The 144,179-nt window shown below is 44.6% G+C and overlaps 1 protein-coding gene across 3 annotated transcripts; it reads left to right on the plus strand.

Annotated features, from left to right (window-relative positions):
• The first annotated feature begins 25,892 nt into the window (after positions 1-25,892).
• On the plus strand, positions 25,893-98,438 carry PRRX1 (paired related homeobox 1). Of its 3 annotated transcripts, none has more exons than XM_066371479.1 (5): positions 25,893-27,213; positions 80,833-81,008; positions 85,565-85,746; positions 89,575-89,646; positions 97,327-98,438. In XM_066371479.1, the coding sequence occupies exons 1-4, from the start codon at positions 26,973-26,975 to the stop codon at positions 89,627-89,629; spliced, it is 654 nt and encodes a 217-aa protein (XP_066227576.1). In that variant the 5' UTR covers positions 25,893-26,972; the 3' UTR covers positions 89,630-89,646; positions 97,327-98,438. The 3 variants fall into 3 exon arrangements, with proteins under 3 accessions (XP_066227576.1, XP_066227575.1, XP_066227574.1); XM_066371478.1 differs by lacking the exon at positions 97,327-98,438 and adding an exon at positions 95,067-95,227; XM_066371477.1 differs by lacking the exon at positions 89,575-89,646 and having other exon boundaries at positions 95,067-98,438.
• The last annotated feature ends 45,741 nt before the right edge of the window (positions 98,439-144,179 follow it).

Below are 144,179 nucleotides of genomic sequence, written 5' to 3' on the forward strand. Positions count from 1 at the left end.
TATTTAAGTCTGAACAATGTTTTATTTTTTAAAAATGACCAGATTCCCTCTGTTACATCCATCTAAGACTCACTCTTGACGCTTGTCTCAGTCACATGATACATTATCTGTCCCACCCTAAAGGCCGGTCTGTGAAAATATTTTCTGACATTAAACTGTTCTGTAGCCCAAAAAAGGTTGGGGACCACTGCTCTAACCAACTGAGCTATCCGGCCAGGGTTGTCATGCTTTCTCTTTAGACAAGCTCCCTGGAGGCAGAGCCATGTGCCCTACTTGGTTTTGTATTCCCCAAGTTTCCAACCGCAGCACAGGGTATACACAGGATGTTCAGTATATATTTACAGAACACAGGGAGGCAACCCTCGGTGCCACTGTCAGACTGAAGGAACACTGGTCTGGCTTTTGTGAATATAAACCTTAAATGCAGTAAAGGAAGCAGCTAATGTGGCGACTGAAATGTGAGAGGGAGGAGGCGTGATGTCTTAAAAACAAAACTCCCTGAAATTGCTTGCAATGGGGCTCAGTAGAATGCACCATTATGAGTTTTCTGCAAGAGCAGAATATTTTCAACATCTCCACTATCCAACTTTTCTGTGGCAAAGAGCTGAACAATGAAGACTGTTTAATGAGGAAGGCAGGAAGTTTTGTCCCAACCATGTGGATTTGCAGATTTCCTTGTCTAACAACCACCTAAATGCTAATAAGGTAGAGTCTGAGGATGAATGCGAAACAATGACTTTTCTTTTTTTTTCCCCGTATTTTCCATGTTTCTTTAAGAGACTTTTGTAAGGAAAGAAAGACAATGAAATCACTGTCCTATATTTGACAGGCAGGGAGTCTGAATATTACACTGCTGAAGAAATGATTGTCTGAGATGAGAACTTAAACATGGTTTCAAAATTTGAGGGAGAAAGGCCAAAAATCCAGGTTTTGAATTGCAAACCTACTTAATCCTTGATTGAGCTCTGATGGTCTGTTCACCGTAGTGCTGCCCGTATTAACCTGAGCCCCTTTCCTGATTACAGCCTGCTTGTGGTCTTCCAAGATGATATCAAGATGTGCAGGATTAACAGACAGTACCAGGCACCCTGCAGAACGATCGTGGCAAAGCACCATGCTCCCTCAGGGATATGGGGAGGACGACTTCCTGGGTCAAAACATTATATGTCTGGACTTTTAACACTGTTTTTATTATTCTGGGGGAAAGAAATGCATCGTTCTACTGAGTCAATCGACTATCCTGGACTTATTATTGAACCTGTCTCATTGTACTCTCAAATTTTAAATTTCTTTATTATTAAGTTTGAAACATGCGTTTCAAAACAGGCGATATTTAACCTCAAAAGAGATCCACTTCACCAGGATAGAAATACACAGTGGGTGATAACAGCATTTATTTATAATATGTCTCCTTTCGCAGAAGAGATTTGAGGTGCACTATTCCGAGGAAGTGGGAGAGACCCCGTCAGCCCTCTGCCGGGGAGTTTGAGAACCTGAGTGTGCCGACAGAAGGCCGAACGCCGCAGTTCTCTCCAAGACTGTCACACGGCCCTGCCTCCGAGGGGCATGACACCCAAAGAGTTCACAGCTGCGCTGTCATCACGAGTTTCAGTGTGACCGTGCACGATAATTGTTTAAACACATCACAGCTGAGTTTTTAGATTGCTTAAAATTGTCATGAAGGCGTGCGCTCCACGAAGTTTGATGGAAACGACAGACATTAAAGGACACACCACTCTTTATTACAGAATCGGCTGCGTCAAATACTAGGCAAGGCCTTTCACATCCATTATGTCACCTGTCATCTACATAATAACCCCATTACCTAAGTACCATGATCCTTACTCCACACACGGGCGGGCGACTGAAGCTTTGAAGAGGTTAAAAGACTGCCCCCCACCCCAGGATCACACAACTGGTAGGAGACGCACAGGACACTGGCCTTCGCTACCGGGGCCTGGAGCCTGCGCTTTCTCCATTATCACGGGAATGTCTGGAATTCAGATAAAATCCCCTTTGGCCTGGACTGAGGACCTGCTCCCGGGCATCTCTCAGGAGTCAAATAAAATAAAAGCTAATGAAAACAGCTGATTCGCCCCCTACCACAGCAGCACGCACCAAAGCAGTAACGGACAGGGATAAAAGTCCTGTCCGTTATTGGAATAAAAGTCAAGAGGGGGACTGGAAACTTCTTTCTCAGCCATTCCCTCTCATCGAGGCCATGATATCTGAAAGTCTACTTGGAGGGTACCTTCCTTATTCCCCTTTCTAAGAAAGAGATTTCTCTGGAAGACAGGGCAGGTTTATACATGAAATAAATTCACACTCAGGCATTTTGTGACTCTTCCAATATGCCTTCTCATAAAAAAGAGAAGAGACAGTCAACACATTTTTGTTGTACAGATGGCAGGGGGCTGAGAAGACCGGAGATCCAGAAATGAGAGGACCCTGTTTTAGCTCCTGCGTAGGTCAAACCTTAGACACAAGAGTTGGGGGGGAAAGGAGAAAATAAGACTCTGCTGTATTTGGGGAGGGGGGTAATGGAGACGCTTATAATGGGTCATAATTTGCAGTCATATTCTTGATTTGAAGGAAGTCAGCCTGAAGATAATCATAATTTTTTATTCTAGTCACTGATGATTTGTATCACTTTAAAGGTCATCAAGCTTATTTCTGAATCATCTTTTCTAACTTTCATACTCCTATGCATAAAAGGTACACTTGGAAAACCTAGGAGATTTCTTTCCCTCAGCCTAGTGAGTTTGACCTTTGAACTATCAAGTTTGAAGCCTAAATTATGGATATGCGCAAGACTGGCACTAGACAGCAAACTGCAAAACCATAAAGGAAAAACTAAAAACAAAACAAAACAAAAAAAACTTAGTTATTCTGTCTCATTAATTTTCCTGCTCCTCTAACTACTGGAAAACACAATGTAACTAAATATAGAACGTGCCACAGACCATAAGGGTTAAGAGGCAAGAGCCAAATTCCAAGCACTGCCCACTGTTGGCAAAACTTGAAGTTCCATTTTGAAACAACTTTTTCCAAGGCTTCTAAAAACTGGCTCTGCTTTTCAGGAAGCGTTGCCCATGCCCTGTCACGACCACCAGCCTACGGACTTGGCAGCCATGCTGTGTCTGGCCGGACGCCAACCAAAGTGATCAATATCAAATCCTGAAAGCCCACGTGGCCCTTTGTCCCAGCGCTGATGCTTCTGGGAGATGTGCCAGGAGATGCCTGTGTGCAGACATGTGCACGCACACACAGGCACGAGGATGGTCCAGGAAATCTAATCGCACGGGAAGATCAAAGGCACGGCAGGGTATTCCTGCGACGCCGGGCCCGGTCAGCAATACTTCAACGTCCACCTCCAAATAGGAAGGCAGTCTCGAGAGTCTACAGATGGAAGATAAACAGAAAGCTGAAAAAAATGTACCGAGGCAGCTGATTCGTCTCCTGCTGCCCTTTCGCCTACCACGAGCGGCCCTGGTGCGCTGTCCATCACCCCGTCCACCCCTTTGAAGTCTGACTCTGTCCCCGAATCCGGCAGAGTCATGCCAGCCTGCCCTGGTCTCACCTCTCCCGGCCTCCTGCCCTCCGGTGTGCTCACAGGGATTTGGAACGTAGTTTGGGGACAGAAGGGAATATGATCCCAGACCCAGGTCCAGACGGCTACTAGCATGTGTCATGTGTCTGGCACTGAATGCGATCGCACTGCCAATTTAAAATGAGTTAAATGACCACAGTTTTCTTGGGAAAGAAAAAAGAAAGACCGTGCGGCCGCTGAGAGAACAATGGAAAAATACCTTGGGCGTGCGCGCACACATGCACACACACGCACGCGTGCACACAGATCATTTGTCTGAAAACCAAGGCCATCTTCGGGGTTGAAAAATATATATTCAGTGGATGGCATTAACAGAAGGACCTAACGGGGCACTCTTGCTACTGTTGTCCTTACAAATAAATGTTAAGGACACCCTGAGCCAGGGAGGAAATGAATATTCAATTTAGAACTTTTTTCCTACATTTTATATCTGCCTCTCCCATCACGTTTGCGATCTTTACAGCCTTTGTTATAAATAGCTTCTCATCGCATTTCTATGAGGGAGATCATCGTAATTACAACCTTATGTTATGGGAGAGCAGAAAGAAGTGACTTGGCAAAGGTCATGTGGCAGTGCGATGTCCTAGACAGGAAGGGAGCGGATGGGTCTGGAAACCATTGTGCGCTGTGCATTCCAGTGAGCCTGGCAGAAAGCAAGGCTCAGGTGGCCCCAGCCAAGGCTTCGGGCTGAGTCAGAAACATGAGTGCTTGCTTGATGGGGATGTGATGTCACCAAGAGAAAAATTAAACTTTCAGCATCACTTGAGCAAAATCTTAGTGGAAGCAATTTCCAAAATTATTGTTACTATTGTGAGTGTGAGGAGTCAGACAGGGTGAGGATGAACTGACTCTAATACTGGGGCATTTGATTTGGCATTTAAATTGCTGCACACTGTACTCTTAGCTCACAACCTACCTCTCACAAAAGTGTTATATATTATTCAATATAAACTCATGCTAGGGCCGTGTCTCTTGGTGATCCTCTCCAGGGGGCTGCTTCCCTGGGTTCTTGTATATTCTTGCATAGTCCAGATGGCTATGGGATGAACCAACATTTCTATGCCAGGATGATGCTTAACTGTAGGAACTAGATGTTCAAATAATTTCAGAAATAAAATATCATGAAGTCCATGATTTCTAAACAATGAATGAGCCCTTTTTCAAATCTTACCAAAACTGATAGCTGTTGCTTTTCCACCAAAAAGTTAAAGAATGTTTTCAGCCAAACCTGTGGTGGCACAGTGGATAAAGCATCGACCAGGAATGCCAAGGTCACTGGTTCAAAACCCTGGGCTTGCCCGGTTGAGGCACACACAGGAAGAAACAACTATGAGTTGATGCTTCTAGCTACTCCCCCTTCCCTCTATCAGTAAATAAAATCTTTAAAAATTTTTAAATAATCCAAAGTTATAAAAAAAAAGTTTAAAAAAATCCATCTATCAGCACAGCATAGGAGAGAGTAAAACTGAAAACTCAAATGAGGGAAGCACTTATAGTCAGTGTTTTTCAAAAAATACCGGATGCCAGGTAAGTACATCATCTTATAGAGTTGGTTAAAAGAAAAAACATGCACTTCCTGTGTGAACTTTGAAATATTTAAAGAGCAGAAGCCAAGAATTTTCTGTGATTAATATTAAAATTCTGGTGCGTGGAACTACCTATTTATATCATAAGGTACAGGACAAAACCTTCATTGGATAAAGAAAAAACCTACTAAAGGAGACTATGACCCAAACAGGACATAGACAGACACATCTCCCTCAGCCAGATCTGCACAGGTGGCTTTCTCCAAATGTCCCCCAAAGAGGAACTAAATGTAATATTCCATTAAGTATGTGTTCCTAATATTTGAAAAAAAAAATAATTATTAAATATTTCAAGTAGTGTGTAGAAAATGGTATATTATCATCAGTTACATTTTATAAACCTTAGCTTTTTGTCATATTTGCTTTAGATCTAATTTTTCTGAGAAAGAAGACATGGATATATTTCAGAGTCTACAATGGAACACCACCTGCTACCCCAGAATTCAATTTCCTCTCCTCTCTCCTCAGCAGAACCTGAAATTGGGGTGTATCTTTTGTTGTTGCTTTCATACTTTGTTATTATATTTGAGTTTGTCAAAAATCATTATGTAGTATCATTTACACATTTTAAAACTTGGTATATGTTGTTCACATTCATTTCTACAGTGTGTCCGTAAAGTCATGGTGCACTTTTGACCGGTCACAGGAAAGCAACAAAAGACAATAGAAATGTGAAATCTGCACCAAATAAAAGGAGAACCCTCCCAGTTTCTGTAGGATGATGTGGCAGCATGTGCACATGTGCAAATGATGACATTTAACACCGTGTATACAGCGGAGCAGCCCACGGCCATGCCAGTTGAGATGTGGACGGTACAGAGGAAAGTTCAGTATGTTCTGTGGCTCGCTAAATTCGAATCTGTGACCAAAGTGCAACGTGAATATCGGCGCATTTATAACGAAGCACCACCACATAGGAATAACATTACTCGGTGGGATAAGCAGTTGAAGGAAACCAGCAGTTTGGTGGAGAAACCCCGTTCTGGTAGGCCATCAGTCAGTGAGGAGTCTGTAGAGGCTATACGGGATAGCTACCTAAGGAGCCCTAAAAAATCTGTGCGTGAGCCCACATTGAACTGCACTGAATAGGTATAAAACTTGTTTTTACTATTCCACATTTTTTGGCCTTTATCCAAATTGGTATATGTATCTAGTTTAGTCATTATAACCACTAACTTTGGTCTACTCATGTGTGAGTGTGGGGTGAGGGTTTTTAAATAATGGTTTATTATTTTTTATTTTTATTGAACATTTTGTTCTTCTGTTCCATTTTGCCTTTCCACAATTACAGTGAGATTAGTGGGGGGTTTTACTGTGATTTTCCTATTTATATCTTTTGCCCATATTTCCACTGGGTTGTTTGATTTTTGAAATTAATTTGTAGGAATTCTTAGTATATCCTAGATACTCATTCTTTGACAATTATATGCCCTGCAAGTAACCTCCCTCTACTATGCCTACTATTTTTATTTATTTATTTGTTTGTTTGTTTATATTTGCAAGAGAAAGAAAGAGAGAGACAGGAAGGGAAGAGATGAGAAGCATCAACTCATAGCTGCAGCACTTTAGTTAGCTGTTCATTGATTGCTTCTCATATGTTCTTTGACAGGGGTGGGGGTGCTCAAGCCAGCGACCTTGGACTCAAGCTAGCAACCTTGGGCTTTCAGCTAGTCACCTTTAGGCTCAAGCCAGTAGCCATAGGGTCATTTCTATGATTCCATGTTCAAGCCAGCAACCCCATGCTCAAGCCAGATGAGCCTGTGCTCAAGCCAGTGACCTTGGACTTTTGAACCTGAGACCTCAGCTGCCCAGGTTGATGCACTATACACTGCACCATCACCAGTCAAGTTGGTGTTTGGGGTTAGTGACACCCAAAAAAATTTACAGCAATTATATTTTGCTATCAACCCCATTCTTGTTCAAGTCCGGATACAACTTGCTTCTGACCCTTGGCTTCATTTCCTTTCTTTGGCCCCAGATCTGACCTCTCATATGACATTTGAATTGAGACATTTTGTTAGTCTGCGCTCCCTGAAAATGCTGTTTAGCACTCAACCTTTGTCATCTCCATTCTTTTCCTCCTCCTGTAGATTTTCTGGATCTTATATAACTCATGTAACATGTTCTTGTGATTGAGGTAAGCTAGATCCCTTTTTCTAGCACGGACTTCCCACCACGTGTTAAGTCATTATCAACCTGATTAATTTTCTCCAGACATATATCACTGTCCTGAATCATCTCATCCATGTAGTTTTTTGCTTCTTTATTATGTTTTCCTACTCTCTTTCCTACCACCCCATGTAAGCTTCATGAGGTCACAAATCTTGTCTTTTTATCAGTATTTTTGGAATGAATGAATGAATCTAGATATTCTTTGCACACCCCCTGAACAATGGAAAACTAATTCTAGCACAAGTCTAAGTTCATACCGCCATATAGATATGGCTTGTGAATCTTAGTTAATCATTTTGTTATCACTTCTTTCGCCCAACACATTTAATAAGTATGGCAGTTTTTACAAGATGGCAGCAAACTCTTTGGTACTGTTCCTATAAAGAGACTCACCTAAGCAGGGGGTGGGGGTTGGCTGAAATGCACTCATGAAAGTCACAGCCCAGGGCACAGGCTCATTAAAAGACTGAGGACTAATCACAGGACCATAGAACCCTTTCTGTGTCCCCACCTCACCGTCACATCACTAGGGTTCTGGTATCATAACTGAGGAACAGGAGTGAAAGAACTGCATGCCTCAGCCTTTACTTCGGAAGCAGTCTCTAGGGAAACCCAAAGACAACAGAGAAGGCAGACACAAGGACACCACAGGAAATTTTAGGCTCTGACACCTAAGCTACAGCCTAGTAAGATAAACATAAAACCTCACACAAAAGGCCTACTTTAACGCAGTACATCATGTCTAGCTTTCAATAAGGAAAATTATAAAGGTGTACTAAAAGACAAAAACAAACAAACACACAGTTTGGAGAGATAGAGCAATCAGTGTCAGATATGGCAAGGATGTTGAAATTATTAGACTCTAAATTCGGAACAACGATCATTTATGTGCTAAGAACTAAAGAAAAAAGGCAGGCAACACGCAAAGAGCAGGTGGATGATACTGGCAGGGAGCTGGGAATTCTATGAAAGAATCAAAAGGAAGTACTAGAAATCAGAAACACTGAGTGAGGAATGAGGAGAGCCTTTGACAGGCCCTGCAGCAGACTGGACACAACCAAGGAAACGAAACCGTCGATGAGCTTGAAGAAACACAGGACTTCTAAAGCGGAAATGCGACAAGAAAGAACAATGAAAAGGACAATAGAATGCCCAAGAACTCAAGAATCGTGGGACAACTATATAAGGAATACTACACAATAGTGGAAGATACTAGAAGGAAGGTAGAGAAGGGACAGAAGAAATAACTGAAGCAACAATGACTGAGACTCTTCTAAAGTTCATGATAGACATCAAACATCAATTCAGAAAGCTCAGAGAGCCCCAAGCAGGATAGCATCAAACTGTAGAAAACCAAACACAAGGAGAAAATCTCGAAGAAAACCACGGGGGGCGGGGGAACACACCTCACTTACCAAGGAGCAAGGAGAGGAATTACTAAGACTTTCAGAAGCCAGGAGACTAAGAAGAAAATGGATATATTTAATGTGTTGAAAGAAAAGCTCTACAATCTAGAAGTCTTCACTCAGTGAAATTACCCTTCAAAAGGTTTGCCCCTTTGGGCTCCTAAGAATCTAGAATGTTTAGAGGGAGGGCTTCTCAGGTGAACAAAGAATGCTACCATTCTAGGTAGCAGTGACTCTTCACGTCGTTGTTCCTCAAATATAAGTGGCAGGAGAATGATGCTGATATGAACCAGGAGGATGGGGCACAGAAACCCATCAGGTGTGTCTCCTAAAGCGGTCCTATGGCGGAGCTAAGACAGCACTCTACATATGACACTAATGATGGGCTGCTTATAAATTATTAATATGAAAGCCCCAAGTCCTTATTATCCACCCAGAAGAAACAAACACTCTGCACCTGCTTCTCCCTCCTTATGTAAGGGAGGGAAGAGCGGTGATTTAGTCTGTTTTGTGGTTTCTTTGGCCTCTATCTGCCCCAAAGAAAACAAATACACACACAGCTGTTATAGCACTTGCTCTCTGCTCCGGGAGAGGGTAAGTATGGAATAGAAATCTTGGGTGCCTGCAGACATTGCCTAATAACTAAAAAGTGACAAACGCAGCGGGTCTCTCCTGGTTCCCAGTAAGGAGGCAGTAATTCATCATAAAAGCATTTCTGCACCTGCGGCGATGGCTGTTTTATGCTCATCTGTGCACCAGAGGCTGTCTTTGCGTAACTGTGTGAGGACAAAGCTGAGGTGGTAACATCACGACTGTGGGCTGGAGGCAGACAGACAGCACAATGGTGATCCCAAAACCGAAAGTCCAGTCCCCCTGGGACTAAACCAGTCTTCTGCCACTTGGTCCCACAGGGGTGAAGAATGCCTCCAGTTCAGACGTGGTGGGCAGAGACTGTTGATGCAGTTGTTGTTGCTTTTTTTTCTTTTAATTAAATATAAACCAAAGATTTGGAAATTCCAGACAATGCCCAACTTAAATCCCTTCAAAGGACCACGCTGCTGCAATCTAGTATGTTGGCTGAGGCTGGTCAATGAATTTAACCTTCCCTTCCATTGCTATTTCTCGTTATAGTTATTTGTGGTATTAGTCAAGGACCACATGGTACATGGGTCTTATTTTAACAAATCCTATTGATTACAGAGATATGGGTTTTTCCTTCAAAGTTTCCTCTGGAAAGTGCTTGCCTTTTCTTCCTACTATAAATTAAATAATCCTGTGGTGATTTTTAATAAAAATCATTTGAAATAAAATGAAGTTATAAGTTATCAATGCCGTGAAGCATTTAAGAGAAACGCATTTATCCAATCAGCTCCAATTGATCGCTGAGGGCCAACTATGTGTTGTGTTAAACGCTTGGAGAACAGAGATGACCAAGGACCAGTCCCTGCCCAGGAGGAGCTGACATTGTAGTGAGAGGGAATGTTCGTGCGAAATAGTAACAGCAGCAGAATGTGACAGATCCTGTTATAAGCGGGTGAACCATGCTTTAGCAGGGCCCAAAGATAAGGTTGGTCCACTGTACCAACCTTCCTAGATGACATGGTGCCTGAACTGAGGCATGAAATATGACCAGATAGTCACCAGACTTTCCAGAGACTGCTCCAGACAGGAAATGGAACATATGAAGGCCCAGATGAAACTGGCCGGATAAATTCAGAGAACTGAAGCTATAGCTGAATTTGGAATAAGGGCATCTTTATTCATCCATTTGTTAAACAAATTCCTTAGAATAGTGAACAAAATGGGTTCAGTCCATGCTTACATGGAGACTACTTTATAGTGATGGAGGTGGATTTTGTAAATAAATGTATAAGGTGATTACAAATTATAAGTGCTTATGAAGAGAAGAAGTGAGGGTGGAGACATAAACTAGAGCAAGGGAGGGGAGGAGGGACAGAAATATTCTTTAAAGGCCCGCAATCGCTCTTGTGAGAGGGGACTTTGAAACTGACACACACAGAAGGAGCCCCTTAAGCAATGTAGGTGGGATGACCAGTATAGAGGTAGACGGCAGAGGTCCTGGTAAGTGAAGAGGAGGGTGGCAGGGAAGGTTAATCCAGTTCATGGAAGGCAGCGCCTGCCATTACTATCTGAAGGCGTTTATCCTCGCTCTCCTGGGCAATAAGGAACCACTGCATAACTTTTAAAGAGACAAATAAGGTCATGTTTGGTTCTTAGGAAATCCACTTTCTTGGCAGAGTAGAGCGGTATTATCCACAAAGTGAAAAATTGCTGGTCCAGTCAGTGGATAGAGGGTTGATGCAAGAGATAGCCAGGAGGGAAAATTGACAGGGCTTAAATGCTCATGGCTACAGAGTGGGTTTGTTTTGCTTTATTTGACCTTTATTTATTGTTTATAATACAAGAAACGCATGCACTCTTGGAAGACATGAACACCAAACAAAAAATAAGACAGTATCACTAAAAATTCCAACACTTAAAGATGCCTATTTAGTATTTGCATTCTTCTAGTCTAGGTTCTGTGTAAATGCATAGTTTATAAATATTTTTGCCTAATTTTTAAAAAGGATTATACTTATTAATTTTACAGAAAGAGGAGAGAGAGTGGGGAAGAATAAAGAATATCAACTCCTAGTTGCTTCACTTAGGTTGTTCATTGGTTGCCTGCTCTATGAGCCTTGACCAGATAAGCCCAGGGTTTCAAACCAGCAACCTCAGCATTCCAGGACGACACTCTATCCACTGCGCCACCACAGGCCAGGCTTTTTTGCCTAATTTTTTCATGAAGCACCTACATTATAACCATATTCCAAACTCATATATGTCAATGACTTCATTATTTTCATAGTTGCATTGTGCTTAATTATATTAATAATTTATTTAATCATTACCCTATATTTTACATTTTTGCATTATAAAATATGTTGTTATGAATATTCTGGTATACATAGATCATTGTGCTCCTATCTGAATTATGTCTTAGGGAGATATTCCTCAAAGCTGAATTATTATGTCAAAGCATATAATAATTTTTTAAATGTTTTCAATACAATGTTGAATTTAATTTGTATTTTGAGGCCCTGGCTGGTTGGCTCAGTGGTAGAGCGTCGGCCTGGCGTGCAGGAGTCCCAGGTTTGATTCTCGGCCAGGGCACACAGGAGAAGTGCCCATCTGCTTCTCCACCCCTCCCCCTCTCCTTCCTCTCTGTCTCTCTCTTCCCCTCCTGCAGCCAAGGCTCCATTGGAGCAAAGTTGGCCTGGGTGCTGAGGATGGCTCTGTGGCCTCTGCCTCAGGCACTAGAGTGGCTCTGGTTGCAACAGAGCAACGCCCCAGATGCGCACGCTGGTGGCATGCCAGGTGGATCCCGGTTGGGCGCATGCGGGAGTCTGTCTGACTGCCTCACCATTTCCAACTTCAGAAAAATACAAAAAGAAAAACAAAACAAACAAAAAAAATTGTATTTTGAAAAGTGAATTCTTATACCTTTGTTGTTTTAGCTGAACTCTGAAACAATTTTGGCAAATTGCAAAAAAAAAAAAGCAATTTTTGTTGGAACTACTGTACATTAAATTTATGGATTAATTTAGGGCTAATTGACATTGTTTAATATGTTGACTTTTTTTTAATCTGTAGACCTGCTACGTTCCTCCACATCAAAGCAAGACTCTGATTTCCTTTAACAGTGCTTTGTAGCTTGCCTTTTTGTAAGCCCAATACATTTATTTTGCATTTTATCTTTAGGTATTTGACATTTTATTACCATTATGATTGGAGTATATTATTCAACATTATATATTCCGACTATATTTGAAATACAGGAAAACTATAGAACTTTACATTATTGAGTTCATTACTTCTAAGGGCTTTTTTTCCTGTTGATTTTCTCAGGCTATTCAGGTGAAAAGTCATATCATTTTAGAACGTTTGATGCATTCACTTTCTCTTTTCCAATATTTCTAAGCCATTACATAGCTTTCTGATTTAATTGTGTTGCTGGCATTTCCTGAACAGTCTTACACAGTCTTTGCGATCACAGGCCCCTTTCACTGTTCCAGACTTTAACAGGAATATCTGGGGCATGATGTCGTTCAATTATTTCAAGCTATGCATCTTACACATTAAAAAAGATCATGCTCTAATCCCCTTTTTTAAAGTTTTATTGAAAATAGATCCTGAATTTTATTAAATGCCTCTTCCATATCTCTTCTGATGAACAACAGTGATACACATTCTAAAATCAAAGCACTCATTTCTTCCTAGAACACTTCCTATTGCATCGTTGTAGTGTAGTCTCTTAATAAATATTTTAGGTTATTGAGTCAGTTTTTTCTTTAGGAAATTGGCAAGCACTTTGGTTTTTGTGCTGTCCCTGTAACATTTTGGTATTGGGGTTGTTGTTGGCCGTACGATACATAAGGAAATTGGAAATGTTCCATCTTTATGTTCTGGAACAATTCAAATAGCCTAGAATTACATGTTCCCTAAATGTCTGAATAAATGCATCCATAAAATTACTTAGCTCCAGTGTCTTCTGAAGGGACAATTATTTAATAAATTTCTTTGGATTTTCTTCCATGAATTTTGACCTAATAAATATTTCTACCTCTTCTAGTAGCAATATATCTTATCTATATTTTCCTGAAATGTCTATTTATTTTTCTCATCATTAACATAGAATTGTTGGATATATTCTTTAATAATTCTTTTATATTCTTGTATCAATTATTATAACTCCATTGGATGGTTCCCTTTTTCCTTAAAATTTTACTGTTTTATTTTTATTTTTTTATTCTTCAAAAACATTAATTCCTGAATTTATTTATTAACTCTATGCTCTAAATTATTATTTTTTTATAGTTCTTTCCTTCCATATTCCTTAGCTGTGTTAAATTACATTTTTCTAGCTTCTTGTAGGCAATTGATGGTCATTCTTCCTGATTTAGTGACGAACATATTTAAAACTAGAGATCTGTTCTAATTATAGCTTTGGTTGCATCTCCAGGCTGAGGTCTATATAAAATATTGCATGTATTATATATCTATATATATCTGGCACATAGAATGTGTTTTGTAAGTGTACCTATTATTATTACTACTTTATTAAATAGTGTATCTATTATTATATTATATATATATTCTTTACTTTTTCTTCTTTTATGGCCAAAAATATCAAACATTATAAAGTTGAAGTTATCTTTGTTTCTTGTGACATGACAATGTCTTTCCTTCCTTCCATAAGGCAATCACTATTATGAATTTGATGTGAACTGGTCAAGTCTACACTTTTAAATATTACAACCTTACAGACTCACAAATAATATGCAGTATTGCTTTACGTTTTAAAGAAGATAAATATTATTATACAGATGTGTACTTCTGCATCTTTTATGTATATCCAGTGTATTTTCAAAATCTACGCCGATGGACTTATGGATCGATAGGTATATTTATACACATAGCTATGGACAGATCATCTGTCTTTAGCCCTGCATGGTGTTCCTTAAAGTGACTAAACCAGAGCTTACTTAATCCCTTTCTTCATTAATATGCCCCTTCTCTTCATTTTTTCAGCCTTTAGGTGTAATTTACTTTTTTATGTTGAAATATAATTGATATAAAGTATGTAAGTTTTAGGTGTACAATGTAATGATTTGATATAACCACAATAAATTTAATTGATATCCACCATCACACTTAGTTATAAATTTTTTTCTTGTGATAAAGAACTTTTAAGATCAACTCTCTTAGCAACTTTCAAATATAAAACACAGTGTTATCAACTAGAGTCACCAGGCCATATATTACACCCCCAGGATTCATTTATCTTATGGTATAATTTACTTTGTGGGTTTTTTGTTGGTATCGTATCACTGGGTTTTTCCTTTAAATACTGTGACCAATTCTGACTTTTAATGATGAGTTTAATCTGTAATATCGTGAGTACTGATATGCTTGGGTTTGTGCTTTTTATTTACCTCTATATTTTCTTGTATTTTGCTTTCTACTGACTTTATTGAATTTTCTTAATTCTTAAATTTTTTCTAGTGGTTTTTAAATTATACATTCTATTTATATTAATTTGTGGTTAACCTCAAATTTGTAACATATAAGCAATTTAGCAAAGTCTAAAATTAATCATTATCTATACACTCCCCTTGCCAGCTTGCATAAGCCTTACAACAACTTAACTCTACACTCTTATTTTCCATGTGATTGTGCTTTAGATTTTTGGTCAAGATTGATTTTTAATTACACCACTTTAGTGATTATTTTTATAGTTACTCATTTAAAAAAAATCACAAACACCAGTAATAAATAAAACAACTTGAGGGGAAGTCACTGGATTCAGAAATGGGGAAAGTTTTACCTTAAAAAAGATAATAAAGTGGGGCTCCAGGCAACATGGCAGCAGAGGTACAGGCAGCACACAAATCCTCCACAACCACATCAAAACTACAACTAAACTACAGAACAACCATCACTCAGGATTGCCTGGAATCTAGCGGAACAGAAGTCTTATAGCTAACAATATAAGGCAACCCATGTGGAAACTGGTAGGAGGGGCAGAGAGCAGAATGGCTGGTCCCACACCCAGGTATGGAGGATAAACATTGGGAGGGGTATCTCATCTGTGAAGCCCCCCCCCACCCCGAGGAGTGAGGGTCCCATCCCATACCAGACCCCTAGCCAAGGGTTCCAGGCCTGGGAAGAGAAGTTGCCATAATTTCTGGCTGTAAAAACCAGCAAGGATTGAGGATGAATGAGGTGAAGGCTGCTGGAACCCCAAGGATTCCTCCTAAAGTGACCACATGGACTCACTCAAACTCCATTGTAGCTAATGCCAGGTGGCCCCAGGCAGAACACAGTGGCAGCAGACCTTGACCTGCACTTCCCAGGATGCTGGGCACTAGCTCCACCCAGTGCACAGCTTAAGACCAGGTCAAAGCACCACCCACTCACCTCCATGAGCAAGACACTCAAGGGGTGGACTAAGCGGGAAGCAGAGCCCTGCTGAGGTAAGTCCTGCTCTGTCTGTGGGGTCGACCCCTGCACAGCTGACCCTCCACGGTGGTCAGTGGCCACAGCCAGTCTTCACAGCCAATGGGCCTGGGGTAAATCCCTCCCATTGTGGTGCCAACAGCTATCAAATTTCAACGGCAATAGGAAGGTATATACAACCCACATGGAGGTGCACCTAAAGTACCAGCTGGGGTGATGGAAGACGCTGTACCACCAGACCCTACAAGATGCCTACTACATCAGGCCACTCGACCAAGACCAGGATCAGCCTGAGGTATAAGTTCTTTTCATGTCTTTTCTGAGCCTGCGTCTTTCCCTGGGCATGCATAGTCACTTTCTAATTTTCCCCATATATGCAGTTGTTTTTTAATTATTCTAGTCTTTGTCAGTCTCCAAATGGAGGAAAAGATTAAAATGAAAGAGGAGGTAGGATGCTGGCCATTTAAATCCCACTTCAGCTTGAGGGGAGGGAGTCACAACCATAATTGTAACAATAACTGCCACCTTCCCATCGGTCTGCACCTCTGTGATCAGAAACAACAATCAGCAATGAGAGCACAGACCCCCGAAAGTCGAAGGTTAGGGTCCTTTTTTCCACCCTGGCTCCCACAGGCTGTGTGTAGCGGCTCTGGAGACATGTGCACAGCTGCCCGCCATAGGGCTGAGGGTGGAGGATGGGGAGTTGCTACTGTGTTAAGGGCTAAATTGACCAAAATTAACCTCAATTTACTGTCCAAGCATTTCCCGGGGAGTTGCAAGCCTTCAATAGACTCCAGAGTTTTAAATTAATTACATTAGACAGATTCTGCCAGTACAACTGTTGTCTATGTAAGGAGACAGCTTCCTGGTGCTTCCTACTCCTCCGTCTTCCCAGAATCCTCTCTACTTTCCATTGCTTTTTTCCCCTGTATGTTTCAGTCTGGGTGTTTTCTTCTGATCTATTTTCAAGCTCATTAATCCTCTCCTGAGCTGTGCCAAATATCCAGTTAAATCCATCGCCTGTGTTCTTAAGTTCAGTTGTCATATTTATCAGTTTTAGAAATTCCATGTGACTCTTAAAGTTGGTAACAGTCTCATATATATTACTTTGATTATATTAATTATTATTATTTTTAAGTCCATGTTTTCTACCTCCACTATCTGGACCGCCTATTTCTGTGTTGTGTTGCTTCTCTTGGTCTTGTTTCTTAATATGTATAGTTTCTAAGAAAACAAATGCTGGATATTTTGTATGAAAATTATAGGCCCTGGCTGGTTGGCTTAGTGGTAGAGCATCGGCCTGGCATGCGAGAGTCCCGGGTTCGATTCCTGGCCAGGGCACACAGGAGAAGTGTCCATCTGCTTCTCCACCCCTCCCTCTCTCCTTCCTCTGTGTCTCTCTCTTCCCCTCCCGCAGCCAAGGCTCCATTGGAGCAAAGTTTGCCCGGGCGCTGAGGATGGCTCTGTGGCCTCTGCCTCAGGCACTAGAATGGCTCTGGTTGCGGCAGAGCCACGCCCCAAGATGGGCAGAGCATCGCCCCCTGGTGGGCGTGCCAGGTGGATCTCAGTCGGGCGCATGCAGGAGTCTGTCTGACTGCCTCCCCGATTCCAACTTAAGAAAAAAAAAAAAAAGAAAGAGAATTATAGTGACCCTGAGTGTTATATTCCTCCAGAAAGGATTCAACCTATCATAGAAGGCAACAGAGAAGCAGATTAGTTTAATTCAATCTGGGACTGAACTCAGTCTTGGTAAGATTCAGTTTATGTGTAATCTGCTGGCATTATTAGGGGGAAGCCCCTTAGACTGCCTAACAGAGATCCTGATGTGTTTCTTGTGGGCTCTCCTCCTTGATATGCCATGAACTACACTTTGGGTCTTCCTGGCCCTGTCTGGATGCCAAAACCTCTGCTTTTTATTCTCGTTACGCTCTTCTTCTTATCCTCCTACCTTGTGTGGCTTAATTGGTAGATACCTTGAGGGGGGCACTGGTTTGAGGGTTGGTCTCACTTGTCTCCTCCCTTCTCCCTGACACCTCAGTAATCCCAAACTCAAACTTGTCCTCCTTCAAGGCCATACAGATGCAGAAAAGTAGGCCAGATTCTCTGCTTGTTAGTAGGTGTTTTCCTCCTTTTTCAGCCTCCTGCTCTGTGCTAAACTGTGACAGATAACCCAGAGAAAAGGGGGAATGGAGAAAGTATGGTTTGTATCAAAGGCTGTCCTTCTCTGGGACATGATTTTTCGAGTCCTGGCTGCCTGGGAAGCTCTCTGACATTGGGGCTGAGGAGCTATAATACTTCTATGTCCTAGTTCCTCTCGGAGGGAGCGTCCCTGGGCTGCTACAAACTACTGCAGCACAGTGAGCATGACAGCAAGTGGCAAGTCTGCACTAGCTTTGCTGGAGCGTTTTCTATTTGCCAGGCACCCTGTTCGATCCTTACCTGTGTGACCTTACATTCTTCAGCAGTATTTTGAGAGGCCGGGGCTCAGAGGGACTAAGTAACCTGTTTGAAGGTTTTAAAAGGCAGAACCAAAAACTTACTTCCAAGGCCTGGGAAGACTCTATTGTTTCCATCATGGTAGGCTCAACATGGGACATAAGAGCTATCTGATAATAGTTAAAGATAAATGGTGAACTCCCACTTGATGTCATTCGGTTCAAAATAACATAAAATTGGATATCTGAAATACTGTCTATAATTACTTTGACTAGAGAAAGTGAGACACCCAAGATAATGAAAATTAGAGGGCTAAATCTCATTCTTCAAAATTTTTTTATTATTATTAAGAGGCAGGGAGACAGAAAGACAAACTCCCACATGCACCTTGACTAGGATCCACCCAGCAAGCTCCTACAGGGTGATGCTCTGCTCATCTGGGGCTGCTGCTCTGTTGTTCAGCAGCCAAGCTATTTCAGCACCTGAGGCAAGGCCATGAAACCATCCTCAGTGCCCAGGGCCAACTTGCTCAAACCTTTCGAACCATGGATGCAGGAGGGGAAGAAAGAGAGATAGAGAAAGAGGAGAGGGGGAAGGGTGGAGAAACAGATGGTCACTCCTCCTGTGTGCCTTGACCAGGAATCAAACCCAGGACATTCACATGCCAGGCCAATGCTCTACCACTGAGTCAACTGGCCAGGGCCCACACTTCAAATTTTGAAGGAAGTGATTCAGACTTCTGGTTCAAAGGAGAAGATGCTAAAAATAATAATAATAATTCAGAAAGTGAAAGGCCAAAATAGTGAGTAGGACAAGAAGGTTATTTTTTTTAAAGCATGTGTGTTGGGGAGAGGTGGTTCTTGGCTTCACAGACAGAGCTGGACACCAGATCCACAACAAGCAAAGGTGTTTATTGTATATAAGAGGTGAACAGTGACTTAGGCAAGTGATGCAGTAACAGATGCATGATCTGCAACATGTTGAAATAAGGCATCATATCAGACCTTTTTATTTTTTAAATCATGTTTCTAAATTCCATTATGTAAATTAATCCTTCTTATCCGTAGTGGTAAAAGGCGAGAGAAGAATGGCAGGAAAGTGTGACAACTGGTGGTCGTGAGAGCTGCCGCCACGCTGACGTTCAGCCAGGCCCAGTGCTCAGGGCCTGCTGTGCATGCTCTCTCACAGCCTCCTTCGAAACAAGCAAGAAAAAATCATTGCTGAAATTTATTACTACTATTTACCAGGAAGCAAAACTTGAAATAAGACAGATCCAGGTGGGCTCGACACCATCTAAACGGGGAAAAAAGGGGTAAATTATACACCTCACCTAACTAACAAGTGCAGAACAGAAGATGCCACCAGCGTGGTTGTTGACCTATAAACTGGTATTCTAGAAAATGTCTAGAATAGAGAGAGGAGAAGAGAGACACCTGTTTAGAAAATAAGAGATTTGCACAAGGATTGGGGAGAGGAAGGCATGGAGAATGGGCTGTGATTGGCTCAGGCTTCATGCGAGCAGCAAGTCAGGGAGGGGTATCCAAAATGACCCACCCCCTGGGGTTGCTATAAAGGAGCATTGAAGTCAGCTGAAGCATATTCTGGGCTTCAGACTTGCCAACTTCCTTATACCCAAAGCATTTCTTACCCATACTTTTGGTTGGCCTGGAAACAGAGCTCCAGGGCCTAGTGGTGGGGAGCTTGCAGAGGCAGCAACCCACAACCGTAGGCTGGGTCTTCTGTAGGACCAGGACTCTGGTGAGCGCACAGGGTCTCATCCTCGGAGTGGGACACACAAGTCCACCAGGCCTGGGCTCCCCAGCACAGGACTGAGGTCAGCATGAACGCACAGGGTCTCATCCTGTGAGTGGGACACACACAAGTCCACCAGGTCTGAGCTCTTCAGCACAGGACTGAGGTCAGCAGTGGCTTCCCTGGCAGCCCTGGGTGCTGCTGTTTGCCTAGAACCATTCCCAGTTTTAAGCTTCTGAGTCGCATGCATATGTTCATCCCTAAAGGATCTCTCTGAAACAGGGAGATAGCAAGAATTTAGCCTCCCACTCTTCTGTGAAGCCCAGAGGCGCCTATAACCTGAGTGTCAGGGAAAGAGCAAAGGAAAGGAATTAACATTTGTGGAATACTGACTGTGGTTAGGAATTTTAGTCTTGTTTTCTTTCTTACCCTCCCAACAGCCGTGTGTGAGCCCTCTGAATCTGCCTGGTGAGTAAGGCTTGAGTCCCTCGGGACAGAGAAGGCATGGCCCCTGCACATACATGTGTCCTCTGAAGGCATCCTGACTACGAATTGTCCTTGTTGTTATATAGCACAAACACACACTCATACCACAGCAACACTCACGTGTAATGTGGCCTACTCATCTGCTCCAGTATCACCGAATCTTCAGTTCCAATTCAACAGCCACTTGTTAATTGCTTTATTACAGGATATGCTGACTAGATAAAGTAGGCAGAGCTTAGTGACTGCCCAGATGAGCGGGAGGTATGTCAGAGAGGGAGAAGTTAGGGTGATACCTAGCTTTCCTAGGGAAGACAGAGGGGCGTGGAGAGATAAGCCGAGTTCTGTCTTGGACACATTGAATTGAAAGTTCCTCACTGAATGTGTGTGTTCAGCAAAAAGACAGCTGTCTTTTTCCCCTGGGCCTTACTAAGTGCTAAACACTGTGCTAAATGACTTGCATGCATTCTCATTTAATTCTCAAATATGTGTGGTAGAGGACATGATTAGCCTTATTGGAAAGATGAGTAAACTGAGGCTTTGAGAAGCAAATAACTTGCCCCATTGGCCCAAGATGATTTAGATTCATTGACACACTGATGGTAGTTGAACCATGGAAATGGATATTGTCTAACAATCACCTGTTTATTGGAAAGGAGGGTGAAGAGGAAGGACAGAACTCTGGAGAATATCAATATTTAAGGAGTGAGCTGAGGGAAAGGAATAGTCTCTGAAAACCCAGAAGAAGTGATCAGAGAGAGAGGAAACCCAGAGTGATCAGAAGAAATTTCAGAAGAGGGTGTTCAGTGTTATCAATCACAACAGAGGCATTTAGCAAAATCAGGTCTGAAAGCAATCGTTGCATTTGTCAACGTGCAGGTGGCTGGTGCCTTCAGCTAAAGCTGGCTCATGGGTGGATGCAGAGTCTGTCCAGTGGTGGAGGAGCAGATAGCCCCGTGAACTTCAGTAGGTCCCAACTGAACAAGGCAGGCCTCCCATCCCGTCATAGCAAGGACCCATCACCTGCTCAGTACTTGGAAACGAGTTTTCAGTCCTATTACTTTGATCATTGAAAAATATCAAAATAATTCCATAGGGTTACTGGCTGGAGATGGGAGGGTGGGCAGCACTCACTTATGCACAGGAGGAACGTTCCTAAACTGCTACCTAGGATTACAAGAACCACAAGTGGAAGGGCAAAGGGCAGTTTCTTTACAGGTCTGACATAAAGTCTCCCCCAAAACATTAAAATATGAGAACCCTGCAGAATCCACCTTGCATGTCACTCTTTCCCCGTTTCATTGTTAATCAATATATACTAGATTGCCAACCATGCCAGAAAAGTGTTTCTATTTCCATAGTGCATTATGTGCATGAGGATGGTGGTGTCTTTGTTTGAGTGTCATAGAACCTATGACCTGTTACATGTGATAATCACGTCACCTTATTAACACATCAGAGTACAACTCCTGGCTTCCACCTCAGAGGGGAAACTGCTGAGGGTGGGGGCATTCTGCTAGCCAGATGGGGCAGAGTTCTGCCAGCTTCCAGTGCCAGGGAAATCCTGGACAGTAATCAATACCAAACCTGACTATAAATAGGACCACCCAAGGATATGTGGCTGGGAACCAAACCTCCTTCCCACCTTGGTCTGATCTCTTGGCAACTTTCCTCCTTAGTCCTAGCTTTGTTCCCACTTACTTGGGGAGGAATCCAAAAACAGGAGTTACTTTCAAGAGGGGTAGGCATAAAAAGTGTTGCAAAGCCACTAGCAGATGCAGGAAGGGTCATGAGGAAGAGGGTTCAGATTAGTGACATCACTCAGGGCTTTGAATTTTTAATAAATATTGATTGATGGGTGGAAGTCAAATGCCAAGGAAAGATCTACTCATGGACAGAGATTCTGAGTTAGAAATGCTCTTCTTCCAACCCTTCCCAAAAGAAAGTCACATGGAGAAGTCACAAAGTAGTGATTACGGAACTGAACAGGCCACCTTTCTCTGGGGACTTCTAAGTACCCAGGCCAGGCCTGCCCGGGACATCAGCGCATGACCCAGCCACAACTCCTCTCCTGACATCTTTCTGCCAGATGGTCCTTCTCAGATTCTAGAGGTGCCGAGCCCTCCTGGTCCCTGCAGCCTGAACCCGAGAGAACTTCAGTCCATCAATTTTCCTCTCCCTCCACTCCTACAGCAAGTAGGACTAGGGTCTGGGTCCTGAACCCAAGGAAAGAGCGGGCAGGTGACCCTTGGCGTGTGGAGAAGGAGTCCGGGCGCCTCTGAGTGCCAGAGGAGGAGCGCTGGCCCCAAGGCTGGAGAGAGCCTTCTTCCCCAGGTGGGCTGACTGCAGGGGCCTAGCCTTTCACCACTTACTGGGTGAACGCATCCTCCAACCGACCTCTTAAATCTCCCTGTTCATAGGGTTATCCTGATGGTTTTTAAAATTATAATCTAGAATATCAACAAATTAAAAATGTATGGAAACATAATCAGGCTGTGGAGCCAATCCACTAGTAATTGTTAGTTAAAAAAGAAAGTAAAGGGGAAAAACCACAACTGAATCCTGCAGGGTCTATGCTTGAGTTTCTGCTTTCTTGGGGACCCTCCCAACACCTCCCCCAACCCACCCTGCTTCACCAGTGCCCTGGGGGGATTTCAGGTAGGCGCTGCAGGACGCTGGGATTTGGTCCCTGCAGTGAGGCCTACAGGACACCCTGGGAAGGGTTGAGATCCCTGCAAGCCTTTGGTGCTCCCGTGGCCTCCGCAAGATTCCCTAAAAATAAGGGTGCAGGGAAGGCTGAAGAGGGCCTGCCGCCTACCTCAAGAGAGACCCTGTTCCAATACGGCATTTCCCTGTCCCTGGGCATCCTGGGAGTGCGGCCCCAGGTTCCAGTTCTGGGCTGGGAGAACACCCTGCCCTTCCTCCTCCACCCCCGAGGTCCTCAGAGGCCGCGGCCATTCCCGCAGCCGGGGCTCTGGGTCCCTGGGCCCCCGAGCCACAGCCGCGGTGCAGTGCTGCCGGGGCGGGACCAGCCTAACGCAGTCGCCAGTATTTGAGCTGAGAAATTTAGGGAAAATACCCTGCATTGAAATGTATATATCACGTCCAGACGTGTCCATATCTGGTCGACAATTATGAAGCAGCTGTGTCTGGTGTTTATGTTGAAAACGCTAGCATCCTAGGTTACACGAACGACAAGTGGATGGTGCCCAGGGAGCGCCTTGTCCCCGGAAGAACGCCAGCAAGCTAAGGGCTGTGTCCGCCTTGCTTCCAGCCGCGTGTCTCTGACCTGAACTCCCTGGCGCTACCTCTCGGGCACCAACCCGGCTGACCGCACACCCGGGACAGGGCCATTCCCCGCAATGGGAAGGTCGCTGGGTCTCCGGGGGAAGCAGCAGGCCCCAGGTATCAGAAGCCCCTGGCCTCTTCCCCAGACCTTTGTCGCAAAGGGCAGGGTGGTCGGTGTCAGGGACGAAAAGAAACGTTACAATACAACTGTAGAGATGAGGGTGGAGAAGGAGGAAGAGACTAGGGCCTGCTCCGTGCCGGGGACGGTACCAGCGGTGCCTCGAATGCTCGCTCGGGAGGGAAGGGAGGAGCGGGTGCTCGGTCTTCCACTCAGGCTCACTCCGCAGGACACCGCGCGAAACCCTCTCTGCGGGATGAAGTCGCGTCCCTTGGAGCCGGTGGCACTGACACGTGTGACGCTCGACTTAGGCTCGGTGGTGAAAATCCCTGGGAAGCGCCCCCCCCCCATCGCTCCCACTCAGCGTGGGCCCACCGGGTGCGTTTCCGCCCCCACCAGCATCCCGCTCGCCCGGGCCCGTGGCGGACAGATGTTTACTGCTCGGAGGCCTGGCCGCTGGGGAGACGCATCGACCGACGCGGCAGCACCGCGCGGCGCTGGCGGGGCTCTGGGCTCCCGGTCGGGGGTGCGAGTGGTCCGGGAGGAGGGCGAGGGGATGGAAAGAGGAGGGGGGAGTGGGTGGACTAATGATGAAAAAGTCTCCTCCATCCCGGCTCCTTAATTAAATGCATGGAAAGAACCGAGGCGAGCACATCTGGTTTCAATCTGCAGCCCTTTGATGGCATCAAATGTTCTTTTCCCAGATCAGGGCTGGAAGTTCTGGGCTAACTATGGCCGTTTGGAGCCCAAAAACCATTTACACACACTCGGACCCTTCTTTCTCTCCAGTCGAGGCTCTCGGCTATAGGAGAAAAAGAAAGTCCAGTAATCAAGGAAATGAGGGTGTGTGTGTGTGTGTGTGTGTGTGTGTGTGTGTGTGTGTGTGTGTGTACGTTTAAAGAACATAAAACGCAACAAATAAGCACTTAATATTTTACTTACTCGTCATATAGTAACTCATTTCTAATGAGACTATTAAAGCTGTTACCAAATTCCAACAGGTCATGAAAAAATCGCTCAGCACCTCCCTGTCCTCTGTCAAGTTAGGGCTCAGCAGACAGACGACAGAGTATTATCCATCGACTTAGGTGGGGGCCCCTCTCCCCTGCCGGGCCCTTTCCCCTCTCCTCCCCCATGCCTCGCGGCACCCGGCGGGACCCTGCCCCGCGCAGGAGCCTGTCTGGTGGAACGCCCTGCCTGCTCCGCGTACCGGCAGCGCGCGACCCTCCCGGCTTAGCGTCCCCGCCTGGGGAAGCGACCTTGGCCGCACCAAAAAGGTTACGAAATTGGCCAGAATGGGGGGGAGGGGGAAGGGAGCAATTATGATAGACCCCTTGAGCCCTTTCCTCCAGCTAAATAAATATGTAAATTTCCTACCGCCCCGGCGGGGGGATTCCTAGCCGCGCGGAGAGACTCGAGTCGATTCGCCGCCTTCTAGATCGCCCCCAACGCGCCCCAGTCCGCGGAAGACGCGTGGGAGAGTCCTCTTATGACCGCTCCTGTTATTTTATTACATTATTTAATAGGCTTTCTCTGCAGAGCCAAACGCAACCTCCCTATGTTTTGCTCTCTCCCGCGTTCTCTCTCAGCCGCTCCTCCACCCCACCCCAAAAACTGTTAGAAGAGCAGGAAACATTTAAAAAAAAAGTTTTAGAGTCAGAGGGAGAAGAAAATTAGATCGAGATAGTTGTGGGTTTTCTCGGACAAGTTCCCCCGCAGCTGTTATCAAAACATGCAAATGAGATTTTCCAACAGGATCTTAAACAAATCTGGAGGAGTTAACTCCGAAGCAAAATAATCAGCCCGTTTGAAGTGACTGTGGGTTTCAGTTTGTCTTTTCTCCCCGCGATACTGTTGCAAGGGAATGAAAATTAGACCTTTACTTAAAAAATCCAAAGGGGCTCTCTGCTTTCTCTTCCCTCCCTCTTTGCTTCCTCCTCCCTCTTTCCCTCTCTCGCTCCCTCCCTCTCTCTTCTCTCTTGCTCAGATGTTGGCAAAGGGGGTTTTCTTAATCAGACTGTTTTTCGGTCCGAGGGAAAGGAGGAAGAAGGAGATTGCGATGGAGAAAGGGGGTCTGTGAAACGTCAGGCACCGCACAAAGGCTTTGCCACGTAATTACAGGCTCCTATTAAGTCGAGATCTGCCCTCCCAGGGGTCTCCAATTTTCTTGTATTCCCTACAAAGCCTCCTCTGCATGCCAGTTTGTGCCTTTTGAAGTGCCAGAGAGCTTCTTGATCCAACCGAGAAGGAAAAGGAGCTCGCAAGAAGAGGGGGAGAAAGAGAAGGGAGAGGGGGAAACCCACCACCACCCTCCTTCGGACTCTTGAAGCTCTTTTTTTTTTTTCTTCCTCCTAACCAAAAGTAAAGTGAGAATCCTGCTCTCCAGTACATCTGCAAGACATCACCCTCTCCTCCTGAAACTTTAGTCACTCCTGAGAATCCACAGGAGTGCAGAGAGGGGGAACACGTTTTCTTGAAGATGTTTTAAAGCTGGAACAAGCCTTCTTCTGTTGGTGCTTGAACTCTTGCCTGGGAATAACTTTTTTAACCTTAAAAAAAAACCCACTTTGATTCTTCTCTCCCACCCCTTCTTTTCTCTCCTTGTGTTTGCCTAACTCCCCCGCCCCGCGGGCCTCCCCTCTGGAGACACTCCCCCCCTTACTATTATTTTTAGTGTGTGCGTGTGGACGCTTTTGGAGAGGTGGAAGGAATTTTTTTTCTCCTGACTTGAATGTAGGGTGACTTTTTGATTTTATTTTTTTATTTTTTTGGTGTGGATTATCTCTTTGGATCGCGCCGCACTTGGCCTCAGGAAAGCAGCCGAGGCTGTCAAAGCTGCCGGCGGAGAAGCTCTGCTCTGCACAAGGGGGTCCCCCGCCCTCTTTCCACTTTTTTTTTTGTCCTTCCCCTCCTTCCCTCTCTCTCTCTCTCTCTCTCTCTCTCTCTCTCTCTCTCTCTCTCTCTCCCTCTCTCTCTCTCTCTCCCTCTCTCCGCTCCCCCCTCTCTCTTCCCCACTCGGCTCCTCTCCCCCCTCGCGCCCACAGCGTTTGGTGTTGATTCGAGCGGGAAGAGGGGGGTGGGTGGGATCGGAGGGGAAGACCATGACCTCCAGCTACGGGCACGTTCTGGAGCGGCAGCCGGCGCTGGGCGGCCGCTTGGACAGCCCCGGCAACCTCGACACCCTGCAGGCGAAAAAGAACTTCTCCGTCAGTCACCTGCTAGACCTGGAGGAAGCCGGGGACATGGTGGCGGCGCAGGCGGACGAGAGCGTGGGCGAGGCGGGCCGGAGCCTGCTGGAGTCGCCGGGACTCACCAGCGGCAGCGACACCCCGCAGCAGGACAGTGAGTGCGGGGCGCGTGCCCGCGGGGCCGTGAGTCCCGGGCCGAGGGCGGGGGTCCTCCTGGGCCGGGGGGGGGGGGGGGGGGGAGACAGCGGGGACGCGGAGAGGCGGTGGCAGCGGCCGGAGGAGCGGCCGGTCCCAGGCTGGAAGGGGATGGAGAAGGGGGCTCCGCCGAGGGTGTCGCCGGGGTGGACGCTGGAGGGAGACGCCGAGGCTCCGCGGTCGGGGTCAGGGACGCTGCCCGCCGCGGACTCTCGCCGAGGCCGCCTGGGCTGTCCCCCGGGCCAGGGCGAGCCGGCGGCCGGATCCCCCCGCAGGCAGGCGGCAGCGCTGGAAGGGGCTTTAGAGGGGTGCAGCCCCGAGGGACCGGCCCTGGCTGGGAAGGCAGCGGGGGAAAGACGCTGCGTGGGGCCGGGAGGGCTTCTTTCGGGCGGCGTGTTCGGGTTCGGTGGCCGAAGGGCACCGCGCTCGGAGAGCGGGACCCGCACGGCTCAGGTGGCGCGGGGCGCGCGGCTCCCGAGGCCCGGCGAGCGGGATGTGCTGCGCTGGAGCGCCCGGCCAGCCTCCGGCGCTGCCCTCTGCCCTCTGCCGTTGCCTCCGTCTGCAAATGCGTGATTCCGGCATAGTCTAAGGCCCTAATGACGCCTATGGGGCGAAACCCAGCTCCTGACCCGCGCAGTCCCGCACAAGAGAGATGCGCAGGGGAAGCGTGGGCTCCAGTGTCGAGCCCAGTGTCACTTTGGAGGAGCTCTCCCTATTGGCACCAAAACGTCTAGAAAACCCCACGCACGGCCTCCCTTCCACAACTTCCCCGACTGGTAGCGCGCAGCCAGGGAACGTCGCCTAGCATTATGAACTGTGCCTTAAAACGTGGCTGCAAGTGAACGCAAACGTCCCGAGTCTGTCACAGACCTGTCACCTGTGACACGGGGCTGGATGTTCCTTACTTGACATTTAGGTCTACAAAAGCCTAAACGTGGCTGGAAGTTCTAAAATGAGGCTGATCTCTTTCTGTGTCACTATTTGCTGACTGCTACTTTATCTTCAAATTCGGAACTCATGTTTTTTTTAAAAAAAAAAAATTAAAAACATAGACAATGTCCGATTCTCAGAAAACAGACAAAGCAAGGGGACCCAGAAACAGCTGGAAGCAAGGCGCGGGCAGAGTGGCGAGAGCCCGGAGGCGGCGCTAAGGCAGGCCGCGGGAGAACGTCCCGCCTGTGGGTTGCCCTCCCACTTCCTTGGTCCGGCCCGGGCTCCCCTGCTTTTTAGCCAAAAAGAAACCGAGACCTAGTCACCCTGCATACCTGCAGAGGCAGAGCGTGAGGGGAGTCTGGCCTGGTCTGTCACTAGAAAAATATGGCCAACTCTGAAGAATGACGTTCCCCCCTGGGCCCCCCAAGGGTGGGTCAGGACCAGGCACAGAGGCAGGGGCTTCCCTGTGGGCGGTATTGGGGCTGGGGACTGCTTGTGCTCCTTTGCCAGCAGCATTGTTTTCATCAATACTTTTAGCTCCAAGAAAATGCACTGCGAAATAATATGATTCCTTTCAAAGGTGTTACGAGGAAAAGTTTAAGCATACAAAAGGTAGGGGGAATAGCATTCCGCATCTCCATGTGCCTGTCGATCTGCTTCACTAATTCTGCACATTCTGCCCTTGTTTCCCCGTGGCTAATGGTCAGTCCCAAGTTATCACTGTTTGAAGCCCTAGAGGCTGGACTCACAACAGAAAACAGAGCCGTGGAGAGAATGCTGCGCAGAAGAGCAGGATGGGGTTGGCGTGACCAGCCCGGAGAGCGAGCCAGCTGAGGGCTTGAAAAGCAGGCCCAAGGCCCTTGGCCTCAGCTAGCTCAGGGCCCCGGCTGGCCCGCCGCGGGGGGTGCAGGGTGCTACAGGGCTGAAGGATGCCGGCCATTGAACTGGTTTGGCTCCCAGTGGGTGCCATGAGGAGGGAACTCGGGTTAGTGGTGTTCTTCTAGTGGGTACGGAGCCAGGCTGGGCTGCGGACACCAGTGGAGGCGTTGCGCCGTGGCAAGAGGTGGCCTATGACACTCCTGAGACCCAGGCCTGAGGCAGCCCAGGCTTCGCTGGCCACGTGGCATCTGCAGGGTTGCGTGAAGACACGCAAAGGGGCAAAGGGTGCAGGCAGAGTTGCAGACCGTGTGCCCCGAGGGAAAGGGAGAACCTGCCGGCTCCTCCAGGAACCTGCCGGCTTGATAACTGAACGTATCTCAGAGACTCGGGGAGCAAGGAGGCCTAACGAGGCATGGATCCCTGAAAGGAAGTGAGGTTCGGAGGGAGAGGTCGCGTGAGGAATGATAGTGGTCCTCCAGACTGTTAAGGCAGATGATGGGGACAATGTGACGGTCACCTGGGGCTGGGAAAAAAGCCTAGAAAACACACACACACACACACACACACACACACGCACGCACGCACATACACCACTGACAGGCCTTGATTTCCAGAGATGGTCAGAGGCCTTTTGAATAAATAGTTAGTGCTTTTAGAAATACTGTTCCCTTGTCCTCTGTACCCATCTCTGGAATGGGGAAGAGGAGAATTTGGTGAGTTGGGTGACAGCAAGTGTCCTGGGGGACCCTTGTCCTCAGTTCTTGGGCCTCCACCTGGCACTGCCTAGGAAGCTGTGGTGGGCTACTGGGAAGCCAGGACCAGTGGAGCCTCCAGTCTGCTGGGGACAGTGAGTCGGGGAGAGAGGAGTCTCCAGGCAGAGGATGAGAGCTGGGCCCGTGCCGGCCAAGGGCAGAGGCCTCCCCGAGAGCCGGGTGCTCCTGCAGCTGCTGGGAGTCTACTCCAGGGTGGGAAACGAAGACGATCTCCTTTAGAGAGATGGGGAACTTTCCCAGAGGACTTTTACTCTTCCAGCTTTATGGAAACAGGACCTTCCTAAATTTTCTTTTGGGTTGAAATTAGTAAAACAAGACTCCAATTACACCGGCAATTTTAGATCATTAATATGCAAAATTTCTAATTACAACCGAGGCCAACCTTGGCAAAGAGGAGCTAAGCCTGTATCCAAAGTGAGGGCTTCCTGCTGATCTCCTGCACCCCCAACCCCTGAAATTCTGTTTCCCTTTGGTTGAGATTAACTCCATTTTCCTCTCTGTAGAACGACTTCTTTCCTCTATTACTGATTCTCCCAGCCCATAAATTCCTCAAACTTCTAGGTTCAAATACCTTAGGGTTTAAAGAAACGGTTCTTTAACACCGTTAGGAATCCAGTGGCTAGTGGGGGAGTGTGGCGTGTGAAGAGGGGGGCTGGTGTGAGATTGGGGCCATTCAGAGAGAGAAAGAGGAACAGGTCATAAAACAGGCAGACCTACTCCTAGGAGGACGGTACATCCCGCTGTCATTTCTTAATCTGAACTTCTGCAAACTCTTAAAAAAAAAAAAAAAAGCCTGCCTTTCACGTTCCCAGTCTTTAAATTAGTGAAACCAGATTGTCCTAATAAGACCTTTTGTTGGAAACACATGTAGTCATAAAAAGGTAGACGGAAAGTCAATTAGACACGCGCGCGCACACACTCACACACTCACAGACCAGCGCTAAGTGTGCATCGCGCGCAGCTGGGGCCCGGCCGGGGTGGGATGCAAACGCAGCACAGAGGTCCGGGAAATTGATTTGTCACAAAGGGAGAGGTGTAAACATGGCGCAGAGGAATCGCTAGCCCAATACCCCCGCCACACACCCGGGGGGCCCATCTCCACCAACTTCTGGAAGGGAAATAGACGCCCAGGGGAGCGGGAACATTCTCTAGGCTTTCTGAAGTTGGAATTTGCATTAGAATATCATTTTCCCTGGGGTCTCAGCGTTTGCAACACTTACAGCACCAGAAATTTTCTTATGGGACACCACTCAGGTACCCTGGAGCGGGTGCTGGCACTCTGAATTTGGGCCTCAATTATCACCACTCAAGGGGGAGTCAAGAAAATACATTATTTTAAGGATCGCCTAGAAGAAAAAGTCCAGGATCAAAGAGGGGATCACTAAATCCCCATAGTCCAAAGTCAAGTTCAGAGAAGAAATGGTGAATCCTGTTTATGTTACACGCAGGGGCAGGGGCTGAATGACCTCCGTCTCTTAATTAATTTTGGAGAAATTGACAGTGTAGTGGCTCCCACCGCTTTGGAGCCAAGGACCCCTTGGAGTTTGAAGTGTCGCAAAGGTGGACCTGCAAAGTCCGAGGCCCCAGGCCGCTAGTGCTCCCTGCTCCAGATCCCCCAACTCTAAAAGCCCCTGCCTCCACTCCATTTCTCCACTGAGGCCCTTTCCAAGACTCTGGAGCGCCTCGCCCACACTTTAGGCGACGCAAAGCCAGCACTGTGGCTCAGCGACCTCCGCTTTCCCCGGCACAAGCCACAGCGTAGTGGCGTCGGGAGGACAGCAGTGGGTCACACGGGTCCCTGCAGTTTATCTTCCCGGGGCCTTGTTTTACATTTTACAACCCGAGTGAATAAATCATCTCCAAACCAACAAGATGTCATCCACCCACTCCACCCTACCCCGTGCGAAAAACCACCCGCCACTTTAGGACCAACGATATCTTCTGACCCCACTGGCTCAGATCCGAGTTTGGAATATCGTTCCCGGCCAGCCACTACCTCCGGGAGGGAGCCTTTTTCACATTTAAATGGCATCAGTAGATGTTCCACCAGGAGGATTCCTAGACCAATTTGATTCTTACTTAAAAAGACGTGTTTCTTTTACAGTTCCTCCCCAACTTCAGCAGGGCACCCCACCAAAGCAGACGCCCAGCTTCCGGAGAACTTTCTCCAGCGCAGAGGCGCGCGGGCCACGAGTACGGGGATGCTGCAAGTCTGTGTGCGCGCGCGCAGGGGCGCGCGCTGCGACCCCCGCCGGCCTCCCTCTCTTGGCCGTACCGTTCGCAAAATGTGTATTTCCTTTTTACCCTTTCGGAGAGATGAAGTCAGCAGAAGGCTTAGGAGGTACAACTTTTAGAAATCAGGGACATCTGTAGAGAAAGAGATAAGGCTTGCGTTTTGCTTTTTTTTTTTTTTTTTTTTTGCAGGGGGTGGAAAAGTGTTTTGGGAAAGAATCGCCCCCGAAAGAAAAAGTGAATTGGGGGCTCAGCATCCTCCCATGAAAGCCATCGCTAAATTCAACTAACAGGATACTCAGAGTATTCTTCCCAGCTAGAGGTTAGGCATTTATAGAAACTGCTTGATAAGGGGACGGTCCTTGTTGCCGCTTGGTGTCCAAACATTGACCTGTGCACACGCACGCACGCACGCACGCCCTTGTAATTACTGGGCACTCTCCGGCTGGAGTTCCGCGTTTCAGTTCGATGCGGGGAGCAAATACCACTTCCACCGTGTTGGTGTCATTTACCTCCCTTTTCAACAGTACTAAGAGGATGCGTATGTCAACAGCATTATTCTTTGTCCTCAAGAATTTGGATTCTTGTAAACTCGAATAGCTCGGTGAGCAAGCTAACACAATGAAAAACAACAGTCTCAAACTGCAATAATAATGTCAACAAAGCGCCACGGCCTCCTTTCTCTCCATATGTTGTTTCTCATTAATTCAGTCAATACACTGAGACATCTAAGGAGGGACGGTTGTGGGTGTTCGGGTCAGCGGTTTGTCTTCCACGTGTAGAATGTTTTTAAGAAGTCTCCACAGTGGTCTGAATCTTAGTCGATACTTGGTGTCATTTGCGTAATTTAGTAAGGCAGCCACAAGGAAATAGTCATACAGAGAATTATGGGCTATCAATTTTAGGTTTAAGACTTAAAAAAAAAATCACTTGTCCTGGAACCACTTTTCTTGGTGAAAAAATAGCTGGGAAGCCGAAAACAGGGGCAAGAGCCACTCCAGGGAACAAGAGGGGAACAGCAGCACAAAGGGTGGTTGGCAAAGGAAATTTTATGAAAGAAAAAAAGAAAACATGTCAGGACAAATCAGTCGCACACATGTGACTTCTCAGAAGAGTCTGAGGACGATCAGACTCTTAAGGATTCTGTTGTCCCCGAAGTTCTCACATAGAGGCACTGAGGGTCTGAGCTATGCACACAGTGCAGCCCTGGGTGCCGGATGTCCCAGCCCCTTTTCAACAAGCAATGAGGGTGCTGTAAGTCCCAAGAATTTGGGGGCTTATTTTTACTATTAGTGATTTCCCCAGACTCAGCCCCAAATGAGAAATAAATTTGAAAAATGTGTATTCATTTGAATCCCTGAGATCCGAGTTCTGAGAAAGAACAAGGATGGGTCCTCTGGTTCCTATTTTGCCTGCTTTCCTGGAGTTATTTGCAAGCGACTGGAAATTTTCTTAATGAGCAGGCAGCGCAGGGTGACTACACAGAGGCTCCCAGGTGTGAACGGCAATCCCTTGGGCCTGAACAGCGGGAGCTCTCTGAATCTCACCCTTTGGGGTGCGGGGTGGAGGAAAGGGAGTAAAACGGGATGAGGAAAAAGGCATTCATTGAATCAATTTAGATTATTTAACTTTTAAAACAGAGCCCACTGTATCTTAGATTTTACTGACCTCCATGCCAGGCATGAAAGTATGCAGACACCCCCAGCCCACCTCTGCCCTTGGCCCTTGGACTCCTCGTTCATTCGAAGGGCACTGGAGCTCAGCTCTTGCCTGTGGGATATCTGGGAGCCTGGTCAGGCACGCCTCTCCGTGCCTTCTCCCACCTAAAGGTGGCGCATTCCTCCCAGCCCCGGCTGGGACCCACCCTGCCTTCAGAATCCCTTGGATTCCCTCAGGAAAGAGCAGCGTCCTGGAAGACCCCGCGACACAAGTAGCAAAAGATGAGAAACAGCAATATGGTGAGGACACTCCAGCATAAACAGACGCTGCAGAAACGTGGAGATAGCTGGTAGGCCTTCTGCCTTCCTCTTTGAAATAAGGGTGGTCAGGACTCCTGGGTGAGCTGGCAGGGACAGGAGGGGCTTGGCAATAGAGGACCCCAGGTCAGGGGCTGCTAGGGCTGGTGTCTGGGCTCCACGGAAAAGGACAGAGCTTGTCCCTAAGGAGGTGGGTGAGACATTTCTGCACAGAAACTCCCAGTGTTTAAAGACAGTGGGGCAGAGCTGAGGGGTGGGGAGCGGGCAGTTTAGAGAGGTGCTGCCAACCTTCCACAGAACCCCTCAGTCCCTGTAGTCTTGGAGGAGACAAAACACCAGCCCCCCCCATAAACCCTGGGGTTAGGATAACCCTCTTTCCCTCAAAGAAAGAACAATAGCTACACCACGTCTTCCATGTGCCTGCAACTGAGGTACCCAAAGACACCTGAAATCCCCAAATCTGACTCCCAGCCTCTTCTGATCCTCCTTTTTTTGGGGAAAAAAATTTAAAAGACCCAAAGGACGTATGATGGTAATTTCTTAACCATCCCTCTGCAAATCTTAGAATTTTCTACTTCTCTCCTTACCACTCCTTTATATTAGAGGTCAACAAGACACGGTGTCACTGGGAGTGGCAGAGTGACATAATGAAAGTGTCTTTTTAGTGGAGGTGGCGGTTAACACATACCTCTCAAGGCAGTCTGAGCTCTGGTGCTTGCTAGGACAGAAGCGTGGGGCCCGGACTGTAAAGGAAATTGCCTTCCCACAAACATTTGTCTGGGAGTAAAAACATTCACCCCATTCACTTAATTTCTCATCATTAGTCATGTCATTATATTTTAAAGGACCTCACAGTGCTGGAAGGTGGTGTAGTTATAAATAAGCATAAAAACAGACGGGCACTCTCCCAGTACTCTAAATATATATGTGGGGAGGCCAAATCTTTTCAAAGGGGATTCAGATATACAACTTCAAGGCTAAGGGGCCCAAGTCAATCAAAATTTGAGCCAGGATATGCTAAGTTTAATCAGCTTGACTCTGGGCAAAGTGAAAGGCCTAGCCAGCACGTTGGCTACATACAGAGAACCACATTTTCTTAAGTTTCCATTGTATTTACCCACACAAATTCATGCTAGTCTGCAAAGGGTTTGGTAGAATTGGCTTGGGCCTGGCAGGGGGTAAGGAGACTGTGTCCCAGCCTCCTGTCCTTGTCTACTGTCCTTTTCATCTTTGTGTTCCCTGTGTCCCACATGGCTGTCCAAGACCTCTGAGTGGCAGAGAAATTGGTGCGTGGAGGCCACAGGAGTCCCCTAGCACTGTTTTTTGCAGAGTCTTTAGAAAAGGAGAGGGCTGTTGAGTTCAATGACATGTAATGTAGCTAGTCTTTTCAGGTACTTTTCCTCTCTGATCATTCATTTTATAATAACCTGGTTAGTTTTCTTGGGGAATGAAGGTTTGGGGAACTGGTCACCATTCTATTGGTTTCCCAGATAACTCATAAATATATGACGTTGAAAGTTCCCAAGGAAATTAGGTGTTGAATCTAAACCTTTACACCTGGGCATTGACATACATGCTCATTAATCCAGACTGGGTGGGGACATTAAACATGTACATTGTGACTTTTGTCTCCATTTTTACCGGTGTTTATTTTTCCAAATCCTGGTCTGGATTACAGCAGTCATATACAATGGGGATACGGCTAACCTGTCGTCTGTGCTCAGTGCATGCTTACCTAGTGAGAGAATGAGCTCCTATCCTCAGTGGACCCCCTTGCCAACCTGGCCTAAATTCCGGGCCCTCTGCCCTCGCCTTCCCACTCATGCCCTTTGCCTTGGAGATCTCCTCTAGGCTACTCCTGTCAATAACCATCTCTACATGGCTGACTCCCAAATTATAGCTTCCGGGTCCCCTTAGAATTGCAGATGCATTCATGCAGCCACCTACCTGGACAGCATTTCAATTTGAACATAGTAAAAGTGCTTTGAGGTCAAAACAAGAAATCATGCCACTGGTGAGCTCCCTTTCCCCAATCTGATCCTCTCACAGTGTTCTCAGCTTTCCTGTGCCACCATGTGTGGGTGTACAGCTCAGAAATCTCATCCCTGGCTCTTTCCTTTATGCCTCTGCCCAATCTGTCCCCCAATCCCATGCTTACTTTATGAAATGACTGCACCCCATCTCCTTTTTAAACCTCCATGGTATCTCACCTGCACCAGGGTACCAGCCTCCTAACTATAACTATATAGTTGGGTCTCCTTGCATGCACGCTTGTCCTCCTCTGTGTGCAGGAGATGAACAGGAGGATGTAACAGGTCCTCAGAGAACATTTGCTGAATGAATGAATGAATGAAGGCCAGAGCACTCTTTTACAAACACACTTTTTAAACATTCATGGCTTTCCCCTTCTTTAGAACTCACAGTTGCTTTTTATTCTTTTTTTACATCAAGACCAAATTATTTGTCCTGTTCTTGATTTTTTTTATCACCCTTTATCATCTGTACTTCCATCTCTGCCCCTGTAACCCGCTCACTCCCATACAGTGCAGTTCTAACTGTCTCCCGACGTGGCCCTTGTATACTCAGGAAGCTCTTCTCTCCTGTCTGCTTCTCTGACTTCCAGTTTGAAAGGTCCTTGTTCCCTGCCCCCTTTTGCAAATTTATCCATGTGACCTGTCCCCCGCACACCCCTTTGTGACACTTTCCTTGACTGTTTCATCTCAGACCAAGCAAATCCTTTTTTCAGTACTTTCTGTAAAAACATTCAGTAGCTCAACAAGGATTGCTTAGTTATTTTCTAAATATTTACAATTATTAATTTACTTTGAGAATTTCCCAAGATTAGAGACTTGTATTAGGGGTGGGGGCATACTCCACAGTGTATGTAGCAAAGCTGCAGTAAGCACATACTTTTTTTGGTTTAGTCCGGGAGTACGGTTTTGCCATCTCTAACTGCAGGTAATTTTTTTGGATATAAGAGTAATAATATCAAAGTGCAATACCCCTCATTTTAGGAATTGTATTGTTTTACATCTGGAAGTTTAAATAGGAAAGTCAAGTCATCTATATTTCAATTGTGGGAGACACAGTTAATAGTTTGGTACTAAAGTATTTCCTTTTGATTTCTACCAATTTTTGTATTAACGTTCTTGATGGCTGATTTTACTTTAATCAGTGGGGGGAGTTTTTTAATCCCCCAAAGGATGTGTTTCCCCCAAATTAAGAGAATACTCAAACACTTAACGGCATGTTTTTCTCTGTTCCGGGTAAAATGATGATCGGGTAGGACAGTGACAGATTCCAGGACACAGAACTGTGCTTTTACAGAGAAAGGAGCACTTATAAAGATTAAAGACAATGGGTTTATCCAGATACAAAAGTCTCCTGTGCCCCGGCCCTTAGGTAACATAATAATTGCAGAAAAAATATAAATTGTTATTATGAAGTCTATTTAAAAATCGTTCTCAGGCAAGTTGAGGTTAAAACATTTGCCTGATAAATGCAAATATTTTCTTTAGGGAAAAGTATTAACAAGTGATATGAAATCATGCAGGAAAAAAAATCTTAAATGATGAATTAGATGTATTATAATAGTTCATCTTTCTTCTCATGGGCGGGGGGAACAGAGCGAGTAACCATCAGTCTCGAGGATTAAAAATCACACTTGGCCAATCAAAGTTCCTGCCGGTCCCCACACTGCCTGTTGCTAAGGGAAGGACGAACCACAACCCAGCCAGCTCTTTGTTAATTCCCAGATGTGCCCAGATGTGCCGTGCGGTGGCTCTCACCCACCAATTCCAGGGAAGACCACAGCATGAATCCTCAACACATTTTGGAAATAAAACGTAATTTAGTTCATTAGTCATGTAAACTGAAATCTGCAGTTTTGCTACACATATTTCAAAGGCTAACTCCCTTCTGACAAGAGAAGCAGGATCATCTCACTGCACGTTTGACTGCTATGGGCCTGTTCTCAAAGTCCCTCTGGGAAGATGTTTCTGGGTGTGGTCATTTCTGCTCAGAATATATGGAGCGCTATTTAAGTTTTATCTGTTATTTTTTCTTTATGCCAACATTCTTTTTCCCAGGGTGGTGAGAATATCTGTTTGTCTGCATTGTTTCGGTTTGGGATTTTTTGTTTTGTTTTGTTTTCGGAGAGGGGTGGAGGTTGGAAATTCAGGGCTACCTTGAACAGCCAGGAACTTTCAGCAGTGTTTGGGTGGGCCTTAAAGTACAATCATTTTAGCTGCATTAATATGTTCACTGTTGGTTTCTTTAATTCTCTTCCCTGATTTATTATTATTTGGAGGGGTATAAATCAATGCATTTGTCTTTAAGGGTTAATAATACATACATACAGATGACAAAGTGAGACTAAACATGAAATTGCTTCACAAACTCGAAGGACACCTACCAATGCTCTTATATTTTAAATAGCCAACTGGACGAAGTCGTTCGGGATTGCGTGGTTCATACGTGCAGCTTTGACGGATAGGAGAACTGTGGTCTGGACAGTTTCACGGAGCGACCGTTCAGTGACTTGAATCCTTCTCTCCTGATCCTGTTTTAACCTTGTTCACTGTGTCCCACTGTCTTTGAGGTCAGCCTGGTCCTTTTAGCTGCCTTGTTGTCCAGTGAAACCAGACTGAGTTAAGAAGAGGGAGGCCAGCCTGCCCCTTCACGACACGTGACCACTCCACACAATCTCTCCTAATCCCTCCGGCTCCTGGTTTTGCTGGGAAGTGGCAATGTCACTGCTCTGCCTAGCTCCCCTGTGGGAATGTAGCAGGCCAAAATCAGAGTGCATTTGTGAAAATATGTGGGAAACAAAGGGCTGAATTTGTATACGTTATTATACCATAAGGAACCAAATGGAGACTTTTCTAAATTAAGGTAAATAAAACCTAAGGATACATTTCAATAAATATATCCCCAACCATCCAAAAGCAAGAATCTTTAGACTTCAGGGCATTAGGAGTTTCAAAGCATTTCACTTTCTACTCAGAGAATTCTGTGTTAGGCTACAGTTACACGATATACAGTGGGTCTCCCACCCCTATCTGCAGTTTCCCTTTTCTTAGTTTCCGTCCACCGTGGCCCACTATGGTCTGAAAATGTTAAATGGAAAATCCAGGACATCAACAAGTCATGCACTTTAAATTGCATGCCATTCTGAGAGGCGGGATGAACTCCCACTGGTCCTGCTCTGTGCGCCAGGGACATGAAAAACCCTTTGTCCAGCATCAACACTGTGGATGTTACTGCCCGTTAGTCACCTCATAGATGTCCAGGTAATCAGACTGACTGCTTGGGGTCACAGTACTTGTTTTCAGGTCACCCCTACTTTACTTAATAATTTCCCCAAGCCCAAGAGTAACAATGGTGGCAATTCGGATATGCCAAAGAGAAGCCGGAAAGTGCTTCCTACAAGAGAAAAGGGGTGTATGTGTGGGAAAAACATAGTTTACACAGGGTTCAGTACTATCCATGGTTTCAAGCATCCACTGGGGGTCTTGGAACGTATCCCCCGTGGATAAGGGGGGACTACTGTACTTGCTGGTAGACTTTTTTTTTGAATAATGAGATGATGTAAACAAAGACCTCAGTGCCCTACATCCCTTGCATTGAAGGCACTCAGACGCCTGCCCTCCTCCTACCCACGCTGCCACAACGTCTTTGACAAGGGTCACTTATTCCAGGCTCAGAAACATACTCAGTGTGGTTTCCCAACCAATGTTCAATGCCATTTAGTGTCACTAAAATTGGGAATAGTCCCATACTCTCGAAGTCACACTCTTAGAGCATGTTACCCACTGAGTGACTGAATAGACATCCATTTTTGATCTACAGTAAGAAAATGATTTTTAGTGGCACTCAAAAGGCCACACACACAAGTGCCTGGCAGAGCCAGGAGTCTGGCCCAGAAGTTCCTGGCTGTGATCAGCTTTTCCAGGTCACCCCTCTCCTCTTTGGCATGAAAAGTGACTCAAATCTTTCTAAACCTTGAGATGACACCAACCTTTCCTATCTCCACTCGCTTCATCCGTCATTGGGGACTTTCCGCTGATGGAAGACAAATGCGCTCCCCCCAGTTAGCCACTGAATTTAGTGGAGAACACATGGCCTGTGCTTAGGACAGCAGGTGTCGAGACTTCTTCTCCCACACCTGACACAGCCAGTGAGTTTCCAGGAGACCGACCACGTTCAGCTTCCTCTGTAGTAGCATGTCTCCCACATAGCACCGTCTCACCACTCCTCTGAGAGTTCTGTGCGGCTTACCTAATTTTTTGTACATGAGTAATACTCCCCATGTTAACTGTGATTATACATAAAGTTGCCGTTGTTTTGCCAACTTAGATTTCCTAACCAGTTGAGTAAGGTAAACATTCTGTCCTCAGTGTGACATGTGACCTGCTTTCATATGTAGTGCTTTGAAATCTGATAAACCTGGGAGACATTCAGGCTGCATTTCTATATCATGAAGCATCCGGGACTCTTTATGTTTTTTTGCCAGGCAATTAACAATGAAATCTCCCTGGCATTCTTGGGTGACAGGTCACCGTGACTAACACTTGTGGTACACGGGAGGAAGTGGAGCACCGTGAGAGGGGCGCTTAGATACCAGTGTCTTGCCCGACTCATGTGCTCATGTCTAGAGAAGCAGTTTACCTTGTGTCGCATGTGCCTAATGCAAGAGAGGGTCAGGTCATCTCTTAAACGCCATCAGTGGGTATCAGTCAGAGACGAGGAGCACAGCACTGTTGAAAACATGTACGTTTGCTAAAGATGTGCTTTAGCATATGATGCCTCTGAACTGGGGGTGCAGATAATTCCAGGTTACCCTCCTTTAGAGAGCAGGGAGTCTCCTCATCTAGGGACACTCTCTCGGTCCTTACTGTCTTCATTTTTTTCTTCTGTTTCCCCCACGTATGGTTCATTTCTAATGCTTGAGCGAAAAAGGGATATCAAGAAAGGACAGGTAAGCCGACTCTTTCTCTAATGTGCTCACAAGCAAGCATGATGCCTGGTCCCCCTGCATCCGGATGCAGTGCCTTAAAATGCAGATTCCAGGGCCCCTCACGCATACCCGGTGAATTCAAATCCCCCAAACTATGTGCGTTTAAAATATCCCAGATGACTTACACACACTGAGGGGTCTACATTCACGTAGACCACGTTCTCGCATCGTCATTGGGAGTAAGGGACGCATTTCCTGTGCCCTCCACTCTGCCTCGTGTGGTCCACATTACCTCCCCCAAGCCTTGGTCTTTTCTACATGCCTCAAGTCTTGAAGACGAGGGTGGAGGGGCAGATATATGACACTTCAGGGCGCTTTTGCTGCTTTTTATACTGTGGACGGCTCGCTAGCATTTCAGTTATTAGATAAATGGATACGTGAACAAACACGTAGCGGAGAAAGCCAGAGCCCGCATGAAACACTTACAAGCTGCCAGGCCCCCCTTTTAAATTTTTTCACATAAAACAAAGGAAGGGAGGATTGTAGCAATTATTGGGGATTGTAAAAATCCTATGTCTAATTTTAGGTAATCATTATCTCAGCTCTAGAAGAGAAAGCTCACGTCAAAGGAGGAGCGATCTATCACGCAGGCACGAATATCTGCAATTTAACCTTAGTTCTATGTAAGTTTTCAGATGGAAATATGCCAGTCATAGTTCAGTATTTTGTATCATCTTTTCTTACAAAGCCCGTCCTTACTTTCTGATGATTGATAAAGCAGTGTTTTCTAACATTTCAGCCATTCTGGTGGTCTGAGAACGCCACATATTCATTTCCCCTTTTCAGACAGTGACTGGGGGAAGGTTGTGTTGGAAATCTCACCCTCGCTTTTCCAAGTTGGCCATGTCCAAAGACGCATTTATTCCGTGAGTGGGGTACTGGGCGTGGCACACGCTAAAGTTCCATTGCAAATATCTCCTTTTAAGGTATGCACCAGGCCTTTTGTCCTAAATGAATTTTCTATTAACCATCAGCCTTCTTTTTTTTTTCCTAATGAAGTGGATGCAATTCACAGATTGCTGTCCAAAAAGTGTGTGGGACTAGGGCTGGGGGTAGCCTCTTAAATGACAGACCATTTAACTAATTAGAAAGGAACTCCATTTAAGAAAGCAGGGTCAGTGTGACTTTGGAAAGCCCTGGGGGAGAGAATGAGAAAGGCGGGCCCTTGCAGAGAGGAGAGGGGCCAGCCCCAAAAGGATAGGCCTTCCCTCAGCCATGTCTGCAGCAGGGACCACTGCTGAGTTACGGCCCCCGGGGCCATCTGGGATCCTTTTGTGACATGATCTTTGCTCTAGTGGTTTATGACATCACTGGAACCCCCTTGGTGGAATTACAACTCCATAATTCACAGTTAGCTGTTGTTTATTTTGTATTTAATCATTTGCGGAGCACACTGGGAGTATACCCAGGGGAGCTATATGGTTATACTCCTGCAAATCTCGTTGTTGCAACATTGAGTACCTCAGAAGAAATTCACCAAGTGTCATAACACCCCAAGTTCAGGCCTTGCAGATGCTGGCCTTGGTTGTGATGGTCCTAAAGTTATCCCTGCCGACTCTCCTTCTCAATGAGTTTTGTTTTGGGGAACAGTTACCAGAGACAGCAGGGCTTCCTGGTTGAAATGTAGTTGTCTGAGTAGCAAGCATAGTGCTTCCATAGAAAGACCCTTCCCCAGCGGTACTGGCTGCTACAATGTAACTGTGAAGTGCAGTTCTATTCTTGCTCACCCAGAGAATGCCAAAAAATATATCAGTGAGATAACAAAGAAGGTTTCTGGTTTGCAAAGCGAACTGGAATTAGTCTTCATACTTTCTGTGTTCGTCCCTGAAGCTGAGAGACGACCCTATTTATCTAGTGCTTTGGGTCTTTCAATGGAGAAAGGAGCTAACGAAAGAAATTAAGATGTATTGAGCACCCATCATGACCAGGTAGTGTACTGGGTGATTTATATTACTTAGATTTAAATGTTCACAGTAACATGTAAATGTTCACAGTGGTGGGTATCACTCACCACACACACACACACACACACACACACACACACACACACACACACTTACAAACTGGGTCTGGAGAATCAGAGGAGGCTTAGCAACTTGCCTGAAGCCTCAGAGTTAGTCCTGACAAAACCAGAAGTCACCTCTCCGGTACCCCCATATTCTGTTATCCTCTGATTGACCCTCCAGTGGCTAGAGAATTGGAAGAAGATAACTGAGTTAAGTGGCTTTTCTGTGATGTTTATTCAATAGGACACAGAACTCCTGTATCTAGTATTGGGATTACAAATGAAAAACATGCAAATTATCCTTCAGAAAGTTACACCTTTGCCAAGACAGGCCCTGATGACACTGGATACTTCAATGACAACTAAGCAGCAAAATCGAGGTTAATTACGGGGCTCAGTGACCTTGAACGAGAGAGCGAGTTGGAAGACGGTATTAGAGAAGAGACGAGGTAAGCCAGAAGGCTTGCCTGAAGATGAGCAGTTGATTTTGATCGCGGCTCTGACCCTGAACCTGCCACCCAGCCCAGATGCAATAATCCTACGAGATTGAAAAGATAGCAATATACTATTTTTGGCAAGTCTATTGAAGATTAAATCAGGTAGTCTGATTTGTTTGTTTGGAACTGGAAATTCATTTTTCTAAAGGAAATGTTAGAGTGGTGATTAGGTTCCCAGGAAGCCACCAAAAGACCAGCAAATGTATAATACAGATGAACTCTAGTGACAATGAGAGCAGCCCGAGTAGAGTGCCCTGTAAGTGGCTTAGTGGCCCGGTGATGAGGAGGACAGGGATGTCTCTCCCTCTTTCATGGTCTAGGAGGACCATTGCGGGGAAAACCTGAGAACTAGACAAACTTAATCTCTGGCAACCTTCTTCAGTGCCCACCCCTCGCCACTGAGGTCTGAAGCTGGCACTCCCCCCCCCCCCCCCCGCCATGTGTCATGTTGCATGGTTTCTTAAAGAATGCCACCGAGGTTATGGTGCCTTGAGCATCCTCCTCGGCCCTCTTCCTAGGGGTCCCAGTGAGGAAGATAAACACTTAGAACAGCCAAAGGGAAAATAATGTACTGAATCCTCATCATCTGGGTGAAAACTCAACAAACCCTGGGCACCCGAGGCCCCAGCTTCTGGGGTTTTGCTGATAAAACACAGTTGGAGACTTACGGTTAAGTTGGTTAGGATCACAGGATGGACTCCCTTTTCCTTCCCTTCCTCTCACTCATTTTTCCATGTTTGACAAATAGGCACTGAGTACCTGCTGTGTGCCAGTCACTACCCTAGCTTCCATGAAAAACACAGATTGCTTCTTCTCATAAACCATACATTCTTCTGGGAAAGAAAGCCAATAAACCAAAAAGTATACAAATAATTAGATAGATAATTTAATTATAAATAATGACAAGTTCCATCAAATGAAACAGGCTTATTTGAGCAGGGATTGAACAAAAAGAAGTCTTGAACAAAAAGAAGATCATTGTAAAGAGCCTCTCACACAGCAAAGCTTGGACAGCAAGTGCAAAGGCCCTGGGGCATGAACCAACTGGAAAAGTCCAAGAAATTAGATCAATGTGACTGGAAGATAGCAAGTGATGGCAGTTTAGGAGATGAGGTTAGAGAGGTATGGAGGGGCCAGGTAATAGGGGTCTTGAAAGTCCCAGTGAGGAGTTTGGCTTATATTCTAAGTGTGATGGCAGTGGACAGAAGCCCACAGGATTAGTAGATGAACCTTGCCTGGGGGACTGACCCAGAACCCTTGTTTTTCTTAGCCTCTTCTTTTCTGTGTTTCTGTACCCAGGTTTTCACTCCAACTTGCAGCCTTTCCATGGTCAGGTCCCTGGAAACAGCTGCCAAAGGAGAGGGAGTTGGTTGGATGTAGCGAGGTGTGAAATGGGAGCCATTCTCTCTTGAGTTTGTTATTTAAAAAGATAGAGCCTGTAATTCAGGTGCTGCCTATAATTTTCCCAGGAAGGAAGGGTTCTGTTTTAAGTTCTACAATAACTACCTCTTTATACTTTAGCAAAATGTCGAAGGCAGCATTGCTAACGACTACAATTCAGTGCAGGGAAGACCTGGGTAACTGAAAGGGCTTCAGAAGTGATCTGTATATTTCCTGGGTCACAGTGCCCCACCACCACCATCCATGTATCTGCAGGACACAGCCAAAGGTCTTCTCCCCAAACAATGTAATGGTAATCATACCGCTAATGAGCTGAAATCAGAACATTTTACCTGCCATTGGTCATTCAGTTAACAAATAATTGTGATCAGTACTGGGCCACACAGTCTGGAGGATACTTAGGAAGTCTCTGCCAGGGACTCTTGCCAAAAGAGCCAATCATCAAACTGGTGCAATGAATCCAATACCAGACCTCACATAGCTCACCTTCAGATTAATTTCAACATGTCCAATCCTGAAGTTAGCGACCCCCCAGACCTCTCATCCAATGGTACCTCAAGCCACCAGATGGAACCAGCTCGAAATTGTAACAGCAACCCCAACCCCTCTTGTCTCTCATTCGGCGTGCCTGCTTCTAGGGACAGGCTGTCTCATGGCTTGGTCAGGCTCTTCCTTGTAGTTCCTTACAGATAGAACTTTCTATGACCTGAAGGTGAATCCAGACTGAGAAAGAATTTCTAACCTGTAAGAAACCACTGGTTGGAAAATGACCAGAAGAAATTTTGAGGAGATACCTCTTGCTTTTAAAGATTTCGAACTCCAAATTCCTGAAGCGTGTAGCACCGTGAGAGTTAAATTCCTCACTAGCTCATCTCTCTCAGCGTTCTAAATCTTCCAACATTTTTCTTGACAGTTCAAGTAATTTGGCAAATGATAAGTTAGAGTCAGCATAAATTATAATTATGCAATTGGGGAAGCAGATTGTGCAGAAAAACTTCAGTACAGTATTCAACAAGAAAAACTGGACTTAGTATAAACTGAACGTTGGAACAAGATGACAACCCCCTGACTTCCAGACTCCAAGGCAGGGAGAATCGGTTTATGACTTTCTTATCACAGGGAGTTTCAATAATTTTCCTGGGGCTGAAATATTGGCTTTGCCACAGCACTTACTTGGGGTTTCACTAGGCTCGTCTCTTCTGAGCTTCCACTAATGTCTGTGTGAAGAATCTGGAAAAAAGAGCAGAGGAAACCGGGTCAGGATAAACCAGATGACACCAACCGTGGCTGGATCCAGCAGCCCGGCACATGTCCTGATGAAGGGGACACAGAGGTGGGCCAGGCCAGTCACGGTTGGTTTAGGCTTGGGAAGTCCTGTCTAAGGGTGATTCACGCCTGGACCCGCAGTGGATGAGGGCACGGACCCGCAGTGGATGAGGGCACGGACCCGCAGTGGACGAGGGCACAGACCCGCAGTGGACGAGGGCACGGACCCGCAGTGGACGAGGGCATGCTCAGCGGCCCTCAGCAGGCTGGCTCCAGACCAGGGGAGCTGTGACAGTGACCGGCACGACGCCTATAGAGGGAAGATGTTCAGGGAATTACAGTGCTTTCACCTGGACCAGGAAGTTTAAAAATATTTGTTTTCATAGATGGAGAATAAGAGAATCTGGAATCAGAAAAATCACAGATTTCCATTTCGCCTCTATTTCTGCCTGGGTGTACCACTCAGGGGCCTCAGTTACCATCTGTAAAGTGGGATGGGACCACTTGCTTGATCTTTATTTTTATCACAGAGTCTGGAGGGGGTATGAGATGGAAAAAGAGTGTACATGGTTTGAGGGCTGATCAACACGACTGTAAAACTCTACGAGAGGGTAATAAAATAGAGGGGACTCCGAGGGTCGAGCTGTCACACTGAGGATTACACGAGGAAAGGCTTCGTGGAAGAGGCTGTCTTTGACCTGAGACTTGAATTTTCTTTTTTACAAGTCAGAATAGTGTGAGTTAATAACAACATAAACAGCAAGCAAGCAAATGTCGTGTGGACGTGTACCTGTCCAATCCCACACGAGCCCTCCCATGCGGGAGGGGGAGCCCTGTGAATTTCCTTGACCAAACTTGACTTTGCTTCGCTCTGTTGCAGTTAAAAACATGGGCCTCCGCCTCCAGGGGTCCATCTGGTGCCTTTCACCAGCATTACCCTCGCTTAAAAATGATTTGAAACAACATGACATAAAAAAAAAAGTCAACTTGGTAAATTTTTAGTCAAGAGTACAAAAAACAAGTTGCTGTTTGTGTCCCCCCCCCCCCCCATTTTTTTTAAAAATATGGTCTGGTGAGTGGAGAATGGCACCTTGGGAAAAATGCTGGCTTGGAGGACCAGAAATCCAAAAGGGATGAGAGCCCGGCTTTTCTTTAAAAGGGGCCAGGGTGACACAGTGGGGGTGGGGAGCGGAAGGGGAAGGACAAGAGGTGGGGAAGAGAATTTCCCATTCAAACAGCCCCATGGCCTTCAGCAAGGTCAAAAGTCTGAGAGTTCTTTGGTGCCCTGGGGAGGGGACTGAGGACAAGGTGACTTGCCAAGGTCAGCAATTTCTGACACTCATTCGAATTCTACCCTTAGGGGGGTAGCTGCTTGATGAGGACAGGGGAAGAGGGGGCATGCATAGATGACATTTAACATCAGTAGGAGACAGCGGCGGCGGCTTGTGCAGTCAATTTCATGAGAGACGTTTCCAGAACAAACAGTCACCTCTTAATTGTCTGCACATGGATTTCCCACGTGGTGGATTCTCTTTAAAATCTTCAGTTGACATCTTTAACTTGCACACTCCAGAGTTCCCTCATTCCATTATCAGAGGGATTGCCCTTTGAGAATCCGAAGTCATTTGAGAAGCAAGCCCAGGTAACACATGTTAGAAATGTCTATCTCCTGGGTTAATGAAAACAAAGACACTGGACAATCTTTTCCAAGCATACATACAGAAGGCTTTTTTACTACCCTGTGTTTTAGGGAACGGAACTACCGTTCCTTGAGTGCTTTGTAGACAGCTTGCTTCTCTCCATTAGTTAGAATAATCAAGAATTGGTTGGACCCTTCCCCATCCCCACGCCCAATGCAAGCCATTTAAGTTTTCTTATTAAATAGTAGCCTCTTCTCAGAGTAGCACACAGTTAAACAAAAAGCATGCTTTCTATGATATGAAGAGCATTGTTTAAAAAAAAAAAAAGTAGGTCACCTTGACCACTTAGAATATTGTGAGTAAAGAACTGCACAAACACTAAACAGGCAAATTTCAAACACAGTATGTGAAAGCTGGTTTTTAAGCAATGAGGAAATTTTGGCATTGGGCATTTCCAGTCTGTTGATGTCACGTTCAGTGAGCGAGTGCTTTGGAGGTACTGGGTGAGGCTACAAACTTCCTCTCTAGTCTCTTCAAGGAAACAACTTTGGTACGTTCCTTTCTTTCTTGACTATTCGAAGCCAACAGTAGAGGAGCTCTGCTCTGAGACACGGCAGGACCCAAGGAATAAGAATGTGCACTTGACCGCCCCTTCCCTCACCTGTGTGTCCTGTGAAGCCTCCCCTTCCTTTTCTCTAAAATGAGGGTCACAGTACCTCCATCTAGGGTTGTTGTGAGCATTCGATGAGATCATGTATCCAGCATACTTAGCACTGGGCCTGGCATGTAGCAAATACCAAATGGAAGCTGTTTTGTTGTTGTTTTTTTAATTCAGTGAGATAGAGGGAGGCAGAGAGACTCCCACATGCCTCCCAACCAGGATCCACCCCACAAGCCCATGAGGCAGCGATACTCTGTCCACCTTGGGCATTGCTCCGTTGCTCAGCAATGGAGCTTTTCTTAGCACCTGAGGCAGATGCCATGGAGCCATCCTTATTGCCTGGAGCCAACTTACCCCAATCGAGCCATGGCTGCAGGAGGGGAAGAGAGAGAGAGAGAGAGAGAGAGAGAGAGGAGCAAGAGGGGGAAGTGTGGAGAAGCAGATGGGCGCTTCTTCTGTGTGCTCTGACCAGGAATTGAACCCAGGACATCCACAGGCTGGGCCAATGCTCTACCACTGAACCAACCAGCCAGGGCCAAATAGAAGTTATTTTATAATAAGTACTTGATCCTTATTTTACAATTGACCAGACACTCTGGAGTCCTTTACCACTCAGCCATAAAAACTGTGTGGCTGTGTCCTTGAAATATTTGTAAACATCTGGAAACGATTTAGTCTGAGGACATTTTAGGTAACTAAAGGGACTCATTCTTAAAATGAATATATAGTCTCAGGAGACTCTGGGGTCAAAGAGTAAGTGACCAAATACTTCTGCTCAGTCCAGAAAGCTTTGTGGTGAGAGAAAGGGAAAAGAGAAGAGGCGGGAAAGAAACAGATTCTGCGTAAAGCTAAAGAATATTTTGTTTGAGAAGCACCATGGTGCTTACTTTATGGTTTAGAAGTCAAAGCATCTAGGCTCTACATTGATTTATTTGTGGAGTGATCTCTAGATCCACTATGATAGAAATTATTAATTAGAATAATAATTATTAAATTTATTAACTAGAAATCTCGGGAGATAAAACCTAGAACCCCTTACTGATTTTGGACCTAGAGAGCAGTGTAAATTAAGAATTAAAGGAAGCACTCAAAGTACAATGTGAGTCAGAAAAATGTAATGTTACCCAGTGTTGATAGATACCTCTAGCATTGGGCTATACTCGTGGCAAAGGTTAAGGTTTTTTTCTATTTCTTAAAATTGCTTTTATTTAACCAATTCATTTAAAAGAGCGATTGGACTTTTAAATTTGATCTTAAGAATAACAAAGTCAGGTATGTTTGAAGGGTTCCCAATTTAGCCCTTTGCAATTAACCTCAGAGTCATGCTCAGGGTTATCCAGACTTTAGAATTTTATTTGCTAGTAAAATTTTATTTTTAAAAATCTGGGTACCCTTATTTATGTAGCCCAGTAAGGACATTTAAAGAAACTTCCTACCATTTTCTGACTGTATCATTTCATAAAAGAAAGGACACTACCACACCAAAATAATAAAATGACTGTAATCTCAAATTAAACAGTGGGTGCATTTAACTTATGGAAACCTCACTGTGTTGTATGTACCCCCCCCCACACACACACACTTTATACTAGAACTTTGAATACTTTGTCTTTGAGGACACCGACTGAGGTGTTGTTTGCCCCTAAGGTCTTCATTGTAAAACTGCTGATTTTATTATTCAAAATATCCTGATGATTTTGTGGTGATGCAAGTTCAAGCAACATCCATATTATTCTTTAGCTTTGCACTCTTGATTCCTTGTCTGGTGACAGTATAATCATCCTCAGTATGCCTTCACAGCGAATCACATATTTAAAACCAGATGAACCATAATCTGAGTTAAATGTAGTCATTTGAGAGCTCCTCCACCCCAGGAATTATTGACTTGAAGTTGTTCTGAGTCCATCAGGAGACTTTTTTCCTAATACACTGGTCCCCAATGTCTTAGGGGCAGTAATAGGGAACCTTTACTAATTTCCCATTATTTCAAAAGCCTAGTGAAAATATACACTTATTGTCTGCAAAGAAACTTCAATGTAAGGTGACTCTGGAGCCCTTAGAACACAAGAGGAACTCAGTAAAGAGCAGGATGAAGGCATGAGTGGAAGACACCATTCTTGGCTAGCAGAGGCTAAAATGGTACTGTAGACGGACAATTTTGAGTTGACTTCATGTGAATGGCAAGACATAGTTTATTTGGTAGAGCAGGTTTTAAAAAGCAGAATCCTGGGGGAAGAAAAGGCCATCCATGAAGCTGCAATGACTGAGAATACTCGTATTTTTGTGTGTGGAGCTGTGAGTGGAAACAAGGCTGGACTGGGAGAAAGGTCGTACATTTTCATCTTGAAGTTTATGACCTGAAGTCTATGCGAAAATGCATGTGACCGGGGGAAATAACACAAAAAACCTTTCAGTATATGGTTCCAGTGTCCTGTTTTTATTAGTTTCAAAAGGTGACAGATTACAAAGTACACACTGGAGGTTCTGAAAGCAGTGACAGGGCCATCACCGGGCACAGGAAATGCCGTGGATAATACTGAAATGATCATGCAGGTGCCAGGTGGGGGCTGGACTTACTGGGGTGATCACTTCGTATGTGAGACAACCATGCTGTACACCTGAAACTAATATAATATTGGATGTCAACTGTAATTGAAAAATTCTAAAAAATGAAGAAAAAAAATCATTTTCATTTCTCAGGTACTTTTCTTGCTTTTGAACACCAGGTGGCGATATGGGGTGAAGTGTGGGGAGCTGGGTCGCTGAGGTTGGATCAGGTCCTAGTGAAAGGGGAAGCCTATGGAGAGCTGGAGAGCAGTGATCAGCTCTAATTGTGTGTGTGTGTGTGTGTGTGTGTGTGTGTGTGTGTGTGTGTGTGTGTGAGAGAGAGAGAGAGAGAGAGAGAGAGAGAGAGAGAGAGATCCAAAAGGGAAAGCCGTGGTTACATCTGGCTGAGAAAGACTAGGTAGGCAGTCATCGCCTGCATGAAACACTTTTCTCATCAGCTTCCAGACAATATTTCACTTGGAAAATGCAGGAGTTACCAGAAGGCTTCTAGCTCCTGCTAGCCATTCTTTGTTAGTATTTCATTACATATAAAATTCTCCCTCCTCTCCTCCCTTCCTTTCATTCAACATTTGCTGAAAACCTAGTGCACCATGCACTGTGGGGAGCACCAGAAATGCGATGCCATATAAGGTCCAGCCCCTCGGATCTCGGGGTTCACAAGAGGCAGACATGTGAACTCTAAACCAGCAACGTGGCATGGATGGAGTCAGGATGAGGGCAAGGTCATCAAGGGTCAACAGGATGGAGTTGTCACGCCAATGGAAGCCATGGATTTTGAGCTGAATGGTGAATGGAGAGTAACTGTTCATCACTTAGAATAGATTGGGGAAGGGAGATTATGATAACAGTCGCATTTTGCCACCAAGAACAGTTCATGTGTGTGTGGTGTAGATGGAGACGTTTACTTGGGTCTTCGCTTTTCTTTATAGTCACACATAGCCAGAAGCACTCTCGGGAGCTCCCACCAGCAGCCTACCGCGGGGTGTGAACATGCGAGAGGACATACATTTGGCAAAACTTGGCTTCCTCACCGCCCCTTGTACATAAGAATCTGTGTGACAAGTTACTACAATATAAGCCAGACTTGAAACATTCAAATGTTTTAACTGGGTCAAGATTAGATATGGGCGATCTGGCTTGTGTTCCCAAGAGGTCCTGGAAGTGTGATTCTGGGAGAAGGAGAAATAAAATAAAATTTAGAAACTATTCTGAGAGATGGAATTTCAGAAAACGGAAGAGCCTGGGGAGAGAACAGGAAGTTGGCTGGATGCAGGCACCGCCATCGGCAAGCAGGACAAGGGACTGTGTGAGCTGAAACCACCAGAAAAGGGTGCTTTCAGGGAGAAGGTACTGATGGTTCTGTTTAGGCCGAGTCTAGAGAGGATAATGGGATGAAGGGGCTTGCCTGACAAAACTGGGGCATGTGGAATGGCCCTAATCTGGTGTCCAGGAGGCAGTGGAGAGAGTGGGGTGAGCCCGTCATGTGAGAGGTGAGCTTTGTTGAGCACATTCTCTACTGCCAGTCACGGATCTGCAGAGTTGTTGCTCAAACAGCATTGGTTGAATGAATAAATGAAATAAAGCAGATGGGTTGGGTGCCAGCCAGCAAGCGAAGATTGGGTGAAAATGTTTATTAGCTAACCTAGGAGTGAAATGTAAAGTGATGTCTTTTAGAGGCTGCTGATTGATTCAACCAGGCCAAACTTACACAAGTCATTGGAAACAGCTAGTTTTTATAGAGCTTCCCCTCAAGTGGATTCTGACATCGCTAAGAAAAACTTTCTTTCCTTCCTTCTTTCCTCCCTTCTTTCCTCCTTCCCTCCCTCCTTCCCTCCCTCCCTCCCTTCTTTCCTTCCTTTGCATGTTTTGTGTATGTTTTTTTTTTTAATCTCAGAAACAATGGATTCACGGTATTTTTCTCTGGTCCCTTCTTTCCCTCTTTTTTTCTCCCTTTGCTCTTCCTTCCTTTTCTCATTCCTCTTCTCTTTTTCCTCCATCTCTCTTCCCCTGTTTTTCATCCCCTATTTTTTTAATGACAACCTGGCACCAAGGGGTTAATGTAAGGTAGGAAAACAAAAGCCCCTGTTCTCTGGGCGGCAGACAGAGTTCCAGCAGCAGGTGTAGGAGATGATGACACCTTCTGTTTGGGGGGCAGGGCCCTTAAGGCTGCTTTATGGCAACGTTCATTCAATGTGTGCATGGTGGTGGATTAAGTGCCCTGAGGGAGACAGGGTTCCTTGTCCTTCAAGGTCTATATAGACTCTAGATTAGATGTACACACAGGTAACTGTACTATCAAGTGGAGAGCGCTGAGGTGTTCGGGGAACAAAGGACATGACGCAGGAGTTCCTTTCATCTTGGCCGTCCGAAATCAGAGTAGGTTCTACTCAGGTTTCCTTTCCAGGAAAGACTGGGCATTCCTGTTCGCGATGGTCCAGGACCAGGAAGTCCTTCCTAATAACTGACACCCGTCCTTATGGAGTAAGAATCTATTCTTTCTTTTTCCCGTAGGTTCAACTTTGATAAAATTCTTAATTTGAAAGGTTTTGTTTAAGAGTCTTAAAAATTCCAATAAATGGCATTAGTGTAAGCCTGTTGGTAACCCTCCCTTGATTCACTATTGAATTATATATTATATATTAGAATGTAGCCACCTTCCTGGAATGCGGTTAAAGAATAACCTTACATTATTATTAAGTATACCCTTACATTTCCATAAATATTCTAACCTCACATTATTAAGTTGCTGTGCTATATATATTTGATGAAAAATTGGGCTGTTTTTATCAGCCACTAGTATTCTCTTATGAAATAGTCAGATTTGACTTAATTGGAGAATCTTTTTTACTTTCGAGATAAATTATAATCTACAATAAGTACTGAGAATTGAACTGGGTCTAACAGAGAACCTTCACAGAAGTATTTTCTCTCTCTCTCTCTCTCTCTCTCTCACACACACACACACACACACACACACACACACACACACACATACACACACACCTACCTATACTGCATTTTTCTGCATCTGGGACTATTGGAATTTTTATATCATCAAAAAAACTTACCTTCTGCAGAAAGCCCTTGACCCCGAGGCACCTTGGAAAATTTTAGAAGCTGGCCTAATCCCATATATATTCCAGGCAAATTTTGACAGCCTTATTGCTTTTCATCATTAAGCAATCCTGGAACTTTTCCTGAACAGCCAGGCATATTAACGCCGGCATCTTGATTCAGGTCCAACCCAACTTCAATTTACTCCACTTAGGCTAGTCATTGCATTCTTCCCCGCTCCCTCGGTGACCTCAGCCATGCCGGGGCACCGCTGTGTGCTGTTAATATGCGCAGCGTTCTCCGGAGACAGAAGCTACAGAAAAGCCAAATACCGTGGTGTTGTTATTACTAATCACAGGGCCCTACCTCCAAGGAATCAAGGTGAGAAGAGATGAATTAGCATTGATAAATGACTTGCAAAATAGAATGCTCTGTAGAAAGGCTCTAAATATTACTGAAAAAGAGTGGAGACAGCATGCAAATGTGATTAAGGAGGTGGGGTTAGAGGGCAAATGCTGGAATATGGGTGCACCTAGGGTCAGTGTGAACGAATTCTGCGGTGATGTAATTTCCTGAGCGCACGATCTCAGAGGCCGGCTCTCAGGAAACAGGATACTCAACAGGGCAGAACCGCCTTCACGACCGACCGAGGGGAACAGGAAAGAACAACAGCAGGCCTTCTTGCTGGGCCGCAATCCCCTCTTCTCCGACCCCGACCCCACGGACCTCCACAGGCACCAGCGTAAACAATTTGAAAACTCGTGTTGCTACATCAAACCTGCTCAGCCAGACTCTGAAAAGGAAAACTTTTAGGAATAAGCAGTTCGACACTATGCGTAGTGTGACAGAGGTTGGGCAATGGGCTTGTTGGGGCAATTTGTTATTTGCACTTTCTTGGAAGTTGAGTAAAACTAACTCAAGCCCGAATTGGACTCGATGTGGAGATGAGCGAGTGACAAGGAAAAGTGATTCTCTCAGGAATCTGGTCTTCCAGGAGAAAGGCAGGAAGCAGTAACTAGACGATGAGTCTAAACAGCATAAAACTCAGTGGGTCCTTGCCCACAAAGTCAAATGGTTGGGAGCAATAATTCCATCTTATTTACCAGTAGCTGACTGCTGATTTTTATATACTCTGCCTGTGAGAAGTGGGTATAGAAATGTTCACCACACCAAGAGTCCACAAGGCAGACTTTTCGTTTTCTAAAGCATTTGCAGTTTTCCAGCAGAATGGCCACAGCCACGAAGGACTTTATTACCAGAGACTTTGGTTTCCAGGTGCAGGCATGTCCAAAAGCCCAGGTGCACACATATCCAAATGTCAGTACCACAGACCTTCTGACGTGTCATTCAGTTTCTCCCTCGTGTTTGAAGAAGTATCTGTCAACACACGAAACACAGCAGAAACGTCCAGTCAATTTTTAAAATCAATTTAGGGGGAAAATAATATAGCAACTTACAGAATCATTGAATTCAGAGTTGAAAGAGCGCTAGTAAGTGATTGCATCAATCCTATTCTGGGATCTGGAATTCCTTCTCCCGTATTCCTGGCACACAGAATCCAAGCCTGCTTAAAGATTTTCACAGATGGGAGTGCACTGTCTCATAGAATACCTGTTTCTTTTGCAGGGTGGAAATCAGCTTTCCAAACTGTATATAAAAATTCCACGTATGTGTGTGCTTATGGGCACTTATAATACACATGCCTACTTAGGCATGCCTAATACACACTAGTCCCTGCGTAACTGCATTTTCTTATTCAAAAGCTGGTCACGTGGGCTAAGAAGCATGAGCATACTTGTGGGGAAAATAAAAATAGGAATAGTCCCTCAAATCTGGTATATGTGCCCCACCATATTTACCCTTGTATGAAGAAAGCATATTTATGCTTTTAGTACCAAGCACATCTTTTTATTGATTCAGGGACTTCTACTATTTCACAGTGAAAGCTGACTGTAAATAAAACTTTACTCATTTTTCCTGCTTTTACTGTAGCACTGGAGTCTAATGAATAACAGCTGTGCTTGAAGTGTTCCTATAGATACAAATTAAAGTATGATTAGCATCTAAGGAGTTTTTTTGCTGTTACAATAACAATGACGGTATGAACCAAGAGGCAGCTAAAGGCAATAGCTCTTATAATTTGTCATTCAGCGCCCTCCTGCAGTAATTTTGGAAAGTGGCGGAACCCAACAATCTTGTCATCGAGGGAGCTGCCCAGACACTCGAACCTCGCACATAGTTGTAAGAATGTGCAGTTGAAAGGTCCAGCTCACCCACTGGGCTGCCTTTGGAGGTCTTACCCCATATCTGATGTTAGAATCACTGAATGTGATAACTGCACCTGATGGACTATTAGAGCTGGCAGGGGCTAGAGAGGATGTCCTTTGGAATCTCTTATTTGCAAAACGAGGACACCGAGGTGTTTTGCACAGGATCAGCTAGCTACTTGCACAAGTGTGAGTGGAACGTGGGCTCCTGTGTCATGCCTGTGACCTTCCACCAATGGCTTTCCCATTCCTGCATTATGGTTGCCGCCACTCAAATTAAGATGCCCTGTAAATACTGCATACCTAAACACTCAATCAGTTGTTCTCCCCTGCTCTTTCTTTTTAGTAAAACCTTTATGGAATGCATATGATGCTCGTATCATCTGTCTGTTCACATGTCCATGAGTAGAGGGGTCATTCTTTTGTGCTGTGGCTATGCTCACGTGTGAGATTCTCAACTACGGTCAGACAGAGGTGAGTCTTGTCTTCTTCAGAGTCAGGACCAAACGCTTTATTCCGTCAGCTGTGCTTCCGTTCTTTTCACTTGGACAAAGCAATCCCCAGCCTCTTGTCTTTCCTGGTAGTTCAGATCACTTCTCCAGTCATCAAGAAATCTAGGAAGGGGATGAACAACATCTTTCTCCCAACTGTCCTGACCCCTCCTTCTCTTTTCACTCTTTTTTTCTGGGTACACTCTTTATTTTTTTATTTATTTTTGCTCTGTTCTCTGGGGCCTTTGCTGGAACCTCAGTTAAAGTAGTAGGATAGCTTAGAGGAAATTCGGGTGATTTTTGGGGGACCTCCTTGGCGTTCAGTGTGGGTAAATAAAATATAGGCATGCTTGCCTCTAGACCTGGGTGCCCGAGTCCCTGTCTCTGTACTAGTGTCCAAAACCCATTGTGAAAGTGTGCAGGCCTCCTACTGTCTACACTTTTACAGACTGTTGAGCCTGCACAATAACTTCCCCAAAATGGACAAAAATAGTAAAATGCTGAGGCTAAGGAGTCTTATTTCATTATATATTAGATGCAAAAGCCTGTCCTAGGTAGTAGCTTACAATGCAAAAGGGGTTACAAGTTAGGTCCCTTATAACAAAAGCGAGGCCCGAGGACCGCCACCTCACTCCTGCACTGGCTACTCACTCAAGGTGCGAGGTAGGCAGGAGCAAAGGAGAGAGTGACACCTGCCCCCAGGGTCTGGGGCAGTAGGACATGCTTGTCTATGGCTTTATGAAAACTCAGTGAGGGTTACTCCCACACTGCAGGTATGGTGGGCAATGTATCCTTAGCCATGAGCAGCGGTGACATTTTAGAGAAAAAGAGGCCACCCTGCATCTCAAATCCACGTTTTCTGTTTTCTGTTGCCTATTTCCTGGTGTGCAGCACCCAGAGAGGGATGCACCACAGTGTTGCAATAGTTAGGAAAAGAGTTAGGAAAAGACAACAGAAGGTGTATGTAGCTAGCGGTCCAGAAGGGGTGTGGTTAAGATTTGTCAGGCCATTAGAAGCCCTTTACAGGGAAAATTACCTCACTCAATGACTCCCATGAATTCACATTTTCCAGTGGAAAATAAAAGGGCAAAGAACACATTTTGCCATTTGCGCTAGAATTAATATCTCTTTACTTCAGTGAAAATTACCTTAAAAGCCAGGAAAAGCCATAAAAATTGTCAGCGTCCTACACTGGGGCTTACACTAAGAGTCTTTGTGAAATGAAACGAATTCTGGAAGATGTGGGCTGAGCGTCCCATTCGTGCCGAGGACATGAAACAGTCAAGTCTCACGGAGGGTGGGGACGCTTACCGCTCAGCACACGTCCCAGTGCTGGCCCTGGCGGCCGGGCGCCAGGACCCGGCTCGGCTAGCTCCTCCGGGCGGTCACTGGGAGCAGCCATAAAGGGAGATTCATTCTGCACTGAGAATCTGCCTGGCACAGGCTTTGAACCTCGTGGCGCTAAATAAAGCTTCTGTAGTTTCTGGAGGAGGTCACCCACAGGTGACAGACCTGTGGTCATTTTTTATTCATTTTAGAGAGGGGGAGAGAGAGAGAGAGAGAGAGAGAAGGGGGAGGAGCAGGAAGCATCAACTCCCATATGTGCCTTGACCAGGCAAGCCAGGGTTTTGAACCAGCAACCTCAGTGTTTCCAGGTTGACGCTTTATCCACTGCGCCACCACAGGTCAGGCCCCTGTGGTCGTTTCTACGAGCCTCGCAGACCCAATGTGAAGGAAGAGCCTCTGACATGGAGAGATGAGGAACTTCTCGTAGAAAGAGACCCACTTTTTTTTTTTTTTTTTTTTTTGGTATTTTTCTGAAGTGAGAAGCGGGGAGGCAGACAGACAGACTCCCACATGCACCCGACTGGGATCCACCTGGCATGCCCACCAGGGGGCGATGCTCTGCCCATCTGGGGTGTTGCTCTGTTGCAACCAGAGCCATTCTAGTGCCTGAGGCAGAGGCCACAGAGCCATCCTCAGCGCCCGGGCCAACTTTGCTCCAATGGAGCCTTGGCTGCGGGAGGGGAAGAGAGAGACAGAAAGAAAGAAAAGGGGGAGGGGTGGAGAAGCAGATGGGCACTTCTCCTGTGTGCCCTGGCCGGGAATCGAACCCGGGACTTCCACACACCGGGTGGATGCTTTACCGATGAGCCAACCAGCCAGGGCGAATAGACCCACTTCTTAAACACACCTTGACTGCGCACATGCACACAAACACACAAACACAGGCACATGCGCACTCCCCAGGCCAGGAAGCGGCGAGCAGGAAGGACAGCACAGAGGCCCAGGAGCAAGGGAGGCTGCGTCCTGGTTTGTGTGGCGGCGCTCAACCTGTGTTTCTTCCAACCACTTCCTCTCTCTGAACCTGTTACTTTACTGGAAAACGGGAATGACTCTCTGTCTCAATGGGTAAACACACTGGACGTGGGAAAGCTTATACATTCACAATCATCTTATAATACTGTACTTTTGATTTTTTACCCCTTGTTTATACCTTTTCTATATATAAGGTCTACCGGAAAGTTCTGTCTGTTTTTGGAATAAAACAAAATACAAATTTTTCTTACCATCAATAAACTTTATTAAATAATATAATTGCCATTATTATTAATGATTTCTTGCCAGCGTGAGGGCAATTTGTATATCCCATATTTGAAAGATGTTTTATCTTTTGATGCGAAAAATTGAACCAGTGCTTGTTTGATATCTTCTTCATTTTTGAATTTTTTGCCCTTCAAAAAATTTTGTGAGGACAAAAACAAGTGATAGTCGGAGGGTGCTAAGTCCAGGGAATATGGTGGATGCGACAGACATGCTTTTGTAGCATTTCTTCCTTGTTGAAATTTGTAAAAATTACAGTGGCGTAAATGAACTTTATCAGTAGCCATGGGTACACTATCGCTTCACACATAAGACTAACGTGAATCAACTTTGTTTTAGTTAATTTGCTACATCAGTATGTATACATTAAGTGATAAAAATAGAGAGGCACACATGCGCCAAATAAACATGTGCTTACATGTCGAAACTTGTGATAGAAATGGACAGAACTTTCCGGTAGACCTTATATTTTTTTTGCTCAGAATAATGTAAGACAAATTCACCATAGAAAATTAGAGAAGAGTCTAGAAAAACCCGTAAGGGGGAAATGAATCCATTATTGTGTCACTCAGAGGGGAACACTCTTTAATATTTTATTTCCTTCAGGTGTTTTTTGGCTCAATATTGTTTTATGTAGTTAAAAATACACCACAGTGGGCGTGCTGGGTGGATCCTGGTCGGGCGCATGCGGGAGTCTGTCTGACTGTCTCTCCCCGTTTGCAGCTTCAGAAAAATACAAAAAAAAAAAAAAATACAAAAAAAATAAAAATACACCACATATATAACTTGCATTCATATATATATGTATATTCACAAGTGTTCTTTCAAATCATTAAAAAGCCTTTATAAAATATAATTTTTAATAATGCATACCCCCATCATCTTTATCAGCACTATAACCAATGTTAGCATCATCATTTATTGAACACTAAGAATCATGTATAAGTGGTGTATATATATTTGTTATTTTACTTCATTCTCATGAAAGATGTTTGTACACTGAGATGAATACAACCAATAAAACTAAAATATTTGAAAAGACTAATAATATTAATTTGTAAGCCTATGAGAGAAACTCCAGGATCATTTAAAACTAACTGGCAACAAGGTAACTGTAACATGGATAATGAACTCATACTTATTTGAAAAGTTAAAGTTAAATAAGAAAAAAAAATACACACACACAGAGATGTCCTATCACTAACAGTATATAAGCACTTGAAAATCCTTTTTTAAATTTTATTTTAATGTCTGGAAAACAAAGCATCTCTTTGTTTTTCTGTTTCTGGGGAATGAAACCATTTAAGGATGGGTGAAGGCCTCAGTGAAATGTGAAAAGGCTTCTTCCAGAACACATAGGCACCATTCAGGGTTTGGGTGGGTGTTTTACAATCACAGTAGAGGCCTTTGGCTTATTAAAATCACTATTTTTCTGACCATTTAGCCTCTAAATGAAGCAGCTGAGAGAAATAACACCGTATTATTCCTGTAGCTTTCAGAAATCAATCCCGTAATTTCCATTTTTATCAACAGAACACATTCAGAGCAGAATTGGGGCCAAGTTACTGCTGACTGGGTCTGGCCAATGATTCTTAAGCAATGACTTTCACAACCATGACCTCTTGCTGCTGAAGGATTGTTGGTCTACCCGCCCCTGCTAGCCGAGGTGAACAGAGAGAGAGCCGTAGAGATGGAAGAGTCGGCCTGCCTGGAAAGGGGGAGAGGGTGGGTGAAGAAGAATGGAGGGGGTCTCTGCAGAAGGGGCTCCGGGCTGTTAACTTTCTAACCCACCCCTCAGAGAGGCCTGCTGGCCGCCAGGACTGTTGTTATGCTGTGTGCGGTGTTGATGGTCTGTAATCCTTTGTCAGGGTAATTGACGGTGAAGTCTGCACTTTTGCAGCTAATGATAAATAGGGCTTTTAAAGGTTGTAATTTCTTGTTTAACCGATGCCAGTTGCAAATACTTTGTGCTGAGGAATAATTCCTCTGTGCCAAATAAAATACAGTGGAAGTCTGTGGCGTGTTTTTCAGCTTATTGTTAGTCTCAGCTTGTCTGACAGAGCACTTTCTATGCAGGAGATAAACGCTCAGGCAGTCCTGCTGCCAAGTTTAGTACAGAGAGGACTTTTCTTGTGGAAAGAGCTTTCCTGTTTCTCCAGCAAACATTCATACCTTTTTTTTTATGTTGAACTTTTAATTTTTATTCTTTTACAGAACTCTTTCAGAGAGGTAAATGTGTGGTTTCTTGACATGCAAGGGGTCCTTTGAGTTTTCAACGGCTCACTTCTTACTCTGGTCCCTCCTGGGGCTCTGCTTTGCATGCAGTTCCTCCGGGTCAGCGGCAAGGCAGCGCCCCTCGTGGGTTCACGGAAGCTGGACTAGGAGCAGTGGGTTGGGGAAGAGGGTCAGGAGGGGTCTACCCACTTCAAGACCAAAGGCAAAGTGACAGTGAAAGGGACTGGAAGGGGGTGGACAGGAGAAAATAAGGGTTCCTGTGGGTTCCAGAGGAGGGTGGGTTGGCTTGGACTTGAATTAGGGTGACTGCCTTTAAAAATGAAACAAAGTGACACAGTAAAAATACTGCCTCAAAGTACAAATGGACATACTTCTGGGGGTTTTGTATATATGTAATTATGTGTTAAATGTACCAGCAGAGTTAGCAATTTAAAAATATCCTAAGGTCAGTTTTTGGTTGTTGTTTTTTTTCTGATCCTATCTGGTATTATGCTTTGGACATTTTCATTCTTTACAAATCAAGTTGCTTAACCTGAGGCTCCTCAGGAGTCTGGGAAGTTCAGCAGAGCCTTTGGTGGGTTAGTGACTGCACGTTCCTAACAGAGGGGTGCACGGACTTTTTGGAGGTATATCTGGCCCATTTGGAAAGTCCCGCAGAGCTCTCCCAAACATTATAGAACTTAGACTTCTTCGTGTTCCGAATTTGCGCTTTGTACCCTTAGTAACTTGGATGCACATGGACTTCACAGATTGAAAGAAAGATGCGCAGGAGAGTTCCAAACAGGCCCAGACGGGAAATAGTGGGAGATGTGGACAGAGCTATTCTGGGGGAGGTTTAAGAATCAGAGAAGCCCCAAGTGTCCTGGCCACGAAAAGCAGCAGCCAGGGACACATTCTTAGTCTAACCTTCTGCATCGATAAAACATTGTTTGTCTCATGCCCAGCCAAAACCAAGCTCCCTGCAACTATCAGGGTGCTCTCTGAAAGGCAGAGCTACTCTGAGCACCCACTGCCCTGCTGTGAACCATTCCTGACTCCCCTGCAATGAAAGGGGGAAGTCCCAGTGCATGCCGAGAGAGGCCCGGCCTTCCTTACGGCGGCGGCACAGGACAGTCAAGGTGTGTCGCTTACCAGCCCTGTGTTTCTGAGACGCTGCCTTTCCCAAACCTTTAAAATCAGAACGACATGCTCCTCACGGGGCTGTAGTGAGGAATAAACGAGGTGAAACCTTCTGTTAGCAACAACTAATTCTGCCTTCTACCACTTTCTTCCATCAACTACAGTCTTCTTCACCTGGTCAAAATGCGTATTTTTCCTCAAAATCCAGTGCGATTAGGTATTCTTTTTCTGTAACTTTCCTCACACGTTAAAATACAAGTTATCCCTCCTTTATGCCATGACTTCACGGTGTTTGCCCTCCTTTATTTCACTTAGCTCATTTTTTTTGAAGTTACTTGGTTATATACATGGTTTTCTTACTAAAATGGTGAGCTCCTTGGGAAAGTGGAGGCCACTGACCTTTCATATTCAGCAGCCAGTGGGTGTTCAATACACGTGTGTTATACGGATAGAAAAAAATGGATTCATCATCGTAACTTTAATTTGAATTCCATGCTTTTAAGGCTCATATAAGCCTTGTGCATGAACTCAGTTTAATTTGTGGGAATCTGTCTATTCCATCTCTACTTGGGCCAAATGCTTTGCTTGCTTTGTTCAAAGAATCACTCATGTGTCAGACTCCTCCCACCCCTGTGGAGCTGGGGTGCGTGCATGCACGTGTGTGTGTGTGTGTGTGTGTGTGTGTGTGTGTGTAAAGCAGACACATTACTGCTAACAAATGTAATTTCCATCACAAAAGTAACAAAAAGAGAACTATTCAATTTAATTTCTTAACTGGGTTAACCAGTTCCTTACAATTCAGGTTCCTGCCCTTGTTCATGTCAGAAGATACCAAATTTTTACTTGTTCTACATTGTTCTATCACATGAGCACCCTCTGAAGGGTAAACACTCAAGTTTAAATTTCATTCTGACAGCACTTAAGGCAAAGACAGTATAATGTGGCTCTTCCATAAATGGCAAGAGTAGAGCATTTTAAAGAACTTGGGGATTCCAGAAAGCTGAGGTTGTGGCAGTCCAATGATTGATCACGCAGAGTGTGTCAGATGGGTCTTAGATCTACACAGTTGTCTTGTTCCTGCTGGCCGCATGCGTGATCAGATTGATGCTCCTATCATTCATTCTGGGAGGGCTTTATAAATGGTTGATCGGGAGAAGAATAGATGTATCTTGCAGGCTGTAAGTTCAAGTCTCAATTTTTTTTTGCAAGATTGAATTCTCAGAAGTGTTTCTCTGAACTAAACACCTCTCATGAAAATCACGATTGCAACCCAGTCATATCAAGAAGTGGGTCTATTTATCTATCTCAATTTCTGAGTTAAAATTATACCCAACACACTCTCACTAACCAATATGCACTTCTTAAAAGTTTTTCCATTTTTAAATTGTTTTGGGAAGGCAATTTCATGACGTCTGCATTTTCTAAGGATCTCTGATTCTAAGAAAGGCAAGTCAAGTGTTTTAGAACTTGGTCTCCGTAGCCAAATGACCAGGAGTCATGCATCAGCAAAGTGCCCCTTGGTCAGGCTGCTCAACCTCTCTCAGCCTCAGTTTCTTCATCTGCACTATGGGGATGATGATAACATAACCTCTTAGGGTAGTGAAATATGAACACCTAACAGTGGTTCCTGGCAAATAGTAAGTACTCAAAAATTGTTTTATTAAGAAATACTTACTAAGTACTTTCTTGGGAAATAATATCTCACATTATATTAGATGAAAAGTATATAAGGAAGATACAAAATATTGTCTCTGCCTTCACAGTTATGATATTATATAATAATTATATAATCATATAATTAAAGTTATATAATAGAATTCTATAATAATCTAATAATGTCTTATTTATATGCATACTGTTTTTAGAAAATCATCTTATTTGTACCTGACAACAAACATATAAGACATTTAGAACTTGAAACCCCAAGGTCACCAGCTTAAGCATGAGCTCACCAGCTTAAGCGCAGGGTCGCCAGCTTGAGCATGGGATCATAGACATGACAGCGTGGTCACTGTCTTCAGCCCAAAGGTCACTGGCTTGAAACCCAAGGTCGCTGGCTTTAGCCCAAGTTTGCGTGGCTTGAGTAAGGGGTCACTGGCTCGGCTTGAGCCCCTGGTCAAGGCACAAATGAGAAGCAGTCTGAACAACTAAGGTGCCACAACTATGAGTTAATGTTTCTCATCTCTCTCCCTTCCTGTCTGTCTCTTTCTTTCTCTCTCTCTCTCTCTCTCTCTCATAAATAAATAAATAAATAAATAAATAAATAAATAAATGACATTTAGAAGTTTTTTCTCTTTCTTAGTAAAGAAACTGGAGCTTAGGAAGGATGCGTGAGTGTGCTGACAGGGAGTGACAGAGATGGGACTGTCTCGGGGCTCTGTCTCCTACATAGTGTCACTCACGACCTACACCTGCATCTCCCTGTAGCTACTGGGACTGAAATACACAGTGAACAAAGACGACAACGTGACCACGTATAACAATGTGCTACACTGTATGAATCCAGCACTCGGGGTAATCAGAGTTCAAAAAAAAGAGAATAATTAATGTGATATAGAGAAGTTCGGAAAAATAAAACACAATTTTAATTAAAAGTAAAATGTTGCTACACGTTGGTTTCCTATACATTAACTTAGATAAATGGCGCTATCCTTTGTTTGGCTAAACTGTTCTAAATTATTAATATTTTTTTCTGCTTAAAATTGTATTAAGTGTTCTTTTCTTCCAACAGAAAGACACTTGGAATATAAATGAAATAGCATATGTGAGGTGTTTTATGATCTTTGGAAGAAAGGCGCCATAGACATGCAGCCTCTCGACCCTCAGAAGTTATGAACTCAATCACATTGTCTCTGGCTAATGGAATTCAGGCCCCTCCAACTGCACAGAGAACAAAGTGGGGAACACAGGTTTCTAGTTCTTTCCCTGAGGTTCGAAAATCTCTCGGCTGTGGTTAACTTTTGGCTTGAAACCACAAAAAACACACTCTGAAGATTCATCATACCCAAAGGTTAAGCAGGGTACACAAGATGGAACTGATTTATTGGCCATTGGTCACTGCCGTCATTGTATAGGACTGGATGCGAACTTGCCTTCTCAGCTGTGCTCTATCCTTAAAGGAACCCCGGGAAGCAAGCGGGACTTTGGAGAACCGGTGGCATACATCTTCCTGTCTCCTGTCCCGGGCTCCCACAGGGATGCTATTGGAGAAACTCACCTTCGTGATGTCTTTGTTGAAACAAATGGGAGACAGATTTGCACCCACAGATCTGCAGCCTGTCTTTAATAAGAGTATCCACCAAACTTTTCTTAATCCCGAATCTTAGATTTATTCTCGGTCTGGGGAATAAATTGTTTTTCTGGATGCTCTCCTTTTGGAAGAGGCATCACCGTGGAATCTAACTAACAGGCCTAGATTCTGTTGTTATTGGATCCCTGGTAGCATTATTTTTCCAGCCTTGACAAGAAGCTACTTTTGTAGTGGGGCCCATAAAACTTACCTAGCGGCTTGGTCTGGAGTTTGAAACATATACTGCAATGGTTCCAAAGTTTCACATCTTACTTGGGTCCTAGTGAAACAGCGTCCGTGTATGAACACTCAGAGTTTAATGGAAGACCGTCCTTGGTCTTTCATCTTTAATGCCCTTGCTCCTATTTTTTTTGCCACTTTTCCTCCTCCATGTCTGCATTCTGCTGTAATTTAAGACCCCTCACTGATAGAGCACTTGGTTGTACCAGCCAGCACAACTTGCCAATTGACTTCACTTGGAACCTTACACTCTCTGCCTTGGTTTACTTAAAATTTAAACATCTGAAATATCTATTTAAAATGCTCTTTTTGTTGTTGTTTACAGCTGAGTCCAACTGGCACTGACATTACATGAGCCATTGTCTGGGAGCTGCTACATAGAAACTGATATGTCCAAGTGAGTTACCAGATGTAGCTGGCAGGAGACTAGGTACTGATATGTCTTAGCATTGTTAGTGGGCTCTACAGCAAGCCCAAACCAGGAAGAGGTTTCCCGATGCCACAGGCTGGTCTTTTCCACTCTGGGCACTGGATCTGCTTCTGGTTCTCATGGTCATGGCACTGCTGCAGGTCTACCCATGATGCTCTGCACTGAGTCTCATGTACACCCACAGAGATACCCCTCCCCTTCTCCCACCCCACACATGTATTCAGACATATCAGAAGAAATACATCCCCCATCTTTAAATGTCATATTATTTTGCCGAACCAGGTGGTGGCGCAGTGGATAGAGCATCGAACTGGGATGCGGAGGACCCAGGTTCGAGACCCCGAAGTTGCCAGCTTGAGCGTGGGCTCATCTGGTTTGAGCAAAGCTCACCAGCTTGGACCTAAGGTCGCTGGCTTGAGCAAGGGGTTACTCGGTCTGTTGAAGACCCACGGTCAAGGCACATATGAGAAAGCAATCAATGAACAACTAAGGTGTCGCAACGAAAAACTAATGATTGATGCTTCTCATCTCTCTCCGTTCCTGTCTGTCTGTCCGATCTATCCCTCTCTCTGACTCTGTCTCTGTCACTGTAAAAAAAAAAAAAGTCAGATTATTTTAAAATTCCAGAACTTTATAAAACAGTTTTTCATCTCTACTCTCTTCTACTAAATACCTGAAAGAACATTTTCTTTTAAAATCACCTAAAAGAAAATAAGAATCCATGCAAATGTTGAAATTACCTCGATAACCCTGATGTTATTTAAAACATCAAGAACAGGCCCTGGTCAGTTGGTTCAATGGTAGAGTGTTGGCCCAGAGTGTGCAAGTCCTGGGTTCGATTCCTGGCCAGAGCACACAGGAGAAGCACCCATATGCATCTCCATTCTTCTCCCTCTCCTTTCTCTCTATCTCTCTCTCCCTCTCCTGTAGCCAAGGCTACATTGGAGCAAAGTTGGCCAGGCCGTTGAGGACGGCTCCACGGCCTCCGCCTCAGGTGCTAGAATGGCTCCGGCCACAACAGAGTAACGCTCCAGATGAGCAGAGCATCGCCCCCTGGTGGGCATGCCAGGTGGATCCGGGAGTCTGTCTGCCTCCCCACTTCTAACTTCAGAAATATACAAAAAAATAATAAAATAAAAGAAAAATCATCAAGAGCACTGCAGATTTGACTACAGAAATGCATATCTATGGAATTATATACAATATAATATCTGGTTAATTCATTAACAAATTCATATATTCCAAAATTAGAGATCATTAGTAAATAAACATGTATATATAAATATATATATTATTATAATCTTCTTTGCACAAATTTATTTATTGGTTAAGAATTTGAAGAGGACTTTATAATTGAAAATCAAAAAGTTATGAAAAACAGTCTACTACCATGCCCCACTTGACAGTAACAGAACTGGAAAAGTTACATTCTTAAAATCACATTACTGAAAAAAAGATCACATGACTCTTTAGGGCCAGACAGAGTGAGGACCCAGGTTCTTTGACTTCTATCATTATATAAAGTTGTCTATGATAAAATTCTATAAAAGAAACTCTTATAAACATTGGATTATTAAAAACATAGGAAAGGGCATAAAATCACTATTATGTAAATCTGATCTGTGGCCTATGACAAATTATAAGATAATCTTTGATATAAAAAATGGGTTCTTCCAAGTGAAGACGTTACCATCCTGATGTTACTTGGTGACCGACCACCCAGGCTCAGTGCCTTGCTTTCTTTAAGATGAGCTGGAAATGGTGCTAAAGCTAGAAGTAGAAGTCTCCAGGAAAAAAATCATAATAATCTTCTAGCCAGGAGATTTACCCTTGACCTTGTAGTAAAGAAAGAAGTTTAATGATGCTCTCAAGGGAGGTTTTGACCGTACCCCTAGAAAACCAAATAAAGCAACAGAAAGGACCTGAGCAGGGGTCTTCAAGATACATCTGAATAGCTACAAGGGGCAGATTTACTTCTGGATAACTCCCTCTGTCCTGAGATAAAAGAAGTTGTTAATGTAGCTTATCGTGTCCCCACTTTTGCCCCAATCAGTTACCATACACACACTTTCTTGAACTGACTTATAGCAACATTGTGTTGATTTTCTCAATATCTTCTACCTACACACCTGATGCATACATATTTTTTCTGAGTCTCCTGAGTTTGTAAAATCTTCTAGTGCAGTAGTTGGCAAACTCATTAGTCAACAGAGCCAAATATCAACAGTACAACGACTGAAATTTCTTTTGAGAGCCAAATTTTTTAAACTTAAACTATATAGGTAGGTACATTCCTTATCGAGGTAGCGCCTGCACGTGGTATTTTGTGGAAGAGCCGCACTCAAGGGGCCAAAGAGCCGCATGTGGCTCGTGAGCCCCAGTTTGCCAACCAGGGTTCTAGTGTATTCCTAAAATACTTTGTTTTAAAGGTATTGACTTCCAGTAAATTAACCCTGTCGTCAAATCCTGTGCCATTTTAACTGGAGTTATAAATAAAGGAACCGAGAAGAAAGGAGAAGGCTGGCACGTGAAAGTCCTACTGGCAGTTGGGGAAGAGTCGGGGTTGGAAGTACACACTAGCTTGGTTTATTCTTCCTCCTGGTTCAACATATTGTCATCAAAGTCCTTTCTTGGAAAGTAATTTAAAAGTTGGAAAACATGTAAAAGAGTGGACATATGAGAAAAGATAAAGAATGTAGAAAGAAGTGTTGGCATTAAAGGCACATCAGGGGCCTTGGCTGGTTGGCTCAGTGGTAGAGCGTCAGCCCAGCATGTGGATGTCCCAGGTTCAATTCCCGGTCAGAGCACACAGGAGAAGCGACCATCTTCTCCACTCCTCCCTCTCTTCCTCCTTCTCTCTCTCTCTCTCTCTCTCTCTCTCTATCTCTCTTCCCCTCCTGCAGCCATGGCTCGATGAGCGAGTTGGCCTTGGGCACTGAGGATGGCTCCATGGCCTCCATCTCAGGCACTAAAAAATGGCTCGACTGCTGAGCAACTGAGCAAGGGTCCCAGATAAGCAGAGTATTGCCCCCTTGTGGGCTTGCTGGGTGGATCCCAGTCAGGGCACATTCAGGAATCTCTCTGCCTCCCTTCTTCTAAATAAATAAATAAATAAATAAATAAATAAATAAATAAATTTAAAGGCATATTGGAAACAGATGCCAAGGAAAAGAATGATTTAGGTGATGACTAAAAAGTCATTGTTCTTATCTTTAGTTAACTTTTCTAGTTAAATCTTCTTTTTAACCAATAAAACTTATTAGATCTTTCCTCCATTCTGGGTTCTTCCTGTTATGAGTTGAGCAGTATGATTCTTCTCGCCAACTTTCAGATGATGAGTTGGAGGAGGTGGCCATGACATGAGTCACAGTGACACACAGATTATTCATAGGTTTCCAGTCCAGGCAGACAGAATCACCTATTAATAAGGAGTTCTTTAGGGCTGTTCAGCAACAGGGGACATGATTCAGTGGAATACAACTATTCCACATGGACTTTTGGGTGTTTAATCCAAACACTTCTTTCCCCCTATGACTTTAATGCATCATCTTCCTTACAAGTTAAAATAGTCACAGATCCCTGGAGAGGAAATCACCATATAATTAAGGTTTAGGTGTGGCTGACAGGCAGTAATGTTCCTGTATGCTGGGGAACAAATTAGCCAGGCTTTTGCCCAAGCTCCTTTGCCAGGGACAGGGGATAGAAGACACAGTGACTAGAAATGACAAACTAGAATACAACCTAAAGCTAAGCATATATTTTTTGGAACAGAAATAACTGTACTAGGTCATGTCTAAATGGTCAGTAATTCCAGATGTGCTATCATTATCAAAGTCAAAGATGTTTTGGGTGCAACTAAGATGAATAGGGTTCTGTTCTGCACACTCTGTCCACCTGCCTCCAAGGCTTACCTTCTCACTGGAGAGATAACTACTGATGCAAAGTCATGCACAAGAAGTTCATGGAAGACCTGCATAACCCATGCTTCTGGAATGTACATGCCTTCAAGAGAACGCAGTAGGTCTTTATAATGGGAAGACCTGTGTGCCAAGACTTTACAGGAATGCATCCTGGAAAGGGGCACCAGGCTTGGTGGCCGTGTGTGACTTGACCAGAGTGTGGACAATAGGCGTTTTCGCCACATGCAGCTAACGTGTTCATTTCGCCATTCAAAGAAAGGTGCCTGAAGGAGGCCAGGCACTAGTGCTAGGTGCTGGATACCACTTTCCACAAGTCAGGAAAGGTTCCTGCCCTCATGAAGTGCACCCTGTAGTGTGAAACAATATCGGTAATTACAGATCCACGTGTGTTACACAGCAGATGGCTCAGCTGCTGGAAGGAGAATAATGAGGGGAAGGACACCTCTGGTTGGTGATCTGAAAAGGTCGCTATGAAGTGCTGACAGGTGTAAACTGAGACTTGGGGCAGGAGAAGGAGCCGTCAGGATATGGAATCAGTAGATAAGCTGAGGCCTAGGATGTGCTGTTTGACAAAAAAGAGACAAAGTCAAAGAATATAAATGAAAGACAAGGAAAATATGCTTTTGTCACCACTATCAGTAGCACAAAGGATGAATGGAGTGACAAGTCACAGTACAGCTGAGAAATGGATGCTGAGCTTCCAGTAAGACAGAGAGGCGCATGCAGACCATGTCTTCTGACCTACCACCCACTCTGGTCTCTCCGTCCTCCTCCCTTGCCCATTGCTGCTCTGATGGCCACCACATCTATTAGAAGATCCTTTCTCTGTTGTCACTTTGCTTTTCCAGTGCTGTGACTTCATTCCCCAGATCAGTTATAAAATGCCATGAAGGTAGACTACCTGTAATTTTTCTCTGTATTTCTCAGAGCACCTGCTTGCCTGGTGTGTAGTAGATGCTCAATAAATTCTTATTCAAATGAATGAATAAGGTGTTAGTGAGAGGGTGTCAAGGTCAAGACTGAGTGTGACCATTGTTAGTGGCACCAATTTGAGAATTAGCCTAAGGTGGTTGATCTAGACAGTGGTCTCAGCAAGCCTACTGCCACCCAAACCAGGGTTAAGAGGTCAAGGCTGGTAGAAGAAAGAAAAGAAAGAGTAGTCAGTCCCATTTCTGTTAGTAAATGGAAAGGTTAGAATAACTGTCTTTTGGAAACCTCTTTGGTTTCCTCCTTCTCTAGATTGTGCTTGTAGGTGAATTAATATAAATAAAGATTCATGTTCATTTTGATTTGGGGACTTATCTCTGCGGAGTGCTCTGGGCATGGAGGAATGCATCCAACACCTAAGCTTTCTCCAGGCACATGTAATTATAGTATAGTTCTCATCTGACATATTTTCTAGCCAAAGGTTTTCTAGGACAAAGACAAAAAAACAAGGCAAACCAAAAACACAGCAACAGAAGAATATGATTCAGTCATTTCGTTAAACAAACAATTCAAGTTTTCTACTGAAAACAAAATCAATCCTAAAAACTGATGATTCTACATTTGAGAGCAATCTTAGCCCCCTAGCCCAACCTATAATTTTTGCCAGTAGGCCACTATGGCCCGCATTGCCAATTTGTTCTGTAAACCTTCTGAGTCAGAACCTGGGCCTCCTGATTATCCGATCCAAAATTCTTTCCACAACTGTTCCACACGAGAGTTTAAAGGAAAACATAAGATGTGTTTACTGAGTCCGTTACTTTTAAAAGCATGTGTCGCTTCTATATCTTAAAGCAAACCGCTTTACAGACAAGAAAGTTGAACCCTCGAGAGATTAAGTTGCAGTGTGGTCCCTTCCTCAGAAAATGCCCAGCTTTCAACCACTGTTGACACTCCGGCTTTTCCTCTTCTTGAAAGAGAATTTTAATTTCCCTTCACTCAAACATTATTTTAAAATGCCACGTTTCTTACGGTGACCACGCTGGTGCATGTCTGTCTTCATGTCAGTCTGCTACGGAAGGTGGGAGCCCCTGAGAGGGGCTTCCCGCTCAGCCCTGCTAGGCTAGTCCACGGTGTCACCGCACGACCCCGGGCTCCTCCTCCTCCTCCTCCTGTGACGAAATGCTAATGTTCTTCTGTCCCTTCCGGCTTTCTCTGCTATTGGCATCTTGTCCTTTTAACTTGAGATGAAGAAGGATCGGGAAGCACAAGCCATGCTTCTGTTGTCAGATGGTCAAAGGCCGCACACTCGCCTACGTCATGCTCCAGTAAAGGAGTCCTGTCCTTTCGCCGCCGGCCTTCCGGAAGCTGGGCTCACTCAGCATCCTCTCCTCCACTGCTATCTGCTTTTGGTTTTGTTTCCTTTTAATCTGTTTTTTATCAGATTTTTTTCTTTAGAACATTGAAACTTATTACTTAAAAATGAATCATTAAAAAAAAAATTGACTTAGGGCGGCCGCCTCCGATGAGGAGACACCAGCTTCTACTGCTGATGTCAAGATGGACGTTAAGTCTTTTACAAAATGACAACAGCCTCACTACAAAGGGAGACCGCTGCCAGAAGAAGGCAGCACCGTAGGGCTCATCGGCAGCAGCTCTGTTTGTCATCTCGGCCGGATACCAGGCATCTGCACAGGGACCACACACCTGGAATACGGCGAGTTTAGGAAGCTTTTAAAATCTCGGTCGGAACGCACTCTTTTCCCAGAACTCAGCCTTCCTGGGTTTCTTTTTATCCCTTTGGAATTTACCAACGCATTCCAACATTTAGGGGGAAAAAAATCACTGAACAAATATTGAGTAATATGAGCCAACTTTTGTGTTTTTAGACATGTGGCAACCAAATTAGTCAACCCAAGGCGAACAGGCTGGGAAAGCGTTCAGTTTGCATGGCCTGGTTTGAGCCCTTGATCTTCTTTTTTGTTTCCTGGCTTTTTTTTTTTAATCTTATTTCTCACGAGATTACTTGTTAAAGGCACCAATTGCTTACCTGTTTTGAGTGCTAGAATCTGCCTGCTTTCTGAATGTTTCTTTTCAAAACCTAAATTGAGAAAGAAAAACTGGCTTGTCAGAAAGCCAGGAATTGACTAGCAGCAGAAAAGTGTCCCAAATGGGACTTTTTGGACAAACTTCTAGGCATAATTTCCATGTGCAATTTTCCATGTCTCGGTTCCTGATTTTTGAAGCCCCCCCCCCTCATTTTTCAAGCTCCCTAGATATCAATTATGTTCTCCATCAAAACTGTCATCTCAACATATTTGAATGGTTGTCTTACTTCCTCCTCAGTTACGCTGCAATAGGAACCTTACTGAATAGTCAAATCCCTGCAGAGTGAACAGAAAGAAAAGGAACAATGGGTTTTGACATGTCCGTGTCCAAGGGGAACTGTTACCCCTCTGACCAAATGCCTGTGATGTGTCAGACTATCAGCCTGCTGTGTGTTCGTCAGATTTTCAAATGACTCTAGGAAGTAGGTGGCCTTACTTCCATTATATTGTTTTGAAAATTGAGGCTCAAAGAGGTGAAGTGTCTCACCCCACGCCACACAGCCGAGGAAGTCACAGGATCTGCAGGGGAATGAAGATTGTTCTGATTTCCAAGCCGGTTAACTTTTCACACTGTTCTGCTGTGCCCCTCCCCCAGTTATATATATCGTTTAGTTGGGCCTAATTAAAACTTTCTTATTTTTCACTTTTTTTTGACACCCAGAAGTGAACTGAAATATGAGTCAATAAATGGTTCGTGCATAGAGAAACCGGGAGTAGGTTACACGTCCAAAGCCAGAATTTTTATCAAAAAGAGGGTATTCTATTCAGTAACTGAATTCCTGTAATCATAATCTCAATAGATGACTTATTTCGTGTCTGATTATTCATCTGTATTTGCCGAGCGTAAGAGCCTCGATCAAATACAAACATAACCTTTGTATTTTATAGTGACGGAGACTGAGTCCCGTGGAAAATGCCTGTGTGGGAGACACTGTGAACATGGCCCCGGTGGATAGGGCTCCAATGGAGGGCTGTGCGAAAGGCTTGCTTTACGCTGCCGGACATCCTGGGGGTTCTGATCAGGAATCCCTCAGAAGAATGTCTGATAAGCGAGAGCGGGTAAGACGAGATGGGCTGTATTAGCAGGTGGGCTCCGTGGAACCGGGCTGGTCCTGGAGAGGTGACGGCAGTGTGGGATGATGAACGCACGCGTGCAGCAGCAACTGCAGTGTGAGCCTCCCGCCCTGGGCAGGGCTTTCTGTTTCCGAGGAGGACCAGCTACCCCACGGAGCTCAGCTCTGAGCTGTGCCTACATGAGCTGCTCTAACTTTAACCAGAGCCATGACTCATCATTGTGCTCCAAACCATTCAAACTACTGTTACCGAAAACTTTCTGGAGCATTTTATTCTCCAGGGAAAATATGTCCCTAAAATCACATCTAAGGTGATTTAGTGCCTTTTTTTTTTTTTTTTTAAGGTTTAGGACCAACACTCGACTAAAAATAAACCTGTGTCTAGGCCAAGTCAACAGTAAAAAGAAAAAAAATATCTATGCACATCAAAGACCATCACAGAACATTCCAGGTCTGGCGGCGGTAATGTGATAATGTGCCCGTCTGTGCAGGCAGAGCCCGGGCCTCCTCTGACAGAGGCTGGGAGTCAGGGGTGGAGGATGCTAGGGGTGCCATTGAGAAGGTGTGGGTGTCCTGATAACGTCGGCTTTGGCCGTTGCGATGTGCTGAGCTCAGTCTACACTGCAGTGGTCGGCCCAGGGAGGTGACCCATGTGCCACTTAACAGGAGCCCATATTAAAAGGATGCTGTCCTAATTGCAAGTGGAACTCTGTGTAACCAGAGAAACGCAAATGGATGCCGCAGCTCTCTCTCGCTGCTTTTCATAGGCCTTGCAATAAAAGCTAAAACAGTTTTTAGTGGCTTTTGCAATTATACCTCCCTTCAATTTTCTTAAGGTTACAGGGCCTGAACCACACAAATCCCATTAAAGTAAGTAGTTGTTGTGCAATGGAGGTCCTTTGAAAACATTCTTCCATGCCCATAAAATGATCAGCGGCTGCTCTTTAGATCCGCCGGCCTGCCATGTTTTCAACCAAAAGTCAGAGGACGAGCTTTGATGTGGCCACTGGTTTCTGCTACTGAAGCTGGCGTTCTACCTTCTTGCATCAGAATTCTTCCCAAATTGATGTGACTCGGGCACCCAAAACACACTTCTGCAGATTTTATTCCTAAAATATGTTTCTGCCGTACCTTGAAATTACATTTGGCATCCCGGATTTGGACTCTCCAAGGCTCCCTCCCACACCATAGAGAGCAGAAGAGGGTCAGGGTCTTGGGGAAGCCGGCACGGCGAGAGCAAGGCCCCGGTGGGCAGGGACCCCAGCGTGCTGCCTGGTCGTGAGGACGGCGCTTCCCGCCGTCTCCTCCACCACCTTTGGCAGCCCTGTGTGGAGTCTGGAGTGAATTTCACGCTGGAGCCAAGGTCAGAGCTAGTGCTCTCTTTAGCCTGGAATTGAATGTGCCAGTGGCATCCTACCTAGGACTCAGGAGAACTGTTTCACATGTCTGCTAACACCCTGACCCACCGACAAGACCTCTTCGTCCTGTGTTTTCCCATTTGCTTCAGTCAGCCCACGACGGAGGACTGCTGTTCTAGAAAGGCGTAAAGATGGAGGACCCATCTCTAGATCTGATGCCTCACCTGTTTGAAAAAGAGGCCAAGTAAAAGGTCACCCCCCCCCCCCCGTAAAATTACCCACCGACGAAAGACAGTGTTGGCCTTATTCTTTGCTGTGCACTGCTAAATAGAATAAATGGACTTCAGATATGACTCAGATGAGTTGGCGAGGTTCTAATTTCCTGGGACTGCTTCTATACCACCATACAATCTTAATTCTCCACATCTTATTGCCATTTAACATTAGCTAGAGAGCCTCCCCCTCTTCCACAGGAATACCTGATGGCATCGAGGTGCCAAAACATTTTACACGGAAAGAACTGAACCATAATTTTAGCCCAAGTATTTGATTCTATACATATATGAATTTAGAGAATGGAGTTATCAGCAAAGCTGTATAGAGGAGGTAAGATTTGAGATGCGTCATGGGAGACAGATTTAGAACTGGGTCCTGAAATGAGAGGAAGCGCCATATGTATGGGTTTGGGGACAGGACGAGGGTGGACCAGCGTGCTGAAATGAGCCTGTGCATGTGCATGTTTAATTGATGAAGCAAGGGCTTGCAGAGGACAGTGACACGGAAAAGTCAAGAGCATCTGGGTCAAAGTAGCTCTTCTAGATGAGGATGGCTACATTTCTCTAATGGCTCCTCTGGTAGGAATAACAACATGTGACTCACGTGGACCCGCTTTCTTAGACCCCCTTTGTATAACTGGGCCAGACAGCCCTGCCGTTCCCACACAGTTCTCCCAAGGTAGCACTTTCTCGTTCCGCCTCCTGCTCCACTGGTCCTCTCGCACACGGCACGTACATCATCACCTGCTCTGCAGGCCGGCAGGGCATTTGGAGTCCCAGCTCTACCCGACCGATCCGGTATTGTCAATTGTCATTTGGGGCAAGTCACTTTATTCTTCTAGGTCTCCTTCACCTCGTCTGTCAAACAACAGGGTTTGAATTAGACAATTTTTCTGGTTTCATTTGGTGCCAATATTTTATGATTCGTGATTCCACCTGCTTAATAAAGATACTTTGCTTGTCTTTATTAGAAAGCTCATTGATAACTTTGTACTTGCAATTCACGACCATTGATAACATGCATCGTCATCCACAAATCCATAAAACACCTTGGATTTGAAACATTAGGATTTTGGTTTAAAAAAAATGCATCCATGTCCCATGTTGCTGTCCCGCAGCTCCATGGACCCTACCCACCTCAGAATTCCCAAGAAGGAGCTTGGTTACCACTGTCCCCTTGGACATCAGCATCCTCAAATAGCATGTTTCAAAGTCAACCTTCACTGTCGCTGTTGTCACCAGAAAGCTGGTCTTCTGGCAGTGATAACAATTCTCTGCTTCCTCTCCCTCATTGGTCTAGGGTCCAATGAGCTGAGCACTAACGCCCCATTCTTAAGCCTCTGCAGTGTCTGTGTCCCCTCTCGTACTGCGGCAGACACTGCGCGGGGCCCTGAGCTTGTGTGTTTGTGGGGAAACCGGGACTCCCACTTTGTGCCACATTGAGCAAAGACAAGCGAGCCCAGGGCGGCTGCTCCAGCTGTTGCTGTTGCCCCCTCACTGTCTCTTTCTATTAGACTCACACTTGGAAGGACATTTGCCAGACCCAGACTCCCTGGACCCCTGTCACTCGTGCGTCTTTTCTCGCCTTCTGTACGATCGGACTGGTGTTTTCATTTGTTAAAAACAACAAGAACCTTTGCTGGGAGAGTTTTGATGGAATGGTCTCAGGTCATCATAGCTATTTAGTCTCCGTCAGAAACTACAACCCCCATGTCAGGGGAGCTGATGGTTGATGGTGGACAGTCTGTGGGATCTGAGTGAACAGTGGGAAGATGTCAGAGTACCACTGAGGGATTCTGTGGCAGGTCGTAGAACTAAGGACAAAACACAGAGTGCGCTAGTTCGTGGTCACGGTGCGGCAGCCCATGAAGAAGCAGGTTTCCACAACAGCGCCTAGCACTGAGACTTTGCGGTTATTCCAGAGAAAGCAAACCAACCATGGCATTGGTTTAATAAGGGATTCCCTTTCTATGATTACAAACAATAGCCTACAGTCTGCCTAACTGGGGTAGGTATGGAAGCTAGGGATTTTTTGCAGACTTCATTTTAGCAGGAATATCCAATGCAGGTTGTGCTGGTGCTATAAAGGCCTGGACCACCTAGAGAGGCTGGAAGGACAAGACATATAGACCGGTAGGCAAAGAAATCTGGGAAGGAGAGTGGGAACACCAGGAATGAGTCCAACTATGCAAGTAGGAAGAATACAAAGACATGCAATGCACAGAGGTGTCTGATCCTCGGTGCTTGCGTGCTCATGTTCATAGTGTTGTACACAAATGTTGCTAGTAAATGGTGTACTCAAGTATGTGGGCTGGACTTCTCCAGCCTTGAGAGAGCCCAGAAATCATGATAATTAAATTAGCTCCATTCTCAAGATGCTGCCCATCTAACCCTGTTACTGAGTGTGTCATAGAAGGCCATTCAAAGCCAAGCCCCTGGTCGAGGGCCAACAAAGCCAGAGAGGTGGTGGGCCATGACCGACCACGAAGCCGAGGGAATGACTGTCAGGGGCTCCCGAGCTGGAGGAGTGTGGCTGAGATCACACAGGTGTTTTCCCCCCATAGAAAGAGCATTTAAAGACAAGAAAAGTTTCCCATTTTCCCTGGGAACAAACTCAACAAGCACTTACTATATCCAGATGCTTTAAGAAACAGGCTGCATCTGTCCTAAGCTCTGAAGGCAACCCTGGTGAGGCAGCCCCAGGGGGAAGAGGGCTCTGATCCACACGACTCAGGAGCCTCAGTTGTCGGGCACGGGACTCTTGAGCGGGAGCCCCCAGATGTAAGCTACACAGTGAATGACACGCAGGTCTAGGTTATCCCCTCAGTCTGGAAGACGGATAGCATTAGAGCCCAGGCAGGCGTCACTTTTACTGGGCCATCGGGAATGGTGCTGGCGGTTTCCCTGAGTGTGCTGCGTTGCCAGTCGGGGAGGATCAGGGCCTGACGTGTTGGGAAAACAGTGAGAGTCACTCCTGTGGAGTGTGGAGCAGGGAGCTGCGCTCGGCTTCCTCTCCGTGCTCCGGCCCCCGTGTTCTCTCTGGGAGAGGGAGCTGCTGGGAGTGTCTGTCCAGTCCACCAGGCGCACGTGACTGAGGCCTCAGCAGCTCGCCCTGGACGTCTCCGCTGCTCGGGCTTCGCGTGGCGTGGGCCTGGGGGTGACGGCTCGGCGGGGGGTTAGCACAGCCGGCGTTCCACCCGCTGCACACAGCCATCGCTCCTGGGCTGAGCGGGGCGGCAGGCCAGGAGCACAGGACTCTTGACCACCAGGGACTGCCCGGGGGCAGTGGTCGGCAAACTCATTAGTCAACAGAGCCAAATATCAACAGTACAACAATTGAAATTTCTTTTGAGAGTCAAAATTTTTAAACTTAAACTACTTAGGTAGGTACATTCCTTATCGAGGTAATGCCTGCATATGGCATTTTGTGGAAGAGCCACACTCAAGGGGCCAAAGAGCAGCGTGTGGCTCGCGAGCCACAGTTTGCCGATCAGGAGCCTGGGGGATCGGCTCGCCAGGGTACTTCCGGGGGAACACAGAGAAAACCAGCGAGGAACTGGACGGGCAAAAACGTGGGGTCACGATTCTCCTAAGGACAGTAAAGTGCTCAGGCCTTAGAACTCCACTTTGGAACGGAACTATGTCAGAGGCCTCTCAGTGCTGTCCCCCGTTTCTGAGTCCTCATGGGTGACAGGGTGAGTCCCAGGTCACTGTCAGCTTGGGTGGAGGGTGCTGCAAGCACCAGCCCTGGTCTAGGCTGAGGCCTCGGCAATGGCACGGAGCCCGGAGAACACGCAGTTAGGAACTGCTGACTTGTCCGGGAGGATGCATGGTCAAACAGAATGCCCTCCAATCAGTTTGAAGATGGCTTTTCCTCTAGGGCTCTGCGTTTGTGTTTAGGTGGGTAGTTGAGAAGATGGAACCAAGGACTGGTTGTTCTCCTTGGTTAGGAAACTGTACAAATGAACATATTATCTGAGACATGTAATGTCCAAAACAACCTACTCTTTATTCCCCGATTCTAGAGAAGTCCCAAGAACACGGGCAGCAGTAACATTTTCCTTTAGCCTCTTTGACAGCACGGGCTTCACAGAGCATGTGAGAAATGTCCCTTGGACAGCTCAGGTCTGGTCCCAAAACTGCTGGGGTCCCTGGCACAGGACCTTATGGGCACCTCCCCCCACGTTCACACACTGAAAGTGGCGTTTGGCTATAGCACACTTGCAAAGATGTGAGCCAAGGAAACACGACCACACTGTAGATAGATGCACAGCCAAGAAGGGGAAGTGGGGATGACCTCCTCAGCGTGGCTTTAGCTCCTTACTGCTGTCTTCTCTTCTAGACGACCAGCTGAACTCGGAGGAGAAAAAAAAGAGGAAGCAGCGGAGGAACCGGACCACCTTCAACAGCAGCCAGCTGCAGGCCCTGGAGCGCGTCTTCGAACGGACCCACTACCCCGACGCCTTCGTGCGAGAAGACCTCGCCCGCCGAGTGAACCTCACTGAGGCCCGAGTGCAGGTAAGCACAGCCTTCCACTCCCGGAGCGCGTCCCAGAAGACTGCTTAACAGCAGAGCTGGGGGGCCGGACCGCGGCTGGTGCGACAGGAGGGCAGGACCAGTCTCGGGTGTGTTCCTTTAGGCAGCATAGCATTCTTATTAGGAATCAAATCGGATGCCTTCCGGTGGGGTCGGGTCCCTCCTCCTCGTTTTGCACCCTTCCGGATTCATGATATAAATCCAGTCCAGCTCAGCGCTTGCCTCTGCATCCCCTAGATTTCAATTTGAGCTTTAAGGTGGACTGAGATTTGAACCCTCTTACCACCACCGCAGTTTTCCTGCCCAGATTGTGGGACTATACGAACCTTCAAGAAACGTGTTATGAATGCACACAATCACGGGCATGGGTGGGAGTGGGAAACGCACACTAAGACCTTGCTTTAGGAACCTGCGTGAAGAGCACATTTAAGTGCAGGATTCTGAGTTTCTGTGGACGAAAGCAGGGTAACGGCATACAGACTGACAGGCGAAGAGAGGACAATTCTAACTTTAGTGCCATGACACACCCACTACAAGGAGAACACAACCTATGATTAGTGTTAGGATGATCACATAACTCATACCACTTGAGTCCTTATTATCTGAGATTTTTTTACCTAAGCAAAGCTGCTTTGTCCTCACCCCAATTCAATGGCATGGTTAGTATTCTGCTTCATATAGGTGAGAAAACAGGCACAGAGTGGTGAAAGGGTTTTGCCCAATGTCACACAGCGAGGAAGTAGCTGAACCAAGATTTGAGCACCGTGCTTCTAAGCACTACAGTAGACTTTGGATAAATGAGTGTCTCCTAACTAAATGCTTTTCCAAGTAGCACTTTGCCATCTCTGCTGAAAGTCCCTGTCTTATTACCTTCCACGTGGCCCGGGGCGGGCTGCCATTCTGATCAGGGGACTGGCCAAATCTGTCTTGTCTTCCTGGAGAAATTACTGTTTGTACATCTGCGTTCAGTCAGGCCGGAAGGATTTCTTTCTGCAAATAATAACCCTCCAGCCCGCCGGGAACTCGAGTGACCCCAAGGCCCTTGAGGGGGTGCTCTGTTTGTGCCAGGAGCAGGGGGCATGGTGGGAAACATCTGCAGAGTTGAGGGAGAGGGTCCCGGAGGTCCCTCAGACTGAAGAGAAAACACGCAACTGTCCCTGTGGGAAACAGGGATGTCACCTAGAAGTGCTCTCCAAGAAAAAAAGAATGTCGATGATGAAAGGGGCAAGTTGGCTGGGCGCCGCGGTGGCCCCAGGGATAGGTTAGGAGGAGGTATGCACACGACTTCCCAGGGACCCCTGATCAGGTGAGCGTGGTCACGGGGACAAAGCTCCATGCGTGTCTCTCCACCCTCCCACCCAAAGCGGGACCCTGAGGCTGGCCTTCCCACATCCGGCTCCTCCACGACACTTACCACAGCTCTCCAAACACGCTGTTCCTGCGCTTAACTCCCTTCCCTCCTTCAGCCTCCTCCCCTTCCTTAGTATCTATGCCCCTGGCTTGGCCCACAGGGGTCTAACGAATAACTTTAGACTAATAACCCATAGTATCTGAAGGTACCACTTTTACTGGGGTGATCTGAATTCTAAATAAGAAAACCTGGCCAAGACAAGCTGGAAATGAAAAAAGAAAATCGATGTGAAAGGACAGTTTTGGGGTTGGGAGCTATCTCTGCACCCTCCTAACCACAGTTAAATGCCTTCTGTGTTGAAACCATTGTGCCCACCTCCTTTCTCACCCCGCTGTTCTGCGAAGGCTTCCTGAGCCATGAATGCTTCCCATGCGAGCACACCAGGGCTCTCTCACCACGATTCATTCTTCCCCCACAAAGCCTCACCCTTTCCCGTCTGAGTTGCGCCTTCCCAACTCTGGTCTTCTTTACATGTACAGCATTTATCACAACATGACAGGTACTATATTGAGTTGTATGTGGGCCAACGTCCCCAGCTAGACTGTGAAGTTCTCTTGGACGGAAGCCATATCTTATCAATTCATCTTCTTCCTCTACTTTCCCCTCTCATTTATCAAGCACCTATTATGTTCTTGGAACTGTTTTTGGATTTCCGGGATGGCTAAGACACTGTGATTCCCTTAGGGATGTCACAGACCGGCTGCAGACAAGACAAATGTGTTTATCATATTGTTATGATATAGTAAGATAATTCCCACACTAAAGAAATATTCAAGAATTAGTGATTTAAAAAAAATAATAAGTGACAGACCAGAGGAAGGATTGATTGAGAGAAAAAAAGATCAGAGAAATTAAATATATACTTCAAAGTCTTTTTTTTTTTTTTTTTTTTTTAGTGAGAGGAGAGGAGGCAGAGAGACATACCTGCAAGCCCACTAGGGGGCAATGCTCTGCCCATCTGGGGCTGCTGCTCTGTTGCAACCAGAGTCATTTTTTTTAGCTCTTGAGGTAAAGACTATGAAGCCATCCTCAGTGCACAGGGCCAACTTGCTCGTATCGGGCCATGGCTACAGGAGGGGAGGAGAAAAGAGAGTGAGAGACAGAGAGACACACAGAGAGAGTCAGAGAAGCGAGAGGCAGAGGAGTGGAGAAGCAGATGGGTGCTTCTCTTGTGTGTGCTGGCTGGGAATTGAACCCAGGACATTCACATGCTGGGCCAACGCTCTACCACTGAGCCAACCGGTCAGGACCTCTTTAAAGTCTTATAGCCAATATTTTTACCCAATTCTGTTAGACTTTAAAGTCATGTTTTTTCTATGACATTTCACAGAGGAGGAGATGTTGAAGTTGAATCTTGAAAGGCATGTCTTTTGACACCTGGATGAAGGGGAAGAATGGCACAGGCAGAGGAGCATTCGGTGTGAACAGGTGGAAGTGGGAACTAACCAAAGACGTCAATAGACTTGAGCCCGGGGTTGGAGTTGGAAAGACAGAGAGCCAGGTGCACGAGGTCCAATCATGCAGTCATGCCTGAACTGGTGGCCACAGAGCTCATTCCTGAACAGTCTCAGTTCTGTGATGTTTTGATTCGATTCTGTGAGGAACCAGTAGAGGATTCTTAGCAGGGCACTAGTACAATTACATTTGCATTTAAAATAACTCTGTTAGCAATGTGAAGGGCACATTCAAAAGCTGGGAGTCTGCGAAGCCAGGAAACGTGTCCAGAGTCTGCTTTCACTGACTCCCACCCAGGCCCTCCACGCGGCACCAGCCCCTGGGTTATTTTCTGTGAATGTCACTCGCTAGGGTTGTGCAAATGTCCCACTCCACACCATAGGATTTCTTTCTCCCACACTTGTCATGCATTTCTATAACTGCATCTGAAATCCTTCTTTCACAGTATTTCAAATTTACATGTCTGTCTTCTTCTAATAGACTCTGAGCTGCTTACAGGCAGAGCATTAAGTCTCATCTCTCTGTCCCCAGCATTAAGCACAGAGCCTGCAACACAGAAGGCACTCCATAATGATTTCTTGAATGAGTAAATGAATGAATAAAATTTCTTGACCATCTAGAGAGTTGTAGGATCATGAGCCAGATGTCCTTGAACTCAAAAACTCAGCCATTTGTTATCTGTGTGAATTTCAACAAACTGCTTAATCTCATTGAACCTGTTCCCTCATCTCTAAAATAGAGATAATAAAGCCAAATACATGGAATTGTCATGAGAACTAGAAATGAGGCATGCAATGTACTTATGTAAGTCCCCAGCCCCGGAGCACTTAGTAAACGATAGGTTGATTACGATGCTGCCAGCACCACCCATATCCCTCCAACCCTACAATTGAATGTACTCCATTCAACTTCCAACCTGCGGTATCTTCACGTCCGCCCCACAAGCTTCTCTCTGGAAGTCAGGGAGCTGCCCTGCCCGTGTTCAGCCTACGAGAAGGACCAGAACATTAATAACCAATGACGACAGGAGCCAGTGCGCCAACCTCAGCTCTCCTGCTCCTTGGTGGGAGTACGTGTCCCGTGTTGGTCACTACTGTCCCATGGCACTGAACACACTCTCCAGTGTCTGCTCTTCTCTGCTACGTCTTCCCTCGCCAGCCGCTGTGTCCTGCATTCCCCAAATAAACCGGTTCCTTCTTAAAGCTTTGTCGCGGGGTCCACTCTGGGAAATACGAAGGATTTTCTTTCAGTAGCCAATAAGTATTATGAACGCAAATAAGGAGTTTTCACATTAAGAAGGAACTTAAAAGAAAATGTCACTGTCTCTGTGGCAGCTGTCTAATGAGAATTTCCTTCTCTCTCTCTTGAGTGTAATTAAACCAGGGACTATACCACATGTTTTGCCATCTCATGGGTCAGTCATATAGAGCTTGATGCCTGAAGCACTTCACGTGCTGTTGTAAGATTTTCACCCTTACGAGTTCTCTGACGTGGCCCATCAGGGGAGGATGGCAGCATATTTCTGTTGTTCTCGGGAGGATTCCAGACCCACTCTGCACCATCCTTAGGAAGGCACTGTCCAGTAAAACCAACCACGGCGTCAGTGGTGTAACCGCTTCTTCTTCCCTCCCCCCCCACACCCTTCTCTCTTCTCCTCCCAACAACCTTCCAGGTGTGGTTTCAGAACCGAAGAGCCAAATTCCGCAGGAATGAGAGAGCCATGCTGGCCAATAAAAACGCTTCCCTCCTCAAATCCTACTCAGGAGACGTGACTGCCGTGGAGCAGCCCATCGTACCTCGTCCTGCTCCAAGGCCCACCGATTACTTCTCCTGGGGGACGGCCTCCCCGTACAGGTGAATGACCGGCCCACTCCCCTTGCTCCACTTCCACACGTTTCTCAGCGCTCGGTCACGTTCAAAGCTGCTTGTGCAGCTTGTCTGACATTTCTTACTGGGTTACCCTCTTCAGAGACATTCAACTTGCTGACTTCCCCAGATTTTCCCAGGAGATTGATAGTTGCCCCAGGACCAGGGTTTGGGGCAGAAGAGAGAGGGGCAGGCCATCAGCAATCTCCTCTTGGACTCAGGAACTCTTGCAAAGGTTTCAAAGATGGGGAAGCATTCAAAAGAAAAGATCACTAAGCTATGCTCAGAGTCCCTCTTGCAACCATTCTGGAACAAAACTTTACTCCATTTCCATATCTGAAATAGATTCATTTTACTCTGCTCAAGTGGGAATTGAATTTATAAGGCTCTAAGTGTAGTACCAAGGGCAAATTTCACAGTAAAATTGATCTTGAATTAAAGGAAGGAAGGAAGGAAGGAAGGAAGGAAGGAAGGAAGGAAGGAAGGAAGGAAGGAAGGAAGGAAGGAAGGAAGGAAGGAAGGAAGGAAGGCACAGACAGAGAAGGAAAGAAACAAAGATTATTTTGATCAATTTCATGGCCACAGTAGGTGGGGATGTCTTATGATCCAAAATGCCTTCCTTTTCTATTGCTAATTCTTATCTATACTTATCTGTAGTTCTTTGGGGGGTCAGTTTATTTGTGTGGGTTTTTTAAGTATAAAAACAATGTATAATTTACACTAAAATTTTATATTAAAAAGGTGAATATTTTTAAAGAAGCAAATAACAGAGTACTATTTCAATTATGCTCTCTAGGACTATAGGTTAATGCCAGAGGAAGATAAGACACAGGAGTCTAAGGCATTGCAATCAGCCTACGTGCTTTCCTTGACCCTAACCTGGGCATGCTTAGAAACCAAGGTTACCTCTGGCTGACTGCAGTGGAGAAAGGAGTGTTTACAAATTCATTCATTATGCTTTGGTTACCTTTTTATTGTTAAAGTTAAGTAATGGTTTAAGGAGATGTTTGAAATTAGTTATAGGAGATCATGCCCCAGTTAAAGCTGAACTCCTGATGCAAAATGCTATTATTTGTTAAATTCACAGATAGTTTTCAAAAGCTGATTGCTCTCATCAAAGCAAAGGGCCTCACCAAAATGTTCTTTCTGTTCCAAATCGGGTCCTTGAGAGAAACACCATAAATGCATTTGGAAATCTCTTTTAAAGCCCCCCACTATGAAATCAGCCTGAGTTAGTTTGGCCTTAGTACATAAAGACCCCCTGCATTGGAAACTGGAAATCCTTCTTGCTCTCAGAAAAGGTACACCTTGCTGATTTCAAAAGATCAGTCATATCTTTGTGTCCCGTTTAAAATTTAGACTCCTTTCCCACAGAATTGACTAAGGACACATTTTGGAGACCGTTGTGAAGTCACTTACTCTTTAATATTTTAAATACATAGAAGACTGCTTTGTTTCCCTGATAAATATTGATAACTCATAGACTCACTAAATGGTTTGGGAAATGGATGTGGTTCCAAACTTGATGTTTCAAGGTGTCTGGTTGGAATTTGGTCGCAACCAGGAAGTCTTGCTCCCTTTTCTGCCTGGGTCCCACGTAGGAACTTTTCATACCACCTCTCCACAATCTAGATGACTGTCAAGTGGTCTTCACCAGTGAGAGGCTGAGGGAAGTCCACTGCACGAGTGGGGATGAAATCCTTCCTGAATTTATATTGGGTTAAATTACCTGGACCTCAGCAGAACTTCAAGCCCTGGTGTCAGCATCATATAAATTATGTATATGGGCATTTAGCTGAAATTATTAACATGCAATTTATGTGTGCCTTTGGGGAAAATGTTCTATTTTAATTTGAAAGAGTATGTAGAAATATTAGATACATTTTTAAAAATATATACTCATAATTCCACCACTTTGACATAACTAGTTTGTTTACTTTTGCAATTAGAGTTCAATTTTTTATATAGTGTAGACTTAGTGTACATATTATTTTGTATTCAGCTATTTTCACTTAAACTTATATAACCTAGTACTTTTTACTCATTTCACGGTATACTCTTATATTATTTCTCTTAGATACAGAGTTTGTAAAAAAATAATTCGTTAAAAATTCATAGAATCTGTTCATATTCTGTATGAAGAATAAGTTAATCTTCAGATATAAGTAGAAAAATGATGGTTTAAAGCAGTAATTTAATCAATAATAATGTTTTTGACCCAATATTGACTGAAGTGTTTCTATTTTGATTAATTTCTAAAAGTGGCAAAAAAAAAAAAAAAAAAAAGCTATTCTGTTACTTGGAGACTCTTCTGCTATGTTTAGACCCAAAATACTTTATGATTTCACATTTGCAGTTTGGTAGGAAACATAAGTCTTGCTAAAAAACTATACAAGAGAAACAAGTGATGAAATCAAAGGCAACGCTAGGCCTTCCGTGTTACGGGAAATCAACTTGCTATTTCTGTTGGTACTACTATGTCAAGTTAGTTATCTCACATGTGATGTTCATTAAAAGGCATTTCTCTTGGTTAATCCTTGGAACACTCCTGTGTGGTAGCTCTCTGTCCTTGCTCTGGTTCCAAAGAAGAGACCAAACACTCGCCCAAGTTTAAGCCTTCAGCAAGCAGAATTAGACCCATTGCTCAAGATCCCTGTTTCTGTCTAATGTGTTAGGACACGTGGCCCTATTTTTGTTTAAATTAAACCTGACATTATATTGAAAATAGTAAAAAGGAGAAGAGTGGGAAACTATGTCAAACCACCCTTTTGATTCAGTGTCTGTCTCAGGTCAGTGATACATGCCCCCAGCTGAGGTCCACCTTCTGAGGTGTGTGGCCATCCCCTTGGGACGACTGATGTGGCTTGGTCATACAATCCAGGGCAGTGAGTGGACAGTTTTGTCAGACAGGACAGTCTGCTGACTTCCACCGCTCTCTCCTGGAGAAGAGAGGACAAAAGCAAGACTCATAGCAATTGTGTGCATATGGTTAGGATTATGGGATATGGGAAGTAGCCAACACAATTTTTTTTTCTGAGTGTCTTTTATATCTAATGTGGTGGCTGGATAATTTATTGTCCAAACTGGGACACTTTTGAGAGTGAAAGGGGGAGTGCTATTAATAATAACAGTAGAGCAACAGGCAGTAGACTGGGATTGTCCCTGGCAAACTGGGACATATGATTCACGCTATTTTTAGCATGCCATGACCTCGTTCATTCCCGTGAGCATGTCAGAGGTGATGATGTCAGGCAGGCAACTGAGTAACCAGAAGGAGCAGAGCATTCCCTAACACAGCGGGGACAGACCCTGCTGTCCTGGCAGGTCTCTTCTTTATCTACCCTCAGCCGGCTGAAGAGAGCTGGCTTTTGGCACATATGCCCACAGTTCAGCTCAGAACTGTTTTCCTTAGGTGCAAACGCACACCCGCACCAGAGTTATAAAGACTCACTCACTGTCTGGTGGTGCGCCTGGCCTTGTGGGCGGCCTAATTAACTAAGTCCTGGACTTTGCACTGTTATTTCAGATGAAGTTGGCTAGAAGCCTGTCCCCAGAGACACCCTTCCCTGCGACAGACAGAGAATGGCCCAGCTCTGCAGGACTGGTCTGGAGGACCATTTCCAGAGGGAGGGCTGGGCTTCCAAGGGAACTAAAGACAAGTCAAGGGACTGACTGTGGGAGGCCAGCTAGCCTTGTCCACAGTCCCTTCCTCTAACCTCCTCCTCCTCCACCCCTCCTCTGATCGTGGTCACGGTGCTGCCTGACATCTGCTGAACGCATTTGGCTCATTTCTCCCTTTCACACTTTCAAAAATAGATCCTCGTCCCTCCCAAGATGTTGTTTACACGAGGGACTTCATAACGGATTCTAACGGAAGACACTGAAAAGGTAACTTGTCCAAGGGGGAAGAGGGTGGATGCTGGGGGTAGGGTTTACGTGGGAAACAAGTGGTTAAGCAAGCAGGGACTGCAGTCCTAGAAGTGAACTCAGGGAAATCCTTCAGTGGGGAATACCACTGGAAACCAACCACCCCTGCAAGAAAAGGTGTCTGTAAAGTGCAGGGAAGTCAGACAGCCTAGAACAGGGCTCCTCAAAAGTCACTGTATTGGTGGATCGCCAGGGGCTGTGTTACAACGCAGACCTGGCTCCCGTGTCGTAACACAACTAAACCGAGAGCATCTAATGTGCGCTCATGTGATGCCATGCTGTTGACACCTGGGACAGACTTGGGAGAGTGAGGCATTAGGTGACTGTGAGTTGTGGGGCAGAGGTCAGAAGAACTAGGTTCCTGTCCTGGCACCTGTTGCTTCCCAGGCCAGCTGGACTGCCTATCTCTTGTGAAACCATGTATCTAAGACTGAGCTAGTTACAGTTTTCCTGTTACCTCTCTCCTTGGGGCATTTGGAACTGTTAGGTAAGCAATGTGTATTACGGAAAGGAAGTACAAAAGTCACTGAGACAATGGAAGGCTGCAAAGCTTCAGATATAACACATCTGTAAAAAACAAGTTAAAAATGGCGGAAGAATCCCTGAACACGTGGCGCAAACTAAAGGCTTACTGATGAAATAGGGTTCAAGTGTGTCCACTTTAAGAGCTGAATATACATTTGTAAAAAAATATCAACTTCTGAATTTTAAAAACAGAAGTTAGAAATGAGTATTTAAATCACAACAGATCACTTCCAAAAGGACTCATGGGGTCCCTCTCTAAGAGTAAGTTTCCCTAGAAAAACTCATACTGAATGTTTTTTTTACATGAAGTGTGCACCTCCCCATTGTTCTTGCACTGACAAATGAGCAAACCTAGGAGACAGGCTGTAACTTCCACATGTCACAGAGTCGTGCACAACTCCAACTCTATAACCCTTGGAACAATCCTGAGCTGGGAAACCCAAGGATCTCAGAAAGCACACAGATGTCTCGGGCTAACAGATCTGTCTTTGGGGTGGAATTCTCAACAGCTTGTCATCAGCTGACCAAAAGGGCCAAAGAGAAAAACAAAGCTCAAGTTGAAAACTGAGTCAGGTATTACTGTTCCCCCCACTGTCCTCGGCCGTTTTGTGACTCGTGGACTGACACTGTGGGTGCTCAGGAAGCAGAGGGCCAGGTGCCCACAAGTGTCCCAGCTTTAAAATCAGATCATGTATATATGTACTATCTTCCATACTTCCTCAGGATTTGACAGCCACTGCAACACGTTCTTCCTCATGACAACCTTTCAGGGAAGGTTGCAATCATCAAAAATGATTTGTCCCCAGTGAAAACAGAACTCTGCCCCTGCTGGCGCTTAGCAGGCTGCTGAGTATGGCTGAGCTCCATCTGTCGGGCATCTCCAAATAAGGAGATGGAAAATTTCAGGCTCCCTTCCATGTGTCTGCTCTGTGCCCGTCTCGGTGGAGATGTGCTGAGTAGACAGATGGGATATGAGCATTTCTGTTTCATCTTTAATTCTTCAGTGCACTTTATTCAGTGGCACAGTTCCTTGGTCGTTAGCACAAAGTACCTGACACTCTTCAAAATGAAATAGAAATGTTGCTTTAGTCAAACCCTATGAACCCAGTCCCGGGGTCATGTCGGCTTCCGTGTCCGAGGGTCACTTGCCTCTGACTCATACAGCAAGACCAAGGGCGGGACCTCTGGGTTCGGTTGGTAGGCTCTGGGCATGACCATGTGCTTAATCTATACAAATCACTTAGTTTCCATCTCATCTTTTTGTCCTTGAAAGCTGAATCCTTTATAGGAAGGCGTGGTCACTTTACATGTTTTGCATGGTTCTATAAATTTCGTTGACAACAGCTTGTTGGTTTCTGTCTTGTGAGAGAAAATTTCAGGGTTCTCTTTCTTTGCCTAACACAGAGTATTAGAAGTACTAATGACATGGAAAACAGGTGGTTGTGAACAGTTTGGCAGCCACTCAAGGCTCTCCAACACCTGTTGCATTTGCGCAGGAGGGTCCCCTCCGTCTCACTTGTAATGCCGTTTTTAAAGCATGACTAAGCTGCTCTTGGAGTACCCACTCAACTAATTGTCTTTTCTGACCTGTAACAAGTCTTGCTTGCCCCTGGCACCCACCTCAAAGGACTGCTCCCTGCTTGCCTACGTGGCACTGTTAGTTCAAGTTGAGAAACTAAACCCATATCCAAGTAATCGGGGAAAACAGACTCGTAATTCTTCAGCATGTGCACAAAATCCCCCTGTAGTTTCTACTTGTACAGTTAGATATTCTAAACGGTTGTTTAGAGGCTCTGAATTAAGACTGGCTCTCCTATTTTATTTCTTACGGCTATATGATACTGCAATAATTTAGACCAATTTTTGAAAGTGTCTAACCTTCCTGAACATTGACCAAATGAAAATGTTATCGCTTGCCAAGTTCCTAGAAAACTGCAAAACTCACTCATGAATATCAACTGCCTTTTTATCCACAGACCCCAATAGCTTGAGGCCGCACTAATAGAGGGGTGTCCTTACAACAGCCCACAGTACAATCAGACAGACGCTGTTCTCAACTCTGATAACAGGCTGCCATTTAATAAGGGAAAACATCTCAGTGCAAATCCACTCTCCTGTGCAAGCCAGAACCCTAATTTCTACTAGTTTGGTTCTGAGATGGAGGGTTGATCAACAGTCCTCTCGTCTGGGATATGCATATCTGGCCTGCATGAATGAGAGAGTCTCAGTACTGCCAAGACCTGTATTACTATATCCAGTCTTCAGGCTACTACAGTATCAGATGATGTTCGTAAACTATGCAGAAACTAAAGCAAAAGTGGTTCTATCGCAACTGTAGTTGCGATTTCAATTTTAGTGTGCTCTCTCAAGAAGTTTTAGTTTTCTGTTTCAGGAAGCTGCCCAGTTTCATTCTCGGTATTTGGCAAATAGTCCAGATAACCCATGATCCCAGCTTCTCTGCTCTGTGATTAAATGATACTATGTACCACCTTCAGAGTTCATTCTCTCACAGAGACCTGGCCGGGGGAGCCTGATGTGGTTGATTTTGTGATCTACAACTTAAGCACATTTCCCAAATCCAACTGTCTCTTTTCTCATCAACTTAGATCTTTGATTTCTTTGAGATCTTGGATTTCAGTGCATCCCAGAAACTCCTTGAGCAGAGGATCTATGGATTCATATCTATTTCTGGCAGGTTCTTGAATGGAAGCATGCAATTCATATAGGAATTAATGGTTATATGTATGTAGGTTTGGAAAATACATGAAATTTCTTGGTACATGGTAAAGATAAAGAGAAACTTGTTCCATTTTAATGGGTTGTTGTGATCCTTCATCTCGCTCCTAACTGAAAGCTACCCCACCTGGGGACTCTTTCCTAGCCTCTGTCTTTGGTAGACAGTGGTAGACGTGACGGCCTCATCTGCACAAATATTTGATCATTTTTTTTCTTTTACTGTTAAAAAGTATCTGTGATGGATTTGAGGAATGCGATCACCAACTCCCGCTTTTGTCATGTGCTTTCTGGTTTTGTACATTTCTATTAAGATTGCAAAGTTAACAGGAAGGACCAGTTCCTAAGAATACAAGCATAATAGTAAAATACTTTCAGAAATTATTATAGCAGGCTGACATTGAGCTGGAATCAGTTTAATCATCCTGTGTCTGGATACTTTTCAGTTATTTATCTATTCACTGAACATGTTCTTGAATGCCAACTACGCGGTAGATGAAATGTGAACTAACCTGGGGAGAAAGCAGTGGACAGGCAGCTGTGGGGTCTGGTCTGTGGGGTTCACAGTTCAGGAAGTAAAGTAAGTGCTAAAAGGAGAAGCACAGGGAGCCGCAGGAGAACCACTGTGTGGGGACGGACAAGACCATCACTCCCGAGACGAGGAGTGAAGTGGGCAAAAACGAAACATGAGACCACGAGGATCTCTTATAGCTCTCTGGATCTTCTTCCTCCTGCCGTCCATCTCACACACCCCCACACACACACACCCACACACACACACACAGGGGCGCACACACCAGTGCTATATGAATTTTAAATTAAGGATGTGTATTTCTGGAAAGACCTAATGATCTGGGACTAATTATATTTCTTTAACCTAATTTTCCTAGGTTAATTGCTAGCCATTGAGCTGAAATAATAGGCTATTGTGGGTCTTGACTGTGAGTCTTGATGATGCGGTGTCCCAAATAAGTATTAATGATACAGTCTCTCTATTTGTATAGTGGCTTTAGTTTTCTCTTTTTCTGGTCTGTCACTTGATCCCCAGAACCACAAACTCCTTCTGTGGCTGACAAAATTGCACTGGAATGCAGGCAGTGGAAGAGCACACGTCATTCCATTTATAAGTCTATCTCAGTTTAAAGGGATTTTGCTAATCTTAGAAACAACTAGAAACATTTTCATTTAATTAAAGTGAGTTCCCTTTTAACTGTTTACATAAAGTAATGGATAATTTGCATCCAAGTCTAAGAAACCATTGCTTTTTCTTTTAAAAGAAGCTCATGGATGCAAGTCACAGCAAACCACCAATTATAAATTTCCCCCCCAAAATGACAGATTTTCCTAGGTCTTAATTACAATCACTGACAAGGAAAAACAAAGCTTCAGGTTCTCCTCAGCACTAGGACAGTGAGAGACAGGTCAGGAGTCCTGAAACTGAATCCCTTACTTGTTTTCTAGGAGATTTAAACATTTCCAAAGTAACTGACCCAAAAGGCACTGCACAGAGCTACTCAAGTACTTTCGGGTGGAACCACTTGATTTGGCACCACTCAGTACCATCGGCTGGGGGATTAAGAATGGCAGACGTGTTTTCTTGGGCTGTTCCACTGATTCTCCAAGTACACGATTTAATATGGTATTCATCGATTATCTAGAATGTGCTGGAATGGAAGCCAGCTTCCGAGAGCGAGGAAGGCAAAACGCTCCTGTCTGTAGGCCTCCTCTTCCCCGTGGCTCCCACGGGCCAGTGAGGTAGAGGGATTAAACAGTTTTCACTGGTCAGCCGACCGCACACCTGCTATTCAACATAAGCAGCTTTCTTTTCTCTCCCCGGAAATAAATCCTGACTCGCTATATCCGACCCAGCGAATGCCCCCCCCCACAACCCTTGGTCCACTCTCCCCTGCTTTCCCCTGCCCTTCAGAACACGGCCACCCTGTTCCAAGTGCCTCAGACTACCGGAGACCTGGGGCTGCAAGGGACCTCGGAGCTCACCCCAGCCCACCCGCCTGCCCCTGCCAGTGCCCCGTCCTGAGAGTCACACCCGTGTGAGACACAGACTTGCAGCTTCCTGAAACTAACGCCTGTTGTTCTCCCCGCTCTCTCCTTTGTCCCTACAGTGCCATGGCTACTTACTCTGCCACATGTGCCAACAATAGCCCTGCACAGGGCATCAACATGGCCAACAGCATTGCCAACCTGAGACTGAAGGCCAAGGAATATAGTTTACAGAGGAACCAGGTGCCAACAGTCAACTGAGGAAAAAAAAAAAATAATTAAACAGGCCTAAGAAGAAATCAAAAAAATACCAAAACCAAACAAAACCATAAGACACCTATATCCTGTTCTGTCATTTCTTCATCTGCTGGAAAACAATAATAATAAAAACAGACAAACCAAAAACAAAACAAAAACAAAAAAAGCCAGAACTAAAATATTGGGACCATGGCAGAGAAAAGCAGGCAAGGAGCCGAATGCAAGTTAGTTACCAAATGCTCCTCCTCCCTCAGGGAGGCCAGCGGCACTGGTTTCTGGGTGTGTTCTTGTCGTTTTTTTCCTTCTGCCCACGCTTTGCTTCGTATACTCCGAGCTTCTCCAGCTGGGTTCCGCCCACCCACCCCCATGACTGGACGGGTTTTTAAAAAGTCGACAGCAGCCAGAGAAACCATTTTATATATCCAGACTAATCGCCTAGAATCTTCTCCCCTGGTGTGCTTAACCCTCCGTGCCTTACCCACTCCTTCCTCCCAGGTCTCTGTAGAGAAGCTCTAGGAAACCTGGAAAAGCCAAAGTCTTTCTAAAACGAGTCTGTTGCAGACTGATTTCTCTCTCCCTGTCTCCATCTCTGTCGTCATGGTAAGGTCTTTCCGTCAGCCCCTGGGGAGAAGGAAGCCATCGCGCACAACGTCCAGCCACGGGCCTGTTCGATCCAGTGGGACTGGCTGATTCTAAGCAATAAGCTCTAGGCCTAAGCTCTAGATTTCAGCTCTAAGCTCTCGATAATGTCACCACCACTCCTATGCTAACAATCAGCCACCTTAAGTTAAAGACATGTGTTGTTTTTGAAGGATTTGCTGTCATGGGCTATTTGATAGAAGAAATATTTTTCATTTGAACGAGGGAGAGCAATTTCTCTGTGAACATAAAGACAGAGTTGTGAAAGGCATGGCCTCCATCTCTTTGGTGCCTTAAGGGTCGTCAGATGCACACTTATATATATACTGTATATATTTATATATTATATATATATAAAATATCCTTGCAAGCTTGAGTTTGCATTTTCTCCAACACAACAAAAAGCAAACTTCACACCATCACCACTGCCCTTCGCTCTCCAGCGATGAGACTTTCTACTGGGGCTCTTGTCTCCTTTCTCGCTCTCCACAAAATTCTCATTAAGGCCGCAGAGCCACTGATAGGGCTGGGGAGCAGGTCTCACTTTCATGTTGGGGCTTTAAATAAATTAGGGACGGGGTGAGGCTGTAGGAATGTCCTTGAGTTTGGAGCCAGAGAGCCCGAGAGAGCTCGGGTGGAATGCTGATATGTTCGACCTCCCCTGGGAGTCACACTGAGCAAGGGGAGGAAAAGCCATTTGGCCATCTGCCCTTCTTCTACTTGACAGAAATCTGAAGGACACATGTTTAAGTGGAATACTTAAAGGTTTGTTTAAATTTCAAAGAAGGCAATTATGGGCTCTTTTTGTTTTCTGATTTGAAATAAAGTTTAGTGGCTAGGGCTGGGAGCCAGGATGGACTTTTCTTTGTTTCCCTTTGTTTCCAGCTGTGTTTTTTATAACTTGTCAGGTGGACTTGACCACACACCACATTACCAGGCGGTGCCTCAGTTTACCTTTTTTGTAAAATGGGTGTAACAATACTTACCTACCTCACAGGGGTGTTGTGAGGCCCTATCCACTGGCTCCTTCATCTGTCCTGTACTCCCTCTGTGCCCAGCGCTTTGTAGCCCCGGGGGGAAGGGGGGACTGGACACGATTCGAGGCTAAGGGAAGGAGATAGGACCTGGAAGCTTTGTTTTCTTGCAAGGAAATGCTGCCTTGCTGTAAACACATAACTTTGCATTTGGAAATGAGAAATAGGTTTATATTTACAAACTTCTCGGAAATCACATCATTTGAGCAAAGAATAAGTTAAGATACACAGAACAGACACATTTTCGACTTATATTTTCACCCTGATTAATTTGGTTCTAACCATTTTAGAGACCAGAGGTTAAAAAGCTTTAGATTGATTTTGGTCAAATCTGTCAACTTCCGAGTGACAGGCAAGGAATTTGGGATTTAAGATGCACTTTGAGCACATAGTTGTTATTTGCCCTGGCATACCAGCTTGAGTAATGGTGGTCTTTTTTCTTTCTTTTCAGCCAAATGGCCACCAATCTGAAAATGTATTTCAAATGTTGATTGTGTACCTTTTTTCTATAACAAGAAGGAAGCCCATCTGATGCATTTTGCTCTCAACAACTGATTCCCTGTTCTTTTCACCTACTTTCCAAACATTTCTTACTGAGTGGCTCACATAGGCTGGCTAAACCACACACATTCCTTGTTTTCCAAAGAGTCCCTGGACTAATTCTTTTGTCTCATAAACTGCTGTGGATTATTGAGGTTCACAGGAACAGTGAGTCCCAACAGATTAAAACAGTCTTTGTGAAATCAGTGCAACCCAAGGAATTGGTGAACTTGGAGTTTGGGGCTGGGGAGAACGGCTACAAGAGGACTGGGATTGTAGTGCAGGGAATGGAAACCACACGTGAAAACATCGTGCTGGCAGGAGGGGACCTTCGAAGAGGGAGTGAAGAGACAGAGGGTCATGAAAAACAAAGTCATTTAAGTTTCTACCTTGACCTCCGTTTTCAGTGGTGAATAGAAAAGCCTGATCCCATAACCCAAATGCTAGGTGAACGTGGGCATTTTTTTTTATCCAATGCCTGGGCAAGTGATATCTGGGAATACCAGGGGGGAACCAGTGCTGGTCAGCCATAGGAACTGGCATTGTTGAATATATACCACAAGCATCTATTATCTAAGCACTTGATCTAGAAGTATACCCGTGGTATAAGCACTCAGTGTTGTTCATTAATTATCGACTTGACATATGTATAAGTTTCACATGTGATTTGGAGGAGTAGCCTTCTGGCTCCTGAGCCAGCCATCAGTGAGGTCCTGGGGCCACAGAGTTCAAAGGTGTACCCCTGTTCCTCACTGTCATGCTATGCAGACACAGATGGATACGTGCAGACCGTCTGCGTGTGTGTCCCCAGTCCCTCCCAAGTAAGATGCTGATTTGTGGGGTACATGGCAGGTTAAATGGAACCAGAAGAGGTGACCGAATAAAAAAGGGAATGACATTAGGGTATAAAGATCTCATAAAAATGTAATATGTAAATTATATCTTGCTTTATGATGTAAAATATACATTGTTTGCGCTAGAATAGAAATGATTCCTTTTCAATAAAAAGAAAGAAGGATGCCACATGTCGTCTCTTGTTATACAAAGTTGAGTCTACAGATTCTTTTCTCTTTGAACTTCAAAACCAAAAACAAACAAAAAAACAGATATGCCAGAATCTAAAATTACATTCAGAGAAGAGTGAAGGTGAGAGAGATTTATAAACAAAAGAACTGGTGTTGGTTTTTTTTATCAGAATGTGATATTATTTGCCAAAAAAGGAAAATAATCTCTTGTTCCTCAAAAGCAAAGAAAATGGTGGGGGGGAGAGGGCATGTTTATTGGTGTAACAGGATGGACAAAAACTTACAAGTGTTCAGCTATGTTTCACCCATGTCTTTATCATCCACAGTACTGATATCACACAACAAAACAGACGTCAGGCAAGGCAAGAGCCTTTTATTTGAGAATACAGAAATAACAAAGTAAAATTTCTTAAGCACCTGTCATGCATAGCATTGTATATACGATCATGAGAAAATAGAAAACCCAAATTGGGAGACACAGGTTCTGTTTTCATACAAATAAAGTCTGTATAAAAGGCAACTTGGGCATGAACAAATGTATACCACAGTTCAACACAACAGATGTGTTAAACACATCACACCGACGGGGTGCAGGAGAGGAAGGGGAATGCGCAGCAGGCAGGAGTGGGTGGGGTCTCACGGGGGGGGGGGGCAAGGAGGCACAGGGACCTGGGTTTCATCAGCCAGGACTGGGCAGGAGAAGGGGGGTGACATATCAGGTGGGAAAGTGGAGACAGCGATGAAGGCAGAACCACAGGAATGGGGACTCTGTGTTTGGGGACCATGGTGAATGGGATGAAAGTAGAAGCAGAGTGGTAGAAAACACTAGAAACTGAGGTAGGGCCTTCATCTTGCAGGGTATTGTGTGTCAGACAAAGGGGTTGGGATTTTTCCTCAGGCCACAGAGATCCACTGAAAATTATTAAGCAGGAGGGAAAAGTCATGCAAAAAATAATTTTAGCAGAATTGTTGTGGTCAAAGAATGAAGATAATTAGACAGAACAGGATTTGGAAGCAGCAGAACATAGAAGGGGTACAAAAAAACAAAGAATAAATAGGAACATCTTACAAAGAAAGAATCCATAAGGCGTCATGGCAGGAAGGAAGAACAGAGTCCAAGGTAACACCGGTTTGAAACCTGGGGACTAGGAAAATGAATCACCCACAAAACTGACCAAGATCAACAGAAATGGGAGAGAGCCAGTTACAGGAGGGGATAAGTTTTCGATATACTACTGACTTTGAAAACCAAAATGTAAACATCCCGTAAGTGAAGATACAAGAGTAGGGTTTGGAACCAAGGTTAAGGATGGAGACAGAAGTCTGGGATTCATCTTTAATGAGGTGACACCAAGAGTGAAAGGGACACTCTCCCAGAAGAGAGAGTGTCACTGTGACTCAAATAAGTATTCTGACAAATGGCTTCTGGATGTGGTTTCGGCCCAGGCACAAAGACTGCACTTTGAAGGACGTTTACAGCGGGGAAGAGGGTTGCTGAGGGCCCCTGTTCGAGAATCTGGAGGAGGAGCCTCTGGCTTGTTACCCCAGAGTCAGGAAAAGAGATGTTTTCAAAAAGGAAGGAATGTTGAACACACTCCGAGGCTGTAGAGTAGACCAAAAACTGGGCAGGAGGAGAAAAGGCTGTTGGCTCCGTGATTTTCTACAGCACTGTCTGTCTGAGTGCTGGGAGTGGAGGGGCAATGTTAGCAAGTTTGGTGGAAAGAGTGCTTTAAAAAAATAAAAGCGGCCCTGGCCAGTTGGCTCAGTGGTAGAGCGTCGGCCTGGTGTGTAGAAGTCCCAGGTTCGATTCCCGGCCAGGGCACATAGGAGAAGCGCCCATTTGCTTCTCCACCCCTCCCCTTCTCCTTCCTCTCTGTCTCTCTCTTCCCCTCCCGCAGCCGAGGCTCCATTGGAGCAAAGATGGCCCGGGCGCTGGGGATGGCTCCTTGGCCTCTGCCCCAGGCACTAGAGTGGCTCTGGTCGCGACAGAGCGACGCCCCAGAGGGGCAGAGCATCGCCCCCTGGTGGGCAGAGCATCGCCCCCTGGTGGGCATGCTGGGTGGATCCCAGTCAGGCGCATGCAGGAGTCTGTCTGACTGTCTCTCCCGGTTTCTAGCTTCAGAAAAATACAAAAAAATAAAAGCACTGACCACAGACCACTTGCTTGAGACTTTTGGCATCATCGATAAGGATAACTAATAAACTTATTAATAAGGATTCTTTCAGTGCAGGGGGGCAGGGACTTATCAAACTAGTTTCAATCACAAGGGGCTTCAATTAAAGGATACTAGGGTTGCCCACTAAACCCAGAAAAGTGCTCCTGGAGCCAGAACAGCTCTGGGGAGCCCAGACCCCCAGGAATGAGGCCAACATCCTTAGACCAGACGAGGTTCACACCCCTGCCATGGGTCCCACCAGCACCACTCTGTGGCCCTCTCCTGGGCAGGGAGGCCTCAGGGCCAGTGGGACGAGCCCACCTGCAACCTGCACCCTCTTGTAGACCATCCTTCATGTACTTGGGATTTGGGCTTCCTTGTCCAAATAATTCAGAGCCCACTTTGGGCTCTGTTCTGAGGCCACTGTTTGTGGGGGCCAGAGGTGTAGCTGGCCCTTGAACACATGTGGTGCGGTTGCCACCTGTGTCTGTACTTGTGATGCAGGATGGGACTGGGCTGAGAATTGGCCAGGCCACCGCCTTGGGGTGGGGGCTAGGATGTGGGGCTAGGGTCTGACCCCCACACAGTAACGTTCTGGAGAGGAACTCCAAATACTGTGGGAATTCCCAGTGTCAACCTGACTTTTCAGATCCTTATGGAGGTATATTCATTAAGGTAGGGGCAGGATGCCAGTGTGCTGACTCTCGCCTGTAGTCTGCCTGCGCACATCCAGCCTCCGAGCAGACGGGCGGATACACCTCCTTTAAGACCTGGCTTGGCCGCCTTTTGTTTCGGTCTCTGGAGAGTCCATTCACCAGACTCCAATGCCAGAAATCTTGTTGAGTCATAATTCTTGGACCTGACTTCACCTGGGACCCACTTTCCTCTCTTAGAAACAGGACTTGGAGCTCTGCTCATCCCTTGGACCTCAGTGTGAAGGCTTCCTCTGGTCGGCTGCCTTGGGGTGTGGGGGGGTTTCGGGGGACAGGAGAGTTCTGGGCGGAGTTTCTCTGCCCCCGTCCCCAGGCAGCATCTCAGGACTTGTGGTTGACAGTAGAGGAGGCTTTAACACCTCGCATCAGTCCTGTGGGGAAAGGGGACAGCAGAGAGGTTGGAAGGGGCTAAGAAGGGAGGTTTTGTCACATCTCTGGCTACTCTGAAGCCCCGTTACATTCCACTGTGTTTCAAAGATCCTGACTTTGCCTGAAAAGGGGAAGTTCTTTTATGTCTCACAGAGTTTGCTGTTGTCTGCCGCTGGGGAGTCGCAGAGATCCAGCACTGATCCACTAAATACCCCAGGTCATCTGGTTCTAGATTTAATAAGTAATGCTCCACTTTCACCAATCAATTTCTATATTGCCAGGCACCGTTCAGCTGCAACTGGCAGAAACCCAAGTCAAATAAGGTTGAGATGAATTAATTAGGGGACTTATTTGCTGGATGAGGAGGTCACAGAATGAAAGGATGAGCTTTGGGAGTCAGGGTCGATCTGAAACCTCAGGTACGAGAGCTGAGCCATGGCATCAGCAGAACTCTCTGTCTGTCTCTTACGTCTGCGGGCAGGTTTTGTCCACACAGTAGGGAAACTAGAGACCGGCAGGTGCAGACTGACACCCATTCGGCTTTGGAAGAAGTGTCTGAGAAACGAGCTGCCGTTATAGAAATGCCAGGAGGGGACGCTAGTGGTCCTGGCTGCGCAGGGTTGGGGCGCACCCAGGCCTCGAGCACTGTGCCCTGAGGGTGGATGTGCACTGAGCACCCAGACCAGGGCTGCCCACCTGTGTCCGGCACCGCCTGGGCACCGACACAGGCCTGCTGTCCGTGCCCCGGGGCTCCTCACTGCTGCAGCACTCCGTCCCCAGCTAGCTCCACCGTCTCATACACAGACCCTCAACGGACCAACGGGGAAGCGATCCACTTCCACCTGCCGGCACACAGTGGCAGTCCCCACAGCAGCCACGTCCACCCTGCTAACACACCCTTGTGGTGGTTTCCCCTTTTCTTCTTGTTATCCCCCTGGCTCCTCATTCCTGGTCTGTGGGGTCATTATCCAAATAGACCACCAGCTGCGCTTTCTGGGGGCCCAGGCGAGGCGTAGCTCTATTGTCTTTTGTCAGGGCTGTTCTCACCAGAACCGTGCGCACTGAGTAGTGGGGGACCCTCCCTTCAGAAGAAGAGGGAGGAAACGAAATGCAGGCAGACAGAAACAGCACAGACACTACGAGCAAGGAGGAAGAGAGAAAGCATCTTCAACTGTCAATTGTTTTCCATTTCGATTGGTCTGTTTTTTTTCTTACAAATGTTGGCTGCCGGCCCTGGCCGGTTGGCTCAGCGGTAGAGCGTCGGCCTGGTGTGCGGGGGACCCGGGTTTGATTCCCGGCCAGGGCACATAGGAGAAGCGCCCATTTGCTTCTCCACCCCCACCCCTTCCTTCCTCTCTGTCTCTCTCTTCCCCTTCCGCAGCCAAGGCTCCATTGGAGCAAGGATGGCCCGGGCGCTGGGGATGGCTCCTTGGCCTCTGCCCCAGGCGCTAGAGTGGCTCTGGTCGGGGCAGAGCAACGCCCCGGAGGGGCAGAGCATCACCCCCTGGTGGGCAGAGCGTTGCCCCTGGTGGGCGTGCCAGGTGGATCCCGGTCGGGCGCATGCGGGAGTCTGTCTGACTGTCTCTCCCCGTTTCCAGCTTCAGAAAAATACAAAAAAAAAAAAATGTTGGCTGCCAATACTTCAATTAAAACTGCACTGACTCCCTTCCTCTTTCCTGTGGAAGAGAGAATGGGCATTTGGACAAGCGCGTTTACACTTCTTACTGGGCGGGCAGGTAGATTTCACTGCTCCGCACCCCGCACACTGAGGTAGGGTCCTGTGGCTCTCGCTGGCCAATGTGACACAAGCAGAGGTGGTGTCTGCAAATTCAATCCTGGCTCCTGGCTCCCATTTGAACTCTTCCTTGTTTCTTCCACCTGCCTGTCTAATCTGACAACCTCTGGTCAACTCTGGGAGCCACACTTTAAAGATGAAAAAGCAGCCCTGGCCGGTTTGCTCAGTGGTAGAGCGTTGGCCCAGCATGTGGAAGTCCTGGGTTTGATTCCTGGTCAGGGCACATAGGAAAAGTGCCCATCTGCTTCTCCACCCTTCTTCTTTCTCTCTCTCTCTCTTCCCCTCCCGCAGCCAAGGCTCCACTGGAGCAAAGTTGGCCCAGGCACTGAGGACGGCTCCATGGTGTCCACCTCAGGTGCTAGAATGACTCCCATGCCAGCAGAGCAAAGCCCCAGCTGGGCAGCGCATCGCCCCCTGGTGGACATGCCGGGTGGATCCCGGTCAGGCACATGCGGGAGTCTGTCTCTCTGCCTCCTCGCTCCTAACTTCGGAAAAATACAATCAATCAATATATATATATATAAAATAAATATATATATGAAAAAACAGGAGCCTGAAAAGTGACTACAGAAAGCAACACTGCAACCTTTGCTGACCGAGAACTGTCTTTGAGTGTTAATATGACAGAGAAATCAAGTTCTAGTCTGATGAACCATCACATGACAACATCCATTTGTTACTGCAACTCACCCCAACTTAACTAATATACCTCCTTTTCTTCTCTTTCTCTTCTTTGTTCCCTCCCTCCCTCCTTCCATCCCTTCCTTCCTTCTATACCACCTGCATTTAAAGGTCCTTGTTGTAACTCATGGACTTACAGCTCTCAATGACCACACATTCTTATGTTCCCACATTAAACATTTAAGTATTTTACTATACAGTTAGTTAATTGGCATATTCTGCCCTTTGGATGTTGTAATTGAATTTTATAGTAAATAAATACACTAAACAATGCTTTCAATAAATTAATGCCTGACACTCAAGAGTTCCTGCAAAATAGCTCAAAATGTTACTCTGATTATAAAGAGAGAGAGAATTCTTAAAACAAAGATATCCAGGTCATCTACAAATTGAAAGCATCTGAAAACTATTCCACAGATTCGCATATTTATCTGCTTAGCGTCACTCAGTTCAGCAGAGGTAAAATAAGGCTAGCAAAACCGGACGGCTGGAGAGACTCACACGTGCACAGGAAAACATAACGAGAAATGCTTACTGCAGGATGGTTTGCAATAACAAAATATTGGGAATAAAATGTCCATTAGCTGGAGAATAAACAAACTATAATATATGCCTACAATGGAATAGGATTCAGGAATTTTAAAAAACTGAATAAATGAACCACGGCTACCCACGTGCACATTGACACCTCTCAGAAACGTAACTCTGAAGGGAAAAAAGTAAACAAGTAGTAGAAAGATAAGTGAAACTATGTATATAAAATTTAAAAACCCATGCTGATCTCATACATTGTTTGTAAACATCTATATATGTAGTACAAACATAAAAAAAGATGTATAGGAATGAACACATAATAATTTCAGCAAAATTAATTTCTGAGAGAGGAGTAGGGGATAGAATTGGGAGGGGAACGGTGGGAGCTTCAAATACATCCAAATGTTTTATTTCTTTAAAAAATATGAGAAGCAAAGATGACAAACATTCAAGTTTGACAAAAACTGGGTGGTAAGTACAGCATGTTCCTGACAGTCATCTCTGTAATTTTCTGTGCTTATTATGTTACAAAATTTTTTAAATGAGAAAAAATAAAAGAGGAGGACAGGGATGTGCCTCTTACTGTGAGGCTGAGGTGGGTGTGTTTGTGTAAGCCTAGGCTCTGCTCTACCCAAGCAGGGAGGAAGCCTGTTAAGTACGTTTTTAAGAAAACTATAAAAATGAAAAGTTTGCATGTAACCTAACTCACTCAAACAAGCTTCTAGACATAGGAGAGGCAATATCTCTGAAAAAATGTCTACCACAAATAGTCCCGCGTTGAACTCCTGGACCTGAATTCCTGCCTTTACAGTACAGGGTCCAGGAGTCTCCCATTACCTGGGCTGCAGGAGGCCACCTAAAGTTTCACTGGCCATTCCCACATGGTCTCTAAGGAGTAGGACCTAGCCGTAGAGTATGGGCTGAGGTGCAGGGGTCTTGCTGCAGAGTAGCAAACATTGCGAACACTCGACGGGGTTTCTGCAGATAGTGTGACGTAACGTGAAGGTACAGACCCCGTTTCCAGTCCTGGCTTAGTTATTCGCTTGCAGGGTAATCCTGGGAAGTTGCTTATCCCTTGTGAGTCCTTTTCCTTTTTTTGTCAAATGATATCTACGTTACAGATGGGTGGGGTCAGTGGGACAGCACGAAACAACGGCCTCAATCACATCATGGACGTCCTTGTCCTTCCTACTCTCAAGGAACAGGAGGGGGGTCAAGAGGCCCAGGTGCTCCGTGAGGCACCAGGGAGGACGGAACTCAGACACAAGGGTAGTGTGGCCACGAGGCAAGGAAGACAGCAGAGAGGAAAACAAGGGGTGTGCAGCACGCGTGTGACAGCCTGCTTCCCAGAGGAGCACACGCAAGATGTTTCCCCTGTTGCCTAGCTACTCTTATACTGAAGTTATTTTGTTTTTGTGCTCTGCATGGATACAAAAATGGCACTGGTAAATTCAGAAGCCCCTTCTCCACCCCGATGGAAAGTCTCCAGAACAGTGACTGAAGACCCTTGTCCTTCGCCCACTGTCCTGCGCTTAGGGACCAACCTGGACCAAAGTCACATTGACCTGTGAAGGCTGAGGGACACGCCCGAGTGCACTGTACTGAACTGCACCCAATCACAATGCAGTGAATGGGATAACCAGAAGGTTGATGACCTCGGGCAATATGCAGACTAGTCGGTGCTCAGGCGTGCGCTGGTCTAGATAAGACGGCACCTCAGAGTGCAGAGCCGCTGGGCCCCTGAAGCTGCTGTCCTCATTCCCCAGGACACGACACCCCACGGCTCTGCAGAATCTCAGGGTATGGAAAGTTGTCCTTCCATCTGTCTTGGCAAATGCTTTGTGTATCCTGACAGCACGAACTTCCTTAAGTTAGAAAAGTGAAGCCAGCGTCACCGAAGCAACGTCTGTCGTCTTTCGGGCAGTCCAGGCCCCTAAGATTCAGTAAGTCCTGTATGACGCTGCTTCCCAGAAAATTAATGAATGGATGCTTTTCGGGGTAAAGAAAAAGGAGAGAGAGACAGAGAATATGGTCCTAAGAGGACCCCTGTAAATGGTCAGGATTGGCAAACTGGCAGATTAAAACATTCTAAAGTACTTATTTATCTTCATTTTTGGAAGCCTTTTAAAACTTAGGAGACTCGTTAAGGCAGGACTGCAGTACTCTACCCAATGGCTTTATCCTCAGATGGGCAGCTAGAAAATGTGACTGTCTGCTGCTGTCAGAGGGAAGGGGGATGATGGGATGGCATCAAAAAAGGGGAAGGAATTGGCCAAATTATATATACACGACACACAGCTACAGATAACAGGGTAGCAAGTCCCAGAGGGGAAGGGAGTGTAGGGGAGGTGGGCCAAGGGGGTGAAATGGGAATGGAAAGAGACTTTGATTGGACACGGGGTGGGGGGCACAATGCAGGGGGTTGAGGGTGCTGTGTTGGGTGGGACACTTGAAACCATGGCACACAATAAATTAAAATTTAAAAAAAGAGGAAAATTTAAAAGTCCAACACGATTTTTGACTAAGTTTTTCATTTCTCAACAGTAAAATAAAGAGGTATCTATGATAGATAATGCTACAGTATCATTGGATATAGTTTCTGACTGGCAGAACACCTTATCCAAAGATAGTTTTTCCTCATTAGCATCCTTCAGGACTTTGTTACAGGTCCACTTTGCTCAATATTTTAATCAATCACTTACTTGCACAAAGGTTATCAAACTGTCAAATGACCCAAGCCTTGAAAGAACGGCTAGTATCCTTGATAACATGCTTACATTTCACATGAAAGCAAATCGTTGCGTCAAGTAAGGTCTCACTTTATATCACAGAATGACAATTCTAAGGAAACCTAGCATCTTACTTAAAAAAAATTTTTTTATTGATTTTACAGAGAGAAAGAAAGAAAAACACTAATTAGTTATTCCATTTATTCATGCATTCACTGGCTGAGTCTTGTATATGCCCTGACTGGGGATCAAACCCATAACCTTGGTGTATCAGGATGACACTCTAACCAACTGAACTACCCAGCCAGTGCTCTAGGGTTTTTTAAAAAAAATCAAATTTAGCCTGACCTGTGGTGGCGCAGTGGATAAAGTGTCGACCTGGAATGCTGAGGTTGCTGGTTCAAAACCCTGCACTTGTCTGGTCAAGGCACATATGGGAGTTGATGCTTCCTGCTCCTCTGCCCTTCTCTCTCTCTCTCTCTCCTCTCTCTCTATCTCTTCTCTAAAATGAATAAATAAAAAAATCAAATTTAAAAAGATAGATATCATTCCATGGAATATGAAAGCTAGAAAATATGATAATATAGATAAAACTACAGACTAATGATTCTGCTAAACTATTCTCAGCTAAGAGACATAGTCTGGTCGTAGGGCCAACCCTAAAACAGGAAGACTTGCAAGTTGTACTCTGTCTACATGGAGGCTCACCAATTTGAGTGACAGGGAAGTGGCATCTACACTGCACTCTGAATTTGAATTAGCTATCAATATGAAGTTAACTTTTAAATAGACTATCCCCACTATCCTGATGTATTTTCAGTGCTTCAGCGGCATGGCACCAAGATGAGCAAGATGCCAGCTTCAGGTTAGAGAGCTGTCCCTTGGGTACACTGTGGAATATACTAGTTCTCAAGTTCCTTTGAGTTTTCAAACATTTTATGGAAAAATCAAACTGAAAAAAGAAAAGAAGAAAGAAAGAAAAACCTCCCAATATCATTTTCTTGCTGGGCATTCCTATCGCACAGATTTCAGAATAAAATCATTAGCGTTGGTGGATTTTCCTTATTGTGCTTCAGACCCTGACATGCTCATCTGAGAGTGGCTTCACGCCATGCTGACCAGCTTGAGCTCTAAAAATTGTCCAATTGCTAAACCAAACACACCCCAGGGTGCCAAGGAAAATAATCTATTTTCCCATTTCCTGTGCCCCATTAGGGTACAAAACATAAAATAAGCCAAAATTCCTCCACAGTGGGCTTGCAGTCTTAAGGAGACCGTTATTTTCTACACAGAAAGTCAAATATTTTTTCCAGAACCAATTTTCTTGCTGTGACCACATTGAGCATTGAGAAATCAGTGAGAGCCTTCTTGGGAAAAACTGAATTGAAGGAGGAATTTGGCTTTGGAAAACAGGAAGTGGGTTTCTACGCTGCGGATAGCCAAGAGAGAATGGCATTGTAGACCCCCTCGTCCAAGGTGTGTGAGTGATCTCTGGAGAGGTGACTACTCCTTCCGATGCTTATCTGAATCAAAGCAAGCTTTATCCATTACTCCTTGTTTAACGACCACACTAGGATCACACCGACAGACTTTTTCGCATTTGATGCCTTCTCAAGGAAGAGGAGATCAAGTTGGGAAAGACCCGTTCAACACTTTTAAGAAATCTTTAGCACAAACATATTTCATCCATTAGGGTAATGTTTTCCTCAGGCTTGTCCAGGAATAAATCCCAACCTTCTCCCCTTAAGATCCCAAAGACATAGCTGATTTGTTTTCAGTTGGGGCAATGAAATGTTTAAATGGGAAACACATGTCCATTTGGTCTGGGAGGACATGCTAGGAAGCTCCTTGTTTATGAGCGGGGACTCAGCAGTAATCTGACAGCCACTGAAAGACTAAACAAGCAACTAGCAATTAACTCCTAAATAACAGTTATTCCCGGGAAGACAGTGAATTTTAATTCCATGTAGAACACTCATTACCTAACATAAGGTTTAAAAGGCTCTTTATTTCAAAAAGGAAGACGTGCTGTTAAGAAACCTTACATAATTATTTCTCCTCTCTTTGTTGGAACACAGATAATTCAACCTCACTGCTCATGACCCCGGATCACTGCTTGTCCTAGGTAGTGTTTCCATGTGGAAATGCCTCCCTTGCATTTCTTGTACCTTTATAGTCTCTTCTGAATCCTGACTCCCAAGCAAAATAGGCTGAGAAGTCAGGAAAGTGGGGAGAAAAGTATTATGCCCTGAGATAATTAAAATTACTAAACAACATAGAGAAGTTGCTGAGTCAAAAGAACATGAGGGAATGGCAATATGTCGTGTGGGAGGTGACAGCGGGAATTTTTGGACCAGGACAGGAGTGCCTAGGAGAGACCACAGTCTCATCAGTCTCCTCTGTAGCTATTTTGATGCTGTGTGTGCTCGTAGACCTGTGTGCCACTAATAATGAGTCTGGTAAATGAGATAAATCGCATGGAATGATACAAACGCTGTCAGTAGGGTTTCTAAAAATAACAGATTTTGGAAGCAAAATAAGTCTTTAAAATTGATAATACAGACATGTGATTTTTGTATTCTGTTGTTAACCTTGTTAGGAGAGCTAAATGTTTCATTATTTAAATATTACCCAATTATGTTTTCTGGTATTTTCCAGTGTTTGAATATTTGCCATAGGCTATAATTATTTTTAGTACTACCAAACTTAGTATCTATTACTTTTAGTAGTAAATTCATAATTGATAATAAATATATGTATTAAACACTTTTGAAATGTCCACAATAATAAATAAAGAGCATAAAGAATGTTTGTTGGAAATGTTTTAAGAATAGCATGACTTTGGGAATTCCCAAGATTTCCTAGGAATTCTGATTTCTTGTTTCTAAATCTCTAAGATGGATACCTGTTGGGGATTTGGAGCATCAGTCCTAGGTGAACGAAGGAAGAAACACTGCTCTAGGATGGAATAAGGGGCCCTGGTGGTCAGTGTCCTAGCAAGGAATGGTGAAAATGTTTTGAACTTGGGGATTACAAGAGCAAGGTATAAAGCAGGGGTCCCCAAACTACGGCCCGTGGGCCGCATGCGGCCCTCTGAGGCCATTTATCCGGCCCCCACCGCACTTCCAGAAGGGGCACCTCTTTCATTGGTGGTCAGTGAGAGGAGCACATTGACCATCTCATTAGCCAAAGGCAGGCCCATAGTTCCCATTGAAATACTGGTCAGTTTGATTTAAATTTACTTGTTCTTTATTTTAAATATTGTACTTGTTCCCATTTTGTTTTTTTACTTTAAAATAAGATATGTGCAGTGTGCATAGGGATTTGTTCATAGTTTTTATTTTTATAGTCCGACCCTCCAATGGTCTGAGGGACAGTGAACTGGCCCCCTGTGTAAAAAGTTTGGGGACCCCTGGTATAAAGCCTTCCTTCAGAGACTTGCCCTCTAGGTGACCTTGGGCAAGCCACTTGGCAATATGAATATACTAGCACTTTCCTGGATTGTTGGTAAGATCAAGTACAATTAGGAGTTTCACTTTGTACACTTTAATGCACTTTAGATTTTAAAAGGAGGTATAAATACAGGCAATGATCTCAAATAATCTTTGCTAAATTTTGCTTGCACGTGTATAAAATTAGAACAAAAACTGGGGTGGAGGGCTTCCTGGGAAACTGGTAGGAAGAACGTCGTGGCCAGTTTCAAGTACAGCGCTCTGAGTCAAGAAGAGTTCTTTTCACGCTTCAAAAGGGACCATGGGTATAGGGAACAGCTGATGGCCTCTGAGGTTGAAGATTTCTATTGTAGTAATTGCCTTCCACTAGGCCCTAGACTCAGTGGCCTTTATATATATATAGATATATATAGATATCGATATCGATATAGATATATATATATAGAGAGAGAGAGAGAGAGAGATACACTAAAAACTCTTGCCTGACCTGTGGTGGTGCAGTGGATAAAGCATCGACCGACCTGGAACGCTGAAGTTACCAGTTCAAAACCCCAGGCTTGCCTGGTCAAGGCACATACAGGAGTTGATGCTTCCTGCTCCTCCCCTATTCTCTCTCTCCTCTATGTCTCTCTCTCTCTCTCCTCTGTAAAATAAATAAATAAAATCTTAAAAAAATAACAATAAAAAGTCTTACCAGCCTAACAGGCAAACAAAAAAAATGGATTAGCCAGAACAGAAAATCAAAGGTCAGATGTGGCCCGCCAACGCTACGCACAGACTTAAGGCCATCCCGATTTTCTACTGTTTCCAAACTTTAGTGATTCAAGCACCATATTACACTCCCTACCAACATCTGCATACCATTTGTATCCTTATTTACTTAATATTTTTCTTTAATTCAGTCCATTTTCTTAACTTAGCCTTGTCCCAAACAATAATAAATATGAAATTATTGATTGATGTGCAAATTATATTTCCCTAGGACACATTTGCATAACTATTACATATATCATAACACACTGGTACGTAATGGATGACACTAAACAAATGTCCATCTGTGTGCCATCATCTAGAATCGTCTCGCCACCGACTGGACCACCCTTTGGGAAAGACTTGCAAAGATCATTTCCACTGACTTTACCAACAAAGCCTAAAGGAAAGGCATCTTGCCTTAAATGCGTAAAGGGAAACAGACCTGGGCAGTCAGTCTTGGGGGACCCCACTCTCAGAAGCACCCCAGGCTTGGTTTTATGCTCTACTATTACCTAGATAATTCTTAATAATTTTTGGACAAGAAGCCCCTTCATTTTCAACTTGCACCAGGTGCTGCAAATTATTATATATAGCCAGTCCCGAAGGGATAAAGGACTAGAAAAGGCTGGCATTGGAACATGGCTCCATTTGGCACCATGAAATTTGTTTTCCATCAACAACATTTTACAATGAATTGTTAAGCAGCTGTTAGCAAAACCACCACCCTAAAACTATGCAAGACATTTGTGGAAGAAAAAAAGAGAGATGTACTGTGTCTTACATTAGAGCTCATAGTCAGGTTGGGGAGTTAAGATGACATTCATTAATCCATTAGGTATTTCATCATTAAGAACTAACTTGTACGTCATAGGTAATCATTGTAACAGTAGCTTAGAAAAGAATGACATCTCTGAGGGCAGGAGCAGCTGGAGAGAACATGAAAGGGGAAGATTTGAGCCACGTAACGCCCCAAGCATCTAGTTTTGGAAATGTCTATGCTAAGTTTGTCCCGTAAAACCGTTCAGAACCAGTCTCAGCTTCTCTCCCCAGACTCTTCACTAACCGGTTTTCTGAAATGTCAACCTATCCCTAAAATTAACAAAACCCAGGTCAAGATTATCAATGGGCTCATGTACCACATAACTAGATATCTAAAATTACGAAGCAAGATAATGAAGTGTTAAACGATGCATGTTTATCACTCCTATCTTGATTATCATACCTTTAAAACAATCTGCAAGGCTAGATTCTCACTTAGCTTTCCTGGACTCCTGGACAGTCTACTCTTGTTTCTGGTGGGGTGGGGATCACGGGCTCCCAGGCCAGGTCACAGCCTACTACCCCTCCCTCACTATATTCAGCTCCAGCCCCCACCTGACAGGCCTCACACATGCCATGTAGACCGCAGCTTACACATCCCAGCTCACTCACCACTCCAACTCTGCAGGTGAAGCTCATAGCAGTAACGTGATCTACCTTCAGAGGATGGATTTCAGGACAAGAACTGTGTAGGTCCTCAAGCATATTTGGGGGTCCATTTGGGCAAGGCATTCTGGACCCTGGGAAGCCAGACTGTGGACTGCAAAGGGAAGGCGTGGGGCTCGGGGGAGAGGAGCTCTGGGGAGCATGTCCTCTTGCGCCCGGACCTCCTGTGTCATGGAAGGTTTGTAGTCGTAAGAGGGCTGAGGCCTGGCCCTGTGATGCCCAGGACCTCAAGCAGATTACCCTACGTTCCACCCCTCAGAGTTTCTCCCTTTCTCTAGAGAGGGTTTTTAAGTATCTCTTCCTCTCTATGTACCTCACTCTCTCTGCCTTTCTTCTTCACCTGGAACACTCACACCTACTCCGTTTAGCATCATGTGACCTTGTTCAAATGCCACCCTATCTTTGAAGCTTTGCAAACTCTCTCAGGCATAGTTAGTTTCTGCTTTGCATTCCTCTGTCATTGTGTTTATGCCCCTATGACAGCCTTTAGTACCTTGTATTGGGATCACTATCTTCCTCCACCAGACCGTGAGTGCTCTGTGCATGTGTGGTCACTTGTACCAGCAGAGTGATTGGTAGCACGTGATGCTCCCGCCCACAAACATATTTACTGAGGGAATGAGAGATATTCATGTAGCCCCTCAATGTGCCATGCTATGTAAATGTTTATTTTTCTTGGAGCACTACTGGTCTCTGAGAGGGGACGTCAGCATTGACATGGCATCAACTCCGGAGAAACTGGAAACGCTGTCATCCAGATGTTCGGCACTGTGTGGGTGAAACCCCAGATGACTGACTGAAATTTTCATTTTTCATCGGAATGATTGGCATTGTGCATATACGGCCTTGTATTATTAGCCCCTGGACACTACCCCCCCATGGCGAGTTCAAAAAGGGGCTCTCGGAGACCCGGAGGCGCAGCAACTGTTAATGGGACGCAGTGTTCTTCAGTGTGGGAACACTGACAAGTTCGGTGCCAAAGGTGATTTCAGTTCATCAGTCTTCATTGTCATTAGCAACTAGCATTTATTAGGCACTCACATGTGCGAAGCACATTTTCAAATGAAAGACATCATGACAAACATTAGCGTATGAGAATTTTTGTTTTTGTTTTAAGCCGTGGAATCAACTTGCCTGACGCCTACCAAGCTATTTTCTCATAAGAATTCTGCCTAAAGGAAGTTCAACGCATGTACGACATTTCGATTATTAAAATCTCACTCATTTCATGGAAGTCTGTTTCCCTAATTTCTCACATCTTATTATGTCTTTGCCTTTGATCCCAAACTCTATTTACTGAATGTGTGTTTGTTTGTTCATTATTTGAAATGTTGGGAGTTTTGTTTGTCACAGTCTGCATCTTAGCTTGGGGTACTGAGGGACACTGACAGTTGGAAGCCCGAGTTCCACCTTCCCTTTGTCACTTGGAGATTTGAGAAAAATAATTCGACCTCTGAGAAGCTCGGTTTCCTGACTTGCAATCAGCAATACCTTCCGTACAGAGCTGCTGTGAGGATGCATGAGACATACTTGGGAAACTCCCACATGAAACTAAAGAACAAGGGGTCACTGTGACCAGCCTTAGTGCAGGCACATGTCAGCTCTCTTTACAAGCAGGCTGACACGGTGTCCGAGCAACTGTCCTCAGGGTGCCCAGCTGTAACAGCAAAATACTATGTCGATAAAAGCTTAATAAACAGTAATGACAGTGATTGCGGCGGGCAGGAAACATTCCGAGCACAGATAAGAAATTCGAGGCCTGAAATACTCCAGAGGTTTCCAAAGAGATATCAGGACTTTTCATGCACATTCCAAAACTCGGGGCGCACTTCTTGTACTGCCTGCCCCCAGTGCATACCTGCCTCACGGACTTACCGTGAGACCTCATTTTTCACATGCTGCCGCGGGGCTCTCAGAGGGGAGAGCTGGAGGCCTTGGCCGTATGTCCACTTGCTGCTACCTGAGCCGAGCCGGGGGCCAAGCACTGCTGTCCTTGGGGTGCTATGATGAAAGGTAGCCAGCCCCAAAATACAGAGCTGTTCCCCTTCCTTGAAGCAGTGACATGGGCGAATGTGCCCTGGTGGCTCTGTCTGAACACACACGTTGAGTCAGCCATTTCCCTCAGCTTTAGAGCAATTTGAGAACATGGAGATTTAGAAAGCCCCACTTCAGGGGGAGAATGTAGGCACCTGTACGGGACTGACAGATGCGACTGAGAAGAGATACTCCTTGGATTAGAGCCAGCCTGCAGAGAGCAGCAGATGGTTGAATTGAACAACACCACCACACGGTGGCTCTGGAGAGAACTGCAGGCAGAGGACAGAGCGGCCAAACCGCCTCCCCCCCACCCCCGAGGCAGCGCCTCTCCAAGGCAGAAGGTGAGAATCTCACAAAAACAGGTGCAGCTAAAAATGAAAATGTCAATAGCAGCAAAAGCTTCTTCTTCTTCTTCTTCTTTTTTTTTTACAGGGACAGAGAGAGAGAGTCAGAGAGAGGGATAGACAGGAACGGAGAGAGATGAAAAGCATCAATCATCAGTTTTTCGTTGCGACACCTTAGTTGTTCATTGATTGCTTTCTCATATGTGCCTTGACCGCGGGCCTTCAGCAGACCAAGTAACCCCTTGCTTGAGCCAGCGACCTTGGATCCAAGCTGGCGAGTTTTTTGCTCAAGCCAGATGAGCCTGCGCTCAAACTGGCGACCTCGGGGTCTCGAACCTGGCTCCGCATCCCAGTCCGGTGCTCTATCCACTGCGCCACTGTCTGGTCAGGCAAAAAAAAGCTTCTTAACTATTTCAAAGAAATATGTTAAACCAGTATATTGCACAGAGCCTTCTCTGATGGTCACCAGGTGCACAGAGGCCCGGGCACTGGGTGGATGGGTGGATGGGAACTGCCCACGGGTCTTTCTTGCCCAGTACGTGGTAAGTCCACAGAGGACAGGCCTGTGTCCATCTCTGAAAGGCAGGCTGGTGCAGGGCAATGAGTTCCTGGGAGACACCAGCCGGTTCCAGGGCTAACTGTGCGCCCTTAGGGGAACTATGTACAGTAGTCCCCCTTACTCATGGGGGACAGGTTCCAAGACCCTCCGTGGATGCCTGAAGCCACAGCCCCAAATCCTGTATATATTATATTTTTTCCTACACAAACACGTCTTCACATTTATATATTACATACAATAAGAGATTAAAAACAATGAGAATAATGAGAACAATATACTCTAATAAAAGTTATATGAATGTGGTCTTTCTCTCCCTGTCTCTCTCAAAACACCTGGTATTTTTCTTTTTAATTTTTTTGAACCACAGTTGGCCACGGGTAACTAAAACTTCAGAAAGCAAAATTACAGATAAAGGAAAACTTATCCCATATACACTGCTCTTATTAGACTCAGTTTCCTAATCAGAAAAGTGGGGATCAAAATAACTACTTCTGTGAGTCATTGCCAGGGAGGTAAGTCCATGGGCGAACAGTGCCTGCTATCTACATAGCAGATACCAAGAATTGGTTGAATGTTTGCATCTGCAAACATCTGCTTGCGTTTTTCATTTTGAAACCTATGACCACAGTATTCTTTTAATTTTAATTAAAAACGAGGTATTAAAGTAAAATTCTCCCTTTTCATAGCCTTTTGTCCTTTATTTTGATATCTTCTATCGCCCCTCCTGGAAGTCCTTGTATGTATTGTGTTTATGTCATTGTCCTAGCCTGTCTCTTCAATCTCTCATTATACTGCATATGTTAATATGCTCCTAGACTAGTGACTTAAAATTTTATTTCCTTAATCTGCTACTCCATCAACCTAATCTTTCATCTTTCTTCATTTTACTTTAAAAACTCTCAAGTTAATTTCTCCTTCCATTGCTTCACTATAAAGACATACTCTAAACTTTTAAAAACCAATTTATTATCCACTATTCTACAGAAACTAATCATACCCTTGAACATCTCCAATGACTTTGTAATCATGATATTTCCTGGACTTTTAACATCTTATTATCATTTTACTTTCTAACAAACTCTTTTTTTTTTTTTAAGAATAAAAGTTCTATGTTCTAGATCTAGAGCCAGACTGTATTAGTTCTATAATATCAATGGAGTTTCCCAAAGGTCTTTGTCCTGTAAGCAAGTAGGTGCAAAATACAGGAGTTACATCACTCTGCAACTATGACTCAGCTATGTCACTGTATCATTTCCCAGTGAGCCTGAGGAAAGTCGTGTCACACTAACAAATGGCTGGACACCCTGTGCCATGGAAACATATTCTAGTCGATTTGCTTTTGGGGTCAAGAAACATTCCTTATAGCTGCAGTGTAAGTGTGACCTTTTATGGTTCATTTGCATATTTAATTTGAGCCCGAGAAAGCACTTTTTCTGATTTATTTTATAGAAAATTGAGGAGAGACTACTATTTCTTAGTGAAGTATTATAGTTTCACCCAAGAGACTTGGCCCCTGGGGAAGGTCCTTGGGATAGAATTCCTCCCCTCTTGGATTTCTATTTTGTAGCGGGCATGGCTGTTTGTCACCCAGTGGAACCCCTAACACCAGACACCTGCCACAAAGTGGGGAGGGGAGGAGAGGGGAGGGGAGGAAGCCTGGTACTCAGACAAGTTGCTTCATGCCAGGGCTTCGAGGACCCACCCAGCCTTTCTGCAGCTCTCATGGCCACAAATACACATGGGTGGGCAGTGTTGGCATCTGGGAAGAGTTCACATTCCTGGCATGCTCAGCGACCAGGATAAACACATATGCTACACATATAATCCATGTACATGCACACGCTGATGCCTACCTGCTAGATTAGGAGGCGGATCAGAGCTCATGGAAATGGTTTGAAGTTTAAGAAAGAAAAAGAGTTTTTTTTATATTTATGTAATGTATGTATACATTAACACTAGTGTGTTAATTAAAATAGACCACTGAAGCATCAGTGTTTAACATCTTTTAAACTCAGTTTTTGTTACCACCTGAGTTTTAAAATCTGTTTAAAAACTAGCTTATTATACTGAGCCATCACATCCCTCCCTCCTGGATTGTAGCAAATTATTCAAGTTTTTCCTACATCTTCTTGCAGTAGCCAGCTTTCTTTTGAAAAGCGGCTCTGTTTTCCACAGAAAGATGAGGAAGACAGGCTAAGCGGGGCACTAGATTAGAACAGGATGTCCCGAGGTCTCTCGGACTACGCCACGTCACAGCTATCTCCGCCAGATGGAATGCCCCAGCTCACCCGCTGGGCAGCCTGTGCCCCTCCGAGACTCCCGAACATGGCGCAACCTCCACGCTCCCCTGCCTCTGGCCGTGGGCCCTCCTGTCCTCAGTGCTCTTCACATCTCACTCCATTGGAACATTACTTGACTCCATATGCCACGGACTCAATACAGCCTTTTGCCAAGTTTACCTTTCTTTCTGTGGTGTTTCTACTGCGTCTTTATCACTGCATGTATGTTTGTGTAATTATTACTATTTAAACCATGATTAATGGCTTATTATCTGTCCCACTGGAACAGAGAAGCTCCTTTGGGGAGCATGCCTTATTTATCTTCCTAGAAATGAACAATAAACTCCATCCTCATAAGCACCTGTTATGGTTTTTTATACTCAATAAATATCTGTTGACTCGATCCGTGAATAGAAGAACGATTGAGGACTCCCTCTGTACAAAGCACCATACCGAATGCTGTGTTAATATTTTTTAAAAAATAAGTATATGTGCAATTAAACTTGATTCATTTACGTGTTCTTATTTCAAAGGGTTTCCCTGCTAAACTGGAAATTGCTGGCAGAGTAAAAGCAAATGGAGTCTGACATCCCAACCAAGTAAAGGGGGCAACTGTGGGGTAATGGAAAGAGAGCGAGACTGGCATCAGAAGCTTTGACTCCAGGACCCGCTCAGAGGCCGGCTTTATGGCTTCAGCCACCTTGAAACATCACTGAACATCAATGTCTGCATGTGTAAAATGAGGTATGCAGATTATGTGATCGCCCAGGTCCTTTCCAACGTTAACACCTCATGATTCTAAAATGCTATGAAATCATCAGAGTTGCCGTCAGACTCACAATCGAGATTTGCCAGGCAGAGAGCCACTTGTGAATTTCTGGATGGCTTAACTGGACCATATAACTGTTTGTGAGAGAGAACAACAAATTACAATTCTCTTTTTCCATTGTCTAAGGCCAGATGATTGGTTCTGCACATTATGCACTGTTCTCAGCTCAGAGTCCCAACAAGTTGTATGCCCAGCTGTGGTTTCGAGGGCAGAAATAAACACACGCTTTCTTCTATTTAAATGGAAAACGTGTGCCCAGCTGTGCCTTCGGTGGCATACGTAAATGCACATCTTCTTCAATCTAGGTGAAAAACATGACATACTTCAGGGTAGGCTTCCACCAATGTGCAGAGAATCACTTCTGGAACCATGAGAAACAGAAGAAAAAAAATAATAGTCCTGCACAACTTCAAGCAAATTGGAATTGATATTTGTTGCAGAGCCTGGAGACTTGCCTCTTGGCAGAAGTAGATTTTTCCCAGTTGGTTTCAAAAGTCTAATGATATAACACAACAGCTGGCCTTGTAATTCCTAATAGTCTGCATTTGCTCTTGATATCTGAGAGTGACCGTGACAGCACTCCCAGTAGGGCTCTTGCCAAGCCTCAGAAGATAGCACTGCTTTTAAAAATAACTCACTGTAGTGTGCATAGGTGCCCACGATCGAAGAATCTGGGATCAACAGGGAAGATACACAGAGCAAACAAGCAGAAAGTTTTATTTGCTTAGGGCAAAAACTGATGCCTCAGAACCCAACTTCTCAGTCCATGAGGAAGTGTGCTTTTTTTCCACTGTCACCAAAGAAGTAGTTAGTATAATGGAAAAACCATGGGTTTTGAGGGCAGATGGCTCAGGGCTTCACTAATAGCTCCTCAAGTTTACTAACTAAGTGAACTTATATAGAAATCACTTAACCTGTCTGTTTATTCATCTGTAAATAAACAGGTTTCTATCACCCAGCACTGTGAAACAGGGGTTTTGATGGGTAAGATCCATAGATACTTTGTGTGCGCTGCATTTCCAGTGTGATTATCCACAGATAATGGTAGTAAGGGCTATTTCCAAAAACCCAAAGGTGTTGGTTTAAGGCAGAGGATAGAGTTTTTAGTAATACATACAGAAAAGCTGAGCAGCACTGTTGAGTGACTGTCACCTGTAGACAGGGGACGGTTGTCCACTGTTCTCAGGAAGGAGACTTGGCAGGGCTGACCTCATGGGTGTGCTTCCTGCGCAGTTGCAGGGAGGGGCCCCTGTGCGCAGAAGGGCCTCACACTTGGCTTAATGCTCTGCTGTCGACACCTTGAAATTCTTAATAAATTTTAAACAAGGGGCCCTACATTTTCATTTTGCACTGGTCCCCACAAATTATTTAGTCAGTCTTGAGACTTAGGAAGGAAATTTGGTGCTATGTGCATGCTTATTCAAATTTATGGAAAACAATATGGAGGCATTACTCTACCCTATAATAAGTATATATTAGCATTTGTGCTAATACTTCAAAGGATAAAGTTAATTCTGAGTTGGTTTTACAGAGGCTAAATGGAATAGGTTCCACATTTACATATGAAAATACATCAGAGATTGGTAGATAAATCAAAGGATGGCAAGAGCATTCACATATGAAAGCTCTCAAACCAAAAACATTTTTCAGCTAGACTGCCTGGGTTCTAATCCCAGCTCCCCTTACTAACTTGTAACATTGGGGAAGTCGCTAAATGTAACTATGCCTCAGATCATCATCTATTAAATGGTATAGTGGCAACTGCATTGGGTTGCTGCAAGGATTGAATAATGTATTACACGTAAAGTGCTAAGAATGGATTAAAACTGTACTCAATAATTAGTGCCTATTATCATCCACAAAGTAGAACTTTGCAAAGTCTCACTTTCATTTCAAAGTAAAATGTACCTGCAACTTCAAGAGAGTTGAAAAACTTCCAGTCCAAAATAATAGAAATAACTTGGAATTTTATGATTTTGAATATTACAAATCACCCCAACCTGAGAACGCTCACACTTTTTAATATGTGAAGGGAAGTACTAATAGATAGCTTAACGACTGGGAATAAACTTTTAAGAATAAGTCATTTATTTGCATATGATTGATTGCATGAATTTATTTAACAGTTATTCACTGAGTACTTGTCATATGTCAGGTTCTGTGTTAGGTGCTAGGAAATAAGTAAAGATGTCCCTCCTCTCCAATAACTTATCATCTAATAGAGAATGAAAAAAAATCTATGAGAGAGATAAGCACCAGGTATAATGGAATCAACAGAAAGTGCCCCTAATTCATTCTCAAGACTCTAAATCAGAAAAGATTTTAAAGACAAAGGAAGATCAAAGATGAGACCTAAAAGGTTATGGGGAGTTAACTATGTAAAAAAGGAAGAAAAACATGAACAAAGTCCTGGAAATATTCCTAAAAATTGCACAAGGTTCAGTATGACTAGAGTGTCAAGTGTGTGAAGTAGGAGAGTAATGAATTAGAGAGGGGCTAATCTGTTGACTTCGTAAATCATGTTAAGGAGGTTAGACCTTATCCTGAGGGCATGTTGAGTCATTAAAATTGTTAGCAGTTGAGGGACATGATTAAGTCATGGTTTAAAAAATTTACTCTGACCACAGTATGAGTAATAGATTGGAAAAGAGAAATTATTGAAGGCAGGAAGATAAAGGAATGTGATATAACCCAGGTAAGGGATGATGAAGACATGACCTCAGGTAATGGGAATAGGAATTTTAATGAGTGGACAAAGTCAAGAGATACCAAGGAGGAAGAATCATATGGCATTAAGGAAGGGAGAGAGGGAAGAGGCAGGAATGATCAACAGGTTTTGGGCTTGGATTATTGTATGGTTGTAGATAAACCATTGAGTACAGTGCTTCAGAGAATGAGTAGGACTGGGAAGGGTGAAGGCTTAGATAACAATGATTTTGGGATTTGATGAGTTTGAGGTGCTTTTGGAACATAAAATAGAAATGTTGAATAGACAGTTAGGTATATAATTTAAGATTTAGGTAAGAGATCTTGGTTTAGGAAACTATTTGGGAATCATTAGCACAGACATGAAAAGTGAAAGTATATAAGAAAGGAAACATGTTTAGAATAATAAGAGATTAAAACTCCCACAGGAAAATATAGGAAGTATTTTCTTTAACATGTGTCTTGACAATGATTTCTTGCATTTGACAAGAAAAGGAAAGGCAACAAAAGCAAAATAAACAAGTGGGACTACATCATACTTAAACAGTTTTGAACAGCAAAAGAAACTATCAACCAAATGAAAAAGCAACCTATGGAAGAAAATATTTGCAAACCATATATCCAGTAAGAGGCCAATATCCAAAATATACCTGGAACTCATACAACTCAATAGCAAAACCCCAAATAACCCAATTTAAAATTGGGAAAAGAACCTGAATAGATGTTTTTCTAAAGAAGACCTTCAAACAGCCAACAAGTATATGAGAATGAGCTTAACATCACTAATCTTTAGGAAAATGCATATCAAAACCACACCGAAATATCACCTCCCACCTTTTAGGATGACTATGAACAAAAGACAAGAGATAACAAATGCTGGAGAGAATGTGGAGAAAAGGAACCCCCCTGCACTGCTGGTGGGAATATAAATAGGTGCAGCCATTATAGAAAACAGTATGAAGGTTCCTCAAGAAACTGAAAACTAGAACTACCATATGATCCAGCAATCCCACTTCAGGGTATAAATCCAAAAGAAATACAATCACCACCTGGGAGCTAGCTGCACTCCCATGTTTCTTGCAGCATATTCGTAGGCACCGAAACGGCCTAAGTGTCCATCAACAGATGAATGAATAAAACAAAATGTGGAGTATAAATATACAATGGAATATTACTCAGCCTTAAAGATAAAGAAAGAAAACCTGCCATCTGTGACAGCATCGTTGAGACTGGAGGGTATTATGCTAAGTGAAGTAAGCCAGGCAGATAAAAACAAATACTGCATACTGCATGATATCACCATTTTTTTGTTTGTTTGTTTGTTTATGATATTCCTTTTGTGGAATCTAAAAACAAAAACAAAAAAAGGTCAAAACAGAAGAATGGTTATTGCTAAGGCTTGGTTGTGGGGGAAATAGGGAGAGGCCGATACAAAGGTAAAAACGTTCAGTTATAAAATGAACAAGGACTGAAAATTTAATGTATAACATGGTGACTATAGCTGATAATAGTTGTTTAAAATTTGCTGAGCAAAATGGTGGGATCTTGATAACATGATACGAAGCGAAATAAGTAAATCAGAAAAAACCAGGAACTGCATTATTCCATACGTAGGTGGGACATAAAAGTGAAACTAAGAGACATTGATAAGAGTGTGGTGGTTGGGGGGGGGAGGAAGAGGGAAAGGGGGAGAGGGAGGGGCACAAAGAAAACTAGATAGAAGGTGACAGAGGACAATCTGACTTTGGGTGATGGGTATGCAACATAATTGAACAACAAGATAACCTGGACTTGTTATCTTTGAATATATGTATCCTGATTTATTGATGTCACCCCATTAAAAAAATAAAATTATTTAAAGAAAAAATAAATAAAATAAAATAAAATTTGCTGAGAAAGTAGAACTTGTATATTCAAAAGAAAGAAAAAAAGTCTGTAAGGTGATGAATGTGCTAAGTGATTTGATGGTGGGAATCCTTTCACAAAATATAGTATGTATATAAAATCATCGTGTTGTACACTTTAAATATCTTACAATTTTGTCCATTTTAATTTGTCAATTTGTCAATTATCAATAGAGCTAAAATAGAAATGCTATATCTATATGGAGCCAAACTATCTCCCACACTTAACCTCCTATTCGTAATAATAAAAGAAAATAACTTCCCAATGGAAAGAGCTGACTCTTCCCATTTTAATCCAGGGTTCAGACTCGGCCTCCCCGAGAGGAAGGTGGTTTGTTTTTAGGTGCAGCCTGATGTCATGTGTCAAGCACAGCACTCCCTATGAAGTATTCTCAGTGAGCATGTTTAACCAGGAGCTAATTATTCCTTTAAACTCAACTTCCAATTTATAGGAATATAGGAGATAAAAGAAGCAAGATAATTATCACCCAGATGGAAGCAATCAGCTGAGCAAATTCAGGTGGGTGAGAGTTTTACAAGACAACTGGCCCAGTCTCTTCAAAATGCAATATTATTAAAAGAAAAACAGGTATTGGGACTGTTGTCAATTAATAGAAACTAAAAAAGATATACAAACAAATATGATGGGTAAACGTTAGCTAGATTTTTTTCATTAAAAAAACCCCAGCAGATTAAGGTATTTGTGGACAATATGAGAATATTTAAATATGTGCTTGTATTAAGTCATTAGAAATATATGGTTAATTTATTGAGGGTAATAATAGTATTGTGGTTATAAAGGCAAATTTCCTTCTTTTTAAGAAATATAGGGATATCTTAATTTTTAGAAGTGTCACGATGTCTACATCTTATTTTGAAATGGCAAAATGTCAACAGGTGTTCCATGTAGATCTTTGATGCATAAAATATATTATATTACTCTTTCAACCTGTTCTTCGCATTTAAAATTTTTGATAACACACTATGTGGTGTGGAAGAGAATGTGTTTTACTTAACAGTTTATTTCTTTTTTTATTTTAGTGAGAGGAGGGGAGGCATAGAAACAGACTCCTACAAGCGCCCCAACTGAGATCCACCCAGCAAACCCACTAGGGGGCAATGCTCTGCCCATCTGGGGTCATTGCTCCATTGCTCAGCAACCAAGTCATTTTTTAGCACCTGAGGCAGAAGCCATGGAGCCATCCTCAGTGCCCAAGGCCTATTCACTAGAACCAATCAAGCTATGGCTGCAAGATAGAGAGAAGGGGAAGGGGGAGGGGTGGAGAAACAGATGGTTGCTTCTCCTATGTGCCCTGACCAGGACTCAAACCCAGGACATCCACACATGGGGCCAACACTTTACCACTGAGCCAACCAGCCAAGTCCTACTTAACAGTTTATTGCCTAGGAAATTGTCATAGGAAATTAGTGATAAATAATAACAAAAATTTCATCAGTTTCCCTGATGAAATAACATAAGTACATAAAAATTATAAATATAAATAAATAAACTCAGTATTTTCAAATTTAAAAAATTAATCATAACAGGATTTTTGGCAGGTTGATTTTTAAATTTATGTAAAAAACAAAAGGCAAAGAATAGCCAATTTGTTTCTAAATTTTAAAAAAGGAAGGAAATGCTTGTAGTTCTAACCACAAAGATCGGATAGTTCTTTTAATTTTTTTTTTTTCTGTATTTTTCTGAAGCTGGAAACGGGGAGAGACAGTCAGACAGACTCCCGCATGCACCCGACCGGGATCCACCCGGCACGCCCACCAGGGGGCGATGCTCTGCCCACCAGGGGGCGATGCTCTGCCCCTCCAGGGAGTCGCTCTGTTGCGACCAGAGCCACTCTAGCGCCTGGGGCAGAGGCCAAGGAGCCATCCCCAGCGCCCGGGCCATCTTTGCTCCAGTGGAGCCTCGGCTGCGGGAGGGGAAGAGAGACAGAGAGGAAGGAGAGGGGGAGGGGTGGAGAAGCAGATGGGCGCTTCTCTTGTGTGCCCTGGCCGGGAATCGAACCTGGGACTTCTGCATGCCAGGCCGACGCTCTATCACTGAGCCAACCGGCCAGGGCCTCGGATAGTTCTTTTAAAGGTGAAAGGTCTGGTGTACAAATGGGCTGATTGCTAGAACAAATTAGGCAGCTCACAGAACAGGGCATGTAGAGATGGAATTTTGACACATGACAGAGGTGGTGTGAAAGATTACATAAGAAAGGAGGATCTATTTAATAAATGAAACAGGGACGGTTATAATTCATCTAAGAGAAAAGTCAGAGTAGAGCCCTACCTCAAACCATATACAACATCAATTCCAAATAGAGTTCAGAACCCAAATGTTGAAAATGTTATGAAGGGGAAGAAAGAGAAAGGTCCCTAGCTGGAGAACACTATTAGGTTGAGGGACTTATTTTTTGGTTTTCAAAGTAGGAGAAACTTGAACTTTAGAAAAGCATCCCATAGAGAGGGAGACACAGGAAAGAGAGGGAGTATTTCTAAGAAACGGCATGTGCGGTGAGCGCCCACAGGAGCAGGAGGCTAGTGCTAACATTACCCATGTGGGTTCATAGCCTGGTGCTACCGCAGACTAGCTGTGAAAACCTTGTGCATGTTACTTAGCTTTCACTTCCGTCAAGTAAAGATTCCATTACCATAGGTTCTCTGTTGCAAGCTATAGAAACTGACTCAGGCTAACTGAACTCACTGGGAGAATACAGCACCGTCCATGACCACGGGGAAAGCTGCAGAACCAGGCTTAGGAAGAGCACAAACCAGAGCAGCTACACACTTCCCTGTAGCAGGAAAGGATGGATAACTCTTCCAGCATCCTGACCCTTCCATGCAAAACATTCAGTTTTCAGCCTTTGCCAATGGGCTCAAGATTCAAATTCTAGAAAGTTACATCCAAATAACCTAATTTAGATTCTTTGATTATTATCCAGCCAGAGGCGAGAACAGAGCATCTTTATCCACGGTTCCATCAAACTGTGGAAGTGTTGTCAGGGAAGAATGGAGGATAGAAGCTACATGGATAAAACAAAACAATAAATTTACACATACTCCATGCCTTTGGCTATCCAAATATCCACATTTTAAATCCTATACCTAAACTTTCATCAATGCGTTGGTCTAACATTATGCAAATGTTCCACAATGAAAATACATTCATCTTGGCCCTGGCAGGTTGGCTCAGTGGTAGAGCGTCGGCCTGGTGTGCGAAGTCCCGGGTTTGATTCCCGGCCAGGGCACACAGGAGAGGCGCCCATCTGCTTCTCCACCCCTCCCCCTCTCCTTCCTCTCTTTCTCTCTCTTCCCCTCCCGCAGCCGAGGCTCCATTGGAGCAAAAGATGGCCCGGGCGCTGGGGATGGCTCCTTGGCCTCTGCCCCAGGCGCTAGAGTGGCTCTGGTCACGACAGAGTGATGCCCCAGATGGGCAGAGCATCGCCCCCTGGTGGGCATGCCGGGTGGATCCTGGTCGGGCGCATGCGGGAGTCTGTCTGACTGCCTCCCCGTTTCCAGCTTCAGAAAAAAACAAACAAACAAACAAAACAAAGAAAATACATTCATCTTCTCTCCAAAGATGAATGACCCCAAACCCTAAACCCCTAACTGCATCTACCTCCAACTCCAGGATCTCTGAGTAATGTGGGTTTATTCTCTAATCCTGTTGTCATCCTATCTCAGGATTCTGCAGCCTATGGATCAAGCAAAATCACACAACAAAAAATCGTGGCTTCTGAAAGGCAGAAACCATGGAATGAATCAAAAACATGAGGCTAGTGTGTTCCAAAAGGAATTTTTTTTTTTTTTTTTTTTTTTGTATTTTTCTGAAGCTGGAAATGGGAGAGACAGTCAGACTCCCGCATGCGCCCGACCGGGATCCACCCGGCACGCCCACCAGGGGCAACGCTCTGCCCACCAGGGGGCATCGCTCTGCCATGACCAGAGCCACTCTAGCGCCTGGGGCAGAGGCCAAGGAGCCATCCCCAGCGCCCGGGCCATCTTTGCTCCAATGGAGCCTTGGCTGCGGGAGAGGAAGAGAGAGACAGAGAGGAAGGAGGGGGGCAGGGTGAAGAAGCAAATGGGCGCTTCTCCTATGTGCCCTGGCCGGGAATCGAACCCGGGTCCCCCGCACGCCAGGCCGACGCTCTACCGCTGAGTCAACCGGCCAGGGCCAAAAGGAAAATTTATTTTAAAAGCACCTGAGTGCAGAAGGGCTGAGACCAACAAAGGGTGTCAGCCCCAAGCTGCAGGAGAGAGCAAGAGAGCATTAGATATAGGGGTTGCTGAAGGCATTTGCTGGCATGGGATCCAGTATACCTGGGCATGCTCTGACCAGCATATCTTGGTTTGTGGCCTTGGTCACTGACTTGACTATGAGCAGGAGGAGGGGGATTCAGCAGCAGAAACACAAGTTCTTTCTGATATAGCACAGGACTAATCAGCGTGGTCCTACCTGGTGTCTTTGGTAAATTTTCAAGAGTTGAGGTCAGGAATCTCCCAGGAACAGCTGGGTCCTCACACCCCTGGGCCTATGGCTAGGCTTTTACAAACAACTATTATGATTTAAACTCCCCTAATTGTCAGACCCCTCCCCAATGTGAGCTTTTCCTGGCATTCCTGCAAAGGTAACCTTTTTGCCACATTTCACAGTAAAGACCAGGGAACCATTAAGAGAAAGAATAGCAAGCAAATTAACTAAAATTTCACAGTAGGGAATGAGAATGTTCTGTTTTGAGCCCTAGTGGGTAGTTGGGTGAGGAGAATTTGAGTTTTAAAGGGCTCTGGATTTAAAGGAACCCTGAAACCAAACCTAGCAGCTGAAGTTACAGAGAAGTGCATATACATTAGTGCCAACCTTCCAGGGTCTCAGAGACCCCAATGGACAGCAACAAGGAATGAGGTCCATGTAACTTCTCCAAAGCCACCAATGACTAAGTAATCAAGCCAAGGTCTGACTCCAGTTGTCCAACTCCAAAGCCATTTCTTTCCTTCCCATTATAGAAGGATTAGAACAACACGAAGTAAAGGTTCTCCTTGGAGAATTTTAACAGGAAACAAAGCTTTAGGCAATGAAAATGGAAGCCTGAGGAGAGTTACAGGCTAAGGAAAGCAGAGGATGAAAGGTTTAGGTAATAGATATGTGAGTAGGGGATGAGAAGTATATTTATTTAGTGGAGAGAGGAGGATGAATAAGGCTTTCCTATTTTTAAAACTGTTTCACAGTAATGTAACACTTTCTACTTTATAAGAGGCTTACATGGCTATTTTCCACCATCCTTGTGCCAATAGGTAGTTTAGATTATTTTATTACTAAGGGCTTTGATTGACATAAGTGAATAGGTCTCTTAGAAATCTGATTACTCAACTATTGATCTTTTTTCAAATCTCTATACCTATAAAGCAGTGGTAGTCAACCTGGCCCCTACTGCCCACTAGTGGGCATTCCAGCTTTCATGGTGGGCAGTAGCGGAGTAACCAAAGTATAAATAAAAAGATAGATTTAACTATAGTAATTGGTTTTATAAAGATTAATTCTGCCAAACTTAGTGAAAATCTGACATAAAGTACTTGGGGCCCTGGCCGGTTGGCTCAGCGGTAGAGCATCGGCCTGGCGTGCGGGGGACCCGGGTTCGATTCCCGGCCAGGGCACATAGGAGAAGCGCCCATTTGCTTCTCCACCCCCCCTCCTTCCTCTCTGTCTCTCTCTTCCCCTCCCGCAACCAAGGCTCCATTGGAGCAAAGATGGCCCGGGCGCTGGGGATGGCTCTTTGGCCTCTGCCCCAGGCGCTAGAGTGGCTCTGGTTGCAGCAGAGCGATGCCCCGGAGGAGCAGAGCATCGCCCCTGATGGGCGTGCCGGGTGGATCCCGGTCGGGCGCATGCGGGAGTCTGTCTGACTGTCTCTCCCCGCTTCCAGCTTCAGAAAAATACAAAAAAATAAATAAATAAATAAAGTACTTGGTAAGTAATTATTATTATATGCTTTAATTTGCTGTAACTCTGCTTTATAAATTTTATAAAGTGAAGTTACTTCCCTACTTTATAAATCACCATTACTGTGGAACCGGTGGGCGGTTAGAAAATTTTACTACTAACAGAGATACAGAAGTGGGCGGTAGGTATAAAAAGGTTGACTACCCCTGCTATAAAGTAAGAATACTATTCAATGGATGTGTTTTAAGAAATGAACCATAAAGGGGAAAGAAAACTTAGAAAATAATATAGAAAATAACTGGGAATGGATAAAGTTTTTTAAGGCATGAAGGCAATGGAATGTCCCTGCTAGTTGGGGGACCGAAACACTCAGGCCTCCCATATTGCTCAAACTTGAGTGATTTGAAGCTAGTGATGGCCGGGGGAGTCAAGAGGTAGTGGGCAGTCAGTGTCCCGGACACTGAATTCCCTTCACAATCTCCTAAGAGCACATGCCCCACCCCCTTTCCTGCATGCCCAGCAAAGAGCAGTGCCAGACATTTTATCCTGCTAAGATTTATTCCCAATTTAAATCTTGGAAACTGCACACAGGCATAATTATTTTGGTCAATCAGGAGAAAGCTTATTATGTTTCAAAACAAGTCATGCAAGGAAAGATTTAAGGAATTTCATTTTAGCCTGAAGATGTGAAATTTAAACTTCCACTAAAGGATGCTTGGAGGAAATGTTTAGAGAAAGTCATGGTGTTGGCTAGACTCTTTCTGAGTGACTTATTCTGATGTCAGGTATGTGGTAAGGTTAGTAAGAATCTCGCATTTGGCACAATCTAGGTTCTCATGGTCTCGAATAACAGGCTGGTCATACATGGATTTTATTTTCCCTGATTGTTTAGATTTCATTCCACTGTTGGCTTGGTAGCTACTATTCAACTTACACGTTTAAAATGAACATTTATCTGTTGGTAAGCAAAGAAGACCACAGAGAATATTTTTTCTCTGTTTTTTAGTTTTCGGTCAGAGTATTTAGAACTAGATGAATTCCAAGAGAAACAAAGATCTAAGGTAATGACTGTACTTGTTCCTACAGAATTCAGATCTTTGTGTGTCATCTCTGACTGTGATTTTTTAAATTAGTGATTATATGGTGTCAAATAATGTGAGAGCTTCTGCCAAGCAAAGCAAAACTAAGGGATAATGTCACTGTGGGGAGTGTTGCCAGTCAAATGAATGAGTTCTGAGCAATAAAGGATACATTTTAAGTAGGAAAAGTCACAGTTGGTAGAATTTCAAGAATACTAGTGAACTGATAAACTGTCAAGTGTCTGTCCCAATCAGTATGGCTTAGTCTTGAAGACGAAGTTTAACTTGGCTATGTCAGTTGACACAGCCTAGCGTTGGATTAAAGAACCAAATAAAATGCACCAATTGCATTGCCCAGAGAAGAGTGTTAGGGATATTTCAAAGCTAGAGACACAAAAAGATGTGAACCTCGCTGGGGATCTAAATAAAGAAGAATTGAAAAAGAACTAGACGGGTCCGTGAGGAGAAGTTTCTTCTCTTAAACATCACAGTAAAGCAGACTTCCCTGTATCCCGTTAGCTATCAAGAAATTTGAGTTATGGAAACCACCCAGGGAGTACAGAAATTTAAGTCCTCATCTGATATATCATTAAGGGCATTGTTGAGTTTTAGGAAAGAAACAGGGACTTTCCAACAAGGCCCTGCATATGAGCGGTTTAAACGGTGGGGCCCTCAACACAACAGAGATGCTGGTGACTGATGGAGAATGTAAAGGAAAACAGAAATGATTTTGAATGATTGGGAGTAGGGTTGAGGAAATAATGAGAGGTTCAGCTCTGCGTGGTTAAACCATAATTCAGGAGGGATGTGGGAAATGGTGCACGATTGTTTCAAAGTTCCCAACACCTGTGAAGGAGAATGATTTAGTGTTTTCAGAGCAATAAATTCAAGTTAATTATTAGGATAAACTTTCTGACAGTGTTATTTGTTTTCTTTGGGAGATAAACTGCTCCTAGCATGGAGAAATGGGAAAGGTTAAGCTAAATACCAGCTGAGAGAAACACATTTTATAATGGAATAGGAGTGTGGTGTCTAACACACCATCTAATGACAGGCATGTGAAACCCACGTTTACTGTTGGGCTGGTTTTCACATGAACTCCTGGGCATGATGGGGTTTAGGAGAAAGCAAGGAAACTAGACAACATCCTCTCTGAGGGAGGCCACATCTGTAAAGAGGGAGGAGTAGGATCTTCTCTGAGTCATCAGGGAAGGTCCCCCAGGGACACATAAGCCAGGAATGATTGTGGGTGATTGTGAAAGGAAATCCATGTGGCAAAAATAGCTTCTTTGGAGGCCCAAGGGTTTGGGGCTGCTTGTGCTTTCTGGTGACATTTTGGTGGCCACTTCCATTTGGCACCTGGATCTCTGAATTTTCCAGGGAAACTAGATCTCCTGTTAGTATCTCAATTTTAGGTCTGCTTATCAGGTGGTAGTCCTAAGTAGTAATGGACAGATTTCTGAACATTTCTTTGGCTTATTTGCCCCTACTAGTAGCCACAAGTCCAAGTCACATGTCCACATCTTCAGATTTTGCATCTACTGTTATGTTTGTAGCGTCTTTGACTTTTTCTTGATTCCTTATGTTTAAGACTCTTGGCTTACCAGTACTGCCTGATTTAATGTGATATTTTTCTTACCTTCTCTTGAGATCTTCCTTTATGAAGACAGACTTCTGATTCCTTTTCTGTATTGGCCAGGCCCAACTACTCAGGATCGCTATAACAATCTCATTTGTTTCCTCATAAGGTTCCTTTGATCTATGCAAATCAGGTCAAAAATAGACTAGGTTTGCAACAATACCCAACGTGAGAATGAGTGGCCAGTGCTTTGGGGAGGTGGGGAAATAGGAGATAATGTAGTCTTCTTATGATATACTAGTAATGTAACGACACGTAAACAAGTTTTAAACAGACTGTGTCCCTTTAAGTTAGCAAACACTTCTTGTTTGCTAACATACAGGGTGAAGCAAAAGTAGGCTTATAGTTGTTCATATGGAAAATAATACAATTAACAAGTAATAATCTCTCTTTTGTGTTCACAACTGTAAATCTACTTTTGTCTGACCCTGTCTGCAAGGCGGGGGAGGGGGTTAAATTATGAAAGGGTGAGTGAAATATAAATCTAGACATTAAAGAACTTAACATTTCATCAAGGGGGGACTAAACACATCTTTGATATAAATTGGGGAGTGATCCTATTGTCTCTTAGACTAGGGCAAGAAGTGACAAGGCAAAAAATGACAGGTCACTTTTCCAAGGCCAGTTTGGCATCCCCAGCTTACACAGGTGCAGCCCACACCTGTCAGAGAAACTATTCTCTGGCTTTAAGTGAAATACAACAATCTCTATGAAATGGTCTACAAGTATTCTTAGGTAGATCTCCTTTCTCCTCTTGTCCCTTCATATTTTTTCACTCTTCTGATTTTGCCATCCTATTTATTAGAATGATTTATTAACAGCCATTTCCATTTTTTTCCCTAGTCTTTGTTAGTTTCAGTCTGGTGTTAACCTCAGACTCTTGGGAATAGTCCCTCATCACCACTTCCATCATTGTGTATCCCAAACAAGGGTTACCTTCCTCCCAGATGCCACTCCCTCTTGCAACTTTTGTGACTCTAGCCTTGACAAACTCTCCCAAGTGTCTGTCACCCAGATTTCATATCTTGTCATTATCTTTGGTTCTTCCTTATGTGTCTAGGTACCAGTATATGTTAATTGCTTGTTTACCCAATAAGTCATCATCCTTATCCAAATTCCCATCAGCTTTCTCTTTGAGAACACTGCAATTACCTTCTCTTCTTAAAGATGAATTATTCACCACACATCAGCCAGAGTCATCTTCTAAAAATGTTAACACCATTAGGTCATTGCTTAATGCCCAGTACCTTATTACACTTAGAATAATTTACTTCCACGTATAAGCCCCTGCTCCATCTTCAACTCCATTTCATATTGCTCCTCGCTCTCTCTTAGATCCTCACTGGCTTTCTTTCTGTTCGACCACCACACCAGCCTGTTCCCTGGCAGGACCTTCACATTAGCCATTCAAGTTGCCTGCAGCACTGTCCAGACCGTTGGTTGGCTGGCTCTTGTCATTCCGGTCTCAGCCGAGATATCTGTCATCTGTTCAGAATAGGTAACGCTGTTCATCTTCCTCCTCTCCTTTTTTTTTTTTTTTTTTTTTTTTTTTGAGAGGAGAAAGAGAGAGGAAGGAAAATAGATGAGAAGCATCAACTCGTACTTGTATCACTTTAGTTCAGGCGTTCCCAAACTACGGCCCGCGGGCCGCATGCGGCCCCCTGAGGCCATTTATCCAGCCTCTCACCGCACTTCCAGAAGGGGCACCTCTTTCATTAGTGGTCAGTGAGAGGAGCATTGTATGTGGTGGCCCTCCAACAGTCTGAGGGATAGTGAATTGGCGCCCTGTGTAAAAAGTTTGGGGACCCCTGCTTTAGTTGCTCATTGATTGCTTCTCATACATGCCTTGACCAGGGGGCTCAAGCTAATCCAGTGACCCCTTGCTCAAGGCAGTGACCTTGGGCTCAAGCCAACGACCATGGGATCATGTCGATGATCCTACACTCAAGTTGTGAGTCTGTGCTCAAGCCAGAGACCTCAGGATTTCGAACCTAAGACCTCAGTGTCCCAGGTCAATGTTCTATCTACTATGCCACCACCAGTCAGGCTATTTTGTTTCTTAATCTGTTGTTTTCTTCCAAAAACTAGAAAATAAAAAGAAAATGCGCCTTGGGGAAAGCCTTCACTTACAGCATTTACCAAAAAAGAACTGGCAACTTGTTCTGAGAGAGGAGACTGATGGTTTTATTTTCCTTCCTAGCAGCAAACAGAGTGAAAATACTACTAATAAAAAATTTTAAATAATCCCTTGAAATGAAAATGTATCTCAAATTAACTTTTGCTTCATATAATTCTTTGGAGTAAGGATGGCTGAAATATAATCCTCTATCATTTCCAGTACACCCTGAATGGCATAAATTCTAACCAGATTTTAATTCATTTCTTTGAGGAAGCTTTCTTCTTTATGTCTCATTTCCTGAACCTTCCCTGAAGTCCAATTTGGAGCTATCCTGAGTGCTGTTTTCAAAATTGATTTAATTGCAAATGTTGGAGACCACATGAACTGTGGAAACTTATTACTCAAGATAATGTGTTCTTGCTCATAAAAAAGAAGATATATTGACTACAATTTACCTAATATGCTCAAATATATACTCAATATATTCCCCAATATGTTCAAAATACAATAATAATTAACTATAAATCAATAGCAATAGCCATTTATTTGAAGAAGTGCTATGTTTCAGGGACAGGATTAAAAATTTTGCATGCCGACTCCTTTCCTACTCTTAATGATTCTGTGGAGTAGTTCTTATTATCCCTATTTTGTACATTAAAAAAGTAAGGCTTAGAGAGTTTAAGAAACCACAGAAGTAAGTGAAAGAACTAGAATTCAAACAGGGTTCTTTGTGGCTACAAAGTCTCTGGTCTCGTTTTCTTTGCTATGAGAAGGTACACTGACACCATGGTCCAGCAGACTTGAATTCTGAGCCGGCTCTGACTGTGCCATGGGCCAGAGTGCAAGGGGAGCCCGAATGAATGGTGGGATGCACTGGCATTGGTAGACCAGTTGGCATATGGTCCCTGGAGAATGAATTTTAAGCCTTCCTTTAAGGTGTGATGGAGAATGAATTTTAAGCCTTCTTTAAGGTGTGATGGAAAGAGAAATAGTATGTGGAGTCACAAGATCTGCATTTAAATCCTAAATCTAGGAATCTTTGAGCTTCCACAGTGGATGGAATTACTATCTTCCTCCCAGGGATGTTTCAGGCATTGTGTGACATGAAATTGTCTGGGGGAATCTCTCAGCTTGAGTCTCAGTGGAAGACTCAAATGATTTACAAACTGATGGGAGTTACCAGAAAGCTACATGCATGGTTTCTTTGAAAGCCTCTGGCATGTCGGGGGAAATGGGGTGATTTCAAGATGTTCTTTGTAGGGAAACAAGGAGATGTTAGGAAGAAAATGCATCCTCAGAGAAGAAGGAGCCAGGTAATAAATGTGATCAAATAATAACTTAATTATTGTGCTGGAAGAAAATTTCTAAAGAGAGTTTATTGTGCATCAGTAGAAAATGTATCCCAGCCTAATTGCCACTGAACTTGAGACCAGGCAAAGCACAGGAACTGATGGAGCTGTTTACTAAGTTCTTCACAGGACTGTGGCGAAATGAAAAGTTGCTTTAGGATCGCTCTAATGGAGGAAAACATGAGAAAAGCAACCCTTTTACTTGGCCACAGACCATCTCAGAACTTTTGAAAACTTGAGGCTTTTAAGAAATTATGTCTACTGAGCAGGCGGTGGCGCAGTGGATAGAGTGTCGGACTGGGATGCCGAGGACCCAGGTTCAAGACCCCAAGGTCGCCAGCTTGAGTGCAGGCTCATCTGGTTTGAGCAAAAGCTCACCAGCTTGGACCCAAGGTTACTGGCTCAAGCAAGGAGTTACTCGGTCTGTTGAAGGTCTGCGGTCAAGGCACATATGAGAAAGCAATCAATGAACAACTAAGGTGTCGCAATGTGCAACGAAAAACTAATGATTGATGCTTCTCATCTCTCTGTTCCTGTCTGTCTGTTCCTGTCTATCCCTCTCTCTATCTCTGTAAAAAAAAAAAAAGAAAGAAATTATGTCTAAAGCCCAGAAAGCAGTGGCAGCACCAAAAGAAAATGCAGTATGATGGTCAATGTTAGGTGTCAAGTTGGCTGGGCCAAGAGATGCCCAAACAGCTGGTGGAAATATTCCTACATGTGTCTGCCAGGGTTTCCAGAAGAGTGTAGCATTTCAGTTGGAGAGCTCGGTAGAGCAAGTGGTCCTCCCCGAAGGGTGACCATCATTCAATCCCTTGAGGGTCTAAATAAGATGCAAAGGTAGAAGAGTTTGTTTTCTCTGCCTGAGCTGAGATAGCCTCATTCTCCTGCCCTCAGACATTCACCCTCCTGGTTCCTCAGCTTTGGACTCAAATGCGATGACAACGCAGTGGAGGAAAAGATGGTCTTTTTACTAACTGAACATCCGTGTGCAGACCATAATGCACTTCAGCTTTAGCCTTGGGCCTTCCACAAAACTGAACTCAAATTTCTTCATAGATCTAAATGTAAAAGGTAAAACTTTCAGAAAACCTTTGTACCCTGCGACTAGGGAAAGAATTCTTAGTCCTTACACTAAATGCATGATCCATTAAAGAAAAAAAAAAGTGATACACTGGACTTCATCAACATTTAAAACATTTGCAAAAGACAGGGAAAGAGAATGAAAATACAGACTGGAAGAAAATACTTTGAAATCACATATTTGACCAAGGAAATTGTACCTGGGATATATAAAGAACTCTCCATGCTGTTTTGATTATCGTGACCCTATAATATAGTTTAAAGTCAGGTATTGTAATGCCCCCAGCTTCATTCTTTTTCCTTAGGATTGTTTTGGCTATTCGGGTGTTTTTTATAGTTCCATATAAATCTGATGATTTTTTGTTCCATTTCTTTAAAAAATCTCATAGGAATTTTGATGGGAATTGCATTAAATTTATATATTGCTTTGGGTAATATGGCCATTTTAATTATATTTATTCTTCCTATCCAAGAACAAGGAATATTTTTCCATCTCATTGTGTCTTTTTCTATTTCTCTTAATAATGCCTTGTAGTTTTCGTTATATAGGTCCTTTACATTCTTTGTTATGTTTATTCCTAGGTATTTTATTTTTTTGTTGCAATCGTGAAGGGGATTATTTTTTTTAGTTCGTTTTCTAATATTTCATTGTTGGCATACAGAAAGGCTATGGACTTTTGTATGCCATAAGAAATGATGACATCAGATCATTTACAGCAAAATGGTGGGATCTTGATAACATTATACAGAGTGAATTAAGTAAATCAGAAAAAACCAAGAACTACATGATTCCATACATTGGTGGAACATAAAAATGAGACTAAGAGACATGGACAAGAGAGTGGTGGTTACCAGGGGTGGGGGGAGGGAGGACATGGGAGGGAGGGAGGGAGAGAGTTAGGGGGAGGGGGAGGGGCACAGAGAACTAGATAGAGGGAGGCGGAGGACAATCTGACTTTGGGCGAGGGGTATGCAACATAATTTAATGACAAAATAACCTAGACATGTTTTCTTTGAATATATGTACCCTGATTTATTAATGTCATCCCATTATCATTAATAAAAATTTATTAAAAAAAAAAAAAAAAGAACTCTCAAAACTCAACAATCAAAATACAAAGAACCCAATTTAAAAACAGGCACTTCATTAAAGAGAATACATGGATGTCAAACAGACACATGAGAAAAGCTTTCATATCCTTAGCCACTGAGTTCATGCAAATTAAACTATGACAAGCTAACACTGACTACATAGGCAACAAGAATACAGAACTGAAACTCATTCACCACGCCGGTAATGCCAAGTGACATAGTCCCTCTGATTACCACCACAACTATTACAAAGTTAAACATATACTGCACATATGACCCAACAATGTCACTCCTAGGCTTTTACTTTGGAAGAATTAAAATGTATGTTCACAAAAAACCTGTACATGAAGGTTTATAGCATCTTTCTAACTGCCCCAAACTGGAAGGAGCTCGATTCTCCTTTAACCCCTGAAAAGACAGACAAATGGAGGCTCACCCGTGTGGTGGTATATTACTTGGCAATGAAAAATAATAAACTATTGACACACAAATGGGATGGATCTCATGGACACTGTGCTGAGGGGAAAAAGCCAGTCTCAAAATTGTCATGCTGTGTGATCCTATTATTAGGATGTTCTTGAAAAGACAAAGGCAGAGCGAGAAGCAGGTCAGCGGTTGCCAGGGGCTAGGGAGAGGAAGAGGGAGACAGAGAGAGAGTGGGAGCAGAGGGGTATCTCACAAGCAGTTATTTGGGGTGATGGAACAGTTCTGTGTCCTGACTGGGGAGGGGGTGACACGAATCTACACATGTGCGACCACTCAGAGAAACCGCACAAGAAAAAAGTCAGTTTTCCTGAATGTCAATAATTTTAAAAATGTTAGAGACAGCACCCTTCCAGGCTTTCTGTGTCACCAATCACCACCCTGTTCTTACACTCTGTTGCTACGTTGCCATTCTTTCTGAAAGGAATCCACACCCCTTTCTTCTACCTGCTCCTTACTACTGGCTGTGTTGTTTGTTCTCTGCCTCCCTTAGTCACTACCCTAAGGCACTCGCGAGCCCTAACCTCCTCCCCAGGAGGATGCCCCGCATAATGCTTGCAGCTCGGCACGTCTTCCCTCCTGTGACTCTTCCGGTATCTGTCTTCTTGGCACAGTCTCACACTTCGATTATTCAAAAACTGTTTCAGGTGCATATATTGGTCTGTCATGTCCAAAGAGCTTTGTCCTCAAAAAGCATGCAGATAGAGGACAAACCCCAGACTTGCTGGAGCCAGAGTAATCAAAACGTTATGTCGAGAAAAGAGCCAAAATTATTTCTATGAGTGTGAGACTTTCGGGAGAATAGCTGAGGACAAAAATGCCAGTGCGCATGAAATTCCATTGTCTACAAAGTGATCAATCACAAAATTAAATAGAAGAATATGCAAACACATAACCACACATGTATGCATGCATGCACACATCACACACACACCTGCACTGAGCTTACAATTCCCACTATCTGTTCAAAATGACCGGTGTGATCAGAGTGAGGTATTTTTCTTTAGATTCAACATGCTCATAAACCTTCATTTTCATATCTCTTTTATACACCCCCTTCCCTCTAGTTTGCTTTGGCCTGTCTTCTAATTTAATTATCTTGATCATCTATATTTTTGCAATCAAATTCTGGAAGGGACCAGAATATTTTGACATTAGTGAGGTTGCAAAATATTTTTATTCCAAATAGTCTATCTCCAGCCAGGTTTTTTTCTTGTTTTTTGTTTGTTTGTTTTTTGTCTTTTTTTTGTTTGTTTGTTTGTTTGTTTTGGGGGGGGACAGAGACAGAGAGAGGAACAGATAGGAACAGACAGATAGGAAGCGAGAGAGATGAGAAGCGTCAATTCTTCATCGTGGCACCTTAGTTATTCATTGATTGCTTTCTCATATGTGCCTTGACCAGGAGGCTACAGCAGACCGAGTGACCCCTTGCTCAAGCCAGTGACCTTGGGCTCAAGCTGGTGAGTCTTGCTCAAACCAGATGAGCCCGCACTCAAGCTGGAGACCTCAGGGTTTCGAACCTGGGTCCTCCATGTCCCAGTCCAATGCTCTATCCACTGCACCACTGCCTGGTCAGACTCCAGCTAGGTTTGTCTGCGTGCTTTTCTCTACTGAGGATTTCATACCATATTCAGTCAATCAATACTGACTGACAACCTACCATGTGCCAGGTACCGTGTTAGATGTGGTGAGTGGAGAAATTAATAATACAGACATGGTCCTGTGTTCATGGGGCCCACAGACTAGTGGCTGTGAGCAGACAAAGAGCAAGTACCTACAGGACAAGTATACAGAGATATGTAAGTTATGGGTGAACCTAGAAGAAATGCCTAACCCGGTCAGTGACAGCCAGAGGCTTTCTGGAGGGAGTGGTGCTTGGCAGAGTTTTCAGAGTGAATAAGATTTAGCTAGGCCAGGGAAGGTAGGAAGGAACTGACCAAAGAAAGAACATGTGACAAGACTATGCCCAACAGCCTGGGGCTCTGGTACCGTGGTAACCTGATGTCTTAGAAAGGTGGCCTCTTTCTCTTATAAAGCCTGGGTGACAGTGCTCTTCTGTCCTGTGGACGCAGCAGAGTGTGCCACCTGCATCTGCTGTTTGGCCCTTCTATGTGATCCTCAGGAAGAAGAATAACTTTCCATATGGGTGAGCCAGTTAGAGTCACAAGTCCTGGGGTACGAGTCCCCAGGTTTGCTCTGGGCTGGAATGTCACCTGTGCGATATTTCACTGTGTCTTATCCTGTCTAGAAGCATCAGTTTCTTCAACTATGAAGTAAGAGTACTGATACTGACATTACAGGGTTATTGCCAAGGTGAGGTGAGCCAATAAATGCAAGAGCGTGAGATACTGTTGGGCATCAACATAAACATCGCCTGTTATTAACATGCATGCATGCCATAGTTTCCCAATTAAACTGTAAGTTCTTGAAGGTCAGAACCAAGGTTCAACCAAAAAAGGCCAAGAGTTTTATATGTAAGGCTTTGTTTGATTCCTTCAATAATTCTGTGAGTTTGTTGTTTTTTCCTCCTTTCAAATGGGGAGGCTGGGGCTCAGAGATGCTAACTTAACAGACCAAAGCTGCTGTCCCTCTCACTGTAATGACCCTGCCATTTCCATGACAGAATGAAATAGGAGAAGTAAAATGTGTCACTTCTTGAGATCCAGTGCAATAAACATACTTTCAATCCAGGAGATGGTGAGGTCGCTTTGTCTTCTCGGCCTGGACAGTCAGGCTTCAAGTTCCAGGTATTTCTGTGTGGACTTGGGGGACACTCAGACGATGGAGACGACACATGAAGGGGAGTGGCGGGCTGGGGTTCCAGGTACTGTGGGGGAGTTGAGGAAAAGTTCACGTGGAAGACAAAGTGAATGAGGAAAGGAAACACAGCACTAAAAGTCTCGGAGAGGACCCCAATGAGGGTTAATTAGACATGGCTAGTTTTATGTATTATTTGGGAATAAGAAAAAAGCAGAGTCAATATCTGATCATGCGGGAGACCTTGTTTTAGAGGTCATGGCAAGGACATTGGGGCTCATTACAGGAAGAGCTTCGAGGGGGCCAAAGGAAGAGACTTTGAGGGGGGGTACAGAGTCAGAAGGAGTTATTCTAAAAGAATAACTCACCCCTTCCCCCAAAATGGAAAAGTTGTTTGGATCTCACATTTTGCAGGAAGGCCACAGGTTCCTAACTGGGTCACATGAACACGACGCCCACTCGTTTTTCCTTTGATGTGTGTGCAATGGGATGCTCAGCCTCTGCCTGGCCCCACAGCTCCGGGGACAGCCCCACAGAGGAGGGGAGGAGAACCACCACTGAGCTGCCCGTGGACCGGAATTTAACAGTGGGAGGCCAGCGAGGCTTTAACCCAGTTCCTCTGAGGTGAGCCGTGTCTGGGTCAGAAGGGCAGTCAGGGTTTTCTGTGTGTGAACTGGGGGAACCGTTAAAATCATTCTAACTACCCTTAACTAGGGATTTCACCTAAAACATCATTCTATGCACATTTATTGAATCCACCTGTCAATCTGTGGGGTGGGTAAAATTACTGTCTTCCATGGAACAGAAAAGGAAACTGAGGCTTGTGGGTTTAGATAACTTGCCCAAGCTCACACAAAGAAAGCTAGAGCTTTAACTTGGGTTTTGGAGAACATTTCGGCCGTTAGCTGATTTCTGCAGCAAATAGCAGCATACTGGCCCAAAGTCCATTAAATGTTGTGTGACAGAACGGGGGATCTGCAGGGGGCTGCTAAGCAGCACAGTGATGTCATCAAGGACTGGGGTGTCCGTCTTTCTGCTCCGTGTTGATGCTATCTCACATCAAGAATACAGCTGTAACTGTTTCAGACATCCCTCAAGGACATGACCACATTTGTTTAGAAAGAGGAGGGGAATGTTCTGTTCTATTAGTGAGAACCCTGCTCAACGTCCCCCATAGTTTTCTCTGCATGTACAGTTGACTAGTGTGAAGCCGCGTGTCTCTGCCTGTATTCACATCACCTTCCGAGATTATGGAATTCCTGATTGGCTCTTGCCAACCATGGTTCACTGCCCAAGGTTGTTACAGGGGTCCCTGTCCCTTAGCAAGCAAAAGGAGAGGACTCGCGGGGAGAGGTGTGGTGATGATGTCCACTGGGAGAGCAAGCAAACTGCCATAACAACTATCGTGTTGTTCTAGAAACCACTTCAGTTCCTAGAACAACTGATGGAAATGGAGGAGAGAAAAGGAAAGCAGAGGAGAGGAGAGGAGACGGGCGGGGGGGGGGGGAGCAGGGAGGGGGTTAATATTTACTGAGCATTTACTATGTAAATTAGTTAGCCCTGTTCACATACTTCACCATCTGTTCTTCATATGGTATTTACCTATATTATATCCATTTTCTAGAGCTTTATAAGGGCCTTCACATCACATAGCCCCAAAATGGGGGAATGAGGATCTCAGTCCAATGGATGGATTAGAAAGTACATGGTCTTTTGTTCTTAGGGGAGAATGATTGGAAGTTACTTGTTTCTGATACAAAGACTAAGTAGACTAATGTCAAAGGAAAATTGCTATCTTCTGGAAAACGTGTTCAATGCCTCTTTCACATTTTCAACCCACTCAAAACCTCCAATTCAGCTAAGTCATTAATGCATTAATTGTATGCACAGCCTGCTTGCTGCGTGCATTCCAGGTTTACTCCTTGGTGCTGGGTATGGGAGAGAGAGGAAGCTTTTCTGACCCTGCCCAGGGTCCTCATTTCCATATATCAGCGGTGATGGCGATCGCAGACGGCCCTGGTGGGACACCAGGGGGGAAAGAAAACAGGAGAACCACAGGCAGGAATGAAACAAGGAACTCCAAGAGGGGTTTCTAATATTTCATTGTTATTGAAAATTACACTTCATAAAAAGTCTTGTTCATTTAAAGCTCAAAGAAGTGACAGAAAAATGGCTTTCATACTTCGGTCTGCTAAATGTATGATAAATCAAAAAAGATGGGACAAGGAGAAACTTCAAGCAAAACAAAACAGAAAATCAGTGTGCAGTATAAATAACACTTCATTAGTGCCGTAGGGCCTTTACAAAACAGCCTAGAAAATTCCATAGAGTAATCGTCGTATACAGCGCGGGGGAGAATAATTTACTATCATTAGGGGTTTATAATCCCAGCGATGGAAGGGGGAATGTAGGCACATAACTCTTTAACGGCAGTGGACTTGCAGGCATAAATCCCTAAATGATGAGATGTGAATACATTTTAGAAATCTGAGTTTCTATTGGGTAAGAAAACGTCAGGCTGTCTGGTTTGACTGGCTTGCTGACCTAAGCCCGTGACCCACCCGCTGAGATTTGAAGCCTTAGGGACGTGCTACGTCCATTCTGCTTTTAGAGGGGCCACTCTTGGGGTGGGGCGGAGTGGTTTAGTCTCCCGCTGACCAGGCACACATCAACACTATAAACACACGATTTCTGTTCATGGCAGTCAATGCCATAGCCATGGCAGTGTGCCACACCATCCCCAAACACTCCCAGCAATACCCCAAGTGTTTGCTGTCAGGAAAGCCCTTCTGCACTAAACTACAGACATTCAGCTTAGTGTGGGTCTCAAGCAAAAATGAGAAACGGAATATTAATAATTGTGCACTCCTCTCTCTGAACT

This window comes from Saccopteryx leptura, chromosome 2 (assembly GCF_036850995.1).
Source record: "Saccopteryx leptura isolate mSacLep1 chromosome 2, mSacLep1_pri_phased_curated, whole genome shotgun sequence".
Taxonomy (NCBI): domain Eukaryota; kingdom Metazoa; phylum Chordata; class Mammalia; order Chiroptera; family Emballonuridae; genus Saccopteryx; species Saccopteryx leptura.

What these genes read in the sequence shown, in the direction of transcription:
- PRRX1 (XM_066371477.1), top strand. Translation starts at nt 26,973, where the DNA reads ATGACCTCCAGCTACGGGCACGTTCTGGAGCGGCAGCCGGCGCTGGGC. An exon ending in TCACTGAGGCCCGAGTGCAG is followed by an intron (nt 81,009 to 85,564) that starts GTAAGCACAGCC and finishes ACAACCTTCCAG; the next exon opens with GTGTGGTTTCAGAACCGAAG. An exon ending in GGGACGGCCTCCCCGTACAG is followed by an intron (nt 85,747 to 95,066) that starts GTGAATGACCGG and finishes TTGTCCCTACAG; the next exon opens with TGCCATGGCTACTTACTCTG.